The sequence below is a fragment of the Eleutherodactylus coqui genome, chromosome 1 (genome assembly GCF_035609145.1).
Source record: "Eleutherodactylus coqui strain aEleCoq1 chromosome 1, aEleCoq1.hap1, whole genome shotgun sequence".
In the NCBI taxonomy this organism is placed as follows: Eukaryota; Metazoa; Chordata; class Amphibia; order Anura; family Eleutherodactylidae; genus Eleutherodactylus; species Eleutherodactylus coqui.
In genome coordinates this window covers 159,719,230-159,859,028 of record NC_089837.1, presented here as the reverse complement: position 1 = coordinate 159,859,028, position 139,799 = coordinate 159,719,230, and the positions used below count along the sequence as shown (strand labels likewise).

At 46.1% G+C, this 139,799-nt stretch overlaps 2 protein-coding genes across 2 annotated transcripts; one reads left to right on the top strand and one right to left on the bottom strand.

Annotated features, from left to right (window-relative positions):
* The first annotated feature begins 56,175 nt into the window (after positions 1 to 56,175).
* On the top strand, positions 56,176 to 88,767 carry LOC136631408 (mucin-4-like). Its single transcript, XM_066605725.1, has 7 exons — positions 56,176 to 56,348; positions 66,004 to 66,077; positions 66,706 to 66,770; positions 71,244 to 71,440; positions 74,532 to 74,688; positions 76,358 to 76,450; positions 88,713 to 88,767. The coding sequence occupies exons 1-7, from the start codon at positions 56,288 to 56,290 to the stop codon at positions 88,765 to 88,767; spliced, it is 702 nt and encodes a 233-aa protein (XP_066461822.1). The 5' UTR covers positions 56,176 to 56,287.
* LOC136631321 (uncharacterized) lies at positions 88,683 to 113,426 on the bottom strand. The gene is made up of 9 exons (XM_066605616.1): positions 113,318 to 113,426; positions 112,586 to 112,659; positions 112,113 to 112,192; positions 111,348 to 111,523; positions 98,254 to 98,407; positions 95,230 to 95,415; positions 94,676 to 94,719; positions 94,469 to 94,578; positions 88,683 to 89,146 (listed from the first exon to the last, which is right to left on the bottom strand). The coding sequence occupies exons 1-9, from the start codon at positions 113,424 to 113,426 to the stop codon at positions 89,084 to 89,086; spliced, it is 996 nt and encodes a 331-aa protein (XP_066461713.1). The 3' UTR covers positions 88,683 to 89,083.
* Between the last annotated feature and the right edge of the window lie 26,373 nt (positions 113,427 to 139,799).

Genomic DNA, 139,799 nt, shown 5'->3' with positions numbered 1-139,799 from the left:
AGATGTTACAGTGGTATTCACTTTACTCACAGATGTTAATATGATTGAGTATTTTGTGCTTAGACTAGGCAAGGTAGGTGATGGTGATGATATGGATGTTGCTGGCTTAAACGTACTCGTACTCTGCGCAGGTGTAGGCTCTATGGCTGTTGTGGTTATGATGGTGCTTGGTTTAGTTGTACTAGTAATATGTGTGCTTGTAGGGATGATGAAGGGTGGTGTTGTAGTAGATGTAGTTACTATCGTACTGACTGTATCCGGAGGTTTTCCTGTTATAGATGTTGATGGTTTGATAGTTCTGATTGGTTGTGTAGTTACAGATACAGGTACACTTTCTGATGCAAAACTGGAGCTACTTTGATCTTTTGTTATTGAGGCTGATGTATCCATGATATTAGGTGAAGATTTCTGTTCAGTTGTAAACCCAGGTGTAGTTGTTACTAGCTCAGGTTTAGTAACAGAACTTGTAGTAACTCCTCCAGAACTAGTCGTGGTTGGTTCAGTCATTCCAGAAGTAGAACTTCCAACTACAGTTTTTCCTGTAGAGGTTGTAATTATAGCAGATGTTGATGTACTTTCAGCTGCACTCACTTTTGTAGTATTAGTAGTACTAATGAAAGATGTTGGTGTACTTTCAATTGCACTCGCTTTTGTGGTATTAGTAGTGCTAATGGAAGATGTTGATATACTTGCTGCTGTACTCAATTTTGTACCATTCGTAGTAATTATGAAAGATGTTGATATACTTTCAGCTGCACTCACTTTTGCAACATCAGTAGTATGTGTGATAGATGTTGATATAAGCCGCCCGCACACGGGCAGATTTGCATTGTGAAGTCCAGAGCGGGCATCCGCCTCCAGATTCTGCAGCAAATCCAACCCATACAATGATATGACAATACACGATTTCCTGCCCACCACCGGAAATCGATTGCGATGTACCGCTCGCAGTGAAGAAAACGCGGCATGCAGTTATTTGGTGTGGGCTACGCACGGACAGCTTCCATTGAAGTCAATGAGTGCTGTCCATCCCGCGGCTATTCTGCAATCATCATTGCAGAATGGTCACGGAAACCACGTCACCGCTATAGCGATAGCGCTGCATCATCTCTACTGCGCATGTGCGCTGGCATGCTGGCCGGCACATCCGCAGCAGACAAGAGAAGATGCCGGAGAGGTATGCTGGGGTTGCCTGCCATGCACCGGGTCAGATTCCGCATGCGGGGTCCAACCAGCCCGTGTGCAGACGGCTATACTCTCTCCTGAACTCTCTTTTATAGCATCATCATTACATATGGAAGATGTTGATATGCTTTCAGGTGTGCTCAGTTCTGTAGTACCAGTCTTACTTAGAGAAGTTGTCAATATACTTTCAGCTGTGCTCAAGTTTCTGGTAACTATGTTATTATTAACCCCTTAGTGACAAAGCCTGTTTGCGCCTTAGTGACGGAGCCAAATTTTGAAAATCTGACATGTGTCACTTAACATAGCATAACTCCATAAAGGCTTTTCATATACAAGTGATTCCTACACCAAGCCAAGATTGGAAAGGCTCATAAGTGTCAGAATAATAGATACCCCCACAAATGACCCCATTTAAAAACTACACCCCTTAATGTATTGCCTGAGAGGTGTCATGAGTTTTTTGACCCCACAGTTTTTTTTCAGGAATTAATTCAATTTAGAGGAGAAAAAGTAAAATTTCATATTTTTGCAAAAATGTCATTTTAAAGACATATTTTTTTACTATAGTTTACAGGAAAATGAGGATTTACACCCCAAAATGGATCCCCCTGTTTGTCATGTGTTCAGAAATATACCCATTGTGGCCCTAATCTTATATCTGAGTGCACAACGGGGCCCAAAATGAAAGAAGTAGTCAGTGTCTTTCAGAACAGAAATTTTGCTTGAAGTCCTTTTAGGCCCCATAGCACACATGTAGAGTTCTTGAGCGCCCAAAACCATAGAAAACCCCCACAAATGACTCCATTTTGAAAACTGGACCCCTTAACGAATTTATCTAGGGGTGTACTGTATATTTTGACCCCACAATTTTTGAATGAATTCAAGCAAAGCAAAAGGAAATAATTGGGATTTTCGTTTTTTTGGCAATTCTGTCATTTTAAAAACAGTTTTTTTTGTACAGCACACATATGAAGGAAGACTTGCACCCCAAAATGGATACCCCTGTTTGTGCTGTTTTCAGAAACATACCCATTGTGGCCCTAATATTATGTCCGCATGCACAACGGGGCCCAAAATGAAAGGAGTGGTCGGTGGCTTTTAGAACATAAATTTTGCTTGAAGGCCTTTTAGGCCCCATAGCCCACTAGTAGAGCTCTTGAGCGGCCAAAACTATAGAGAACCCCCACAAATGACCCCATTTTGAAAACTAGGCCCTTTAACGCGTTCATTTAGGGGTGTACTGTGTATTTTAACTCTACAATTTTTGAATAGATCTAAGCAAAGCAGTAGGAAAAAATAGCGATTTTCATTTTTTGGGCAATTGCGTCAATTTAAAAACTGTTTTTTTTGAACAGCACACATATAAATGAAGACTTTCACCCCAAAATGGATACCTCTGTTTGTCCCATGTTCAGAAACATACCCATTGTGGCCCTAATAGACTTACAGGACACATGGCTAGGCATACAATGAAAGGAATACCCGTTGGATTTCAAGGTACAACTGAATAAATTCCAGGCCCCATTGCCCACTTATAGAGCCATTGAGCGGTCAAAACGATGAGTAACCCCCCTCAAATGACCCCATTTTGAAAACTAGACCCCTTAATAAATACATCTAGGGGTGTACTGCGTATTTTGACCCCACAGTATTTGAATGAATCTAAGCAAAGGAAAAGGAAAAAATTACGATTTTCAATTTTTTTGGCAATTTTTTAAATTTAAAAACAGTTTTTTTGTACAGTGTACATAGGAATGAAGACCTTCACCCCAAAATGGATACCCCCGTTTCTCCTATGTTCAGAAACATACCCATTGTGGCCCTAATTTACTTTCAGGACCCATGGCAAGGCCTATAAAGGAGGGAACACACGTTGGATTGCAGGGCACAACTGAATAAATTCCAGGCCCCATTGCTCATTTGTATGGAATAAAACTTGACTCCCTAAAATTATCCCCCTCCCCCCGCGGCCTCTTTTGGCGTTCCCCAAATCTTAGATAAAAGTAATAATGTGAACTGTGTGGTATTTCCGAAGACAGGGGTAATTACAGAGGCTGGTTAGAATGGGCCCATGGGGCCATAAAACCGGGTATCCCCCCTCCTCTCATCCTTTTTGGGGGTCATTTTTTGACCTCAGTGGCAGGTATGGGGTGTAAAAAGTTGGGTTCCGTGAGTCTTTGTAAGCTTGCGGAGGTGCAGCGGTCTCACACAGAAGGCGCTCAACAAGCTGCTCCTGGAACTGCATGAAGGCGAGCGTTCCCGGGGCTTCTTGTAAAATACGTATTACAGGTAGTGATCTGAATAACATCGGGCTCATGCAACCGTAGGTGGAATACGCTTGCGGAGGCCCGGCTGTGACCCTGTGTACGGCAGCGTAATGTACTGCGCAGAACTGCGTACTTACACGTGCGGTCATGCGCAGTACACCTTTTTTTTGTTTGTATTTCCCGCACCGTCACTTAGCAATGACGCAGCCCGTACACAATGTAGTTGCGTATGGGCAGCGGGTATATCCATGACCATGGAGCACAATAGGCTCTATGTTGCGGATATCTGCAGTAAAATAGAACCTGCTGCGTTCTCTTTTCTGCAAGTGGATTACACAATTCCAACCCACTAACGTGAGCGGAATTGTGTAATCCAATGCGATTGATCTGCGTATTACCGCGGATCAGACGCATGCGGAATCCATAATTCCTATCCGGTCATGTGAGACCGACCTATGTTAGATCGCTACTTTTTTTTTTGTGACCGGAGACCGCTCAACGAGGCCACCTGTCACTGCTCCAGGCTCTCGGCCACCGTTGGTCGCTGAGAGCAAGGAGATTTTGAATTCCCTGGGCTCCCCGACTCCTGCGCATGTGGCCAGCATTTTGCCAGCAATCGCATGTGCAGAATTCGGGAAGGTTCATGAACGAGGATTGCATCGGGGTTCAAATACGGAGGCCTCCGGTAAAAAGTTTCATCTCCTCTCACCGATCGCAATTTTTTAAAAACTTTTACGTGACCGCCATTATCCATTGGATAACGGCGAACACGTGACCAGGAACCGCTCACCGCGGCCCCCCATGAAATCTCCGGGCTCTTGGCTCAGTTTTGTAGCCAGGAGCAGGGAGAATTTAAATTATCCTGGCAATCTACAGCTTTTGCGCATGGGTCCGCCATTTTGGCGACGGGCGTGTGTGCAGAAACTGGGGTAAGGTCTGCGGATAAATCCGGGGGCCTTATGTATGTACATTCATCCTCCCGGGATTACACTTTTTTTACCTTACATGATCACTGTTATCCATTGGGTAATCGTGACCATGTCCCCGGTGACATCCCTCTGCTCCTGGCTACACACGGAGCAGAGGGATTTTGAATTTCCCAGGACTCGAGACCCTCTGTGCATGCGCCCGATGATTGACGTCGGGCACGCATGCGCAGGAGGGGACTTCGGGTCCCGGGACATCGGGGGGGACCAAGGTGAGTATTTTCACCTCCCCTCATGGATCTGATCCATGAGGGGAGGTGAAACTTTACTTTTTTTAAACTTTTGTTAACTTTTCCGCGATCGCCGTTATCCAATGGATAACGGCGATCGCGGTAATGGGGACTGCTCACCGCGGTCCCCGCTGACATCTGCTGCCTCCCAGCTACATACAGGAGCCGGGAGCCAGGAGATTTTAATGTTATGTTTTGTTAATAAATATGGCTGCTGTGGCCAAATTTAATCCAAAGTACGGTGTTCGTGGTTATTTAAGGTAAAGTGAGGGTGGAGGGAGAGTAGGTCACAGTGGAGACAACTCCGTTATACCCGGTCCAAGAACTGCCGGAGCCGGAGACCGCAGGGATTATAGGTGAGAGGCAGGCATGACAGGGTTAACAGGGAGGGAAGAAGTTAATAGGTGAAAGGAATGCTGGGCGGAGAAAGGGGGGTTAGTGTAGGAAAAAGAAACAGCGTGAAAGAGGAGAGGAGGAGTTATTGCAGCACGAGGGGGAAGAAGAAACTGGAAGAGACAGAAGAGCTGAGGAAGAGGCCTGCCTGCCCAAGAAAAGAAGGGGTGGTGGTGGGTGATTTTTAGGGGGATTTGTCATGGCAACGAGGGAGGAGGGGTCCTTGGAGTCAGCTGAAAAGGATAGTGGGGGAAGCAGCAGCTGGATAGCTACCTTCCCTCTTTAATAGTTTAATACGAGAACCGTCATCTCTGGGCTTGGCAGGGTGTTGTCCTGCAAGGATGGTGGGAGTGGTTATCCAGGTTATGACTAGCTGGCTTCGGGGTCAGGAGGCGGCGACTAGAGGTTTAGTGGTGAGTGGTGGGTCCCTGAGTCTGTCGGCATGCGGCGGGGCATGGATAGGGAAATAGCGTTGCCCGAGTCGGTTAATATGCGACGAGTGACAGGTACAGCTATTTCCCGCTTTTGTCTGGTGAGGTGACAGTAGGTTTTTCGGGGCTCCAAAGATCTCTCCCCAGGGTTTTGTTCTACGGGGTAAGAAATGTTATTTATTTTTAATGTTATGTTTTGTTAATATATATGGCTGCTGTGGCCAAATTTAATCCAAAGTACGGTGTCCATGGTTATTTAAGGTAAAGTGAGGGTGGAGGGAGAGTAGGTCACAGTGGAGACGACTCTGTTATACCCGGGTCATGAACTGTTTTAAGGAAGAGATTAAAATACAGTTAGTAAGGGGGGCGTGGCTAGCTAATGGAGACCTAGGACGCTCGTCTGCCGAACTCCCTGCTCTAACCCGCTAAAAACGGCACCCAGACTGCCAAAACCCACCAAAAGCATACCTGATGGCAAGGGGAAGGAAGAGGGACGCTTCAGGAGGAAACCAAAAGACTCCGGCGAGCTCCCTGTCGGCGTTCCTCCGTAAGCCAGCAGCCTGAGAGGTGCACGAGGAGACAGGCAAGATGGCGCTGGAACACAGCATGAGGGAGAAACCCCCCACAGACGCCGGACAGCGGCCCTGTGCACAATCGGCAAGCCCGGCGATCAGCAAGTATACCTGCACGGAAGAGAATCTCTCTGAAGCAGGAGGCAGCAGCTATATCAGAGGTGAGGGGGAACGAGGGGCAGGAAGCTCGAGACAAGAGCCAGAGACAGCCGACATAGCAGAGCACAGCGTCGGATCCCTCCCCCCCGAACACTACATGCTGGAGATGCAGGAGGAAAGCCTGGGAGTCCCCAGCACAGATCAGCTAATAGAGCACAGTGGTCCTCCTGGAGAAGGACTCACAATGCCACATAAGGCATACAGGAAACAGCAGCAGGAGCAAGTGGAAAATGACAAAGAGGAGCTGCAGATCCCATTTAATAGAGGAAGCCCCTCTCATAAATCCCCCCAGACAGCACAATATCTAGAGGGGAAACAAGTAACAGACCACAGCCAAAAACTGCAAAATACCCCCCACAGTCTGCAACCACCACCACTTCCAGACAAAATGCAGTTTCAGAAGGGGTCAGAGGATGCAGGGATTCTCCTGGAGATACCCGGAAACAAAAAACCCTCGCCAGCCCCAGAACCTGACTCCTCCCCTCAATTGGAAAGAGAAGTCAGAAATCGATTGTCAAAGAGCCAGAACCATTATACAGCACAAGGGGCCGCAGGCACCTCCTGTCTGCCATTACCGCAACGCATTTCCGGTAGACAAGGTGAGGGAGACCCATCCTCACCGGAAAGGAACTCAAAACGCCAACAGACGAACCCACAGCGCCAACTGACAAAGCCAGACGGTCGACCCAGCAGTCTGCCCACCTCCAGTATCACCATTAGCCATGAAACAACAACACAAGCCACTCGACCACAAAAAGAGAGAAAAGAGTGGGACTGGAAGGAACACTGAGAGCCATGCCAACCAGGCAAGAAATGGATACCTTATTTCATTGCTTGGAAGCAGAGCGCAAAAAAGATGTTGCAGCTCTCCATCAAGAGATATGCCAGGTGGGCCAAAGAGTAGTGACGATGGAAGAGACGCAAGAGAAAATAATAGAAACCATTGATGCCCACACACAAGAACTACACTCTCAATCTCAGCAAATCCCTGACTTGATGACTCTTATTGACGATTTGGAGAATCGCCACAGAAGAAACAACGTGAGAATTAGAGGCCTGACAGAAGAGATCGAACCAAAACAACTCGAGGAGGGGGCGCAGGAATTCTTTAATAATATCATGAAAAGACCGTCAGGCACAACTATAGAAATGGACCGGATACATCGCTCCTTAGGCCCAAAGCCAACAGACCCTAGAAGACCAAGGGAGGTTATTTGTAGGATACATTTCTACAAAGACAAAGACCTACTATTACAGAAAAGCCGAGCAATAAAGGAACTGACATTCAGAGGAACAAAGATTATGATCCTGCCGGACTTCTTCAGACGCACCCTACGATTGCACAAAGATCTGAAACCCTTACTCACAATACTCCAGGAAAGAGACATCCCCTACCGATGGAGCTTTCCATTCCAACTTATTGCCAGGAAAGATGGAAGACAAGCAAGCTTTACAGGCCTGGGTGACCTCCCAGGATTTCTCAGCACACTAGAACTCCCCTCGGTGTTGCTTCCGGACTGGCCAACTCCATGCACACTACCGATTCCGCCTCCAAGACAACCTTGGCAGACCGCAGAAAGGCAGTCAAGCAAGCAACGCAAAGCCCCACGACGCAGAGCCAGAGAAGAATCTAGAAGTCCAACAGGAGACTGAACCAGGACTGCACCCTCATTAAAGAGAAGTGTCTCCTTTTCTTAATACGCCGGATCGACTCCAGAGGATGTTCCCCCAGACCTCCTCCACCTGTTGGAGATGTAACGACAGCAAAGGCACAATTCTACATATCTGGTGGGGATGTCCTCAGGTGTCAAACCTATGGAGAGAGGTGATAGAGCTATACAACTCTATCTGCCATGGGGGGTGTCTCCTACCCCGGAGCTGGCTCTTCTCTCTATGCTACCAGGATCGATAAGTAAAGCCAAGAGAGGTCTCCTCCGATTCTTTATCATTGCAGTAAGGAGGATCATCCCGAGGTTGTGGCGCTCCAGCGTCGCCCCAAGCCGGGTAATGTGGGTAGAGGAGATCCATACACTAATGCATTTTGAAGAGCTGGGAGTAGATGAGCCGGAGACATGGGAGGAACACTACCACACATGGCAGACCTGGACGACCTTCAGGTCCTCGGACGCACTCGGAAAGTGGTTGGAGACAGGTACTCTCTAAAGGTCGATGAGCGATGACCTATCCATAGGCCAATGACATCCCCATCCGTGCCCTCCTCTTGTACCCAACCCCAGGTATGACCCCCCCCCTCCCCTCAGTATATAGAATCCCTGGTGGGTCTGTTTAAATGTTTGTCCATTCTGTCCCCAGTTCCAAATCTCATCTTTATTGAATTAGTAGGAATGCAAGAAGGAAACCTATGAAGAGGCTCATCTAGACAATAGAGAGAGTCTTAGGTAATTAAGACCAATAGACAGAAGATTAAATAGATATACAGGTTGAAACTAGCCCTTCCAAAAACAGGGAGATTCTTCAATAATGTTCAGAGGGAAGGCGCTAAACTAGGGCCTTCAACTGGATAGCGAAATCTGAAACCCGAGAGACTTTGTCTTGTTTGAGGAAATTAGGCTGCTGGACTTTTGGATTACAGAGACCGATTCAGAAGACAATCAATTTGTCCTACATATACATTGCCATCGAACCCAACGAACTGAGTATAGTCCACGACTACCCCACCTCCCCCCCATCCCCTCCTAACCCTTACCCATCCCCTCCTGGTTATCCCCCTTTCATTTATGCCAATTTATACTTGCTTTTGTTAAAAATGCTTTTTGAACCTAAAATACAGCTAGTAAAAAATCTGCATTTCCTTGAACAAAAAAAAAAACTTTTACTACACAAGCAGTAAACTTATAAAAACGTAATGCTTTGGCTGCATAAAATTATACTAGCTTTTATCAATCATTATAAACAAGCAATAAAGCATTTTCTCTTGATAATATACAAGGCTGTTCTTAGTACATGACTAGATAAGCAGATACAGGGTAGCATACTATCATTTTATTAGCGTCATTTCTTTTTATGTCATTCCATTGCTGTTATGTTTATCTGGGTGTTACAATTAACCCTATAATGGCCAGCAATTTTTTTGAATTTTCATTTTTTTATCCCTTCAAGATTCAAAGTTTTTATTTTTTCATCGGCAAAGCCATATGAGGCCTTGCTTTTTGTGAGACAAGTTGAATGTTTTATAGTAGTACTAAATAGTAGTATTTAGGCCTCATTCAGAAAAGCGTCTGTTTTGCGCTGTTAGGCCTCATTCAGACCAGCATGTTTATGTGCGTACATATGTTCGCACAAAACCACACGTCTATTAGAACCATTGGTTCCCTATGATGTGTTTACATGTCCATGTCTTACAGGCGTGCAAACGCACGTACCTGCAAAACATAGTACATGCGTGCACCAGAGGTCCATGGTGTGCGTCAATATTCCCTGCGGGGAGTCTCTTTGTTACTAAACACTGTGACAGCACTGTCACTGTGCTCAGTGACAAGGGGACTCCGCACGGGGAGTAAAGAATCTCCTGCCAGAGGATCGTGATGTTCTGCAATGTAATGGGTCCCGGCAATGTAATAAAGTTCTTTCAGCAGGCGGGGATTTAAAATCTGTCCCCGGCATTACACTGCTGGGGACAGAGCAGAGAAGACGCATTAAGCCCCAACAGCGCCGGAGAGGTGAGTATTTTTTTATTTTTATTTTTTACACCAGCTAGGAATGATTTTCAGTGGAGGGCTTATTGTATTTAAAGCCCTTCCCTGAAAATCACTGCAGGGGTTGCCGGCAGACCATTACCTTCAATGGGGCTGCTGGCAGCAGCCACGGTTTTGTGCGCACCTATGTTCGCACCAGCACAGGCTCATGTTAATGAGGCCTTAGCTGTGAGAAAAGAGCATTGCTATAGTGTTGAAAAGATTCCGTGAATGGGCTACTTCACACTACTTGAAGTAGCCCGTTTACACGTTCCAAGCTACACGCTGCGTGCTTTCAAGGCTGCCATAGGAGCCTATGGGAAGCACACAGCAAAGATAGGCCTGGTCTTTGTTAGATGCGCTAATTCAGCACATCTAATAAGCTATCATGTGAACGCTTCTATAGGAACCTATTGGTTCCTATTAGAAGCACGTTCTGTGTGCTGCCAACAGCGCGAAAAAAAGCGCTCATCTGAACAAGGCCTTAGTGTACCATATAATGTATGAATATAAATTAAACATTTTTAAGTGAAGAGAAATGGAAAAAAAACTATTTGCCATTTTTGAGGTTTTTCTTTTTACGACTTTACAATGTAGCAAAAAAAAAAGATAACTTTTATTTTGTGGGTCAATAGAAATGCAGCAATATTAAAAGTATTTTTTTGTTTGTTTTATTACTTTAAAAAACTTTTGTTTAAAAAAATTACTTTCTGCCCCATATTCTGACTCCCAAACCTTTTTATTTTTTTTTTTATCAGTGGAGCTGTGTGAGGGCTTGTTTTTTCAAGGTGACCTGTAGTTTTTATGGGTACATTATTGACTGCCAAAAAATTGAATAAAAAATAATCAAAATTTTGGATAAGTGTGTTTTCTTCTCTTATTATGTTCAATGTGTGGGATAAATAATGCAATATTTTAATAGTTTGGACTTTTTCAGACATGGTGATACCAAATATGTTTTGGTAGGAGAGTTTCAAATCTTGTAATTTTTTTCATTTTTTAAATATTTTTAAAAATTGTATAAATCCTATTTTAGTGATTTTTCTTAGTCCCTAAAAAAGAACTTGTACAAACAAATAAATTGTATATTTCAATATTAGTTATTAGCAATTGTCTGATCACTTATACAATATACTGCAACACTTAAGTATTGCAGTATATTGTATTTATGCAGGCACTCTAATAAGCCCTGCCACGGTGAGGACTTAATAGGCTGCAATACACGGTAGCCATGGGGGCCTTCACAAGGCTCACAGCTGCCATGTGAACCCTTTAGCACCCCACAATCGTGTCTCAAGAAAGTCAGTTGGGCATTCAAGGGCGCTCTGCCCTCCCTCTAAGTGCTTAGTTTCTGCTGTAAGCATTGACCATGGCATCTAATTACTTGAAATTCCGCGATTGGAGCAGGTTCTGACCGTGGGTGAGTGGGGTGTCAGCTGTTTCAACCACTCTCATACTCCACCCCCAACTGCCCACTGTAAATTTAGGGCAGGTGTTCTATAACAGGTTAATGATGCCAAATTATATTTGCATGCACTGATTTGCTCAAAATGTCTGTTTCATACTTCTGAATCGGGTTGTTTCTGTAACACATGCAAGGTTGTCAGAAAGCCATAATTGAATGGCATAATCACAAAAAAATTTTAAACAAATTTGCTGTATGAAAACATATTGTTATGGTTTTACTGATGGCAACCCTGCGCCACTCAATTACCTAGGGCCAAGTGCCGAGTTAAACATACGGTAAGTCTGCTCTGAAGAACAGTTAGCATCCATTACAATTAGAGAACATCAACTGATAACAATGGAGAGGCTAGAAAAAATCTTAAAAAAGAGCCATAAAAACTCCTTTAACCCCTTAGTGACGAAGCCTGTTTGCGCCTTAGTGACGGAGCCAAACTTTGGAAATCTGACATGCGTCGTTCAACGTAGCATAACTCCATAAAGGCTTTACATATCCAAGTGATTCTGACATTGTTTTTTCGCCACATGTTGTACTTCATTTAGGTTGTAAAAAGAGACCGATATAATTTGTGTATATTTATTAAAAGTACCAATATTGGAAAAATTTTGAAAAAATTGTCATTTTTTCACATTTTCAACCGTAATAGCTCAAATATGTCCAAACATACTGTACAAATTTTTGATAAGATATATATTTCCATCTGTTTACTTTATTCTGAATGCACACTTGAAAAACTTTTGTGTTTTTTTTAACCATTTAGAGGACATACAAATTTAACATTACTTTTCAGCATTTTGAGGAACACTTTGCTTTCCTGCACCAAACCAAGTTTGCAAAGGCTCATAAGTGTCAGAATAATAGATACCCCCTCAAATGACCCCATTTTAAAAACTACACCCCTTAGTGTATTCACTGAGCGGTGTCATGAGTATTTTGACCCCACCAGTTTTTTTCAGGAATTAATTCAATTTAGAGGAGAAAAAATAAAATTTCATATTTTTGCAAATATGTCATTTTAAAGACATATTTTTTTCCTATAGAGCCCATGAAAATGAGGATTTACACACCAAAATGGATACCCCCGTTTCTCCCGTGTTCAGAAACATACCCATTGTGGCCCTAATCTTATGTCTGGATGCACAACGGGACCCAAAATGAAAGGAGTAGTCGGTGTCTTTCAGAACATAAATTTTGCTTGAAGGCGTTTTAGGCCCCATAGCACTTTTGTAGAGCTCTTGAGCAGCCAAAACCAAAGAAAGCCCCCACCAGTGACCCCATTTTGAAAACTAGACCCCTTAACAAATTTATCTAGGGGTGTACTGCCCATTTTGACCCCACAGTTTTTGAAAGAATTGAAGCAAAGCAAAAAGAAAAAATTGTGATTTTCATTTTTTTGTCAATTCTGTCATTTTAAAAACAGCTTTTTTTGTACAGCACACACATGAATGAAGACTTGCACCCCAAAATAGATACCCCAGTTTGTCCCGTGTTCAGAAACATACCTATTGTGACCCTAATCTTTTGTCTGCATGCACAACGGGGCCCAAAATGAAAGGAGTAATCGGTGGCTTTCAGAACAGAAATTTAGCATGAAGGTGATTTAGGCCCCATTGGCCCTTGAGCGGCCAAAACGACAGAGAGCCCCCACAAATGACCCCATTTTGAAAACTAGACCCCCTAACGAATTTATCTAGGGGTGTACTGTGTATTGTTACACTAAAATTTTTGAATAAATCTAAGCAAAGCAGTAGGAGAAAAATTACAATTTTCATTATTTCGGCAGTTGTATCAATTTAAAAACAGTTTTTTTTGTACAGCACACATAGGAATGAAGACTTTCACCCCAAAATGGATACCCCCGTTTGTCCCGTGTTCAGAACCATACCCTTTGTGGCCCTAATCTACTTAAAGGACACATGGCTAGGCCTATAATGGATGGAGCACCCGTTGGATTTCAGGGTACAACGGTATAAATTCCAGGCCCCATTGCCCAATTATAGAGCCATTGAGCGCCCAAAACGATAAAACCCCCCCACAAATTACCCCATTTTAAAAACTAGACCCCTTAATGAATTCATCTAGGGGTGTATTGCGTATTTTGACCCCACAGTATTTGAATAAATCTAAGCAAAGCAGAAGGAAAAAATTACGATTTTCATTTTTTTGGCAATTTTGTCAATTTAAAAACATTTTTTTTTGTACAGTGTACATAGGAATGAAGACGTTCACCCCCAAATGGATACCCCCGTTTGTCCCGTGTTCAGAAACATACCCATTGTGGCCCTAATCTAGTTACAGGAAACATGGCAAGGCCTGTAATGGAGGGAACATCCGTTGGATTTCAGGGCACAACTGAATAAATTCCAGGCCCCATTGCCCACTTGTACGGAATAAAAATTGACACCTTAAAAAAATATCCCCACACACACACCCCCCCCCCCCCCCCGCCCTTTTCGGCGTTACCCAAATCTTAGATAAAAGTAATAATGTGAACTGTGTAATATTTCCAAAGACAAGGTAATTACGGAGGCTGGATGGGTACATGGGGCTATAAAACCAGGTATCCCCCCTCCTCTCATGCTTTTTGGGGGTATTTCGTGACCTCAGTGGCGGGGATGGGGTGTAAAAAGTGGCGCTCTGTGAGTCTCCGTAAGCCTGCTGAGGTGCGGCGGTCTCACACAGAAGGCGCTCAACAAGCTGCTCCTGGAACTGCAGGAAGGCGAGCGTTCCCGGGGCTTCTTGTAAATTGCGTATTACAGGTAGCGGTCTGAATAACGCCGGGCTCACACGGCCGTATGCAGAATCAGCTTGCGGAGGCCCGCAGCGGATCCCAGCTGTGAGCCCGGCTGTGACCCTGCGTACGGCTGCGTAATGTACTGCGCATAACTGCCTACTCACACAGGCGGTCATACGCAGTATATATATATTTTTTTGTTTGTATTTTCCGCACCGTCGCTTAGCGATGACGCGGGTACCCGCAGCCCGTATACAAGGTAGTTGCGTATGGGCTGCGGGTATATCCGCGACCACGGAGCACAATGGGCTCTATGTTGCGGATATCTGCGGTAAAATAGAACATGCTGCGTTCTCTTTTCTGCGAGTGGATTACGCAATTCCGACCCACTAATGTGAGCGAAATTGTGTAATCCAATGCGATTGATCTGCGTATTACCGCGGATCAGAAGCATGCAGAATCCGTAATTCCTATCCGGTCATGTGAGACCGACCTAAGGTAGATCGCTACCTTTTTTTCACGTGACCGGGACCGCCCAACGAGGCCACCCGTCACTGCTCCAGGCTCTCGGCGACCGTTGGTCGCTGGGAGCGAGGAGATTTTAAATTTCCTGTGCTCCCCGACTCCTGCGCATGTGTCCGGTGTTTTGCCGGCGGTCGCATGCGCAGAATCAGGGAACGTTCACGGAAGAAGATTGTGTCGGGGCGCAAATACGGAGGCCTCCGGTAAAAAGTTTCATCTCCTCTCACCGATCGCATCGGTGAGGGGAGATGAACCTTCACCTTTTTTTAACTTTTACGTGATCGCCATTATCCATTGGATAACGGCGAACACGTGATCAGGAACCACTCACCGCGGTGAAATCTCGTGAAATCTCCAGGCTCTCGGCTAAGTTTTGTAGCCAGGAGCAGGGAGATTTTAAATTACCATGGCTTTTGCGCATGCGCCTGCCACATTGGTGACGGGCGCGTGCGCAGAAGCTGGGGTAAGGTCCGCGGATAAATCCACGGGCCTTAGGTACGTCATTTCATCCTCCCTCACGGATATGATCCGTGGGGGGAGATGAAACGCAAGTTTTTTAAACTTTTTAAAACTTTTTTTATTTAACTTTTTGCACTTTTTTTTTTTACTTTTTACCCCTTTTTTATTTTTATTTTTTAACTTTTTGCACTTTTTTTTTTACTTTAAATGATCACTGTCATCCATTGGATGACAGTGATCATGTCCCCAGTGACATCCCTCTGCTCTTGGCTACACATGGCAGCCAAGAGCAGAGGGATTTTGAATTTCCCGGGGCTCGAGCCCCTCTGTGCACGCGCCCGATGTCAATCATCGGGCGCGCATGCGCAGACCGGGATTTCGGGTCCCGGGACATCGGGACATCGCAGAGGACCGGGGGTGAGTATTTTCACCTCCCCTCATGGATCCGATCCATGAGGGGAGGTGAAACCTTACTTTTTTTTTACTTTTTCAACTTTTTCGCGATCGCCGCTATCTGATCGATAGCGGCGATCGCGGGCCCGGGGACCGCTCACAGCGGTCCCCGGTAACACCTCCTGGCTCCCGGCTACCTTCAGGAGCCGGGAGCCAGGAGATTTTAAATTTGCCGGGGGCTCCCGGGCTTCTGCGCATGCGCGTGACGTCATCGCCTGGCGCGCATGCGCAGAAGGCCGCCGGCGGGTCCGGGAGGACGAGATCTCCGTGGGACACCGCCGACAAGCCGGGTAAGTAATTTCAGCTGCCCTGGTGGAGCCGATCCAGCAGGGCAGCTGAAGAACTAACTTTTTTGACAGTTTTCTTTACTTTTTTGCGATCGGCGCTAGCCATTGGCTAGCGCCGATCGCAATGCCGGGGGGGACTGCCCGCATCCTGGGATGACAGCTCCATGCTGTCGGCTACCTGCGGGCACCGACAGCATGGAGCTGTCACGTCCTCAGGCAAGTGGGCATTAATCCAAAGAGGATGCATAAAACTACGTCCTCTAGGATTTAGGCCCACTTTCTGAGGACGTAGTTTCCCGATGGGGCAGTCGTTAAGGGGTTAAGCACCAATTTATTAACTTCAAACTTGATTGTATCCATCAGCACATAACTTGCAGCATAGGGATAGATAGGAATATCTGCGCCTTTTACTGTACTTTTCTGCGTTGCCGGGACTGTCCACATTAGTGCAGGACACACCCGCATCGTGATTGAACCTAATTAGTCCCCGGTGTTATCAATTTACCTGCAAAATCACGCAGCTCAGTGTGTGATTTTGTGCAGATTGGATGCACATTTGCGCACCTCTATAGACTCCTATTGGGCCTTGAGTGCGCAAGTGTGCACAAAAATATAGCATGTTGTATATTTTTTCATGCACGCAAAATTTGAGACTAAAAATGCAGAATGGGAAGCAACTAGAGATGAGTGAACGTACTCGGTAAGGGCGATTTCGCAATCGAGCACTGCGATTTTCGAGTACTTCACTACTCGGGTGAAAAGTACTCGGGTGCGCTGTGGGGCGGGGGGGTGCAGAGGGGAGTGGGGGTAGCAACGGGGAACAGGGGGGAGCCCTCTCTCTCTCCCTCTCCCCCCCCACTCCCCACTGCAACCCCCCGCTCACCCACAGCGCACCCGAGTACTTTTCACCTGAGTAGTGAAGTACTCGAAAATCGCGGTGCTCGATTGCGAAATCGCCCTTACCGAGTACGTTCGCTCATCTCTAGGAGCAACCCATTGAAATCAAAAGGTTCTATTCTCTGTGCTTTGCATGCGCTATTTTTCACCCTTAGGACTTCTTCACACGACCGTGCTTGCACAGGTATCTGCAAAATCAGCGCATACTAAATAAAGATAATAAAACCCATTGATTTCAATGGGTTCATTCTCATAAGCGCGTTAGGATCCGCTCTATTTTCCTGTGTTTCGCACAGCAAAAGTCCCATAGAAGTCTATGGGAGGTGCGAAAATACACAACTAGAAGAGTTTGACACTGCGTAAACTGCAGGGAAAATAACACATCTGGACATCAAAAAGAAAACAAAATAAGGCAACATCACCAGCCCTTATGGTAGGCTGGCGGCCATAAGGGCTGGTGCTGCTGCCTTTTTTTGTTTTCTGTTCCTGTTGGGATTGGGGTGGGGATTTACTTGGAGCTTAGACATAGAAAAGCCAAGATGATAGGATCGTCTATCCCTCACCTGAAGTTCTGACTAGTCTAGTTGATCTAACCTAGGATCATTTCAAGCAATTTATAACCGTACTAGATCCAATTTATAGGATTTAAGTTGTTTTTGATCTATTATTATATCAAATCCAACTCAAGATTGATTCTGGGACTTTGTATCCTAGAGTTGCACAGACCTTAATCTTGGTTCCTGATGATGCTACATTACAAGTAGTGGAAACACGTCGAACCTTCAAATTTGACCTTTTACAAATCCTATAAAGCTGTATTCTCTGGAGTATTCACTCCTTGTAAAGTTCCTAGCTCCGAATCAGACCTAACCATCAAGCCGCCTACAAATCCTCCTGCTATATAGAGGATTGGTATCGGTTGGTTCTGGACCCACTTGTTATTTTTGAAACTAAAAGCTGGATACTAATAGATCCACTTTTGGGAACGCCTATTTTTTGATAAGGCTGACCATATAACGACATCCAGATTATGGAATTATTTTATATATCTGGTACTTCCTCTATATAAATCTGGCTACTTTCAAAGAGAAACTTGAAAAAACATTCAGTTCTCATCTCCTGTGTAATTCCCCATACACGGGTTGGGGACTTTAGTTAAGGAGGATTTTTTTTTTGTTTGTTTTTTCTCTTTTGTGTGTCCCACCAAAACTTGCTTGACAAGCCTTTTTAAATATTTATTTATTAAACGTTATGTTTTAGCTAAAAAGTTGAACCCTTAGGGCGCCTACCCACTTGCGATTTTTTTTCCTGCGATGTTTTGCGTTTTTTCTCAAGAGCAATTAGTATAGAATGTGTTCTTGTCCATCTGGGGGTTTTTTTCCGTTTCGTGGGGTTTTTTCACATAGGAACTGTCAGTTCTATATGTGTCTTTATTTTTCTCTTAATGCACCCATGATTGTCAATGGAGGGCTGCAAAAAACTCCGCGAAAAACGCGTAAAAAACGCCGCAAAAAACGCCGCGTTTTTCACGCGCAAAAATCGGCAACGCAAGTGGGTAGGCGCCCTTACAGTGAAACAGTTCAGGTTGAGTATCAAGAAAAATATGACAAACTAAAATACTTTTAACAAAGAAAAAGTAAACTTATGAGATTAGCTCAAACCTTTCTCAAATATCCGTAGCAGAATATACACAAATACATATCGGTATTACACAACATCCTCAGATAGACAGTATGTATAACAAATGGCAGGTTAAAAAAATGAGACTGTAAGTCGAAGTAGCTTACCACCCAGAGATATGATACAGCAGATCAAATAAATCCAGCTCACTAGTTTGCCCATTTTTTCCCTTTAACCTTCTTGTAAAAGGCTGTAAGTCCCTTATTGTCAGCACATAGTGCCGATACGCCTTCCAGCAGAGGGAATGGGTGTGTGACTGTCTCCTCAAATGTGAATGTACCTTGATCTTTATAAGGGGAAGGAAACGGGTACTGTTATATACTGTATATCCACACCCAGAGCTCTATGCTCTCCTATCTCTTCATCTGCAATAGTCTTTTCGATTAACACCTTCACTGCTGGCGCAGGAATTACCTGCTGGATTATTTTAGTGACATACCATGATATTAATATGGATGCAGAAAATTGGAAAAGGTAAAGTCAGGTCCAAACATATAACAAACAATGAAATAAAAGACAACACCCTGTAAATCTCCTTATCCGAGGGGATGCAACGATAACATAAGACAAGTTTAAGACAAGCGTATTGCAACACATGTGCAATACGGATCCATATAAGGCCTCATTCAGATGAGCGCTTTTTTCGTGCTGCTAAGCAGCAAGAAAATAGCGCTGTTATAGGCATGAGAAGATCGCGTGAACGGTCCATGAAGTCTCCCATTCGCACGATCCAAGAGGAGCCTATGGAAAACACGCAGCAAAGATAGGACATGTCCTATCTTTGCACGCACCTCGGAACCGACGTGCGAGTTTGCACTCGCATGTCCTATCTTTGTTAGACGCGCTGATTCAGCATGTCTAGCAATCGCTCATGTGAACGCTTCTATAGGAACCAATAGGTTCCCATAGAAGCATGTTTTGAGCGCTGCTCAGCAGCACTAAAACAGGCTCGCCTGCACGAGGCCTAGCAGAAGTGTTACAGGTAACATTACAACTATATGTCATCAGTATTTGATCAGTATTTGCCTTCGTATATTTTATTTCCTACTGGACAACTACTGATCTGTATTTCCCCCAATGGAAAAGAACAGCAATATGGAGGCAAATACAGGAAAATAGGTCATGGTCCATTTTTAAAAAATACGGTCATGTGAATAGATGCTCCATATTTTAATCCACAAGACACGGACCAAATACAGAGCTAAATGATGCTAATCTGAAAGTAGCCTTAGGCCTCAGTCAGACGGGCGTTTTTTTGCGCGATTTGCGCATGCGATCCGCGTATATATATAGACCCAGTGGTTCGCAATGGTATTGGTCACTTGTCCGTTTTTTATGCGGATGTGCGATAAATTATAGGACACAACGATTCGCAGAACGCACCTAACAACGTTCTGCGTTTAATTGTGCGCACCAAAGGCATGCACTGCAACTAGCTGCGTTTTTTCGCTGGCGAGCATCTGCGCGAGTGCATAGTCTTCTGGGAAGTGATTACTTGAATGAAATGGCAAAGCCTGACAAGATGGTCGTAATATGGGGGCAAAAGGTTATCTAATCAAATCTTTGCAATGTGTATTTTATAAATGAACAAAATGTTTGCGCCGCTACTTTAGCGCACAATAGAAGCGCATACTCACCTGCCGCCGGCTCCGGTCTGCGCATGCGCCAGCTGCCTGGCATGCCGCCACAACAAACAGCTGGAGCCGGCGGGCGCGGGTGAGTACACGCTGGTCCCTGCAGGCGCTCGGGTCGGGTCCGCGGCGATAATTCTTGCCGCCGGATCCGACCCGCCCGTCTGCAGGCGGCCTTATAAGTAGTTAATGTTTCGTTCCCTTTTTTTCCGCTATCGGACGAACAAATGACGTTAATATGAAAGTGCAAATTATTTTGCGAAAAATCACCCGAGTCTTGTCAAGGTGTGCGAAAGTGTGCGTCTGGCGTCATCTGTGCGTGCCCCGCCCCCCACCTGAGCGTTACGCACGGCAGTCGCTGGCCAGCGCCATTTTGCGGCCACATTTTAGGCACAGCAACATGTCTGGGCGCAGCTCACCCCTGGGACGTCGCGAGACACGGCTGCTTGTCCAGATGATGGACCAGCTGGATTATGATGGGCACCATGGCCCGTACCAGCACCCCCACAAGCGCAAGCAGAAGATTCTGCGCAAGGTCCGAAGGGCGATGGTGCGGGAATTTGGGACTGCGAGGAGCCGCATACAGCTTCAGAAAAGGTGGAGCGACCTTAAAGGGGTTGTCCCGCGCCGAAACGGGTTTTTTTTTTTTTCAATAGCCCCCCCGTTCGGCGCGAGACAAACCCGATGCAGGGGTTAAAACAAAAAACCGGACAGTGCTTACCTGAATCCCCGCGCTCCGGTGACTTCTTACTTACCTGGTGAAGATGGCCGCCGGGATCTTCACCCTCGGTGGACCGCAGGGCTTCTGTGCGCTCCATTGCCGATTCCAGCCTCCTGATTGGGTGGAATCGGCACGTGACGGGGCGGAGCTACGAGGAGCCGCTCTCCGGCACAAGCGGCCCCATTGAGAAAAGAAGAAGACCGGACTGCGCAAGCGCGTCTAATCTGGCGATTAGACGCTGAAAATTAGACGGCACCATGGAGACGAGGACGCCAGCAACGGAACAGGTAAGTGAATAACTTCTGATAACTTCTGTATGGCTCATAATTAATGCACAATGTACATTACAAAGTGCATTAATATGGCCATACAGAAGTGTATACCCCACTTGCTTTCGCGGGACAACCCCTTTAAGCTGAAGGACCCTCAGCGTCTGCAGGCCATCAGGCTGCGCCTCCTTCGTCGGGAAGGAGGTAAGCACACTGTGTCGTGTTGTGCTCTGAAATTGTAACCAATTTTACATGGTGGCAGTGTTTTAAGGGGGTGTGGCTTATTTCTCAAGAACGCCTTGAAGGTTATATAAATGTTCTGTATTTATTTGCATAAGAATTGCGAAAACTAGTTTACAACATTAAAAGTGTTCATGTTACTGTCCCAACAGATGCAACACAAGGTCACAGGGTGGATTCTGGAGAGGAACACAATCCCTCTCTAGCACGGGAGCCTACACCTCCACCAGAAGCAATTCAGTAGGAGGCAGTCGGTAAGTGTAAATAGTCTGGGCAACTTTTTAGAACTCTCAATTGACGACCTAAATAGGGCTCCCACACATGCGATTGCGTTTTGGGTTTTACGCGATTGCCAATGGGACTTTCTAATGTTAAAAACGTAATGCGCCAACAACGCTGTGGCGTCTGTTCCATTTTTGTAACATTAAAAGTCACATTGTCAATCTGGTTACCCATAAAACACCATGGCAAGTGTGTGGGAGACCTAACTCAGCTTTTGGGTGACTACCCACTCTTTTTTTTTCCACTGCGAAATTCACCCCGTTTTTTTCAGCAGGGGGCTATGGAACTTGTCATGTTAAAATCGCGAGGGCGCTAAATCTCGAGATCGTGCTACATTGCGGATTTGCGCAATCTCGATTTTAACATTACAAGTCCCATAGACCCCTGCAGATTAAAAAATGCTGCTAATTTTGCGGTGACCTAAAAAAAGGTCGTGGGTAGTCACCCTTAAATGTACCCTCCAAATTTTCTAACACTCCATTTTTCTCCTTGTCAGCTGAAGACCCCCCTGCAAGTGCAAACACATCGGCAGAGGGGTCCCCATGGAGCCTGCCTCCCCTGATGTCACCACAGCCTCTGGTGGAGGTGGAGAGACCCAGCCTGGACCCTGGCCGCCCTGTGACAGGTAAGGACGACACACTTTGGCCTCTACACAGTAACATCCTGATAACATTTTTCTGACATTTTTGGTAGTACACACATTCACCAGAGTAGGCTACATAAATTTAAACACACTTTAGGAGAGCAAGGCATACATTTACACATGCCTGATCGCTTGTGTTTCTCTTTTGTCACAGTGTGGAGAGATGTCCCCCCTGATGAGAGGGTGGTGTGGTTCTTCCACGAAATCCGTCTATGCCACCTGCAGATTGATTTTCTGCAGCAGGGGCTAGACGGATTGCGTGAAAGGCTGGCCAACCTCCATCAGTGGGGAGTGCATCACTTCCCGACGATGGAAACGAGGCCGCTCCACCGTCATGCCAGCTCCCCACAGTCCCCATCCCCACCATCGCCCTTGGACCTTTCAAGAACATGAAAGTCTTTGTGGAGGTGCAGAAGGGTCCGTGTTTGCCCATCGTGCCAGCTGGCCCATCATCTAAAGAGCCGTGTTTCACGACGTCCGTTAAAAGACAGTTTTGAGCCATGTTGGCTCCCTGCCCATTTTGTAACTGAAATAGTTTTGAGCCATGTTGGCTCACTGCCATTTTTGTACTGAAAAGTTTTTTGAGCCATGTTGGCTCACTGCTATTTTTTTACTGCAAAAGTTTTGAGCCATGTTGGCTCACTGCCATTTTTGTACTGAAAAGTTTTTTGAGCCATGTTGGCTCACTGCTATTTTTTTACTGCAAAAGTTTTGAGCCATGTTGGCTCACTGCCATTTTAAACAAGTAAAAATGTATTTTCACAACAAAAACAAGCAAACATGTGTTTTTATTAATAAATCTTTGTTGTCACATGCACATACAATGTAATAAAGACTTAACACTAGTAAACGCACACAGTATGCTCTTAGGCAACTCATAGATCGAACTTGGAACTCTTGCATGAGCTTTTATCACTTCTCTTGGACGGTACTAAGGCTCCAGCAGAAATCCATGGTTAGAGCCTGCATTGAATGGTTTTTATTGCATGTCACGGACAGCATTTCAACCCTCAATAATCATTTCGACCACATTACACAGTGGGACATGCGACAATAGAGAAATCCCACAGTTAGGGCTCAGTCACATGGGCGCATCGGCGCCCATGTTACTGCAGCCAGTAGACAGCCGTACCTGAAGACGGACGTCTCTCTGCAGCGCCGGGAGGAATAACATGTGACTGGCTTCATTGCCGGTCATGTGTTCTTTCATCAGCGCTGGAGAGAGACGGCCATCTTCAGGTACGTCTTCTCAGTCATACGGGCGTATCGGCGCCGGTGTATGGGTGCCGATGCGCCCATGTAACTGTGACCTTAGGTGTTTGTAGTCTCTAATCTCCACAGGAACACATTTGCAGCCTCAAGCCCCCCCCCCCCCCCCCACCGCCCCCAACAAAGGACAACCAAAAAAAAGGTTAAGGGGTTCAGTTGGCTAAGGGCCCCAAACGAGGTATTGGTTTACTACATTGCCCAACTTCAGCTAACTGTTTTAAAGGAGTGGCTCATTTGGAAAGGCCGTTTCCTATATGGAGTTGAAGGTGGGCAAGTTAGTACAAGCTCGCAATCCGCGTCAAGGATCCTCATTACTTGCGAGTCCCTAACTAAGAGCATGTGCCAATAATAATCTAACTAAAAAAAAAGGGGCACAGCCAGCTTAAAAAAATATATATACAATCTTGAGAAACCAGCTCATCGGCGTCCTCGAGCATGTTCCAACTGCCACGGAAGTGCTCCCTGTGGAGATAGGAAATACTCCGTGAAGAGGTCCCTGACGAGGACAGCAGATTGTGCTGGCCTACCATGCTACACAGCCTCCTCCAAAACTTCGCCCCCAAAAGCAGTGGGTAAAGGATACGGAACATTCAAAACTGTATCATGTCGTTGGCAGAAATTATGTAGAACCACACAGGCCCTAATTACCGCTGACACGTTCTCAGGAGCCAGCTGAATGTTACTTAGTAAGACTCGCCAATGATTAGCGAGAATACCAAATGCACACTCCACATAACGCCGGGCACGTGTGAGGCGGTAATTAAAGACCTGCCTCCTGGTGTCAATGTTCCTGCGAGCAAAGGGCCGCATGACATTATTAGACAGGCCAAATGCCTCATCCGCCACAAAGACAAATGGGGCTGCTGTACCTGTAGAGCCAGGAAGGGCCTGGGATGCAGGAATAGAAAGCTGCTGTTCCCTCATCCGCCTACCCATTCTGAACGTGCTGAAAATGCGAGCATCAGCAGCACTTCCCAAGGCCCCAATATCAACCAGCAGGAATCGATAGTTACTGTCAGCAACAGCAAGGAGGACCACCGAAAAGAACTGCCGATAGTTGAAATATTGAGACCCCGAGTTAGGTGGCTTCAGGACATGAGTGTGTTTCCCCAATGCAGGTTGGGAACTGCGCAGCGCTCATAAATCCCTCGGCGACGTCCAGCCAATCTTGACGAGAGGGAGGAGCCATCACCAAAGGTACAAGACGCTGCCAAAGGACGTCACAGGTCTCCCTGACGATTCCCCGAATGGTAGAGCAGAACTGCGAATGCTGCGAAGCATAGGAATTCCCAGTAGCCAGAAATCTGTGGAAGAAGAGGAAATAAAAAAAGGTTAGAACTTTGCAACATGACATGAACTTTCTATATGTAGAAATGCATCATTTTACCAAACAGAATACAAACATAAGGCCTCCTTCACACGGGCGACAAAGTTGCGCGATTTTGTAGCATTGCTACGATGCTACAAATCGCATGTATGAGAAGCCCATGGTTTGCTATGGGTTCCTTCACACATGAGATGTTTTGTAGCATGCTACAAAACGACACACAAACCTCGCAGGTCCGGCGATATGCCCGCGACACGCTAGGTTTTGTAGCCCATGTTTCTCTATGCAGCCTTCCTCTCTGTTGCATTGCATCGTGCGAAAACGCAGTTTGCATGCGATGTGGTGCAACTTTGACAGTAGCAGATGCTACAAAGTCGCGTGATTTTGTAGCGGCACTTGCGACTTTGTAGCGCTACAAAATCGCGGTATTGCTGCGAGAAAATCGCAGCGATATCATACAGTGCAGTGATGCAATATCGCTGCGATTTTCTCACAGCGATGCGGTGTCGCCCATGTGACGGAGGCCTAATACTCAGACCAATGACAAACATGGTACATTGACGAGCTGGCTTTTCGTCTACCTCTTCGCTTGTTCGAAAAACATGTTCGCTATAGTAACCGTCATGCTCGGCCCAAACAACGTAGGCACTACATAAAGTATTTACCCAACACAAGGAGCCTTGCCCCCCCCCCCCCCAAACACCCCAAAAAAGGCAACAGAACAAGGGTTGGCCAAAAAAGGCCCAAATAAGGAAAAAATACACGCCTGAATTTCTGCTTTAAGATCGTGCAATTATTTCTAAGCCGTCAAAGCACTACTAAGATTTGAAGAATGGTGCTAGATCCACCATCAATTTATGAGGAGCTCACCGGGGAACACAGGTGAGACTAATTATTCTGCTGCATCAACGCCCCCTTGATACAGACTACTCAAGTGCTGTCAAACACATTGCAGCAAGGTGTGGAAAAACAAAGGACAGCAATAATTAAAAATGGATGAGGAAGGGGTGGGGCCGATATACGTTGTCCTTGTCTGCAGGGGGAGGAGGAGCCAGGAAGAGGAACTGAGCTCCTGCCCCTTCCCCACCCCTCCCCACTATTTGCAATAGGAGGGGGCAAGACAGGGGCGGAGCAAAGTACTGCTGCTTAGCTCGCCCCCGCCCCGCCCTTCCCATTGCTAATAGTGGTGAGGGGCGTTGAAAGGGCAGGAGCTCAGTTCATGCTCCTGGCTCTTCAATCATCCTCCACCTGCAGACAAGGACAACGTATATTGGCTCGGCGTAAAAACACGAGGCGATATACGGTTGTCAGAATAAGCCCTAACATGTATAGACAAAGGTACAAAGGCTACACGGGGAAGGGATGAAAGATAACGACAGATGATGTGACCTAGAGACAGATGAGAACTTACCGCAGAGTGACCAGGAGTCTTTCCTCAGCAGAGATACTGTCACGCATGTTAGTATCTCTGTGCGTAATCCCGGCACGCACCACCTCCAGAAGTTCATCGAACATGCTGACCGACAAACGACAAAAGGCAATGAACCTGTCCGGGTACTGCCTCAGGTCCAAGTACAGGGAGTGAAACATCCCAATACGTTCCCGCAGCTCCACCAGCGGATGCACCCAGTACCTCCTAGTCCTCCTCCTCCTCCTGACCGGCCCAGGACTATCGCTAGCCCTAGGTTGGTCACTAGCAAGGTAGCCAAACACATCCTCTGTCAGCCCAGCAGAAAGCCTAGATAGACGCACGATCAATCAGGTAAAGAAAACATCATCTCGCGATGACATCTCTCCAACTCCAGTAATGTCACGCACACCCAGGAAGAACCAGAAGCAGAATGAAGAACAGGCCTCATTAGCAGCTATTTATAACACCTGGTAGTGGGCTACAGCATGATTAATTGCACCAAAAAGGTGCGAAAAAGTTACAAAAAAGTTCCGGCCGTTCTAAGATTCATGCGCCTTTTGATGCACACTGATTTTACTCAGGTCAGACGGCCGTTTTGCTGCGACGATAAACGTGTCTAGGTGCAGATTTTTCGGCGAATCGTCGGCGACGGTCACGCGATTTGTGGATGTGCATCCAAAAAAACGCCCGACTGGCCGAGGCCTTAAGGACTACACTCAAAGCCATGGAAAATCATCCAAAAGTATGGAAGACAGAAGCGTATCTATGATTCGGTATTAGTACCTGTAATGATACAGTTGACTTCATAGAGCTATATGGGGAATTGAGATGTGAAGTTTTACACAGATGTTATTAAACACAAGACACAATAAATCGAACCCGCTGATTTCATTCCGTTAGTTCACATGTGCGTGTTAGGTATGCGCAAATTTGTTGTGCAAAAAAACGCAGCATGCTCCATTTTTCTGTGCTTTTGTACAGGGAAAGAACACATTTTGAACTCATTGAACTAATTAGGCATTCAACCCCTTGAGTGGCATACCCGGAAATTTTCCGAGATGAGCTCCACTGCCCATAGTGATGTAGCCCAGAAGATTTCCAAGCTATGTTTCACTATGGGACCTGCAGAGCACAATGCCATAAGCTGTGGCAGTGTGCTCTGCCTGCTCAGACCCACACAGAGCAGTGCAGGAGTTTGAAAAAAGAAGCAGGAAGATATTAATGATCTGCCATCAATTTCCAGCTTCTATTTTCAAACTCCTGCACTGCTTTGTTTATAGGTTGCCATGGAGACCATCGGCTTGTCAGAAGCCGGCCGATGGTCTCTGTGGCAGGGAGAGCTGGTGCTTGGCTTTCAGAGGATAGCCAGACACCAGCTTTTACACAGAAGGGAATTGAGAAAACCTCTGATCTCTGCTGTGTTAACCCTTTACATGCTGCGGTCTATGCCACCGCAGAATGTAAAGGGCTGACGGAGGGAGGGGGCTCCCTCCTTCAGAGTATAGCTGGGCACCAGCTCTTACACAGCAGAGAATTGAGGAAATCTCCGATCTCTGCTGTGTTAACCCTTTACATGCCGTGGTCTATGCGATTGCAGCATGTAAGGGGCTGTCATCATCAGATGGGGGTCCTGATGGGTCTCTGTAAAGTTCACCAAAAGGGACAAAAATTTAAAAAAACGTTAAAAAGAAGGTTTAAAAAAAGTATTAAAAAAATAAAAACACTTTTCTCCCTTTACTTTGTAAAAAATTAAAAACAAAATTACACATGTGTGGAGATGAGCGAGCACCACAGTGCTCGGGTGCTCGTTGCTCGAGTCGAGCTTTCCGTGATGCTCGAGAGTTCGTTTCGAGTAACGAACCCCATTGAAGTCAATGGGCAACTCGAGCATTTTTTTTATATGACCGATGCTCGCTAAGGTTTTCATTTGTGCAAATCTGCAAAAGCTACGACAGTGATGGAAATGACACAGAAATGGATAGGGCAGGCGAGGGGCAACATGTAGGGCTGCATCTCAGGTTCCCAGGTCTCACTATTAAGCCACAATAGCTGCGAGTGGGCCCCCCCCCCCCCAACAATTTTTACTTCGGACAAACCCTCATTAGCAAGGCACACCTTAGCTAAGCACCACACTACCTCCAACCAAGCAGAATCACTGCCTGCGGGACACACCGCTGCCTCTTCTCCTGGGTTACATGCTGCCCAACCCCCCGCACGACCCCGCGTCCAATGGGGACTCCATGTGTCCACACACTACTCATTCTGTTTGCGTGTCGGATACCTCATTGACAACGCAAGAGGTAAACTATCTGCACTCTGCACCCTACCCAAGTCTTTCAGTGTTTTGGGGACAGACAGGTAAAACACCTCAATGGGAAGTCTGTGTGCACCCACAGCATGGGTGGCCCCCCGGAACCCACAGACGGTACATAAAGAAATCCCATTGCAGTGCCCCAGATAGCTGAGGTTACGTGAGAGGAAATACATGTTGGCTGCAGCCCACACGCCATGCCCTAGACATTCTGAGTTTTTTTTAAAGTGCCAGGCAGGTACAACTCCGCTATGGCAAGTCTGTGTGCACCCACCGCATGGGTGGCTAGCAGGAACACACAGATGGTACAGAAAGAATTCCCATTGCAGTGCCCCGGATAGCTGAGGTTACGTGAGAGGAAATACATGTTGGCTGCGGCCCACACGCCATGCCCTAGTCAGTCTGGGTTTTTTTTCAGACCAGATAGGTAGAACACCGCGATGGGAAGACTTAGTGCACCCATAGTATAACAGACTCCTGTAATATTCCTGTAGCAAAGGTATAAGCTGACCACAGTAACAGTTATGTTGCAGAAGTCTAGGGAGACCCCAGTAACATTTCTATAGTAACAGTATAGACAGACCCCAGTAACATTTCATTAGCAGAAGTATAGGCAGACCCCAGTAACATTTATGTTGTAACAGTATAGACAGAGCCAAGTAACATTTCTGTAGTAACAGTATAGGCAGACCCCAGTAGTGTTTTTGTGGCAGCAGTATAGGCAGACCCCTGTAACATTTATGTAGCAGCAGTATTGGCAGACCCCTGTAACATTTCAGTAGCAGCAGTATATGCAGACCCCTGTAAAATTTCTGTTGTAACAGTATAGACAGAGCCAAGTAACATTTCTGTTGTAACAGTATAGACAGAGCCGAGTAACATTTCTGTAGTAACAGTATAGGCAGACCCCAGTAACGTTTCTGTAGCAGCAGTATAGGCAGACCCCTGTAACATTTATGTAGCAGCAGTATTGGCAGACCCCTTTAACATTTCAGTAGCAGCAGTATATGCAGACCCCTGTAACATTTCAGTAGCAGCCATATAGGCAGACCCCAGTACCATTTCTGTAGAAGTAAAGGCAGACCCCAGTAACATGTCTGTCACCACAGTATAAGCAGACCCCTGTAACATTTCTGTAGCAGAAGCATAGGCAGACCCCAGTACCATTTTTGTAGCAGAAGTATACGCAGACCCCCTGTAACAGTTATGTGGCAGAAGTATAGGCAGAACCCAGTAACAGTTATGTAGCAGCAGTATAGGCAGACCCCTGTAGCATTTCTGTAGCAGCAGTATAAACAGACTCCTGTAACATGTCAGTGGCAGCAGTATAGGCAGACCCCTATAACATTTATGTGGCAGAAGTATAGGCAGACCCCAGTAACAGTTACGTAGCAGCAGTATAGGCAGACCCCAGTATCATTTCTGTAGTAGCAGTATAGGCACACCCCACCACCATTTCTGTTGTTGAAGTATAGGCAGACCCCAGTAACATTTTTGTAGCAGAAGTATATGCAGACCCCTGTATCATTTCAGTAGTTACACTATAGACAGATCCCAGTAACGTTTCTGTAGCAGAATTATAGGCAGACGCCTGTAAAATTCAAGTGGCAGCAGTATAGACAGACCCCTGTAACATGTAAGTGGCAGCAGTATAGGCAGACCCCTGTAACTTTCTCGTAGCAGAAGTATAGGCAGGCAGGCAGGCAAACCCCAGTAAAATTTCTGTACTAATAGTATAGGCCAACCTCTGAAACATTGGGATACCATGAGCGTAGGCAAAGGCCAGAAAAATTAGTTGGATAAGAGTGTAGGCGTGGGCCCGAAAAATTAGTGTACCAACAGTACAAGTGTACCTCTGAAAAATTTATCAACCGAGAGGGCAAGTGAAACCCATAAACATTTTTTTAAAGATACAGCTCACTGTTGCTTAATTTGTAACAGAGCCTGGAGGCAGTCCTTTTGAAAAAATTGGTTCATGTAATAGTCTCAATACTTTTGAAACTTAGAAAAATTGTAAAAACATTGGTAGATGTAGATGAGCCTTTTGGGTCGCAGAAAAATTGGCTGTTCAGCGTGATGACATGTTGTTTCTGGAGGAGGAGTAGCAGGAGGAGGACTAATGTCAGAGATGGATTGACAGAGATAAATGCCCCGTTTTCCCGGTGATACAGAAGAGTGCTTTTATCTGCGGTTGCAGTGAAAAGATTTTTTAGGTTCTGCTGCTCTCCGCTGAATAATTATGCAATTATTGGCGTGCAGTTGGAGGCTGACAGCGGTTATGTAACGCACACTGCAGTCACAAAATTTTTTTTACGCAAGGCTGAAAAAAGGCCTAGCTGGGTAATAGTGAGGCACTACAATTCCCAGCGGCCACGCAGTATAATGCACGCTGTCACAGGTAGCCCTAAGAAGGAGCGTTTTTTCAAATGTTTTTGAAAAAGCTAACAGCCTAGAGAGCGCGTATATGTCTTTCCCTTTATCAGGGGCTGTCGCCGCACGCTGTGCGTGAATTTGCAGCCACACACAGAGCGGTCTGAATAATTATACAATTATTGGTGTGCAGTTGGAGGCTGACAGCAGTTATGTAACACACACTGCAGTCCCCAAAAAATTATATGCAAGGCTGCAAAAAGGCCTAGCTGGGTAATAGTGAGGCAACTCCCAGCAGCCACACGGTAATGCACACGGTCACAGGTAGCCCTAAGAAGGAGCTTTTTTGTGGTACTTGTTGACAGGATTCTACACTACCTCTGTCCCTGCCTCACCAGTACTGCCCCTATACTCTGTATACTTGACTGCAGACTGAGAACGCAATAGTCTGCGCAGCCCAAGATGAAAAAAAAAATTGTGCAAAACTGCTCGCAGCAGCCACAAAAGTAATGCACATGGTCAGATGTGGCCCTAAGAAGGACCGTTGGGGTTCTTGAAGACGCAAACAGTAGCCTAACACTCTCCCTATAGCAGGAACAGCACTCTTCCTAATCTCTGCCAGCGTGTGTCTGAGGCGAGCCGCAAGCGGGACCGCTTTAAATACTCGGCGGTCACTTGATCTTGCTAGCCACTCACTGCAGGGAGGGGGGATAGGGCTGGAACGTCACAGGAGGAAGTTGTAATGCCTTCCCTGCATGTCTATTGGCCAGAAAATGGCGCAAAACATGCAGGGAAGGAAATGGAATTGACTCGAGTACCGCGTGGTGCTCGTCTCGAGTAACGAGCATCTCGAGTACCCTAATACTCGAGCGAGCATCAAGCTCGGACGAGTACGTTCGCTCATCTCTACACATGTGGTATCCCTGCATCGTAATGACCCAGAGAAGGAAGTTAGTACATTATTTAGCCCCTTAATGACGCAGCCTCCCTTTTTTTCCCCGCCCTTTTCATTTTTTCCTCCCCCCGTTTAAAAAATCAGAACGCTGCATGAAGGCTTGTTTTTTGCGGAATAAGTTGTATTATTTATTGGTGCTATTTTATGTACCATATAATGTACTGAAAAACTTTTACAAAATTCTAAGTGGATTAAAATGAAAAAAAAATGACATTCCACCATCTTTCAGTGCGTTTGTTTCTTCGGCGCACAAACTGCAACAAAAACAACATGATAACTTTATTCTATGGGTCAGTACGATTACTACGATACCAAACTTGTATAGTTTTTTTTTTTGCTGCAGTACTTGTATTTTGTTTTCAGAGACATTTAATTTTTTTAGTTTATTTTCTGCTGCATCTTCTGCGTGCAATAACATTTTTTTATTTTTCCATCAACGTACTTGAGCAAGAGTTCATTTTTTGCGGGATGTCCTGTAGTTTACGTTAGTACTAATTCAGAATACATACAACTATTTCATCACTCTTTATTGCATTTTTTCTGGGAGACAGGGTGACTAAAAAAGTGCATTTCTGGCGTTCTTTATTTTTTTTTTTGGACTATGTTCACCGTGTGGGGTAAATAATGCACTACTTTGATAGATCAGACTTTTACAGATGCAGCGATCCCAAATATGGCCATATGTATTCTTTTATTATTTAGATTTTTTTTTATTATAGATATGGCAAAAGGAGGGTGATTTAAACTTTTATTACGTTTTTTTTTTTTTTAAACACTGAAAAAGTTGCGAAAAAGAAAAAAACTATTACAATTTGGTATTGGCATAATCGTGCTAGCCTTTAGAATTACTTTAATATATTATTTATACTGCTCCAACAAAGCAGTGAAAAATAAAAATAAATAACATGCCAGAATTACAGATTTTGTTGATCTTGGAATAAAAAGCAATCAAAATTTTATATGTTCCTAAAAAATTAGATACATGAAGACTAGAGTCCATCCCACAAAAAACAAGGCCTTCTAGAGCTCTGGTAATGAAAAGAAAAAGTGAATACGGCTCTGGGAATCTGTCGACACAAAAGCAAACCTTTAAGAAAAAAAATGTTTTAAATGTAGAAAAACAGCAAAACATAAAAAAACTGTATAAACTTGGTATCACTGAGATCGTATTGACTCAGAGAATAATGTTATCACATTATTTATTCTGCATGCTGAACCCCATAAAAATGAAATCCAAAAAACAAATGACAGAATTTCTTTTTTTCCCCAATCTCCCTACAAATTTTTTTACAAACGTTATGAAATACATTATATACCCAAAAATGATGCCATCAAAAAATACAAAGTTATGGCTCTTGGAACGCGACTGGAAAATCAGTTGAAATTAAATGATTGGCCCCCTTTTAAAAAACCTGCCCTGGTGGGTCTGACAGGGTAGTAAGAAACCTGCTACTCAAGGGGTTAATGGCTGAAAGGATTGGTACATGGGGTTTTTTTGCGAATGCAATTACACAAAACTTGCGCATGTAAAAAGTACAGTATAAAACACAGTTGCACGTACAAATATACAATGCACAAATCACGGTGCAAATATGCATACGCTTGTGTAATTTTGGCCTAATGCCGAATGCACACAGCCAGGTCGGATTCCGACTACGAGATATTGCAGCGGAATCAGAGCCTGTGCGCCCCGCTTACCTGTCATCATGCCTTCTCTCCGCTCTGCAGATGTGACAGCTGACGCAGTGCAGAAGGGGCGCCGACTATGACGTGGATCCGCCGTGACTCGAAGCAGGACGGTCGGCTTCCATTGACTGCAATGGAAGGCATCTGTGTGAGCTTGTGCGTGGCTCACACTAGAATATGCAGTGATCTCCAAAGGGAAAAAAAAGCTGGTTTGAGGTGAGAAATATCTTTGCCGTTATTTATCCCCTTAGTGACCAGCCCATAGCGTTTTTACATACTAGCCAAGTGGCCTTTAATCCCTGAGAACGTAGAAACATGCTTCCTGCAGTGATTAAAGCCACGTGGACTATGAACGTGACAGGTCCATTCTGTCGATGTCCGGAGGTAGCCGACAACACAGCGCTGTTATCCCAGGCTGTGGGGAGCCCACCCCCGGCAATGTGATTGCATTAAAGGGAAAAAAGTTTTTAAAAGTTTAGGATTCAGCTGCCGTCATGGATTGGATCCATGGGGGCAACTGGGAATACTCACTGCGTCCTCCGCGCTGTCCCCCGCTGATCTGTTCCTCCTGGAACAGACGCTAGCCTTCTGTGCATGCGCGCCAGGCGGCATTAAATCAGCAGCATTCACAGAAGGCCCAGAGCCGCGGAAAATTTAAAATCTCCTGGCTCCTAACTCCTGAAGGTAGCCAGGATGCAGGAAATTTCTGTAGGGACCGCGGTGAACGGTCTCCGGCCCGTGATCGCCATTATCCAATGGATAACGGCAATCACGGAAAAGTAAAGAAAAAGTTAAAGTATCACCTCTCCTCATGGATACTCACCCCCGTCCTCCATGTCGTCCCCTGGCGATCGGGACCTGCCGCGGGCTTCTGTGCATGCGCCGATGTGGTGCACATGCAGAGAAGGCAGGTGAGCCCTGTAAATTCAAAATCTCCCTGGACCCAGCTGATCAGTGAGAGAAGATGAAACATCTTCCTGGAGGCCTCCGCATTTGAATCCTGATGCGATCATCCTCCATGGACCATTTCTCCTTCTGCGCATGTGCCCGTCGGCAAAATGCCGGACACATGCACAGGAGTCAGGGAGCCCAGGAAATTTAAAATCTTCTTGTTCCGGCGACTTACAGTCGCCGAGTGCTTTGAGCGGTGACCGGTGGCCTTGTAGAGCGGTCCCCGGTCACGTGATAAAAAGGTAGCAATCTACTTTTAGGCCGGTCTCACATGACCAGATAGAAATTGCGGATTTCGTATGCGTTTGATCAGCGATAATCCATGGATCAATCAAATGCACTGGATTGCGCGATTCCGCTCAAATTAGCGGGTCGAAATTACGTAATCCACTCGCAGAAAACAGAACTCTCCACCTCGCCATACCATGCACAGCTCCAGCCCCTTTACCTTCTGTATCACCCCACTATTTGCAGTATGTAAGCTCGTTGGAGCAGGACCCTCACCCCTATTGTTTCCATCAGCTGATTACTATGTAACTGTGGTTCTGTAATTTTTGTATTTTTTGTCTTTCTGTATTCCCCCTGTCTATGTAAGTGCTGCGGAATATGTTGGCACTATACAAATAAAGTTTATTATTATTGTTATTATTATTAACTTGGTGTAGGAAAATTAAAGTGTTCCTCAAAATGTTGATAATAATTAGAGATGAGCGAACACCAAAATGCTCGGGTGTTCGTTATTCGAAACGAACTTCCCGCGATGTTCGAGGGTTCGTTTCGAATAACGAACCCCATTGAAGTCAATGGGCGACCGAAGCATTTTTGTATTTTGCCGATGCTCGCTAAGGTTTTCATGTGTGAAAATCTGGGCAATTCAAGAAAGTGATGGGAACGACACAGCAACGGATAGGGCAGGCGAGGGGCTACATGTTGGGCTGCATCTCAAGTTCACAGGTCCCACTATTAAGCCACAATACCGGCAAGAGTGGCCCCCCCCCCCCCCTCCCAACAACTTTTACTTCTGAAAAGCCCTCATTAGCATGGCATACCTTTGCTAAGCACCACACTACCTCCAACAAAGCACAATCACTGCCTGCATGACACTCCACTGACACTTCTCCTGGGTTACATGCTGCCCAACCGCACCCCCTCCCCCCCACAGCGCACACCAAACTGTCCCTGCGCAGCCTTCAGCTGCCCTCATGCCACACCACCCTCATGTCTATTTAGAAGTGCGTCTGCCATGACGAGGGACCGCAGGCACACACTGCAGAGGTTGGCACGGCTAGGCAGCGACCCTCTTTAAAAGTGGCGGGGCGATAGCCCACAATGCTGTACAGAAGCAATGAGAAATAGAATCCTGTGCCACCGCCATCAGGAGCTGCACACGTGGGCATAGCAATGGGGAACCTATGTGCCACACACTATTCATTCTGTCAGTGTCTGCATGCCCCAGTCAGACCGCGGTTTTTAATTCATAGACACAGGCAGGTACAGCATGGGTGGCTCCCTGGAACCCACCGGCGGTACACAAAAATATCCCATTGCAGTGCCCAACACAGCTGAGGTAGTAATGTCGTGCTTAATGCAGGTGGGCTTCGTCCCACACTGCATGCCCCAGTCAGACTGGGGTTCTTTACAAGTGGAAACAGATGCATTTATAATTCCCTGTGGACTCACAGCATGGGTGGGTGCCAGGAAGCCACCGGCGGTACATAGAAATATCCCATTGCATTGCCCAACACAGCTGAGGTAGTAATGTCGTGCGTAATACAGGTGGGCTTCGGCCCACACTGCATGCCCCAGTCAGACTGGGGTTCTTTACAAGTGGACACATGTAGGTTACACTCCGTGTGCACCTACAGCATGGGTGGCTCCCTGGAACCCACCGGCGGTACACAAAAATATCCCATTGCATTGCCCAACACAGCTGAGGTAGTAATGTCGTGCGTAATACAGGTGGGCTTCGGCCCACACTGCATGCCCCAGTCAGACTGGGGTTCTTTACAAGTGGACACATGTAGGTTACACTCCGTGTGCACCTACAGCATGGGTGGCTCCCTGGAACCCACCGGCGGTACACAAAAATATCCCATTGCATTGCCCAACACAGCTGAGGTAGTAATGTCGTGCGTAATACAGGTGGGCTTCGGCCCACACTGCATGCCCCAGTCAGACTGGGGTTCTTTACAAGTGGAAACAGATGCATTTATAATTCCCTGTGGACCCACTGCCTGGGTGGGTGCCAGGAAGCCACCGGCGGTACATAAATATATCCCATTGCATTGCCCAACACAGCTGACGTAACGTCAGCTGTAATGCAGGTGGGCTAAAAATTAATTTGATTACACTGTAGGCGAGGGCCCACAAAAATTGCTGTATCAACAGTACTAATGTACATCCAAAAAATTGGCCATGGCCAGCCAAGAGGGCAGGTGAAACCCATTAATCGCTTTGGTTAATGTGGCTTAAGTGGTAACTAGGCCTGGAGGCAGCCCAGTGTAACGAAAAATTGGTTCAAGTTAAAGTTCCAACGCTTTTAAGCGCATTGAAACTTTTAAAAATTGTTCAGAAAAATTATTTGAGTGAGCCTTGTGGCCCTAAGAAAAATTGCCCGTTCAGCGTGATTACGTGAGGTTTCAGGAGGAGGAGCAGGAGGAGGAGGAGGAATATTAGACACAGATTGATGAAGCAGAAATGACCCCGTTTTGGATGGTGAGAGAGAACGTAGCTTCCATCCGCGGGTGCAGCCTACGTATTGCTTACGTATCCTTGCTGTCCGCTGGTGGAGAAGAGAAGTCTGGCGAAATCCAGGCTTTGTTCATCTTGATGAGTGTTAGCCTGTCGGCACTGTCGGTTGACAAGCGGGTACGCTTATCTGTGATGATTCCCCCAGCCGCACTAAACACCCTCTCCGACAAGACGCTAGCCGCAGGACAAGCAAGCACCTCCAGGGCATACAGCGCTAGTTCAGGCCACGTGTCCAGCTTCGACACCCAGTAGTTGTAGGTGGCAGAGGCGTCACGGAGGACGGTCGTGCGATCGGCTACGTACTCCCTCATCATCCTTTTACAGTGCTCCCGCCGACTCAGCCTTGACTGGGGAGCGGTGACACAGTCTTGGTGGGGAGCCATAAAGCTGTCCAGGCCCTTAAAGACTGTTGCACTGCCTGGGATGTACATGCTGCTCGATCTCCGCACCTCCCCTGCTACCTTGCCCTCGGTACTGCGCCTTCTGCCACTAGCGCTGTCGGCTGGGAATTTTACCATCAGCTTGTCCGCAAGGGTCCTGTGGTATAGCAACACTCTCGAACCCCTTTCCTCTTCGGGAATGAGAGTGGTCAGGTTCTCCTTATAGCGTGGGTCGAGCAGTGTGTACACCCAGTAATCCGTTGTGGCCAGAATGCGTGCAACGCGAGGGTCACGAGAAAGGCATCCCAACATGAAGTCAGCCATGTGTGCCAGGGTACCTGTACGCAACACATGGCTGTCTTCACTAGGAAGATCACTTGCAGGATCCTCCTCCTCCTCCTCAGGCCATACACGCTGAAAGGATGACAGGCAATCAGCCGGTGTACCGTCAGCAGCGGGCCAAGCTGTCTCTTCCCCCTCCTCCTCATCCTCCTCATGCTCCTCCTCCTCCTCCTGTACGCGCTGAGAAATAGACAGGAGGGTGCCCTGACTATCCAGCGGCATACTGTCTTCCACCGCCCCCGTTTCCGAGCGCAAAGCAGCTGCCTTTATGCTTTGCAGGGAATTTCTCAAGATGCATAGCAGAGGAATGGTGACGCTAATGATTGCAGCATCGCCGCTCACCACCTGGGTAGACTCCTCAAAGTTTCCAAGGACCTGGCAGATGTCTGCCAACCAGGCCCACTCTTCTGAAAAGAATTGAGGAGGCTGACTCCCACTGCGCCGCCCATGTTGGAGTTGGTATTCGACTATAGCTCTACGCTGTTCATAGAGCCTGGCCAACATGTGGAGCGTAGAGTTCCACCGTGTGGGTACGTCGCACAGCAGTCGGTGCACTGGCAGCTTAAAGCGATGTTGCAGGGTGCGCAGGGTGGCAGCGTCCGTGTGGGACTTGCGGAAATGTGCGCAGAGCCGGCGCGCCTTTACGAGCAGGTCTGACAAGCGTGGGTAGCTTTTCAGAAAGCGCTGAACCACCAAATTAAAGACGTGGGCCAGGCATGGCACGTGCGTGAGGCTGCCGAGCTGCAGAGCCGCCACCAGGTTACGGCCGTTGTCACACACGACCATGCCCGGTTGGAGGCTCAGCGGCGCAAGCCAGCGGTCAGTCTGCTGTGTCAGACCCTGCAGCAGTTCGTGGGCCGTGTGCCTCTTATCTCCTAAGCTGAGTAGTTTCAGCACGGCCTGCTGACGCTTGCCCACCGCTGTGCTGCCACACCGCGCGACACCGACTGCTGGCGACATGCTGCTGCTAACACATCTTGATTGCGAGACAGAGGTTGCGGAGGAGGAGGAGGAGGGTGCTTTAGTGGAGGAAGCATACACCTCCGCAGATACCACCACCGAGCTGGGGCCCGCAATTCTGGGGGTGGGTAGGACGTGAGCGGTCCCAGGCTCTGACTCTGTCCCAGCCTCCACTAAATTCACGCAATGTGCCGTCAGGGAGATGTAGTGGCCCTGCCCGCCTGTGCTTGTCCACGTGTCCGTTGTTAAGTGGACCGTGGCAGTAACCGCGTTGGTGAGGGCGCGTACAATGTTGCGGGAGACGTGGTCGTGCAGGGCTGGGACGGCACATCGGGAAAAGTAGTGGCGACTGGGAACTGAGTAGCGCGGGGCCGCCGCCTCCATGATACTTTTGAAGGACTCCGTTTCCACAACCCTATACGGCAGCATCTCAAGGCTGATGAATTTTGCTATGCGGACGGTTAACGTTTGAGCGTGCGGGTGCGTGGCGGCGTACTTGCGCTTGCGCTCCAACAGTTGCGCAAGCGACGGCTGGACGGTGCGCTGAACTACACTGGTGGATGGGGCCGAGGACAGCGGAGGTGAGGGTGTGGGTGCAGGCCATGAGGCGGTAGTGCCCGTGTCCTGAGAGGGGGGTTGCATCTCAGTGGCAGGTTGGGGCACAGGGGGAGAGGCAGGGGTGCAAACCGGAGGCGGTGAACGGCCTTCGTCCCACCTTGTGGGGTGCTTGGCCATCATATGTCTGCGCATGCTGGTGGTGGTGAGGCTCCCCGGCTGAGCTTTGCGCGACAAAGGTTGCACACCACTGTTCGTCGGTCGTCAGGCGTCTCTGTGAAAAACTGCCAGACCTTAGAGCACCTCGGCCTCTGCAGGGTGGCATGGCGCGAGGGTGCGCTTTGGGAAACAGTTGGTGGATTATTCGGTCTGGCCCTGCCTCTACCCCTGGACACCGCACTGCCTCTTGCAACCTGCCCTGCTGCTGCCCCTGCCTTCCCCTCTGAAGACCTGTCCTGAGTAGGCGTTGCAAACCAGGTGGGGTCAGTCACCTCATCGTCCTGCTGCTCTTCCTCAGAATCCTCTGTGCGCTCCTCCCTCGCACTTACTGCCCTCACTACTACCTGACTGCAAGACAACTGTGTCTCATCGTCATCGTCCTCCTCACCCACAGAAAGTTCTTGAGACAGTTTGCGGAATTCCCCAGCCTCATCCCCCGGACCCCGGGAACTTTGCAATGGTTGGGCATCAGTGACGATAAACTCCTCTGGTGGGAGAGGAACCACTGCTGCCCAATCTGAGCAGGGGCCAGAGAACAGTTCCTGGGAGTCTTCACGCAGCTGAGCAGGTGTCATTGTAGTGGAGTGAGGAGGCTGGGAGGAAGGAGGAGCAGCAGACAGAGGATTCTGATTTGCAGCAGTGGACGGCGCAGAACTGCGGGTGGACGATAGGTTGCTCGAAGCACTTTCTGCCATCCAGGACAGGACCTGCTCACACTGCTCATTTTCTAATAACCGTCTCCCGCATGGACCCATTAATTGGGCGATGAATGTGGGGACGCCAGAAACGTGCCTCTCTCCTAATCGCGCAGCAGTCGGCTGCGACACACCTGGATCAGGAGCTCGGCCTGTGCCCACACCCTGACTTGGCCCTCCGCGTCCTCGGCCGCGTCCACGTCCTCTAGGCCTACCCCTACCCCTCAGCATGCTGTATTACCAGTGATTTGATTTCACAGGCAGGAAATAAATTGGCGCAAGACTGCAGGCCAAATATAATTTTTTCCCTTTTTTGAAAACGAAAGGCCCCACTGCCTCTAGTGAATGAATAATCTAAGTTTAATAACTGTGCTGTGGCCCTGCTAATGTGTCACAGAACTTGAGGGTAGCAGAGTTATTAACTCTGGCAGAGCAGGTATTTTTTTCCCAATTAAGGAAAGCAAATGGCGAAGCCAGCAGTAAACCGTAGCTGGGTGCGTCTGATTTTTTAACGTTGTACACGCAGCTCACACGTGTCCACAGCCCTTAGGACGGACAGAGGCAGGACAAATAGATTTCTTTTCCCTTTTTTTACACCAAAAGGACCCACTGCGTATATTCAATGAACATGAGAAGTTTAATAACTGTGCTGTGGCCCTGCTAATGTGTCACAGAACTTGAGGGTAGCAGAGTTATTAACTCTGGCAGAGCAGGTATTTTTTTCCCAATTAAGGAAAGCAAATGGCGAAGCCAGCAGTAAACCGTAGCTGGGTGTGTCTGATTTTTTAACGTTGTACACGCAGCTCACACGTGTCCACAGCCCTTAGGACGGACAGAGGCAGGACAAATAGATTTCTTTTCCCTTTTTTTACACCAAAAGGACCCACAGCGTATATTCAATGAATAATAACTGTGTTGTGGCCCTGCCTACACAATTCTTTCCCTGTAGTATCAATGGAGGGTGCAATGCTCTGCAGAGGCGAATTTGAGAAGAAAAAAAAATGCAGCACAGCTAACAGCAGCCAGCACAGTACTGCACACGGTTAAATATGGCCCTAGAAAGGACCGTTGAGGTTCTTGAAGGCTACACTCACTCCTAACACTCTCCCTGCCTATCCAACACTTCTGTCCCTAATGCCGGGTGCAATGCTCTGCAGAGGCGATTTTGAGAAGAAAAAAAAAATGCAGCACAGCTAACAGCAGCCAGCACAGTACTGCACACGGTTAAATATGGCCCTAGAAAGGACCGTTGAGGTTCTTGAAGGCTACACTCACTCCTAACACTCTCCCTGCCTATCCAACACTTCTGTCCCTAATGCCGGGTGCAACGCTCTGCAGAGGCGATTTTGAGAAGAAAAAAAAAGTCACTGCTAACAGCAGCCAACACACAGGTATTACTGGCCCTAATAAGGACCTTTGGGGTTCTTGAAGCCTACACTAACTGCTATTTCTCTCCCTACAGCAGCTCCGGTACCAGCAGCACTGTCCCTCATCTAACTCACAAGGCATCTGAGGCGAGCCGCGGGAGGGGCCGACTTTTATATTCGGGTGACATCTGATCTTCCCAGCCACTCACAGCAGGGGGGTGGTATAGGGCTTGAACGTCACAGGGGGAAGTTGTAATGCCTTCCCTGTCTTTCAATTGGCCAGAAAAGCGCGCTAACGTCTCAGGGAAGGAAGTGAAAGTAACCCGAACACCGCATGGTGTTCGTTACGAATAACGAACATCCCAAACACCCTAATATTCGCACGAATATCAAGCTCGGACGAATACGTTCGCTCATCTCTAGTATTTATCTATCTTCTATTTAAAAGCAAAACCTGTTTGTTTGTGTCGTATACAAATCCACAGTTCTGGTTCGATTTGAGTGATATTTTGCCTGAGCGTTCTTTAGCACCAGGAGACGAATGGTAACGTAATTAAAAATCAAAAACTCACTGACTTCCCCTGTGATTTTTGTTGCCAACAGCAACCAATCACAGCTCAGCTTTCATTTCTTATACTGCTGAGGTAAAATGAAAGCTGTGCTGTGATTGGTTTCTATTTCTTATACTGCTGAGGTAAAATAAAAGTTGTGCTGTGATTGGTTCCTATTTCTTATACTGCTGAGGTAAAAAGAAAGCTGCGCTGTGATTGCTTGCTATTTCTTATACTGCTGAGGTAACATGAAAGCTGCACTGTGATTGGTTGCTATGGGCAACACAGATTTTCTTTTGGACAGCTTTCATAACAACAGTGTGGTGCCCGGCTCATTTTTGTGGCCCCCTTTATATATTCCAGGACTGCTACTCATAAAATTGCCGTGCAACGCAGGGTATATCACCTAGTAACTAGATAATATGCTCATCATGCTGTTCAGTGACAAGCACACCAGTATACAGTAGTGTTTAGAGAAACTAAAACAGGCTTTGTTACTAAGGGGTTGAAGATGCATCAGGTTTATCAACATTGCAGGTATTTATCATAAGGAGAATTTTTAATATACGTTTTCTGGCAGCTTTTCTTCTCTTCAAAAAATCTATTTATTTTTCCCCTGGGGAGCTCTGGACCAAGTCCTACCCCCTCTTACACAAATTGTCCTACCGATCAAAGCGCAGGAATTAAATTATAAAATAGTGACGCAATAGTACAGGACCCCGGACAAATGCCACAGAATTTTCCCAATGACTCCAGAAGAGTGCTGGAGTTACAGCTCAGAGACGGGAACTATGTATCATATCTGGTGGAGCTACTCATTAATCACTTCTCTCTGGAGCGACATTGCTAGGTTGTATGGAGCGGTGTGTAGGTCATCCTTGGTCCTCACCTCTGCAATAGCTCTACTGTAAATGTTTCCAGGTCCTATCCCCCAAGTAAAAAAGGGTCTCTTGAGACATTTTATAATGGCCATGCGTCATATTACCCCCCTACACTGGAAATGGAGGGGAGAGTTAACAATGGCCATGTGGACAGAGTCACTAGATTATATCAGGCACATGGAGGAGCTCAGGAGCTCCGACTCGACGGGGGACCAGGAAGCAGACAGCTTCTCCAGCACCTGGACAGTGTGGATAGATTATAAGGGCTCCGTGGCGTTCGCTAAGTGGCTCGCCGACAGATCAGCATAGGAGTTCGCGTTGTGTGCCTCTCTGGTCTTAGGTTGGGGCCCTATTTCAACCTTAATGGGCGTGGGACCGGGACGGAGAGTATTGATTCCTGCCCTACCCCTTCCCACCCCCCCTTCCTTTAAGCTTTAATTTAACCTCTTCTTCTTTCCCTCTTTCTACCTCTCTCTATTTCTTCTTCTTCTTCCTTTCCTTTGCTCTATGGTTGTATTGGAAATTTGTTAAAAGAGTTCAGAGGAATGCGACAGGTTGGCCCATATTAATACATACGCTCCCGCTCCTCATTATACCCCTCTGACTTCCTTGGCGTGGGATTTACCTCTTAAATTGCCCTTAGGGTCACACAGCCTAACACTGGAGGGGCCTCTAGATGGCCTCCCAGAGCAATGGGGGCCCGCTGGTCGCATGGCTCAAACCTATGTTTACTAAAATATGTTTTGCTACCTGATCTAGAATTTTATCACCGAGTCTTCAAGGTTTTAACCAGATCACGGTTTGCATTTAGGATCAGCACTGACACTGCTTTAAATCAAATTCTCACTTTTATCCATCTATGGTTTGTTAATAGAGCGTGACCTACTGCACGCTACTCAGCAAGACAGTACATATATCTGTAACCTTGATAAGCGAGTTTTATTCATTTATTCACTTTTTGTACTGAATGTGATTTGCTAAAGAAAACCTCAATAAATACATTTTGAAAGAAAAAAATCTATTTTTCTCTCAACATAGCCATCTGCAGGTTATTTTTGTGGAAAAAATTGTATTTTTCAATGCTACCATTTACTGTACCATATAAGGGCTCAGTCAGATGAGCGCTGTCTTCGCGCTGCTATAGTGCTGAAAAGATCGCGTGAACTGGCGGCTTTTAGGCTATGTGAAGTAGCCAGTTCATGTGATTCGAGGTAGGTGCTGCGTACTTTCAAGGCTCCCGTAGGAGCCTATAGAAAGCACGCAGCATAGATGGGACATGTCCTATCTATGCGTGCACCTTGGAGCCAACATGCTAGTTTGCACTCACATGTCCTATCTTTTGTTAGGTGCACTGATTCAGCGCGTCTAACAATTTTTCCATGTGAACGCTTCTATAGGAACCTATTGGCTCCCATAGAAGCATGTTCTGTGCTCCGTGTAGCAGTGTGAAAATAGCGCTCATCTGAATGAGCCCTAATATATTAAAAACTTTTTTTAAAATTAAATGGTCAGTCCAAATACGGCGAAACCAAATTTATATTGTTTTTTGTCTTTGTTCTACTATTTGTAAAAAAATTAAATATTTTTTAAAAGGTTACTTTCTGTCTCTATAGTCTGTGGCCCCTAGTGTTTTTATTTTTTCGTCGATAGGGGTGTGTGAGGGTTCTTTTTTTGTGGAATAACTTTTTTGTCACCCAACTTTTTTGGAGATGGGTAACAAAAGAAAGTGCAAATCTGTCACTGCGTATTTTTTTTCTGTCGCCATACATGAGAAATAACACATTATTTTAATACTTTTACAGATGCAGTGATAACAACTTTTTTATGTTAAGAATGGAAAAAGGATTTTTTCAACTTACATTTTTTATTTTTGTAATAATCAAAGAACTTTATTAAAATTCTTTTTCTTTTTTTAATTCCAATAGGGAACTTGAACTAACAATCGTCTGATCACTCATACAATATACTGCAACACTTCACAGATGTGTTCTAATTAGAGATGAGCGAGCACCAAAATGCTCGGGTGCTCGTTACTCGGGACGAAATTTCCGCGATGCTCGAGGGTTCGTTTCGAGTAACGAACCCCATTGAAGTCAAAGGGCGACCCGAGCATTTTTGTATATCGCCGATGCTCTCTAAGCTTTTCATTTGTGAAAATCGGGGCAATTCAAGAAAGTGATGGGAACAACACAGCAACGGATAGGGCAGGCGAGGGGCTATATGTTGGGCTGCATCTCAAGTTCACAGGTCCCACTATTAAGCCACGATAGCGGCAAGAATGCCCCCCCCCCCCCCGCACTGTCAGCATAAAGATCGTTCTTCTCTGCCGCAGCAGTAACAGCTGTGGCAGAGAAGAATGATTTCTCTTCTATATGTTCTCAATGGGGTCGGCGCTGCTGCCGCCGGCCCCATTGAGCGCATATAGAGAAGAGAACAGGAATCGCAGATCGCAGATAGGTGCGATCTGCGATTTCTGTTCTATAATTTATCGGACGAGCGCATAAAAAGCGCTCATGTGTGTGTCCGATAAAAATTCGCCGGACACATGCGCAAATCGCGCGAAAAACGCCCGTCTGACTAAGGCCTTAGTCAGACAGGCGTTTTTTCGCGCGATTTGCGGATCGCATGACGGATGCGCATCCGCAAATCGCGTGACCGGTGCCCGAAAATCGGGCGGAGCTGTCCAGCGCATTGCATTCAATGGAGCCGGCAATACAGCCCGCTCCATTGAAAGCAATGCGCTGCGGGCGAGTGTGGGATGAATTGTCGGGAAGGGCTTAAATATATAAGCCCTTCCCTGCAATTCATCCAGAAAAGTGTTAAACTAAAAAATATATATATACTGACCTGCTCCCGGCAGCCGGAGTTCCGCGCGGCCGTCCTGCAGTGGGTGTGAAGGGGGTGTGAGTGAGACCTGCCTCTGATTGGCTCAGCGCTGAGCCAATCAGGGGGCAGGTCTGACTCACACCCCCTTCACACCCACTGCAGGACGGCCGCGCGGAACTCCGGCTGCCGGTAGCAGGTCAGTATATATATATTTTTTAATTTAACACTTTTCTGGATGAATTGCAGGGAAGGGCTTATATATTTAAGCCCTTCCCGACAATTCATCCCGCGATCGTCGGCAGCCCATTGATTTCAATGGAGTCGGCTGTATTGCCGGCTCCATTGAATTCAATGGCCAAACATCGTTCTTCTCTGCCACAGCTGTTACAGCTGTGGCAGAGAAGAATGATTTGTCTTCTATATGTTTTCAATGGGGTCGGCGCTGCTGCCGCTGGCCCCATTGAGCGCATATAGAGAAGAAGGACCGTTGGGGTTCTTGAAGCCTAAAATCACTCCTAACACTCTCCCTATAGCAGCCCCGGCATCAACAGCACTTTCCCTCAGCTAAGTGAGAACGCATCTGTGGCGAGCCGCGGGCCGGCAGATTTTAATATTCGGGTGACACCTAATCTCGCCAGCCACTCACTGCAGAGGGGTGGTATGGGGCTTGAACGTTGCAGGGGGAAGTTGTAATGCCTTCCCTGTCTTTCTATTGGCCAGAAAAGCGCGCAAATTTCTCAGGGAAGAAAATGAAAGTAACTCGAACATCGCGTGGTACTCGTTACGAGTAACGAGCATCTCGAACACCCTAATACTCGAACGAGTATCAAGCTCGGACGAGTACGTTCGCTCATCTCTAGTTCTAGTGTAATTTGTATATTAACTCTGTAGGATTCTTGTTTTGTTTTTACAATTACAGGGTTGTCGAATGGCTGCTTCTTTTCCCCTTACTTTGTCAAATATGTTTGTTGCATAGTAGGAGGAACATTATATTCACATTGACAGGAACCAATTTATAGAAGATGTATACTGGTACGGAAGATAAATTGATGATGTGCACCTCATTTGGAGGAGGCCATCTGAATCTACATCAGTCTGTCTGCTATACTAAAAACAGCAATGCCATCTTGGTTTTCACTTCTAATATGGAGATAATGTGGATACTAGGTGTATTGCTTTGTTGGATCTATTGTTACCTAGGGATTATCCCAAGGGTTTTATTAATTTATGCCTGTCCTGGAAATTAATTGCAGGCAATTCAATATTGTTATCTGGGACACGTTAAGAAGAACCTGCCCACTGAAGAATTTATTAGGGTTAGACGATGCTGTAGCAACAATGATTTTGAAGTTTTTACAACAGTATCAACATATTACAAAAATATGGCTAATGAGAGGATACCAAAACAGATTGATAGAAATTGTAATATTGTTCAATATAGAACCCATACTGAGTGTTTAGTCAAAAAGTACTGTTTTAGATAGTATCATTAAGCAGGTTAACAGAGTTAATATACAAATTACATGTGAACACATCTGAGTTGGTCATATGTTTTTAAACCATGTTAAGGTGAGATGTCACCATGTCATGAATAATAATCACAGTCAGGGGGTCCAATACACATAGGAATTTTTTTCCTACTAATTAAAGACCTATGAGTGACAGAGACCCTTGTTTGCCCTTCCAGGGCTGAGGTGGCATAATTTTCTCCCCTGCACCATGGAGCAATTTTCCTGCTGGACTTATGATGAGCTGATCAAAGCTCTCTTTTTCATTTCGCATGAACCTTAAAACTGCGTGTAATTAGTTTAGTTATATTGTATTTGTCTATAATTGTAACTTACCACAGATAACAATCAGAGCACATTTTATTAATTAGCATTTCAGAAATCCAGGTCATTCTAAAGGGTTCATTTACTTTTTTCTTGCAACTGCCTTTATTTAACAATTATGCAACAATACAAGGCTCCATAAAATATTAAGTATAACATGACTTATTATACATGCAGTCCTATGGATAAAGTTGTAATAATGTTGTCTCTCATTATGAGATAACCTCATCATTTAATAGATCTACATTTTGGAATTATTTAGAGACTGGACTTGTGACCTGGGCCCCCTCTAGCACCCACGACTTTACTTTCCAGTTAGAAGCTATTGATTCATATAATGTATCCAGTTTCTTCTTCATAAAGTTCATTGTGTGCAGCTGTTGGGTCAGTAGTGAGTGTGACTACAAGCAGATCACACGAATTAACAGCAGTTCTCTCTATGTAAGTTAAATATCATTTCTAGCTGTATTAGCATACATTGATTGGATAATATTATATGCAAACATTGTTAACTGTATGGTGATTATTTTCATGTAAATTGCAATTGTATAGACAATTATACGGGGATTTTCTGCCAACAACACATAAACCCTTGTACTCAAGGTTGCTACAACAATGTAAGCTGTGACCCCTTAGGCTGGGTTCACACAGGGTGGATTTGCTGCGGAAATTCTGTCTGGAATCTCGCTGCGGCAAATCCGCATGCGGCCGCTAATCCCGGGATTAGCCAGCCATGTGGACGAGATTTCTCAGAAATCTCGTCCACACGGGGCGGCGAATGCGTCGCGGCCAAGCCGACGTTGTGGCACGATTTCCCCGGCCGCAGCATGTCCATTCTTTTTTTTTCCGTTGCGGATGCTCTCTCCTGTATGGGAGTGCCAGCCGCAACGGAAAACCCGCGGCTAAGCGCCATGGGTTTTGAAGCAGCGCTTTCTCGGTGATAATCTCACGTTTTTCGCTGCGGCCAAACCGTGAGATTTCCGCCGGGAATACGTCCCGTGTGACCCCAGCCTTAAGGGCTGTGGAGCATACCCTGCAGGCTTTTCTGGGGATGGACTTCACTGTTCAGGTAAGGATCATTAAATAGCCAACAATGAAATACGTCTCAAACGTTCCTTTCTCTTCACACTTTCCCATATACATTCTAATGGTAAATAAGAAATGCATCTTTTTTTTTATGAATTTGTAAATTACATTTTTGAAGCAGATGTTAAATTTTAACTAATATGTAAATATGTGAAAATATCTATAAGTCACTAATAAAAGACTATCTGTCCCCAAAGTCTGAGCTTCATAAAGTTCAGTCCGTCATTTAGTGAGAATTGTATTCTGTATTCTCAAAGGCATCTCTCCTGCATGTATCTATAGCCTAGAAGAGAAGTAAATGTTTGTCTAAGGGCTTCTTTACACAGACATATTTGGGTGTGCAATATGCAGAGAATAGAACTCAATGATGTCAATGGGTTAATTCTCATTAACGATTTTTTGCACGCATTTTGTTTGCGCACCAAAGGGCCCCATAATAGCCTATGGGAGCTGTAGAAATGCACAATATGCTGTGCAATCCCGTGAAGAAGAAAACGCATCTGGACCTCATAACACTGAATAGTCTTTTAAATCAGGGGATGGGGGGGATATCGTGCGCGCATATGAACAGGCCCTGTGTGCGCACAACAGTACAGTACGATGTGCCAATACGCGGGCAAATCAACCTCGTTCACTGCACAAATATGTTGCGCGTATTTGTGCATACACTCTTCTGCAGTCGCCCTAAGTGAGTCATTAATGGAATTAGTTTTGTTTAGTTTTATTGAATTTATATCAGTCCTATTTTTCTTGCAGATTTCGATGAATGTTCTCAGACCCCATGTTCTCCGAACGCTGTGTGTACAAATACTTTGCAGGGATATAACTGCACTTGCAAGCAGGGATTTACGGGTAAAACATATGACAATGATTATGGTGCATAGTATATGGTGTACATCATTTGTATATACTCCACAAGTGTCTACACACTGTCCAGTATTGACAGTAGATGAAAGCTAACCATCTTATTAGGCTCTGTGCATATCCGCATCGTAGGCTCCATACGGGGGCTCCGTGCAGATCCATCCAAAAATACCACATCAAATAACAGGGTGTTGCTAGGACAGATCCGGCTTTCTGCTTTTCTGTTCCTATAATAGAATAGAAGGACGGAAAGCATAAAGCAAATGCGAACATGGCTTTATTTGGTTTGCTCCAACATCTGAACTAAAAACTATTGCCAAAGGCATTCCTGACATATAAAAAAGCCTAGTATAGGCTACATACGGGAGGAAATACCAAACTGTAGCAAATTCATCTTTCAAATCCTTTGCCGTTCCCACGCTGAAGGTTTCATGCCCCAGCGGCGTAGCAAGGTCAGGTGGTACCCGGTGTGGAAAATGTTTTCGTCATCCCTCCCCGCCCCAATTTTGAAATTATTAAAAGAAGGAAAGACAAGATACTTACAGTTACAAGTGTAATTTTCTGGTTTATTTACTTAACATTGTGGGCACAAACCCTTGAAACCTTGGTCTCCTAACTTTGTTCTTTGAAAATTTTGAAATCGCATCACTAAAATCTATTCCTTTCGCTACTTTGTTTTCAATTGACAAGATGGCTAAACCAGAGAGCCAAGCCTGACTCATAGTGGACCTAAGAGAGCCCTTGATTAACCCCTTAATGACACGGCCTATTTTGGCGTTGAGGACCAAGCGATTTTTTGGTATTTTTCCATCTCCATTTTTCAAAAGCCATAACTTTTTTATTTTTCCGTGGATGCGGCCGTATAAGGGCTTGTTTTTTGCGTGGCGAACTGTAGTCTTTATCGGTGCCACTTTTGGGTACATAGATCATATCGTAAAACTTTTTTTTTTTTTTTTATGATAACAGGGAGAGAAATGCATCAATTCTGCCTTTTTTTTTCTTCTTTTTTTTACAGCGTTAATCATGTAGCATAAATGACACACTAAATTTTTTCTGCGGGTTGGTACAGTTACAACGATACCAAAATTGTTATATTTTTTCTAGGTTTTTACACTTTTTTGCAATAAAACCCCCTTTTTTTGGAAATCTTTTTTTTCTCTATAGCTGCATTCAAAGTCCTGTAACTTTTTTATTTTTTAATGTACAGAGCTCTATGGGGGCTTATTTTTTGTGAGACGAGCTGTAGTTTTTATTGGTACCATTTTGGGAAATGTACGGCTTTTTTGATCACTTTTATTGCATTTTTTGGGAGGCAAAATGCTAAAAATTAGCATTTTGCCTCTGTTTTTTAGCGGTTTTTTTAACGCTTTTTGTCATACAAAATAAAAAGCATGTTCAACTTTCTGTACGCATCGTTATGGACGCGTCAATACCCAATATGTGGGGTTTGAATTTTTTTTACCTTTTTTTATGCTAATATTAGAAAAAGCATAAAAAAGGGGGGTTTTTTACATTTTTTTTTACATTTTTCTTTTTTTTACACTTTTCTTTTCTTTTTTTTTACACTATTCGAGTCCCTCTGAGGGACTTGCAGCACTTTGCCTATGATCGCTGTTATAAGGCATGGTAGAGCTACTGCTCTGCCATGCCTTATCGCTTATACAGCGATTATAGGCACAGGCAATACAGGACGCCAGTGTCTGGAGCCCTGTTGCCATGGTGACAGGCCAGGCTCTCGCGATGACATCGCGAGAACCGGACGGGGACACAGAGGGAGCGCGCTCCCTCTGTGAACTGTTTCCCTGCCATGATCTACTTAGATCGCGGCAGGGAAGGGGTTAACAGCGGGGGGGGGCATCTCTGATGCCCCCCCCCCCCGCTGTTGCAGCGGGACTCCGGCTATGACTGACAGCCGGCTCCCGCTGCGGGATAGCGCGGGGTCTTATGTGATCTCGCGCTATCCCCAGGACGTACCGGTACGTCCTGTTGCGGGAAGTACCAGGCTCCCAGGACGTACCGGTACGTCCTAGGGCGGGAAGGGGTTAATTTTAGTTTTGAAAAACTCCTCTCACACGGTGCTACTAATACACATAATGTTAACAAGAATCTTAGGGCTAAAGTGATAGTCACAGCTTACCTCCTCCCCATCCTTGCACAGGTCACAGTGCAAGCTGGAATAGTCTCCTGTAGAAATCATTGGGTCAGCTTATGTCCACTGTGTGAAAGGCCTTTGAGTTCTGCAGTAAAGCAGCTCTGAAAATGCTGTGAAGTGCAGTAAAGACAAGATGGCTGCTCCGTAGTCGTGTACAGACAATAGAATAAAAAGAAAATTTATAATGAGAAAATAAAAATAGAAAAAAAAAGAGAAAAATGGAATATGTTTCACTATCTGGTTTTCCTTAGTGAAAAGAACACAGATGATAAATTTCTTTTAAGGGTTCCAGCACACTTGAGTTTTTCTTGCACGTTTTTTTCACACGATATCGCTGCGTGTTTTTCATGCGATTGTCAATAAGACTTTCTAATGTTAAAAATGCATCACACAGAAATTGCAAAGCACCAACTTGCGATGCATTTTTAGCATTAGAAAGTGCCATTGAAAATCGCGTGAAAAAAACGCAGCGATATTGTGTGAAAAAAACGTGCAAGAAAAACGCAAGTGTGCAGAAGCCCTAAGGCTTCCCTGAGCCATCAATTTTTGGGTTATTTTTTTTTTTCCTCCCCAAAAAAGGATTTAACAGACGTAAGAGTTTTTCACTGATGTTTTTTGGGTGGTGACTATTTGTTTACTTATGTTTAGCATGCATTTTTTTCTGCCATTATTCATGGAGAAGTCTAAGCAAAAAAAAGGCCAAAAAATAGACACTGATCCAAAAAACGCAAGTGAAAAATGCGCTATTTGTATCATGTTTACTGTTTCACTACTGACTTATGTCTAAGCTCTCGATCCTCTGCTGCGGCTCTGACAGCCGCAGCGGAGATTTCCTCCATCCCTGCAGTGATGCGAGGCTGTTTTCACATGAAAACTCCTCACATCCACTGGTTTCACATGGTGGGGAGCGCAATATTGGGCTGTGATTCATATATTGCGCTCGCCCATGTGAAGAAGCCCTAACCTGAGTATCTCCTGTATATTATTATGTATGTACAGCTGCTGTATATAGTGATATACCAGTTTATACCAGTATGCTCCATATCACTATATACAGGGGATGTCTAGCTTATACCAGTAGTACATATATAATTATATATAGGAGATACCTAGGTTACCCGAGCATGCTTCATATCACTATATATAGCAGATATACATCTCCTGTATATAGTGATGCTGATATAACCTGGATATGTCCAGTACATAATTATATGAACAGCTGGTATAACGTATACCACCTAAACATACAAGCCTACATGCAGTACATGGTGCAAACCTCGTTGTACCGCATTTACTGCTCCTCTGCTCTCATCCTCGAGTCCTGACACTGTCGCTGCAGGGCAGCCGGACATCCATCCTGACCCCCAGACATCACACACACAGCTCCGCTACATCCATCCCGATCCCCAGATATCATACATCAAGCTCTACTCCATCCATCCTTACCCCCGCACATCACACACACAGCTCTGCTACATCCATCCTGGTCCCCAGACATCACACACACACAACTCTACTCCATCCATTCTGACCCCCACATGTCACACACACAGCTCCGCTACATCCATGCTGACCCCTACACATCACACACACAGCTCCACTACATTCATCCTGATCCCCAGACATCACACACACAGCTCCGCTACATCCATCCTGGTTCCCAGACATCAAACACACAGCTTCGCTACATTCGTCCTGATCCCCAGACTTCACACACACAGCTTTGCTACATCCATCCTGATCCCCAGAGATCACACACACAGCTCAGCTACATCCATCCTGATCCCCAGAGATCACACACACAGCTCTGCTACATCCATCTTGATTCTCAGACATCACACTCACAGCTCTGCTCCATCCATCCTGATCCCCAGACATCACACACACATCTCTTCTTAATCTATCCTGATCCCCAGGCATTACACACATAGCTCCGCTACATCCATCCCGATCCCCCGACATGACACACACAGCTGTACTCCATCCATCCTGATCCCCACACATCACACACACAGCTCAGTTACATCCATCCTGATCCCCAGGCATCACACACACAGCTCTGCTACATCCATCCAAATCCCCAGATTTAACGCACACAGCTCCATACATCCATCCTGACCCCCAGACATCACACACACAGCTCCGCTACAGCTATACTGGTCCCCAGACATCACACACACTGCTCCGCTACATCCATCCTGATCCCCACACATAACACACAGCTCCGCTACATCCATCCTGATCCCCAGACATCACACACACAGCTCCACTACATCCATCCTGATACCTAGACATCAAACACAAAGAGCTCCGATACATCCATCCTGGTCCCCAGACATCACACACACACTGCTCTGCTCTATCCATCCTGATCCCCACACATAACACACATAGCTCTGCTACATCCATCCCGATCCCCAGACATCATATACCAAGTTCTACTCCATGCGTCCTGACCCTCAGACGTCATACACTAAGCTGTACTCCATCTATCCTGACCCCCAGACATCACACACAGAGCTCTGCTACATCCATCCTGGTCCCAAGATATCACACACACAGCTCCGCTACATCAATCCAGATCCCCCAACATGACACACACAGCACTGCTACATCCATCCTGATCCCCAGATATCACACACAGCTCCACTACATCCATCCTGACCCCCCCACACACAGCTCTGCTCTATCCATCCTGATCCCTAGACATTACACACACAGCTCCCCTACATCCATCCTGATTCCCAGACATCACACACACAGCTGTGGTACATCCATCCTGGTCCCCAGACATCACACACACAGCTCCACTACATCCATCCTGATTCCCAGACATCACACACACAGCTCTGTTCCATCCATTCTGATGTCCACACATCACACACACAGCTCCACTACATCCATCCTGGCAGAAGTTATGTTACACTGATTATGGGAACAGCCCGCTCAACTGATTCTGCATTCCCGGCACAGTATCCCATAGGGTGACCCCAGACACAGGACGTACGTTGAGGAGCTGGGAGGGCAATCCCAGAGGGACACGTGTAGCCTCGGCCAGGGCAGCACTGGGCCTCTTCTGGACACCACTTGGAGAGGGATGCCCAACAAACTTGCAAACAGATATAGGGATTGTCACGGGTGACGCCACCATTCTGTTACCCACCGGAAAGGCCCTCGGCGGTAAATAAATGAGCCGCAGACTGGTATAACATACCTCAGGTCACTGGGAATGGTCAGGGCCTGGCAAACCTTTACTTCTCGTCAACACTGGGTGAAAGGCACAGATAACACAGGACAGATGTGCAGGACAACAAGAATTTTCTTTAGTACCTCTACATGGTGATCCCAGGGCACAGGACGTCCGTGTAGGACAGCAGAATTTTATTACCTCTACTTGGTGATCCCAAAGTGGACGGTTGCGTAGGTAAACAGAATTGTAGTACCTCTATGCGGTGATCCCAAAGTACAGGATGTCAGCGTAGGAAAAAAGCACAAGCGTGCCCCTGCTGGACCTTCACTCACCAACAACACTCTCTCTCTTTTTTGGGGACTCTCACTCCATGGTCACTGGCACACAGAAAGAAGATCAGGAACCGCTCTTCCTCCTCCATGTCTCACAGCATGGGAGTTGAAGGTACCCCCACGTGGCTGGAACTCTCTCTGACTTAATCTCTAACTCTGTGATGGATTCTCTACCACACCCAAAAACACTCCTACTTATAGAAAACATGGATCACGTGACAGGACATAACTGATACATTGCAAACATCTCCCAGTCTCTTGCAAACACTTAACTCCTCTTTTGCTGCAGCTGTGCAATACACATAACAGAATGACAAGGCACTTTTGCTCAGTGCAACTACAAAAGACATGACATGTATGACATTATGGAGTGGGCCAAGAATAGAAGTACTGGGCCACTACACCGGCACTGCACAGAGAAGTATTGCAATGCTTGAATTCACTTGTTTTTTTTCTAACCATGTCTGCTGGAATTTGGTCTAAGCATCTACCACTCTTTCAGAAAATAATATTATGTACCATTAGAGGAAATACTTGTGTAGCATTTTCTACAAATTATATGGATTATGGTGTGAGCAATTTTCGAAATGCAAAAATATAATCCTTTAACTTTAAGGATCCTCCAAAATATTTTAGCAACGTTTTGCTCCTGCCGCACACAATTATTGCAGATACATGATTGTATGTTCTATTTGTTTGATCTGAAGTAAATGGCTATAAATGCACAATTTCATGTGGCCCTTGTGATCCTGATTACTGTGGAAATGGACAGCCCTGCAGAAGAGATGGTAGCACGTGTGCACAGAAGTGTAGCTGCCATCCAATGTTTTCTGATGATCGATGCTTAGAAGCTGGTAACAGTTACATTCCAGAAGCTGCAGAGAGTAAGTTATCAAGAATTGCTTCCCAGCTGTAGTACAGCGAAAGGAAGCAGCTGTAGATACACCTTTCTGTACCATGAGTGCAGGCGAAGAACATAGAAATTGCTATGATTACACTGTAGGTGAGGGCCCCAAAAAATTGGTGTACCAACAGTACTAATGTACCTCAGTAAAAATTGGCCATGCCCAACCAAGATGGCAGGTGAAACCCATTAATCGCTTTGGTTAATGTGGCTTAAGTGGTAACTAGGCCTGGAGGCAGCCCAGTTTAACGAAAAATTGGTTCAAGTTAAAGTTTCAACGCTTTTAAGAGCATTGAAACGTATAAAAATTTTTAAGAAAAATTATATGAGTGAGCCTTGTGGCCCTAAGAAAAATTGCCCGTTCGGCGTGATTACGTGAGGTTTCAGGAGGAGGAGCAGGAGGAGGAGGAGGAGGAATATTATACACAGATTGATGAAGCAGAAATGTCCCCGTTTTGGATGGTGAGAGAGAACTATGCTTCCATCCGCGGGTGCAACCTACATATTGCTTAGGTATCGCTGCTGTCCGCTGGTGGAGAAGAGAAGTCTGGGGAAATCCAGGCTTTGTTCATCTTGATGAGTGTTAGCCTGTCGGCACTGTCGGTTGACAGGCGGGTACGCTTATCTGTGATGATTCCCCCAGCCGCACTAAACACCCTCTCCGACAAGACGCTAGCCGCAGGACAAGCAAGCACCTCCAGGGCATACAGCGCGAGTTCAGGCCACGTGTCCAGCTTGGACACCCAGTAGTTGTAGGGGGCAGAGGCGTCACGGAGGACGGTCGTGCGATCGGCTACGTACTCCTCCCTCACCATCCTTTTACAGTGCTCCCGCCGACTCAGCCTTGACTGGGGAGCGGTGACACAGTCTTGCTGGGGAGCCATAAAGCTGTCCAGGCCCTTAAAGACTGTTGCACTGCCTGGGCTGTACATGCTGCTCGATCTCCGCACCTCCCCTGCTACCTGGCGCTCGGAACTGCGCCTTCTGCCACTAGCGCTGTCGGATGGGAATTTTACCATCAGCTTGTCCGCCAGGGTCCTGTGGTATAGCAACACTCTCGAACCCCTTTCCTCTTCGGGAATGAGAGTGGGAAGGTTCTCCTTATAGCGTGGGTCGAGCAGTGTGTACACCCAGTAATCCGTAGTGGCCAGAATGCGTGTAACGCAAGGGTCACGAGAAAGGCATCCTAACATGAAGTCAGCCATGTGTGCCAGGGTACCTGTACGCAACACATGGCTGTCTGCACTAGGAAGATCACTTTCAGGATCCTCCTCCTCCTCCTCCTCCTCCTCCTCCTCAGGCCATACACGCTGAAATGATGACAGGCAAGCAGCATGGGTACCGTCAGCAGTGGGCCAAGCTGTCTCTTCCCCCTCCTCCTCATGCTCCTCCTCCTCCTCCTGAACGCGCTGAGATATAGACAGGAGGGTGCTCTGACTATCCAGCGACATACTGTCTTCCCCCGGCTCTGTTTCCTAGCGCAAAGCGGCTGCCTTTATGGTTTGCAGGGAACTTATCAAGATGCATAGCAGAGGAATGGTGACGCTAATGATTGCAGCATCGCCGCTCACCACCTGGGTAGACTGCTCAAAGTTTCGAAAGACCTGGCAGATGTCTGCCAACCAGGCCCACTCTTCTGAAAAGAATTGAGGAGGCTGACTCCCACTGCGCCGCCCATGTTGGAGTTGGTATTCCACTATAGCTCTACGCTGCTCATAGAGCCTGGCCAACATGTGGAGCGTAGAGTTCCACCGTGTGGGCACGTCGCACAGCAGTCGGTGCACTGGCAGATTAAACCGATGCTGCAGGGTGCACAGGGTGGCAGCGTCCGTGTGTGACTTGCGGAAATGTGCGCAGAGCCGGCGCACCTTTACGAGCAGGTCTGACAAGCGTGGGTAGCTTTTCAGAAAGCGCTGAACCACCAAAAATTAAAGACGTGGGCCAGGCATGGCACGTGCGTGAGGCTGCCGAGCTGCAGAGCCGCCACCAGGTTACGGCCGTTGTCACACACAACCATGCCCGGTTGGAGGCTCAGCGGCGCAAGCCAACGGTCGGTCTGCTCTGTCAGACCCTGCAGCAGTTCGTGGGCCGTGTGCCTCCTATCTCCTAAGCTGAGTAGTTTCAGCACGGCCTGCTGACGTTTGCCCACCGCTGTGCTGCCACGCCGCGCGACACCGACTGCTGGCGACGTCCTGCTGCTGCTGACACATCTAGATTGCGAGACAGAGGTTGAGGAGGAGGAGGAGGAGGGTGCTTTAGTGGAGGAAGCATACACCGCCGAACATACCACCACCGAGCTGGGGCCCGCAATTCTGGGGGTGGGTAGGACGTGAGCGGTCCCAGGCTCTGACTCTGTCCCAGCCTCCACTAAATTCACCCAATGTGCCGTCAGGGAGATGTAGTGGCCCTGCCCGCCTGTGCTTGTCCACGTGTCCGTAGTTAAGTGGACCTTGCCACTAACCGCATTGGTGAGGGCGCGTACAATGTTGCGGGAGACGTGGTCGTGCAGGGCTGGGACGGCACATCGGGAAAAGTAGTGGCGACTGGGAACTGAGTAGCGCGGGGCCGCCGCCGCCATCATAGCTTTGAAAGCCTCCGTTTCCACAACCCTATACGGCAGCATCTCAAGGCTGATAAATTTGGCTATGTGGACGGTTAACGATTGAGCGTGCGGGTGCATGGCGGCGTACTTGCGCTTGCGCTCCAACACTTGCGCTAGCGACGGCTGGACTGTGCGGTGCGAGACATTGGTGGATGGGGCCGAGGACAGCGGAGGTGAGGGTGTGGGTGCAGGCCAGGAGACAGTAGTGCCTGTGTCCTGAGAGGGGGGTTGGATCTCAGTGGCAGGTTGGGGCACAGGGGGAGAGGCAGCGGTGCAAACCGGAGGCGGTGAACGGCCTTCGTCCCACCTTGTGGGGTGCTTGGCCATCATATGTCTGCGCATGCTGGTGGTGGTGAGGCTGTTGGTGGTGGCTCCCCGGCTGATCTTGGCGCGACAAAGGTTGCACACCACTGTTCGTCGGTCGTCAGGCGTCTCTGTGAAAAACTGCCAGACCTTAGAGCACCTCGGCCTCTGCAGGGTGGCATGGCGCGAGGGTGCGCTTTGGGAAACAGTTGGTGGATTATTCGGTCTGGCCCTGCCTCCACCCCTGGCCACCGCACTGCCTCTTGCAACCTGCCCTGCTGCTGCCCTTGCCTGCCCCTCTGAAGACCTGTCCTGAGTAGGCGTTGCACACCAGGTGGGGTCAGTCACCTCATCGTCCTGCTGCTCTTCCTCCGAATCCTCTGTGCGCTCCTCCCTCGGACTTACTGCCCTTACTACTACCTCACTGCAAGACAACTGTGTCTCATCGTCATCGTCCTCCTCACCCACTGAAAGGTCTTGAGACAGTTGCCGGAAGTCCCCAGCCTCATCCCCCGGACCCTGGGAACTTTCCAATGGTTGTGCATCAGTGACGATAAACTCCTCTGGTGGGAGAGGAACCACTGCTGCCCAATCTGAGCAGGGGCCCAAGAACAGTTCCTGGGAGTCTTCCCGCTCCTGAGCATGTGTCATTGTAGGGAGTGAGGAGGCTGGGAGGAAGGAGGAGCAGCAGACAGAGGATTCGGATTTGCAGCACTGGATGGCGCAGAACTCTGGGTGGATGATAGCTTGCTCGAAGCACTTTCTGCCATCCACGACAGGACCTGCTCACACTGCTCATTTTCTAATAAAGGTCTCCCGCGTGGACCCATTAATTGGGCGATGAATGTGGGGACGCCAGAAACGTGCCTCTCTCCTAATCGCGCAGCAGTCGGCTGCGACACACCTGGATCAGGAGCTCGGCCTGTGCCCACACCCTCACTTGGGCCTACGCGTCCTCGGCCGCGTCCACGTCCTCTAGGCCTACCCCTACCCCTCAGCATGGTGTATTACCAGTGATTTCCAAGCCAGGAAAGAAATTGGCGCAAGCCTGCAGCCAAAATAGAATTTTTTCCCTTGTTTTTCAAAGGACAAGCCACACTGCGTGTATTCAATGAGTACTACTAAGTTTAATAACTGTGTTGTGGCCCTGCAAATGTGTCAGAGAACTGCAGTGATGCAAAGTTATTCGCTACAGCAGATCAGGGATTTCCCATGCAGGAAAAAAATTGGCGCAAGCCTGCAGCCAAAATAGAATTTTTTCCCTTGTTTTTCAAAGGACAAGCCACACTGCGTGTATTCAATGAATACTACTAAGTTTAATAACTGTGTTGTGGCCCTGCAAATGTGTCAGAGAACTGCAGTGATGCAAAGTTATTCGCTACAGCAGATCAGGGATTTCCCATGCAGGAAAAAAATTGGCGCAAGCCTGCAGCCAAAATAGAATTTTTTCCCTTGTTTTTCAAAGGACAAGCCACACTGCGTGTATTCAATGAATACTACTAAGTTTAATAACTGTGTTGTGGCCCTGCAAATGTGTCAGAGAACTGCAGTGATGCAAAGTTATTCGCTACAGCAGATCAGGGATTTCCCATGCAGGAAAAAAATTGGCGCAAGCCTGCAGCCAAAATAGAATTTTTTCCCTTGTTTTTCAAAGGACAAGCCACACTGCGTGTATTCAATGAATACTACTAAGTTTAATTACTGTGTTGTGGCCCTGCAAATGTGTCAGAGAACTGCAGTGATGCAAAGTTATTCACTACAGCAGATCAGGGATTTCCCATGCAGGAAAAAAATTGGCGCAAGCCTGCAGCCAAAATAGAATTTTTTTCCCTTCTTTTTCAAAGGACAAGCCACACTGCGTGTATTCAATGAATACTACTAAGTTTAATAACTGTGTTGTGGCCCTGCAAATGTGTCAGAGAACTGCAGTGATGCAAAGTTATTCGCTACAGCAGATCAGGGATTTCCCATGCAGGAAAAAAATTGGCGCAAGCCTGCAGCCAAAATAGAATTTTTTCCCTTGTTTTTCAAAGGACAAGCCACACTGCGTGTATTCAATGAATACTACTAAGTTTAATAACTGTGTTGTGGCCCTGCAAATGTGTCAGAGAACTGCAGTGATGCAAAGTTATTCGCTACAGCAGATCAGGGATTTCCCATGCAGGAAAAAAATTGGCGCAAGCCTGCAGCCAAAATAGAATTTTTTCCCTTGTTTTTCAAAGGACAAGCCACACTGCGTGTATTCAATGAATACTACTAAGTTTAATAACTGTGTTGTGGCCCTGCAAATGTGTCAGAGAACTGCAGTGATGCAAAGTTATTCGCTACAGCAGATCAGGGATTTCCCATGCAGGAAAAAAATTGGCGCAAGCCTGCAGTAAAACGTAGCTGGCTGCGTCTGATTTTTTTTTAACGTTCTGCACGCAGCACACACGTACCCAGAGCCCTGAGGACTGTCAGAGGCAGGCGAAATAGAATTTTTTCCCTTGTTTTTCAAAGGAAAAGCCACACTGCGTCTATTCAATGAATAATGTATGTCTTCTGGCCCTGCCTACACAATTCTATTCCTGTAGTATTAATGCCGGGTGCAATGGTCTGCACAGCCGGTTTTGAGAAAAAAAAAAAAAAATGCAACACTGCTAACAGCAGCCTGGACAGTACTGCACACGGATAGATGTGGCCCTAGAAAGGACCGTTGGGGTTCTTGAAGCCTACACTCACTGCTAACACTCTCCCTGCCTAACCACCACTTCTGTCCCTATTGCAGGGCGCAATGCTCTGCAGATCCAATTTTGAAAAAAAAATAAAATACAGTGCTAACACAGTACTGCACACGGTTAGATGTGGCCCTGAGAAAGACCGTTGGGGTTCTTGAAGCCTACACTAACTCCTAACGCTCTCCCTATAGCAGCTCCACCAAGATAGCACTTTCCCTCAGCTAACTCACAAGGCATCTGAGCCGAGCCGCGGGAGGGGCCGACTTTTATACTCGGGTGACATCTGATCTCCCCAGCCACTCACAGCAGGGGGGTGGTATAGGGCTTGAACGTCACAGGGGGAAGTTGTAATGCCTTCCCTGTCTTTCAATTGGCCAGAAAAGCGCGCTAACGTCTCAGAGAGGAAACTGAAAGTAACCAGAACATCGCGTGGTACTCGTTACGAGTACCGAGCATCCCGAACATGCTAATATTCGCCCGAGTATCAAGCTCGGACGAGTACGTTCGCTCATCTCTATTGTTCAGTCATTTACACTGATTGTTATCGTTCAGTCTTGTATTATCCAGCAGTTCTTATTTAACCCCTTAAAATCAGAGGACAGAAGATCCCAGCTGGTGGGATCTCTGATGTTGCTGGAGATTTTGAGTGTTTTTTTTAATGTATTACATTTCCTGCTGTTAGCTTCATTTGTGGACTTCCAGGATAGCCCCTTTACAAAGCGCTATGGAGTTTATATTTATTAACCTTCTGATAGGCTATAAGATTTTTATATTACATTTACTTTGTGAGTGAATTATTGTTATTCACAGTAGAACTATGATCAGCATGAATGAATAACTCATTTGTACAGCATTAGGCTGTGGGGGGTCGCAGAGTCCTCCCTATTACTCTGGAGGCCGCTGTGGGAGGGTCGCTATTACGCTGGGGGCCGCTGTGGGGGGTCGCTATTATGCTGTGGGTCGCTGTGGGGTTTCGCTATTACGCTGGGGGCCTGTGTGGGGTTTCGCTATTACGCTGGGGGCCGCTGTGGGGGGTCGCGGTGGGGTTTCGCTATTACGCTGGGGGCCACTGTGGGGTGTCGATATTATCGTTGGGGAATGTTTACAAGTCACAGAAATGGGCAGGGCTCTTTCAAAATAGACAGGATGCAGTTTTTGACTGTTTTTTGGATGCAGAAATGCTGCAGAATTTTCCACTGAAATTTCCGCTGAGGACATTCTGCAGCATTTCCGCATCCAAAAAGCAGTCAAAATCTACACACTGTCTATTTTGAAAAGTCCCTGTCCTTTTTAGAACGAGAGAGGGGTCATTCCGTGTCAGTTCAACCAACGCTCCCGGTCGACCATCTCAGATTTCAATGAAACTTTGCACAAAGATAGACCCTGGCCCTAAACTAAGATAGCCAGAATATTAGGCTTCAAAGTGCTTTGGTTCACGAGCTACAGGTCTTAATCTAGGGGGTTGTCATGTGATTACAGCGCGCAACCTGAAAAAAGTGGCGATTTCAATCCATTGCCAAGCCAGTTCCAATGACTCTAGAGCAATGAAACTTCACACACTAGGAGAACTTTTGGTGCTGAATCCAGCTAAGCTACTCAGACTGCCACTCTTATCATCATTCTGCCACCATTGCATGTCAAAGTAGCTGAAAAATTCTATCGCGCAAAATAAAACTCATATTTTAAGCAGTAATAACTCATAATCAATGCAATCCAACTCAGCTATGAATTTATCAATGTGTACTCCATAGAAATGTTTCTCATTATTCACATTATGGACCCAAAAGGATGCATAGCTCTTAAGATACAATGAGTCAAAAATGGCAAAAAACACTTTTTTGCTAATTTTTCCCTTTTTCAAAGGCGAAAATCGGAATGTACTCCATTTTTATTTTTTTTTCATTTTTGTTCTATTTGGAAGAGAATTTTTTGCTCTACAAGAATCGATGTTTTTCATTTTGTTCCCAGACCTTCTAGATGGGAAAATATCAATGCCTGTGAAGGTCCTATGCACTTGCGAGGGTTAAATAATAAAATAAGTGTAAGTTTTGCATGGATGTATAATTAGTTTAGAAATCATGAGAAGGTAAATTATTTTTGGAATGAGACAACTTTTTGTGCTCAAGAAACTTATGTGATCAAAAATTGCATGGCGAGTTCAGGTGAGCCACAAGCTTTGGCCTAAGATGGTCAGAATATCATTGAGTGTTGCATAATGATTGTGGTATATTACAGTGATCACTGGGCTTATTTAGCACCCTATCCATATTGGATACTAAGATTATCTACGGCTAGCATTTGTGTAATAAATAACTAGTTATGTGATCAAAAATTGCATTTATTACACAAATGCTAGCCTTAGATGATCTTAGTATCCAATATGGATAGAGTGCTAAATAAGCCCAGTGATCACTGTAATATACCACAATCATTATGCAACACTCAATGATATTCTGACCATCTTATGCCAAAGCTTGTGGCTCACCTGAACTCGCCATGCAATTTTTGATCACATAACTAGTTATTTATTACACAAATGCTAGCCGTAGATAATCTTAGTTTCCAATATGGATAGAGTGCTAAATAAGCCCAGTGATCACTGTAATATACCACAATCATTATGCAACACTCAATGATATTCTGACCATTTTAGGCCAAAGCTTGTGGCTCACCTGAACTCGCCATGCAATTTTTGATCACATAAGTTTCTTGAGCACAAAAAGTTGTCTCATTCCAAAAATAATTTACCTTCTCATGATTTCTAAACTAATTATACATCCATGCAAAACTTACACTTATTTTATTATTTGACCTTCGCAAGTGCATAGGACCTTCACAGGCATTGATATTTTCCCATCTAGAAGGTCTGGGAACAAAATGAAAAACATCGATTCTTGTAGAGCAAAACATTCTCTTCCAAATAGAACAAAAATGAAAAAAAAATAAAAATGGAGTACATTCCGATTTTCGCCTTTGAAAAAGGGAAAAATTAGCAAAAAAGTGTTTTTTGCCATTTTTGACTCATTGTATCTTAAGAGCTATGCATCCTTTTGGGTCCATAATGTGAATAATGAGAAACATTTCTATGGAGTACACATTGATAAATTCATAGCTGAGTTGGATTGCATTGATTGAGTTATTACTGCTTAAAATATGAGTTTTATTTTGCGCGATAGAATTTTGCAGCTATTTTGACATGCAATGGTGGCAGAATGATGATAAGAGTGGCAGTCTGAGGAGCTTAGCTGGATTCAGCACCAAAAGTTCTCCTAGTGTGTGAAGTTTCATTGCTCTAGAGTCATTGGAACTGGCTTGGCAATGGATTGAAATCGCCACTTTTTTCAGGTTGCGCGCTGTAATCACATGACAACCCCCTAGATTAAGACCTGTAGCTCGTGAACCAAAGCACTTTGAAGCCTAATATTCTGGCTATCTTAGTTTAGGGCCAGGGTCTATCTTTGTGCAAAGTTTCATTGAAATCTGAGATGGTCGACTGGGAGCGTTGGTTGAACTGACACGGAATGACCCAGAGGTAAAATCATACGTCGTGATAAGCTCCGTCCCCTGACGTGTTGGCACTTTTCAGTAAATAAGTGGGTTTTGGGTTGCAGTTTGGGCACTCAGTCTCTAAAAGGTTCGCCATCACTGCCATAGAGAAACCTATCAATCAGCATCTGGAGGAGGGCGGAGCGTGAGGAAGTATATGAATATGCATCAACTTCATTGACTCATCTTTGGTCCAGTCCTGCAAATTCTCATAAGTAAGATTTGCAAGACCACTAAACTGATTGGCACAAGTGATAGACTGCTGAAATCAGTGTGTCTGTCACTATATCTTGCTGCTCGCAGCCTAGGCAGTGTACGGGACCTGACAAGTTTCTTTTAGTTTCTTGCTTGTTGGAAATTTGTATCTGAGGGGAAAAAAAATCTGTCACGATGGGAAGAGTTTGTTTTTTCCTTATAGAAAAAGTATTTTCTTATCAGTATTGTAACCTGTGCTCTCATTATGTCAGATACACCTCAACGAACTTTACACCTAAGAATGAGTTCAAGAGTAAATCTAACAGCCGAAGCGGCTAACCGCACAGTAAGTAAGGTGCATATCAACTAGATAACAGCATTTTTTTTTATTAAGATAAAGGGAGTTGGACCTTCAAGGGCCATTTCCTGCCATTCACACGGGCAGCTGCTACATATCTGCAAATAATTACACTGCAGCGCAGTAATACATTGATCAGCAGAAATCCTCAGAATGACAGCTAATGCTTAAATAGAAGCAGTTGTCTTCTTTTCCCAGCATTGTACGCAGGGTAACTCTTGCCTTTTTTTTTTTATGCCTCCATAGAAGTCTATGAGAGCTTCCAGCATATTTCGGTAAAAGATAGGGGCAAGGCTATTTTTCCTTGCACGATTTTTTTATGCACCCAAGAAAAGTTCATCTGAATGAATACATTGAAATCCAATGCTCCAGATTGTTGTGATTTTTGAGCGTTTTTTTGACGTGGCTAAATAGCTGTGTATATACGGTTGTGTAAATAAGGCCTCAAATGGGCTCATACTATACTATATAACATACTATTTGTCTTGCTGTTATTAGCATTCTTAGTTCTAGTGTTGGAAGAAATAGTACTAATAGCAGTAGTAACATAATAATCCATTGGATGCATGACTACAGTTTACCAACTTCCTTCTGTGTTTTGTATTTTGGACTGTAGGTTGCAGAGTTTATGAGACGGCTCCCAGTGAACAGAATTGTGAATATCAGTCATTTTAGAATATAGTAAGTACAACTTGTCCAGGTTTTAAGACATGCTAGCCCCCCCCCCCCCCTCCCCTCCTTTAATTTAAATATTTGCCAAAATGTTCATGCATGAATACAAGGTAAATTATTATCTGGCACACACTGATGTCAGCTGTGGAAATGAGTGAGGTGTAATATGGCATGTGCAGCATAAAGAATGACATAACAGAAATATACAGGCAGTATACTATTTGTGCAGAGTCTGATGGAAACTATACCTCTGCTGGGAATAAAAAACACAAGGAAGCTGATACACTTGTATACAGTGTATACGTTACACTGCAATCTTCAATCAAACCTCCATAAATGATATACTGTAATCTGCTAAATTCCCTATAGTTGAGCTCCTTGTAAATTGCAAAAAAATGATGCCTTAGACAGCCATCTAGTCCTCATTCCAGATCTGCCCTGTTGATACTCTATTGATGACATTGGGGATTATGGTTATGAAATAACAATTGTGTCAGTCCCTCCCTCTGTTATTTCCATTCACACCAATTGAGTGTCGTAAAAGCTACCTGTTTTCTGCTGATAGGCAGCTTAACACTAGAAGCACTGTGGGAGTCATTTATGACTTCTTCAGCAGTTCAGAGCAATGCAGTTAAAAAAAAAAAAGATCACAGCAGTTCTAGTGTTACTTGTTACTCGCGTTTTTCTTGCGTGTTTTTTTTATGCGATATCACTGCATTTTTTTCACGCGATTGTCAATGGGACTTTCTAATGTTAAAAACGCATCGCACAAAAATTGCAAAGCACAAACTTGTGATGCATTTTTAACATTAGAAAGTCCCATTGACAATCGTGTGAAAAAAATGCATCGATATCACATAAAAAACGTGCAAGAAAAATGCAAGTGGGTATTCATTCTTTCTCAGGAGCGTATATCAGCCGTCTGTTTTCACGGCCGGCTGATATACGCTGTGTAAAAACGCCCGGCCAGCCCAATATAGTGACGGACTTTTTTACGCCAGGCCCAAAAGATAGTCCTGAAACTATCTTTTGGGCCAGAATTCGTCGCCCGCTGCATGGGCTCCTATAGGAGCCCATGCAGCAGCCGCAGGTGGGAGGGAGTTTAGCTCTTTTCCCTCCATGCAGGCTCACCTGTCTTCTCCTCCCCGCTGGCTCTCTGCAATGGGAGGGGGCAGGACAGGGGCGGAGCTAAGCGCCATCTCGTCCTACCTCCTCCCATTGCTGGCTGTGGGCAAGGGACCGCTTCCCCACCCTATGTCCATAGCCATCAATGGGAGGAGGCGGGACAGGATGGCGCTTGGCTTCGCCCCCTCCCATTGCAGAGAGCCAGCGGGGAGGAAAAGACAGGTGAGCCTGGGATGGGGAGGGAGGGGAAATGGTCGAAAGCATGGTGATCTCGGCGCATATGCACCGGGCCCCATGTTGTGTGAACAGGTGCACAAACGTTAGATTTGTGCGCCCTTTCACAGGCTTCTACGCCCCAGATGGAAGCGTATATTGGTCGGCCGTGAAAACGCCGGCCAATATGCCCCCATGTGAAAGAAACCTAAATGTGAGAAAGTCAGTTAACCAAGTAGGTTAAAGTCACGTTGAATCTAACTGCAAGCCTAACTTCTTACTAACATTTCCTATCTGGAGTGGGAGATCATACAACTCCAGACAGGGGGCTGTTACGGAACATGGAGTCTGAACCGTGTTTTCACTAGTTTGTTGGCTTGAAAAAGACCTTGTTTGTAGGTCGAAACGTCGCCTCTTTTAAAACTGTGAAACAATAAAATATGCTCCTTTAATGAAGAAGCTTTTTTTTTCACATCATTACATGCTGCCACAGCTTTGCTATTGTATTGGGATTGGTCTAAGTATAGAGAGTGAACAAGAGCTAGATGCAGTACTGACAAGACTAGTCTGGGATTGGGAGGTTATTTCCTGACGGATGTCATCAATTTTCTTTTTGAAGTAAGCAGCCAGCTCTTCAGCACTGAGATCTGTCACAAGGGGCTGCAGTTTGGGGCTGAAAAGGGAGTGGAAAGTGTCAGAGTCTTTTAGGGTTATGGGATAGTGAGGAGACGAGAGAGGTGAAGTAGACTTGTTTGGCGTGGTGGAGGGCGAGGTTGTATGTTCTAAGCATGAATTTAAACTGGTGAAAGTCTGCGAACTTTTGAGACTTCCTCCACAGCCGTTCAACACACCTAGAGCACCACCAGATGACTCGCGTTTGAGGCATGAGCCACGGTTGCCGCAGTCTATTTCGGATGGCTTGGGTTATGGAGAGGGGGGGGGGGGCATCGCTTCATCCAGGGCATGTTTGAGAGTGGTGTTGTAATGTGCGGCAGCCAGGTTGGGGCAGGAGAGGAGAGAGATAGGGGACAGAGAAGACTGTAGGGACTCTGCAAAATGTTGGGTGTGAACGGCCTGAAAGTTCCTGTACATACAGGAGGAAGGAGGGGTTGGGGAGATACTAGGAAGCTTGACAGAGAAAGAGAGGAGGTTATGATCCGAGAGCGGGAGAGGGGAGTTAGTGAAGTTGGAAGCAGAGACGAAAGAAGACCAGTTCCAGAGTATTGCCATCCCTGTGAGTGGGAGAGGCTGTGAGTTGTGAGAGACCAAGGGAGGAGGTGAAAGATAGAAGCTGAGAGGCAGATGGGGTCGTTAGTGGGGATGTTTAAGTCTCCTAGGATAAGGGTTGGGATTTTGCAGGAGAGGAAATGGGGAAGCCCGGCAGCAAAGTGATCCAGAAACAGGCGAGGAGCACCTGGTGGGCGGTAGATAACTGCTACTCTCATGGACAATGGACGGGAAAACCGTAGGGCATGCACCTCGAATGATGGGAAAGTGAGTGAGGGTGCTGGGGGGGATGACCTGGAAGGTGCATTGCGGGGAGAGAAGAGCTACTATTCCTCCCCCTCGCCTGTCTTCTGGTCTCGGTGTATGGGAGAACTGCAGGCCATTGTAAGACAGTGCAGCAGGGAAGGCCATGTCAGACTGCTGTATTTACATTTCTGTTAGAGCTAGCAGCTTTAGGGGTTTAGTAGTGAAAAAGTCATAGATGGTGGGGAGTTTGTTGCATGTTGATTGACAATTCCAGAGCGCACATTGAAAGGAAACCGGGGAGGATATGCATGGGCTAGTGGTTGGACTAGAAGGGTGTCTCAGTGGGGCAGGTAGGGAGTAATAGTTAGGGTCACTAGATGGGGGGCCAGGATTGGGAGAGATGTCCTCTGCTGTTAGTAACAGCAGGATAGCGAGGGTGAGCAGGTGATTAGGGGATTTATGAAGGCAATAGTTATGTTTAACTGTGGCTTCAGAGGGATTGAGTATGAGTGCTAAAATGAATAGGCCATGGCTGACAGTTAGGCCCTATGTCCACAGGCAGATTTGATTTGCAGAATCCGCACGGGGCACCCGCATGGTACATCCACAAATCAAGCTGCCCATAGGGAAGCATGGGCGTCCACAAATTTATTAAAGCATGCAGATTTGTTTTGCAGACCTTTTGGTCCGGAAAAAAAATTGCAGCATGCTCCACTTCTGTGTGGTTCCCGCACGGACAGCTTCTGTTGAAGTCAATGGAAGCCATCTGATTCGTGGCCCGCCCACAGCTCACACTACAGACTGGCCGCGGATTCCGCGGGAAACCAAGAGATTAAAAAAAAGGTAAAAATCTGTTCTGTGCATGTCTGACAGCGAGCCTTGCGGACCATCTGCAATGCAGATGTCCCAGCAGAAGAGGGGTCCAAGCAGACGCCGCGGCCTGCCCGTACAGGTATGCAGGGTCCTCGGCCACGGGCAGGGTGGGATTACGCTCCCGCACGCAGAATCCGACCCACCCTTGGACATGAGGCCTTATGCAGTCAGATTCTCCTTTGACTTTAATGGACTTCCCAATCGTGTGCCTGAAGGTGTACATAGACTTTAAAGGGTTTGTCCTACCAAAAATATTCTTTACATCCCTAGATATTCCAGGACTAAAGTTAGAATAGCGCCACCTGCTCTTCTTATTGAAGAGCCTTTCTTTATCTGGTCCATCTCATTAAATGATCCAAGGTGACCACACCTACTCAGTCTTGCTTCTCTGCAGTAACGCTGTCTTGCTCTCTCATCACTCGCTCAACATTAGAGAAGATTCTGCAACTTCAGAAGCAGCTGCTCACCACATCAGATATCAAAGTGTATAAGAAAGAGAGGCAAGAGACTGAGCATGTGTCCAGAACAATTACTGAGGTGGACAAAGAATAGAAACAGCAGGTGGCGCTATTCTAACATTAATCCTGGAATATCTGTTAAAAGAAACACTATTTTAAGAAGTGTAAATACAAATGATGTTTCCAATTATGGACTAGATTTACCTATGAACAATATCTACAAGGGACAACCCCTTTAAGTCTGATACATATATCATGAATGCATGTGTATTTGATTGCCTATAATGTCACACATTATATAGTTTTTAGCATACAATGAATATCTATTTGTTCTCTGCAGCCCATATGTGAACTCCATGTATCACATCAGCTTGACCTCTAAGTTTACCTACAATGGAAACATCTCCATCATAACATTCCTGAATGAACAGCTGATAAGTGCTATCAGACATCTGATCTACAGTGGCAGCCCAAACATGCTCAGAACAGCAGTGATTGGCAACATTACATTTGAGCGAGTCAGAGATGGACAATATTGTGAGTTAATTTTTTTATTGTAAAATCTGATGAAGCTTCACATGTTATAGGATATGTAACAGAGCCCTCAACTTTACATGAAATTTTGAGTTATGGTATCTGACAAAGGAACCAATGATGTACGTGGCCCTCTGTGTTTTAGATTTCTCCAAGAACTAATTAGCAAAAGGTGTTTCAAGTAAGGACATGAGATTGGAAATGTGGGGTTCTCAGATTTTTTTCACTATTAAATAAAGGCACACAAAGCCTGGTTACTGAAAAATATCTTCTTAAGAAAGATTGTGAAGGGTGAACCATGCCTTGATGCAAAGAACTTTCAGAAGATATGCTTTGCTAAAGGCCTTTGGCCAATCCATGATTAAAGGGGCTTCCCAGGTAATTACTATTATTGACCTATCATCAGGATAGGTCATCAATAGTTGATCGGCTGTGGTCCATCGCTCGGGACTCCAACCAGTCAGCTGTGCGGGGACATGCTGTCGACGCCGCAAATACAGAGGTCGGAGCGGAACACTCCATGCTGACCTCTGTGTAGTGGCCGGCGCTTGTAACTGCAAATTCAAATTAATGTGATCCGTGCCTGCAGTTACAAGCGCCGGCTATTATACGCAGGTAGACGTGGAGGCTTCCGCTCTGACCTCTGTGTATTTGGAGTGGAAGTCTCTGTGCTGACCTCCCGTGTAGTGGCTGGCAATTGTAACTACAAACACTGCTCTGATTGCAATCAATGGGAACTGTGCCTGCAGTTACTAGTGTCAGCCACTACACAGATGTCAGCAAGGAGCCTTCTGCGCCGACCTCTGTGTATTTGCGGTGCTGACAACATGCACCCGCTCAGCTGATCGGTCAGGGTACCAAGCAACAGACCCCAGACGATCAACTGTTGATGTCCCATTGTCCTATCCTGATGATAGGTCAGCAATAGTATTTCTCTGGAAAACCCCTTTAAGCAAAAAATCTACAAATGAAGAAAACTCAAGACGGCCACTACTTTCCTTGGGAGTGGGTGTCCTGTTAGAATCACTTCAAGAGCACAATAAACAATCCTAAAAGAGGGGAGAAAGAACCCAGAAGTTATAGCAAAATACCTACAGAAAACTCTACAAGTTGCAAAAAGGTTCTGTTCATGTGTCTACTATTAGGAAAACACTGAACTAGGATGGTGTTCATGCATGGACACCACAAAGGAAATTGCTGGGTCCCTCTCAGGTTTGCCCAAGACCATCTGGATGTTCCACGGTTCTTCTGAGAAATTATTCTATGGACAGATAAGACTAAAGTAAAACTTTTAGGCTGAGTTCACACGGGGCGGATTTGCTGCGGAAATTCCATGCAGAATTTCGTCGCGGCAAATCTGCATGCGGCCGGTAATCTCGGGATTAGCCAGCCATGTGGACAAGATTTCTCAGAAATCTCGTCCACACGGAACAGGAAATCCGCTGCGGCTAAGCCGGCAAAAGCCGCCGCTGCGGCCAAACCGCGAGATTTCCGCTGAGAACCCAGCCTTAAGCATAAATGCTCAGCGCTGTGTTTGGAGGGAAAAGAACATTGCACACCAGCACAAAACCTCATTCAACTTCGTTGCCTTGAGTCCTGGGTGCATTGCAGTAATTGAATAAACAAGATATATCAATTACTTTAATCTGAAAAGACGCTGGGTAATGCAGCAAGACAGTAACCCAAATCACACAAGTAGATCAATTAAAGAATGTTTGAAAAGAAGATTTGTGATTTGGAATGACCGAGTCAGAGTCTTCACCTTACCCTATTGAAATCCTGTGGCATGACCTGAAGAGGGCTGTGCATGCAAGGCATCCCAGAAATGTTCATGAATTCAAGTACATATACACGGAATAATAGTCCAAAGTTGAGGTCCTTGTTTGTAGCTACATGAAGTGTTGGGTGGAAGTGATTGTTGTTGCTAAAAGCAATCAACAGGGTATTACACATAAGGGTTCACTAGCTTTTTCTCCCTGTACTGTGAATGTTTACTTATGCTAAATAAAAGACATAAATGGTAATGAAGTCATAGCACAGGGATAGAAATCACATTGATGCAAGAAATATTATAATATATCATAAACATTAAACGCCCTGATGTGAAAATAGTGGGATAAAACCACATTGAATGTACAGTGCAAGGAGGATGAAGACAGTAAAGTCACAGAACATGGATAATAAATAACGTGAGTTAAAAAATGACTTATTGCATGTATGACCTCCCAGTATGGGAATAATGCAGTGCTATTACAGAACAGGGATAATATGTACAATATCATAATCAAAGGAGAATGCATTCAGCAATGCCACAGTACAGTACATAAACACTGTTACTCTCTAACATGGAATAGTAAGGCCTCCCTCACACATGAAAGCGGCAAAGTGTCGCGATTTAAATTGCAGCGCTTTGCCGCATTTTACTTTAGTTTTCGGTAGCCGCGGTGCCGAGGCTGACTTCTAACACTCCTCATCATTGATGAGGAGCGTTAAACGCCCCAAAATAGATAGCTGAAAAGCGACGCGATCGAGTAGCTGTCTGAGGATGTGTGAGAGGCTCCATTGAAAACAATGGGAGCCTCTGACAGCTGAAAAAAACATCTGTGTGAGGGAGGCCTTACCATTGGGCAATTCAGGCTGTAGGGCCCAGCAGTAACATCCCCTATAGTTACACCCTCCTATGTATAGCTGTCTCATTGCCTTCTATTTCAATAGGAGTGGTAGAAAAAAACAAGCGCACTGAATGTATTAGGGCGCCCACCCACTGGCGTTTGCGATTTCCGTGCGTTAAAAACGCAGCGTTTTCGGCGCGTTTTTGGTGCGTTTTCCGCACGGCTTTTCGTGGCTTTTCCGTTAATTTCCATTGACATTCATGGGTGCATTAAGAGAAAAATAAGGACACATATGCAACTGACAGTTCCTATGTTAAAAATCGCAACGGACCAAAAAAAAACGCCAGTGGACAGGAACACATGTTATCTCTATGCCTGTGCAGGAAAAACGCAAAACGCAAAACGCAAACGCAGGTAAAAAAAACGCCAGTGGGTGGGCGCCCTTATTGGTAATTTTTATAACTTCTTCCTTCTCTCGGCAGACACGGTGGATCAGTTAGAACCGTATTTTACCTGCTCCTTATATGGTTACTTATTGTACACTCTTAACAAAGAATCCTTCACATGTGAATCTCAGTGTAAAACCACTTGTCAGAACAATGCAACCTGTGTCCATATGAAGGATGAAATTATCTGCAGGTGAGCTCAGAAATCAGTGGGTGATTTCTTCCATTAGTACCTTTGTGCCTATTGACTGGATTGTTCATTTCCTAGCTAATCTTAGCAATTCTGCAGAGCAGATGTCTGGTTGATGTGTATGCTTACTACTAGGAGCGATTTAACAAGAAATCCAATTAATTGTATTCAAAAATATTTTTAGTGTTGAGCATGAAGTTGTGGGTCATTTTCTCAAATGTCCATAATTTGTAAACTGTGGTGGAAAAACTAGATGGGGCCTCACCATGTGACTTATTCGCTTACATACATAATGTACATTAATTAAACTCTGGAAACTTTTGTTTGCTAAACTTATCCAATTTAAATTAGAGAAGGATTATAAGGCTGATTTGAACAATTCATAGCTGATATTTTCTAAAAAGTAACTATGACTGAGCTGGTCAATCATAGTTGCTCATTAAATGGGTATTCCCAACTAATAAAGTGATCCCAGGCAGATGTAAAAAGGTAACCAGCATGGCATATTATAGTGCTAATGTAGCACACCTATGCTATTTGTGCAATGGTCGCATATTAATATTGCATCAGATTACCCTCACTATACTAAGCTAGCGTTGTATGTTTTGGCATGGAAAAAATAAATCTGGAGCTGCGATTTTTTTTTTTGCACCGCTAAAAGATGCGTGAATTCCACACCCATGTGAATCAGCCCTTAAATGCTCACTACAGCCTCTTTGTTCTTAGGATCCTAGTGATATGCCATCACTTTATTAGATGGAATAACCCTTTAAAGGAATTGTCTCATCAGCAAAACAGCAGTCTTCCCTAAAAGCCATCACACGTTCACCAACAGACAGCCAATTTTGTGGGGAAAAACAGTAGCTAGTAAGTTATTTGCAGCAGATGCTGCAGGGGAACTAGATGGCCCAAGTCCACAGGAGCAAGAGATGATGCAGCTCTCTGCTCTAGCTTATACAGGGCTTGCCCTGATGGAACAATCCCTTTAAAGGGGTTGTCTTGCGAAAGCAAGTGGGGGTAAGCACTTCTGTATGGCCATATTAATGCACTTTGTAATGTACATCGTGCATTAAATATGAGCCATACAGAAGTTATACACTTACCTGCTCCGTTGCTAGCGTCCACGTCTCCATGGCTTCGCCTAATTTCGCTGGCTTCTTGCTTTTTTAGATGCGCTGTGCGGTCTTCTGCCTGGTAAATGGGGCCGCTCGTGCCGGAGAGCTGGTCACCGCGTCAGCATCGTAGCTCCGCCCCGTCTCATGTGCCGATTCCAGCCAATCAGGAGGCTGGAATCGGCAATGGAACGCACAGAGCCCATGGTGCACCATGGGAGAAGACCCGCGGTGCACCATGGGAGAAAACCGCAGTGCATCCCTGGGAAAGGACCGGCGGCCATCTTAGGGAGAAGATTTTTTAAACTACTTATTTCGTTGAAACGGTGAGTAGCAAGCAGTTTAAAAACCGCTTTAATTTGCTATTTTATGCCAGGGGGGTGACAGGGGGAATGGGGTAAGGTAAAATTTTGATGCTTGCCGCGAGACAACCCCTTTAACTGTTGTAAATGCACTATATCACAGATGATTGTTGTTAATGAGAGCCAGTTATGGTCATACAATACAAAAGATTTCTACATCTATGTCCAGTTTAACATATTATGTTGATTTTTTATCAGATGTAATAACTTCAGCATATACAGCACATCGGGGACGCATTGTGAGAACCTCTCTATGAATCTTAATGCTTTCTTTGTTTCTACTTCTACTGTGTATTGGATTGTGTATCTACCATTGCCAGAAGAAATATTATCAAAAAAAAAAAAAAGATGCAGAAAGCTTTGGAGGAATCTAAATCTTCTAATTATTATATATTCAACTACTAATATAATCATTATGAAACGAAAATATGTATTTGAAATTACTACTAACGAATAGAGATGAGCGAGCGTACTCGTCCGAGCTTGATGCTCGTTCGAGTATTAGGGTACTTGAAATGCTTGTTACTCGAGACGAGCACCACGCGGTGTTCGAGTCACTTCCATTTTCTTCCCAGAAAATTTTGCGCCGTTTTCTGGCCAATAGAAACACAGGGAAGGCATTACAACTTCCTTCTGTGAAGTTCCAGCCCTATCCCACCCCCCTGCAGTGAGTGGCTGGGGAGATCAGGTGACACCCAAATATTTAAATCTGCCCCGCCCACGGCTCGCCACAGATGCACGCTGAGAGACATTAGGGAAAGTGCCGTCCTGCTGTAGCTGCTATAGGGAGAGTGTTAGGCTGTTATCTTCGTCTTCAAGAACCCCAACGGTCCTTCTTAGGGCCACATCTGACCGTGTGCAGTACTGTTGAGGCTGCTTTTAGCAGTTTTGCAAATTTTTTTTTTGTATATCGGGCATGTAAACCATAGCGTCCTCAGTCTGCAGTCATTTTACTGAGTATAGGGGCAGTACTGGTGAGGCAGGGACAGTGGTACAGGGAAAGAGATATACTGGCTATATAGGCAGTGGGCTTTTTCAAAAAAATTGGAAAAAAAAATCTTTGAGCTGTCTGTGACCGTGTTCAGTTTACTGCGTGTCTGCTGGGGGTAGTAGTCGCTCATTAATACCCAGCTAGGTGTTACTGCAGCCTTGCGCATAATTTTTTCTGGCTGCACTGTGCTTTCAATAACCACAGTCATCCTCCAACAGGGAAATCCATATACAGGCTATATAGGCAGTGGGCTTTTTCCCAAAAATTGGGAAAAAATACTGTATTTGGGCTGCCTGTGACCGTCTACAGTTTACTGCGTGTCTGCTGGGGGTAGTAGTCGCTCATTAATACCCAGCCTTGCGCATACTTTTTTCTGGCTGCACTGTGCTTTCAATAACCACAGTCATCCTCCAACAGGGAAATCCAAATACAGGCTATATAGGCAGTGGGCTTTTTCCCAAAAATTGGGACAAAATACTGTATTTGGGCTGCCTGTGACCATCTTCAGTTTACTGCGTGTCTGCTGGGGGTAGTAGTCGCTCATTAATACCCAGCCAAGCCTGTGACCGTGTACAGTTTACTGCGTGTCTGCTGGGGGTAGTAGTCGCTCATTATTACCCAGCTAAGCGTTACAGCAGGCTTGCGCATAATTGTTTCCTGCCTCTGCTGTGTCCGTTACATGATCGCCGTCATCCCGCCAGAGGGAAAGAGTATACATTAGAGATGAGCAAACGTACTCGTCCGAGCTTGATACTCGTTCGAGTATTAGCGAATTCGAGATGCTCGTTACTCGAGACGAGTACCACGCGATGTTCGAGTTACTTTCACTTTCATCTGTGAGACGTTAGCGCGCTTTTCTGGCCAATAGAAAGACAGGGAAGGCATTACAACTTCCCCCTGCGACGTTCAAGCCCTATACCACCCCCCTGCAGTGAGTGGCTGGCGAGATCAGGTGTCACCCGAGTATATAAATCGCCCCCCCGCGCGGCTCGCCACAGATGCATTCTGACATAGTTCAGGGAAAGTGCTGCCTTGCTGGAGGTGCTATAGGGAGAGTGTTAGGAGTTATTTTAGGCTTCAAGAACCCCAACGGTCTTTCTTAGGGCCACATCTGACCGTGTGCAGTACTGTTGAGGCTGCTTTTTGCAGTGTTGCACTTTTTTTTTTTTTTGTATATCGGCCGTGCAGAGCATTGCGTCCTCAGTCTGCAGTAATTTTACATAGTATAGGGCCAGTAGTGCTGAGGCAGGGACAGTGAAAAAGGTGAAAGACGTATACTGTCTATATAGGCAGTGGGCTTTTCCAAAAAAATTTGGGAAAAAACATTCTATTTGGGCTGCCTGTGACCGTCCTGAGTGTACTGCGTCTCTGCTGGGGGTAGTAGTCCTAATTAATACGCAGCCAGCTAAGTGTTACAGCAAGCTTGCGCAAAATTCTTTCCTGGCTCTGCGTTGGCCGTTACATCACCGCTGTCATCCTGTCCAGAGGGAAACAGTCTGCAGTAATTTTACATAGTCCAGGGCCAGTAGTGGTGAGGCAGGGACAGTGAAAGAGATATACTGTCTATATAGGCAGTGGGCTTTTCCAAAAAAATTTGGGAAAAAACATTCTATTTGGGCTGCCTGTGACCGTCCTGAGTGTACTGCGTCTCTGCTGGGGGTAGTAGTCCTAATTAATACGCAGCCAGCTAAGTGTTACAGCAGGCTTGCGCAAAATTCTTTCCTGGCTCTGCGTTGGCCGTTACATCACCGCTGTCATCCTGTCCAGAGGGAAACAGTCTGCAGTAATTTTACATAGTCCAGGGCCAGTAGTGGTGAGGCAGGGACAGTGAAAGAGATATACTGTCTATATAGGCAGTGGGCTTTTCCAAAAAAATTTGGGAAAAAACATTCTATTTGGGCTGCCTGTGACCGTCCTGAGTGTACTGCGTCTCTGCTGGGGGTAGTAGTCCTAATTAATACGCAGCCAGCTAAGTGTTACAGCAGGCTTGCGCAAAATTCTTTCCTGGCTCTGCGTTGGCCGTTACATCACCGCTGTCATCCTGTCCAGAGGGAAACAGTCTGCAGTAATTTTACATAGTATAGGGCCAGTAGTGCTGAGGCAGGGACAGTGAAAAAGGTAAAAGATGTATACTGTCTATATAGGCAGTGGGCTTTTCCAAAAAAATTTGGGAAAAAACATTCTATTTGGGCTGCCTGTGACCGTCCTGACTGTACTGCGTCTCTGCTGGGGGTAGTAGTCCTAATTAATACGCAGCCAGCTAAGTGTTACAGCAGGCTTGCGCAAAATTCTTTCCTGGCTCTGCTGTGCGTTCCGTAAGCGAAGTCAGCCTCCAACCACAGGCCAATAAGCGGCACATTTATTTACAGCATTCTGTTTCTGCACTACTGGTAATACACCATGCTGAGGGGTAGGGGTAGGCCTAGAGGACGTGGACGTGGACGCGGGCGAGGACGCGGAGGCCCAAGTCAGGGTGTGGGCACAGGCCGAGCTCCTGATCCAGGTGTATCGCAGCCGACTGCTGCGGGATTAGGAGAGAGGCATGTTTCTGGCGTCCCCAGATTAATCTCACAATTAATGGGTCCACGCGGTAGACCTTTATTAGAAAATGAGCAGTATGAGCAGGTCCTGTCGTGGATGGCAGAAAGTGCATCCAGCAATCTATCGACCACCCAGAGTTCTGCGCCGTCCACTGCTGCAACTCTGAATCCTCTGGCTGCTGCTCCTCCTTCCTCCCAGCCTCTTCACTCCATTACAATGACACATTCTGAGGAGCAGGCAGACTCCCAGGAACTGTTCTCGGGCCCCTGCCCAAAATGGGCAGCAATGGTTCCTCTCCCACCGGAGGAGTTTGTCGTGACCCATGCCCAACCTTTGGAAAGTTCCCGGGGTCCAGGGGATGAGGCTGGGGACTTCCGGCAACTGTCTCAAGAGCTTTCAGTGGGTGAGGAGGATGACGACGATGAGACACAGTTGTCTATCTATTGCAGTAAGTCCGAGGGAGGAGCGCACAGAGGATTCGGAGGAAGAGCAGCAGGACGATGAGGTGACTGACCCCACCTGGTTGCTAAGCCTACTGAGGTCAGGTCTTCAGAGGGGGAGGCAAGTGCAGCAGCAGGGCAGGTTGAAAGAGGCAGTGCGGTGGCCAGGGGTAGAGGCAGGGCCAGACCAAATAATCCACCAACTGTTTCCCAAAGCGCCCCCTCGCGCCATGCCACCCTGCAGAGGCCGAGGTGCTCGAAGGTGTGGCAGTTTTTCACTGAGAGTGCAGACGACCGACGAACTGTGGTGTGCAGGGTTTGTCGCGCCAAGATCAGCCGTGGAGCCACCACCACCAGCCTCACCACCACCAGCATGCGCAGGCATATGATGGCCAAGCACCCCACAAGGTGGGACGAAGGCCGTTCACCGCCTCCGGTTTGCACCACTGCCTCTCCCCCTGTGCCCCAACCTGCCACTGAGATCCAACCCCGCTCTCAGGACACAGGCACTACCGTCTCCCGGCCTGCACCCACACCCTCACCTCCGCTGTACTCGGCCCCATCCAGCAATGTCTCTCAGCGCAGCGTCCAGCCGTCGCTAGCGCAAATATTTGAGTGCAAGCGCAAGTACGCCGCAACGCACCCGCACGCTCAAGCGTTAAACGTGCACATAGCCAAATTGATCAGCCTGGAGATGCTGCCGTATAGGCTTGTGGAAACGGAGGCTTTCAAAAACATGATGGCGGCGGCCCCGTGCTACTCGGTTCCCAGTCGCCACTACTTTTCCCGATGTGCCGTCCCAGCCCTGCACGACCACGTCTCCCGCAACATTGTACGCGCCCTCACCAACGCGGTTACTGCCAAGGTCCACTTAACAATGGACACGTGGACAAGCACAGGCGGGCAGGGCCACTATATCTCCCTGACGGCACATTGGGTGAATTTAGTGGAGGCTGGGACTGAGTCAGAGCCTGGGACCGCTCACGTCCTACCCACCCCCAGAATTGCGGGCCCCAGCTCGGTGCTGGTATCTGCGGCGGTGTATGCTTCCTCCACTAAACCACCCTCCTCCTCCTCCTACGCAACCTCTGTCTCGCAATCAAGATGTGTCAGCAGCAGCATGTCGCCACCAGTTGGTGTCGAGCGGGGTGGCAGCACAGCGGTGGGCAAGCGCCAGCAGGCCGTGCTGAAACTACTCAGCTTAGGAGAGAAGAGGCACACGGCCCACGAACTGCTGCAGGGTCTGACAGAGCAGACTGACCGCTGGCTTGCGCCGCTGAGCCTCCAACCGGGCATGGTCGTGTGTGACAACGGCCGTAACCTGGTGGCGGCTCTGCAGCTCGGCAGCCTCACGCACGTGCCATGCCTGGCCCATGTCTTTAATTTGGTGGTTCAGCGGTTTCTGAAAAGCTACCCACGCTTGTCAGACCTGCTCGGAAAGGTACGCCGGCTCAGCGCAAATTTCCGCAAGTCCAAGACGGACACTGCCACCCTGCGGACCCTGCAACATCGGTTTAATCTGCCAGTGTACCGACTGCCATGCGACGTGCCAACATGGTGGAACTCTACGCTCCACATGTTGGCCAGGCTCTATGAGCAGCGTAGAGCTATAGTGGAATACCAACTCCAACATGGGCGGCGTAGTGGGAGTCAGCCTCCTCAATTCTTTACAGAAGAGTGGGCCTGGTTGGCAGACATCTGCCAGGTCCTTGGAAACTTTGAGGAGTCTACCCAGATGGTGAGCGGCGATGCTGCAATCATTAGCGTCACCATTCCTCTGCTATGCCTCTTGAGAAGTTCCCTGCAAAGCATAAAGGCAGACGCTTTGCGCTCGGAAACGGAGGCGGGGGAAGACAGTATGTCGCTGGATAGTCAGAGCACCCTCATGTCTATATCTCAGCGGGTTGAGGAGGAGGAGGAGGGGGAGGAGCATGAGGAGGAGGGGGAAGAGACAGCTTGGCCCACTGCTGAGGGTACCCATGCTGCTTACCTGTCATCTTTTCAGCGTGTATGGCTTGAGGAGGAGGAGGAGGAGGATCCTGAAAGTGATCTTCCTAGTGAGGACAGCCATGTGTTGCGTACAGGTACCCTGGCACACATGCCTGATTTCATGTTAGGATGCCTTTCTCGTGACCCTCGCGTTACACGCATACTGGCCACTACGGATTACTGGGTGCACACACTGCTCGACCCACGGTATAAGGAGAACCTTTCCACTCTCATACCCGAAGAGGAAAGGGGTTCGAGAGTGATGCTATACCACAGGACCCTGGTGGACAAACTGATGGTAAAATTCCCATCCAACAGCGCTAGTGGCAGAAGGCGCAGTTCCGAGGGCCAGGTAGCAGGGGAGGCGCGGAGATCAGGCAGCATGTACAGCACAGGCAGGGGAACACTCTCCAAGGCCTTTGACAGCTTTATGGCTCCCCAGCAAGACTGTGTCACCGCTCCCCAGTCAAGGCTGAGTCGGCGGGAGCACTGTAAAAGGATGGTGAGGGAGTACGTAGCCGATCGCACGACCGTACTCCGTGACGCCTCTGCCCCCTACAACTACTGGGTGTCGAAGCTGGACACGTGGCCTGAACTCGCGCTTTATGCCCTGGAGGTGCTTGCTTGTCCTGCGGCTAGCGTCTTGTCAGAGAGGGTGTTTAGTGCGGCTGGGGGAATCATCACGGATAAGCGTACCCGCCTGTCAACTGACAGTGCCGACAGGCTTACACTCATAAAGATGAACAAAGCCTAGATTTCCCCAGACTTCTCTTCTCCACCAGCGGACAGCAGCGGTACCTAAACAATACGTAGGCTGCACCCGCGGATGGAAGCATCGTTCTATATCACCATCAAAAACGTGGACCTTTTAGCTTCATCAATCTGTGTATTATATTCATCCTCCTCCTCCTGCAACCTCACAGAATCACGCCGAACGGGCAATTTTTCTTAGGCCCACAAGGCTCAGTCATATGACTTTAGTAAACAATGTTTATACGTTTCAATTCTCATTAAAGCGTTGAAACTTGCACCTGAACCAATTTTTATTTTAACTGGGCTGCCTCCAAATTAAGCCACATTAACCAAAGCGATTAATGGGTTTCACCTGCCCTCTTGGTTGGGCATGGGCAATTTTTCTGAGGTACATTAGTACTGTTGGTACACCAATTTTTTTGGGCCCTCGCCTACAGTGTAATCCTAGTAATTTTTATGGGCTTCGCCTGCACTAATGGTACAGAAAAGTGTGTGGGGTTGGCCTACACTTTTTCTACATAAATGTAAATGGGGCCTTGTCTATACTGCAACTACTGAAATGTGCAAGAGACTGTTATCTCCCTAAACTGCTGCAACGGGAATGTTACTGTGGCCTGTCTTGACTGCTACTACTACTGAAATGGAACTAATACTGTGCTCCCCCTATACTGCTGCTTCGGAATTGTTACTGGGGCCTGTCTTGACTGCTACTATTACTGAAATGGAACTAAGACTGTGCTCCCCCTATACTGCTGCTTCGGAATTGTTACTGCGGCCTGTCTTGAGTGCTACTACTACTGAAATGGAACTAATACTGTGCTCCCCCTATACTGCTGCTAGTGATATGTTACTTGGGCCTGTCTTGACTGCTACTACTACTGAAATGGAACTAATACTGTGCTCCCCCTATACTGCTGCTAGTGATATGTTACTGGGGCCTGTCTAGACTGCTACTACTACTGAAATGGAACTAATACTGTGCTCCCCCTATACTGCTGCTAGTGATATGTTACTGGGGCCTGTCCCTAATGCTACCGCTGAAATGTTACTAATTCTGGGCTCTACCTATACCGCTGCTAATGCTATGTCACTGGGGTGGGGAAACGGAGGCTTCCCAAAGACATGATGGTGGCGAGGCCATTTCCCACCAACGCGGTTACTGTTAAGGTGCATATAACCACGGACACGTGGAGAGGACACGTAGTGCCTCAAAAACATCCCCCTCCTCCTCCAACAATGAAAACATTCTTGGCAATTACCTTTGCATAGGTCCGTCTGGTGGCAGTCCAAGAATTTCACCTTTACCGACACAACAAGAGAGCCCCCCCACCATCCCCCCGCCACGGCCCACTTAATCCTGGCCACATTCCGAAAACCAACTAAATAAAACCGCGCTACTAGGTCCGCAGTCACCACCACATTCTCACCAACGCGGTTACTGTTAAGGTACATATTACCACTCTGACTGGGGCATGCACTGTGGGCCGAAGCACACCTGTATTGTCTGTGACGTTAGCTCTGCTGAGCAGGGCACTGCAATGGGATACATTAATGTACCGCCGAAGCCCACCTGCATTTAATCTGATGTTAGCTTTGCTGTCCAGGGCACTGCAATGGGATATATTTATGTACCGCCGGTGGCTTCCTGGGACCCACCCATGCTGTCGGTCCACACGGACTTCACAATAGGGAGTTGTACCTGCCTGTGTCTACTTATAAAAAACGCAAGTCTGACTGGGGCATGCAGTGTGGGCCAAAGCCCACCTGCATTAAACCTGACGTTACCTCAGCTGTGCTGGGCACTGCAATGGGATATATTTATGTACCGCCGGTGGGTTCCAGGGAGCCACCCATGCCGTGGGTCCACAGGGACTTCACATTAGGGAGTTGTACCTGCCAGTATCTATGTATTAAAAACCCCGGTCAGACTGGGGCATGCAGTGTGGGCCAAAGACCACCTGCATTTAATCGGACGTTACCTCAGCTGTGATGGGTACTGCAATGGGATATATTTATGTACCGCCGGTGGCTTCCTGGGACCCACCCATGCTGTTGGTCCACATGGAGTTGTAACTGCATGTGTCCACTTCTAAAGAACCCCAGTCTGACTGGGGCATGCAGTGTGGGCCAAAGCCCACCTGCATTAAACCTGACGTTACCTCAGCTGTGATGGGCAATGCAATGGGATATATTTATGTACCGCCGGTGGGTTCCTGGGAGCCACCCATGCCGTGGGTCCACAGGGACTTCACATTAGGGAGTTGTAGCTGCCAGTGTCTATGTATTAAAAACCCCGGTCAGACTGGGGCATGCAGTGTGGGCCGAAGACCACCTGCATTTAATCGGACGTTACCTCAGCTGTGATGGGCACTGCAATGGGTTATATTTATGTACCACCGGTGGGTTCCAGGGAGCCACCCATGCTGTGGGTGCACACGGAATTCCCATTGCGGAGTTGTAACTGCCTGTGACTATTTATAAAAAACCGCGGTCTGACTGGGGCATGCAGACACCTTGACAGAATGAATAGTGTGTGGCACATGGGTTCCCCATTGCTATGCCCACGTGTGCAGCTCCTGATGGAGGTGGCACAGGATTGGAGTTCTCATTGCTTCTGTACAGCATTGTGGGCTATCGCCCCGCCCCTTTTAAAGAGGGTCGCTGCCTGGCCGTGCCAACCCTCTGCAGTGTGTGCCTGCGGTTCCTCCTCATGGCAGACGCACTTATAAATAGACATGAGGGTGGTGTGGCTATGAGGCCAGTGTGTGGCATGAGTGCGGCTGAAGGCTGCGCAGGGACACTTTGGTGTGCGCTGTGGACACTGGGTCGTGCAGGGGGGGGGGGGGGGGTTGGGCAGCATGTTACCCAGGAGAAGTGGCAGCAGAGTGTCATGCAGGCAGTGATTGTGCTTTGTTGGAGGTAGTGTGGTGCTTAGCTAAGGTATGCCTTGCTAATGAGGGTTTTTCAGAAGTAAAAATTGTTGGGATGGGGGGGCCCACTCTTGCCGCTATTGTGGCTTAATAGTGGGACCTGGGAACTTGAGATGCAGCCCAACATGTAGCCCCTCGCCTGCCCTATCCGTTTCTGTGTCGTTCCCATCACTTTCTTGAATTGCTCAGATTTTCACAAATGAAAACCTTAGCGAGCATCGGCGATATACAAAAATGCTCGGGTCGCCCATTGACTTCAATGGGGTTCGTTACTCGAAACGAACCCTTGAGCATCGCGAAAAGTTCATCTCGAGTAACGAGTACCCGAGCATTTTGGTGCTCGCTCATCTCTAATAATGAACAATCAATTTTCTAGAACTTCAAGATGTATCTAATATGTCTCATGTTATAAAAGTGTTGTGTAATGAACATATATGGTACTTTGTTTCATTTAAATTCAATATATTGTTACAAACTCAATATATATGTTACAAAATATTTAATGGGATTTGTTTCAAATTAAAAAAAAAATATATGGAATTTTCAAAAAAACCAAATGTGTGGCTTATTTACTAATATTGTCTAATAGACTGTGAAAACTTAAGGTCCATTTACACACATAGACGATCGCTCAAAATTGACAGTTTTGAGCGATCATTTTGCATTAGGTACTAATTGGTTAATCAGCCCATTAGTAGCTAACTAACTTTATGTGCATGTATTTAGAGAACAGCAGGTGGTCTGTTCATTAAATACATCACTATTGTTTTCCGGCTGGACAGCTGTTGAAAGAATGTTATCAGCCCTGCCCGCAGAGAACTCGGCATGCGGTCCGTCTTATCAGTCCTGATGCATTTTAAGTGAGCTGAACTCAGCGACAGACGAAACGTGCACGATAAGTGCTCTATGGCCACACATTTACACATAACGATTATTGCTCAAAAGATGGCTTTGGAGCGATCATCGTTGTGTGTAAAAGGGCCTTTAGACTAGACAGCTTTAAAATGTGCCTGATTTATTACAGTAGCCATGCTGAATGATAAATCTGTTGAATTTTAAGACTGTCCAGTGAAAGTTTAGACCACCTGTTAGTTTGCTTAGTTTATTCCAAAAATTGTGCCAAAATTTCAGTGCAATTTACTGCAATTTGGTATAGTTTAGCTCCCACCTTTTTGGACAACATTATAATGTATTTATCAGTGCTAAAGTCCTGGAGTTAGTTCAGCTGACTTAGGCCTCCTTCCCACGAACGGATTTACGCCGCGTAAATCCGCGGCAAAAATCCGCTGCGTTGCCCCCTGCTATTAGGTTCTATTGAACCTAATAGCACAATGCACACGATGCGGAATTACGAACCGTGAAATCTCCCGTTCTCACCCGCAGCATGTTCTATTTGCTGCGGGTGTACGCGCTGACGGCTTCCATTGCAGTCAATGGAAGCCGTCCGCTCACGCTATCTCCCGCTGCAACCAGCGGAAGATAGCGTGAAAAAACGCTTCCCCGCCTACCGCCGCGCGTCTTCACGCTATCTTCCGCTGGTAAGTATGGGGTCTCTGGGGGGCGCCGTGACGGGCTTCACAGCGTAATATTACGCGGCGGAGCCCGTCACGCTCGTGGGAAGGAGGCCTTAGGGTATGTTTACATGTTTTATAAATGCTGTGGAATGTCCACAGCGGAAGTTTGCACGTCAAATTCCACAGTATTTCCGCATCCAAAAAACTATCAAAATCTCCACCAGTGGGATGTAAGAAGGTCCAAATTTGGAACAGTAACACTCTGTCCCCTGTCTTGCCTAGTGGCATGGTCATTACTTCAGTAGAGGAAGCCATGAACATGGTAATAGTCAATTTGCCTGAGCTATTCTATTTCTGTAACTCCCATAGAAGTGAATGTGAGTTACAAAAACAGCATAGCATAGCGAACTATGCTATTTCTGTAGACCCAAGTTATAAAAAGAGGGTAGCTTTCTATGCTACAATCTTTTTGTAACTCCCATTAACTTCTATGGGAATTATGTAAACAGTGTAGCTCAGCTGTTCCCATAATTCTAGGCCATTTGGCCAAAGCATAAGGACACATATTCCTCTCTCAGCAATAAGCATTAAAGAGGGTGTGCAAGATAAAAAAAAGGTCTTTTCCAAAGGAATTCCCATTGTGTAAACCTAATAAATGGCTCAGAGAGCTCATACTCGCCTCTCCCCACTGATCTCTCTTTGGTGGTTTATGTCGCCCTGCTGGCATCATCTTTACAGGCTGAAGTCAGTCTGAGCACTCTCCAAACAAGTTGCCGTAGCCAACGACAAACCTGAGCAATCATTGCTGAGCTCTGTCATTCGCTGCAGCAGCAGGTTTACGGAATGTCACAGCCTGACTGCAGTTTGTAATCAACACAGTGAAGACCTGTAGCCACCATCAGGGGCAGAGCAGTGAGCTGGGTGAGGCGAGTAATGAGCTCGATTCCTTTGAGGATTCCTTTGGAAAAAAGTTTATCTTGGACAACTCCTTTAAGCGTCTGAAATGGGAATACCCCTTTGAACTTATTAACAGAATTTTCAAAGCAAATTCAATTTAATATTATATTTTTATTAAACTATCGGATATATAAATATAGCATTTTATGTTAAAATCACAATATAATATTTTAAAGTTCCAGTGCATTGTAGACCATGAGTGCCATTGCGTAAAGTAAACATTTCTTAAATTGAAACTTACTAGGAAATGTGTTAAAAAATAGATTATTCATTACTGAGAGCTACAAGGAAATAATGTATTATAATATTGAGAAACCTGCGCTATTTTGTTCATTTTTCCAAGACATTCATTTTAACATAATTTAATAGAATTCAATATATTATAACACATAACAGGCTAGAAAAATAAACTCTGCTCCTTCCTATTTTGTTTCTTAGTCCAGTGATTCACAATGTACAGAAGAATCCAGGAGCTGCAGTGACCAGCTTGTAAAACTTTTTTTTTTAAAGTGGGGTGGGGGGTGGGGGATTGGAAGAATAATGGAAAGCATGTATTCATTAAATGTGCAAAATACATAAAATCCAAAACAGGACTGATGAGGCAGCATTGTGTCCTATAAGGATGGGCTTCATATTTAATAAATTAAGGTATTTACAAGGTACAATGCCTGACTACAGGGAGTTTAGTGTCCTATACCATCATAATCACTTGTGTCTTGCAATCATTAGACAAGATTTGCTTTCTGTACATTAAATAAAGCTCAGTTTTAAATTTGAAGAAACTCAACTAAAACATCAGAGAAATACATTCATTTTGTTTGGATTTCTGTCGTTGCCAAGTCATTTTTGATTTCTGGCCGTTTAATCTTGACCTAGAAGATAATATACAAAGATAGATCAGTTGAAAGTTTTGCACATGTACATTATTTAGCCCAGTGATTCCAAGCACAGGTACATTTTCACACTATTTTCTATTACATTGTTTTTACATGGTTGTACTGGCCCACCAGTGTATCAGGCCCGGGCTCTGACATTATAACGGGCACCAAGGAATATGTTCGATTCACAAATGATGTATTTGGCCTTATTGCTTATACACCCCATATGTACAATGATAACAGTTTATTATACGTAAGAAAGCGCACGTTCTTTATAGATGGAAGGTACAACATTAAGATTATTGTTTGGCTTATTGGAATTGAAGCCATCGCAGAGTGTTTTGTCCACCCCCGTACCAAGGGACTTTGTATGGAGTGATGGTAAATGAATTGTTCCCTGAAAGAAAAATAGACTTTCCATAACAGAGTGCCGCGATTTTAAACGTCTGTGTGAGGGTTCAGTCAGACGAGCAATTTTTTAGCGAACAAATAGGAACGCAAACATTTTTTTTTAAATCGCACATTGCGTGAACGGATGCATTTGCACTCGCATGTCCTATCTTTTGCAGGTACATACATGTGAACGCTTTCATTGGAAAGCATTGCTTCTAATAGAGACACTTTTTCAGCATGGCTATTAATGCACTTAAAAAAAATGGCTTGTCTGACCGAGGCCTAAATGGGCTACAGGAACACTGTCTGCAAACATTGCCATAGGCTTTAACTCTTTAGTGACAAAGCCTGTTTGCACCTTAATAACCAACTAATCTTTCAGTTTTTTCATCTTCACAATCCAGGAACTATAACATTTTAATTTTTCCGTTGACATACCCATAGAAGGGCTTGTTTTTTGCGGGACCAGTTGTATTTTTAATGGCATACTTTTTGGGTACATATAATGAATTGAATAACTGTTCTTACCATATTTTACGGCGTATAAGACAATCCCCAACTGTCGACTTATATGCCGGAAATACACTATAGGAAAAAAATCAATCAATCAATACTCACCTCCCGCAGCGCTGCTGCAGGCTGTCGCTCCCTCCTCCTTGCCGACAGAGCATTGCTTTCTGGATGCGGGGCTTGAATGCCCAACCTCCAGAAAGCTAATGCTCTGATTGGCTAACTCAGCGCGTCGTCAGCCAATGAAAGCCGACGCTAGGTTAACCGACTTTGAGGAAGATTTTCCTGGGTTAAGAAGTAGTCTTATACGCCGGAAAATATGGTAGTTTTTTAAAACGTTGTTTTGTATTTTTTTTCATGCCGTGCACTGTGTAGGTTACATAAAGTACTAACTTGGGTCATTATGAATGCATTACGAACGCAGCAATACCACATATGTGATTTTTTTTTTTTATTATCATTTTTTTTACATAGTAAAAGGAGAAAGGTGAGGTTTTGACATATTTATTTTTTTACTAATATTTTTCCCCCACTAGTGGACTTGAATAAGCATAAGCCCTAGCATGATTTTTTGGGATTTTCAGGGAGGCTTGAAATATAAGCCCTACTCCAAAAAAAAAGCTCTAGCTGAAGTGACAAAAAAGTCAATGGGAATGTATTGTGTGTAAGAAAAGGGACATAAAAACGCAATTGCTGCAATTTTACAGCACTTTTCTGGCTCAGCCGTATCACTTACCCAACAGGCTCAGTCCAGGTCCTTCCGACTGCTTTCCAGAGTCCCACTGCAGATCCCGTAGTCCTCGGCCACCCATACAGGATCACTTCCTGGTTATGTGATTCATAAATCCCACCTCCACGAAGCAATGACTCTGGCTGGTTCTTTGAGCACCGCAGCTCAGCCAATCAATGCAGCGCTCGAAGAACCAATCACAGGCATCGCTTTGTGGAGACGGGATTTATGAATCCCATAAACAGGAAGTGCCTGGGCCAAGCCTGCTGAGTAAGTAAAATAAACCATTCCCCAAAAATACGTCCTAGCACGCCTTTTGGGGCAAAAATTAAGATCCTGTCCTATGTTCGGAGAAACACAGTATACATCAGTATAGTAGTGCATTAGAAAGCCTATGAGGTCAGCCAGAGACTGAGCCTCGTAGGTCAGAATGGCTGGCAGACCCAGATGCTATAGCCAAGCCTCCAGATGCCATAGCAATGCATTGGTACCCTACGATGATATCGTAGTGGGCTCACTCTGTCACCATCGGACCCCTATTTTTGTCAGCCTTTTACAAACCGCGATCGCACTGACCACAGGCTAAATAGTGGTTATCGAAGGTCTCTTTGGTTCTTTTTATTAGAGCAAGTGTCCAGCTGTCTTCAGATCTATTTCATTTAAAGCCTGAGGAAGAACTAACATGGTACCAAGCCTTTGTTCACTTGTTCATTCACTTTACATTGTGTTAATTGACCAAGAATAAACTATTAACACTTCTATTTTGGAAAGGATTTTTACTTGGCAGGATTTTTTCCCACACACCTGCCTAAATGTTTTGCACAGTGCTGTACAATATAGATGAATGTATAGTGCTCAGTGTATGACCAATTGATCTAACTACACACAAGGTTTGCTTTTAGTCTGCATTAGGGCTCATAGTCTTCACACGGGCGTATGTGTACCAAGCTGCGAGTATCTCGCACTGTTATAGCATCGCAGTCCGTTCCCTCTGGGGGCACAGACCGCGTACAGGCTGCAATTGACACTGCGCATGCCAGGGATGCTGATGTCACAGACATGCGCAGCGTGACTTTTTTTTTTCAAACTCCCCGCTCTGTGCCTGCGAATGGACAGCGTTTAATATGCAGCCATTCAAGGGCAGCATATGGTACACGGAAAAATAGAACATGCTGCAATTTATTCTGTGTATTATACACAGTGTTAGCTCGCAGTTTATAAACGCAGGTGTGTTGCATGCGTAATACGCGGTTACAATATGGTGCAAATAGATCTGCATATGAAGTTTGTACAAAAAATACATAACAATTTTAAACAACACTATTTGTAAAGTTTTCAAAGCAGTGAGAAAAATGATTTAAAAGGTGCACATACCCTTCAGGGTGTGGGATCCATAATTACAATATATTAACTACCATAAAAAGACTAAATGGTCAATAAATGCAATTGATACCAAACATAATTACTGTTACGGCACTCTGACCCTCTGAGCGCCAGGTGGGGTGCCCTGAACTTCCCGCACCCCACTGTCCCTGCCTACTTGCCTTGGCCCTGGCTAACCCCAGGCGGACAACTGGACAGCGGTCCCTACCCTAGGCTAGGGACCTGGCGACTACAAAGAAGAACCTAACTAGCGGGGGACAGAGTGCCGACAGAAAAGGCAGATGGAATGACCAAACAGGAATTACAGAGCAACGTAAGGCTTGGGAAAGGAAACTGACAAGCAAGCTAGGGAACTGACTGAGCAGAACTGCAGACAGGACTGACTAGTGGCTGACAGAACCAATAACTGGCAGTGAGCTCAGATCACTACCAGTCTTTTAACTACAAGGCTCTGCCCAGGGGCGGAGAGTGGGAGGAGGCAACTCCTATGGGTGGACACGCCCACGCCGCCGCCCACCGGCCGCTGGGAGAGCCCCGACACCAGAGCTCCAGGACGCCAGCGCCGGAGCGACGTGCGCCGACAGCGGGACCCCGCACTGCCCTGCATGGTAATATTACCCCCCCTCTGATGGGGGACCTCCGGACCCCCGGAAATCCGACCAGGCTTATCCGGAAAATGACAGTGAAAACGCCGTACCAACACAGGAGCGTGAACTTCCCGTGTAGCCGCCCAGGAATGGTCTTCAGGACCAAAACCCTTCCACGCCAACTGATACTGCAAGGTCCCCCATTGCAGACGAGAATCCAGGATTTCCTGCACCTCATACTCGACCTCGTCCCGGACCAGGGTGGGAGGCGGGGGATCGGAGGTGGGCCTCACCAAAGGGACAAAGGGTTTCAACAAGGACTTGTGGAAAACCCTATGCACTTTCCACGTGGCTGGCAACTCAAGTTCGTAAGCGAGCGGGTTAATTACACGCGTTATAGTAAAAGACCCTACAAAGCGCAGCGCAAGCTTTAGGGACGGGACCTTCAGTCTTAGGTTCCTGGAGGACAGATGCACCTTCTGACCCACCTTGTAGGGTTCCGACACTGAGAGGCTTAATGATTCTGGCACAACCCATCTGCCCTCGGGAACCCCTGGGGGAGCTTCCTGCTGAGCCCTCTGAAGGCGGGGAATGAGACCAGAGTCCACCGCCGCAACCACAACCCCAGGTTCCAGGGTATTTTCGGGGGGCAGTGACTCACATTCTGGCACCCCAAAACTCTGTGCGAGGGCATCAGCCTTGACATTCCCCTTAGGGATGGGCTTGTTTGGAATAAGGTCTATCCCACAATCCCACTCTCTGTGAGGAGGCAGGGTCTCTGACAGGCTTTTGGACAACACATCCCGGGAGTCAGACAAGTATTCCGGAATGAGCGCGGTATCTACTGAGCAGAGAGGAAAGGGGGCAAGATGGCTTTGGCAAGCTAGGGAACTGACTGAGCAGAACTGCAGACAGGACTGACTAGTGGCTGACAGAACCAATAACTGGCAGTGAGCTCAGATCACTGCCCGTCTTTTAACTACAAGGCTCCGCTGAGGGGCGGAGAGTGGGAGGAGGCAACTCCTCCCACTGCTGCATAAGAAGGATTGGGGCATGTGGGCGGCACCCTATGGGTGGACACACCCACGCCGCCGCCCACCGGCCACCCCAAGCCACCGGGAGAGCCCCGACACCAGAGCTCCAGGACGCTGGCGCCGGAGCGACGCGCGCCGACCGCGGGACCCCGCGCCGCCCTGCATGGTAACAATTACCATTGTGATACAGGTATCATAATATACCACAGTATCCCAAGCTATCACTGTATACCAATAATGCAGGGGTGGTCTGAGTTAAGGAAACCCCTGGCAACAGCTCCCCCATGTCAGTAAAATAACAAATCAGGTCCCCCATGCATTAAAATAACAAATCCCCTGTTTGTCCTCCTCCACCAGCTCTGCTCTCCCTGTGATGTCACTTTTCTTGCTGAGCCCATCTACAAACAAGCTGCAGCAGGCAATGACAGCGCTCAGCAATCATAGCTGAGCATTGTTATTAGCTGCTGCAGCAGGTTTAAGGGACGTCGCAGCTGCCTGTAAACAGACAGCGTAGACCAGAGCCGGCGATGGAGGATGTATGGGGTAGCAGGGAGAGGTGAGTAATCACTGATTTGTTATTTTAATGCATGGGGGACCCATTGCCAGGGGTTTCCTTAATTCAGACAACCACTTTAAGGTGTCCTATTATTATGATGATGTAACACCGTAGTTATCGTACCTCTATTAAACTGTTGACTTTTTCGAGGTGGGGTTTCCAGCTGACCAAATGTGGAGCTTTAGTGTCTTTATATAAATTTGGCACTTCGGTTTCCTCAAGCCGCGAGAAGGCTGAAAGATAAATTAATATGAGAAGTCTTAATATTAACAAGTGAGCCACTATTACATAAAAATGTAACAATGTGAAGAACATAATATATGTACTTACGTGAAAATATACTTGGTTTCCAGTTAAACTGCTTCTGGTACATTCTGATTAAGAAAAGGCCAAATAAACAATATTAGAAGATGGTTGGAGAAAAACATGTGGTCTGAAGCTATAAGCAATGCGGTGTTCTCATAGCTGTTGTGAACTGTTTGGTGAATATTCCAGGCAAGCCCCTGGTTCAAGTGCCCAATGTATCCATAAGCCCCATTCACCAGCCATATGAAAAGGATGTGGGATATTTACTTCTCATTGACTTTAATGCGGTCGTGTAACCAGGGAGGGGGTCCAACTGCTCGGGATGACAGCTCCAGGATGTCAGCTACTTCCGGTAACCGACAGCATGGAGCTGCCACGTCCAGAGCCTGCAGGGTTTTAATCCCCAGAGGATGCATGCTTTTACGCCCTAAGGGATTAAAGCCCAGGAGGCCAGGACGTAAAAACACTACGGGGTTGTCACTAAGGGGTTAAGTACTGGGGTTATAAAACCAGGTCATTTTTCTTTTATTTTTTTTAATGTACATTTGATGTAAAAGTGTGCAGTTCTTGTCACTTACTCATCATCTATATCAGCGTCATTCTGTTTGCTCTTTCGATAATAGTATAGCCCAAGCCCGATTCCAAGGAACAGGAGAAGAAGGAATGCCAAAGTTCCAAATAAAATACCAAAGAATGCACCCAGGTTCATAGAAAGGTCCTCACATCGTGGTCCAGATGTGATATATATAGAGAAGGGTTTACAGCTAAAAAAATGCAGAAAATATAAATTATCGTGTTTTTTTGTGCTGTCATGAATATAAGAGCTAAACTCATCAAAGGAGGGTTGTTCTCTAGCTCTATTCTACAATATGTCATTCCCTCTACTTCACTATGGACAGAGCTATTCAGGCCAAATACAGAAGCATTTCCATGTAAGTTGAATTTACACTTGCAAATAACTATTTCAGTTCTCTGTCCCGTTTGAGGAGCAGAGAAACAGAAAAAAAATAACTATTTAAATGTTACCATTTTATTGCCCATTTATTTCAATGGATTTTCATTAAAAATGGAAATATATGCGTTTATTTCTGTTTAATTCCATTTAGCAGCTGACTGTGCTATTTGTTCTGTTTGAAAACTGGAAACAATGGAATTAAATGGATATATTTCTGTTTTTAATAAAATCCATTGAAATCAATGGTGAATAAAATGGAAATGTTTAATTCTGTTTTTACTTCCATTTTTCTACTCCTGAAACAGAGCAGAAAATTAAAATAGTTAGCTGAGCCTTACGGCAGAATAAGTGGGCCTTCAGACTCAGTTTGGCAAATATTAAAATATAAAGCAGGTTGAACACATATTTTGGTTTAATAAGATATCTTCCTGTCTAGCTGACTTAGGGCTGACACCCACTGGCGTTTTTCTCTCTATTGCACTAGGAGAGCAAGTGAAAACACTTGCCTCGCAGTGCAAGAAAAAAAACGTGATGACTCCAGGATATCGCCAGTCTTTTCAATGGGGCCAGCAGCAGCACTAGCCCCATTGAAAGGATAGGGAGAATACCGCGGACTTCTGCCATAGCTGTTACAGCTGTGGCAGAAGTGCAGCATGCTATTTCATTGCTTTCAATGGGATTGGCGCTGCTGCCGATCCCATTGAAAGCAGTGGTTTGTGGCAAAACCTGCAGTATGATTTTCAGGGAAGGGCTTGAAATATAAGCCCTTCCCTTAAAATCATCATTAAGTGGTAAAAAAAGAAAAAAAATTTACATACCTCTCCGCCGCTCAGACGCGTCCTCCGGCTGGCTCCCCGACACTGCTGTCCAGCACTTTCCGCAGGCGGGGATTTAAAAATCCCCGCCTCCTGAATGGGCTGTGCTGATTGGCTAAGCGCTCAGCCAATAACAGCTAGTGCTTAGCTATTGGCTGAGTGCTCAGCCAATTACAGCTAGCGCTTAGCTATTCATTCATGAAAGCAATGGGATAGCATGCTGCACTTCTGCCACAGCTATTACAGCTGTGACATCTGTGGCAGAAGTCCGCGGTATTCTCCCTATATTTTCAATGTGGCTAGCGCTGCTGTCGCTGGCGCCATTGAAAAGACTGGCGATATCCCGGTCTCATCCCGGTGTCTTTCTTGCGCTGCGAGGCAAGTGTTTTCCCTTGCTCCCGCAGCGCAAGATAGAAAAAATCGCCAGTGGGTGTCCACCCTTAGGGGAGTGACAACCACACAATTGTGTCAACAGGGTTTATCAGGTGTATAGAGTTATAGCATTTATATCAATATTTATTATGTTAAGGAACTACATCTCAGTATAGATTTGAAAAGTCTACCTTGTTGCCCAGCTTCTCAAGCAAGTCCGCTACTAGGAGGATATTGAATGCTATATTATAGAGCTGCAGTCGTGCAAGCACCCTGCCTGGGTCCTTATTACATGAGATCTTCATTCCGAGGCAGTACTACTGCTCTTTATTCCTCCTGTAACACCTCCCTCACTGCCTGATCTGGGTGAGTTCAAAATATTTTCCTATTTTCCTCCTGGGAGAGTCTTAGTACCAGATGTGTCTTATAGAGCGAAAAATATGGTAGTTTTATTGGGAAAGATTCAGTAAAACTTGTATTTTATTCACTTAAATCTCTGCTTATTTTGAGATGAACAATCCAATAGTCGGGCCTATCAGTGATTGACTGTCAATCACTAATAGCTCCGCCCATTGGACTGCTCAGCTCAGAATGAGCAGAGGTTTAAATGAATAAAATAAAAGTTATACTGAATCTTTCCTCATAAAACTATATATCAGTCTGCTCGGCTCCTCCTGCTCTATAACATGATGGACAACATGTTCAAACTGACAGATTCCCTTTAAAATCAGCTATATGGAAGATGAGGCTTTCAAAACATTATTTACTTGTACTGTTGTACTTGTTGCAGATTTACAATGTGAAATCTGTACTAAAAATCTGCAACATTTCAACAATGTCAGAAAGTGGTCTTAGGGAATATTTATACGGTGTGACAGGGTAATACACCATATACGCACCTAGATAAGGGTGCATTCACACAGTCAAAAAAAATGGGCGAGTTTTGTGCATTGCGAGATGCAAAAAAACTCTTCTCTGATTCCGCGCTAAGGCTGGGTTCACTTTGGGCGGATTCTGGGCGGAAATCTTGCGGTTTGGCCGCAGCGAAAAACCACAAGATTTTCCCTGGGAATCCACTGCTTCAAAACCCCCGGCACTCAGCGGACTGGCCGCTCGCTGTTTAATTGCGGCTGGTGCTCCCACAACAAAGAGCGTGGCCACAGTGGAAAAAAAAATTATAAATTTACATTCTGTGACGGCTTTGCCGCGGCGGATTTGCCATCCCGTGTGGACAAGATTTCTGAGAAATCTCATCAACACAGCTGGCTAATCACAGGATTAGCGTCTGCTGGCGGATTTGCCGCAGCGAAATTCCAGACAGAATTTCCGCGGCAAATCCGCCCAGTGTGAACCCAGCCTGACTGTGTGTCATAACTGTCTTAGGGGAGCTTCCTGTTATTCTGGTTTAAGAAACAGGTTTTGAACATAATATATATAAAGATGATAACGGAACTACATACCTGCAGGTAATATTTCCATCAGACAGATGACAGGCGGCACCATTTAAACAGTATGTATTATCGACACACTTTGAGACACACAGCAAACTTTCAGGATTCACTTCATATCCAGCGTAACCGCAGCTTGCAGACTTTGCAAGTTCTTGGACACTCACTGAGGAAAAAAACAGATATTTAAAAACTCTGCCAATTATTAGACACATGGCTTGCATTAATAAAACATGATATTTGGGCGACAATCAGACCACGGTAAAGCTGAGCTTTTTTTGTTTTTTTTTTCAGGTAAGGGAAAGCACTACAGTAACAGAGAAACTCCCAAAGTATGCAGACAACTATTCATCTACAATACTTTGCAGAAGAGTAATGAGAGCGCAATACAGCAGGTCCAGGTGTTCTTTTATTCTCACCTGAGTGTCAGATACAAATAGGGAAGCAGAACTGAAAACATTTTGATGTTATGTAGTGCTCACTGCGGAATATAATAACGTTTTATTTTGTGTGGCTGGGAATTATATTAAAGGGAATGTGTTATCAGACAATGAACTATTGTATAAATCTGATCTTTATATTAAACATATTTAGGCCTTAGTCAGACGGGCGTTTTTTCGCGCGATTTGCGGATCGCATGACGGATGCGCATCCGCAAATCGCGTGACCGGTGCGCGCAAGTCGCCCGCAAATCGCCCGAAAATCTGCTCCTAGCCGCGTTTCATTAGAAACGGGCCGGAGCTGTCCAGCGCATTGCATTCAATGGAGACGGCAATACAGCCGTCTCCATTGAAAGCAATGCGCTGCGGGCGAGCCCGGGATGAATTGTCGGTAAGGGCTTAAATATATAAGCCCTTACCTGCAATTCATCCTAAAATGTGTTAAAATAAAAAAAAATTGTATACTTACCTTCTGCCGGCAGCCGGAGCTCCGCGCGGCCGTCCTGCAGTGGGTGTGAAGGGGGTGTGAGTCAGACCTGCCCCCTGATTGGCTCAGCGCTGAGCCAATCAGAGGCATGCCTCACTCACACCCATTCATGAATTCATGAATGGATGTGAGTCAGACCTGCCCCTGATTGGCTCAGCGCTGAGAGGCAGCAGTCACTCACCCATTCATGAATTCATGAATGGGTGTGTGAGTGTTTTCAGCCTCTGATTGGTCAGGGCTGTGACCAATCAGAGGCAGATCATTCAGCAGGCGGGGATTTTAAAGCCCCGCCGGCTGAATAGTGCCAAGAAGCAGTTCAGGAGAACTGACAGCGGCCGCGGCTGGACTCCGGCTGCAGCGGAAAGGTGAGTATACAATTTTTTTTTATTTTAACACATTTTAGGATGGATTGCAGGGAAGGGCTTATATATTTAACCCCTTCCTGACAATTCACCCCGCGCACGCCGGCAGCCCATTGCTTTCAATGGAGCGGCTGTATTGCCGCTCCATTGAATTCAATGGGCAAACATCGTTCTTCTCTGCCACAGCTGTTACAGCTGTGGCAGAGAAGAATGATTTGTCTTCTATATGTTCTCAATGGGGTCGGCACTGCTGCCACCGGCCCCATTGAGCGCATATACAGAAGAGAACAGGAATCGCAGATCGCAGATAGGTGCGATCTGCGATTTTTTGTTCTATAATTTATCGGACGAGCGCATAAAAAGCGCTCATGTGTCCGATACCATTGCAAAGCAATGGTTTTAAAAAATCGCCAGACGCATGCGCATGCGCAAATCGCGGCTAAAAACGCCCGTCTGACTAAGGCCTTAAAGAGTAACAAAACTTTTTTTGTGCGTATTAATAGTAAATGTGATTGTTCCCAGAAAGAGAAACCAAGTAATCTTGTAGATATGATACCTTTTAATGCCTAACAAAAATACATGATGTTAATGCGAGCTTTCGGACCTCTCAGGGTCCTTCATCAAAGCATAATGAAATGGATTTGAAGAGGCATGCTGTCACGTCCATGCAGCACACGAGCACCTCGTACGGCACGGATGCAGGGTGATGATAACAACTACAGTAGTTGATTGACTATTGCACTGAAGAACAGTGCACACCACAACTGAAGTACGTAACCCAGATGTAAGGCCCGTGCGACACCAGAGAATAACACTCAGCACGGCAACAGGGAATGTACACACATAGAAAATAGCTGCACACCATGCTATACTGAACGGTAGCACCACATATGACAATGCACAGACATGGGAGTGATTAATTAGCACTTAAAAGAATACTACAACAGAAATAGAAACATAGATGTGAAGGTGTTATGGTATCTAAATTAGTGTTAGGAGATCATCAGGTCAGCAGTGTTATCTATGCTAGAGATTTCTCATACTTCCCAGTCACGCCTGAATCCTGTTGAAGAATTTAGGCCTCTGTTGGAAGTGTCAAAAGTTGTTATAAATTTGTACTCCCAAATTCTTTTGTGCTGCTGTGATTTGAAATTGCCTTTCAATATACAGTAAAACATTGACATCTACTAAGGTTGATTTTGAGTAAGACTGTTTTTTTTTAGCCAAAATTTTGTCTCTAGTAGTCTTGGTTGCCTCTAATAACACCAGCGTGTGCTGCCCATGTGACCTTGCTGCTGAACCCACGTGATCTCCTGCTCGGCGTCTCCTCCTTCTCCTGCTGCTAATGTAGCCCACCCTTCCCCATCATCGGCAACGGGTAATACACTAGTACAGTACAGTACAGTACTGTACAATTGCACTCCAATATAACTGCACAGAGAACACAGTGATAACGCTGAGGACAGATAATAATGTCACCCCGCAGTCCTATGTAACACCGCAGAGAACACAGTGATAATGCTGAGGACAGATAATAATGTCACCCCGCAGTCTTATGTAACACCACAGAGAACACAGTGATAACGCTGAAGACAGATGATGTACTGTAGTACAGCAGATGTCACCTGCAGTCCTATGTCACCTGCAGTCCTATGTAACAGCATAGAGAACACAGTGATAATGCTGTGGACAGATAATGTAGTAGATGTCACCTGCAGTCCTATGTAAAACCACAGATAACACGCAGTAACATGTTTAATAACATGTTAAATGTTCATTTATTCTTTACAGTAGTCTTTTAAATTCATTTATTATTGTTATTGTTTTTGGTGTTAAAGACCATATTTATTCTCCATTAAATGTGGTTGGGTGTGTTTTTTGGAATGTTTAGAATTAATTAATTGTATTTACATTGATTCCTATGGAAATAATTATCTCGAGCAGCAACGGTTTAAGGTAAAGCCAATTGCTTTCGGACAGATTACCAATGTTAGTAGAGGTTTTACTGTAATAACTTTCATGTATTGCTTATTGTGTCCGTGACTATAAAAGTGCTCTACCACAGGTAATTCTGTCTTTCCCTCTCTAATTGCATGGCAATGTGGAATAGTGAATGTGCAATGTACTTGAGTAAGTCACCGAGGCAGAAATTCTTCAAAATCAGTATAAGGGTAATCACTGAAGAAAAATTCATTAAAAACTAACTTTATTAATGAATATTAAAATCAAATTGGACAGAACAAGACATATATCTTTATTTGAGGTAAACCCTTCACTAATCCGAGTCCAAGTAGGTCTCTTAACAATGACCCCAACAGTAGATATTAGGTGTCTCAGTTCTCAGGTACAGGTTTATAAAGTACATGGGATGACAACCTTCCTTAATTTATGTGGTATGATCATTGAATTGCGTAGGGTTTAGCCCTCCTTCTGCTGATATACAAATTACGGGGTCACCCTCACATTGGGTCCCCAGATCAGACAGAAGTTCCAGATAGGAGAAGAGGTGTTATACGTGTTGCATAGACACAAAAACGTGCTCTGTAAACTCAGTTAAGAGCCCCCTTAGGATATAAATAAAGGAGGATTAGATAGTGAGAACAGTTTTATTAACGCTTCTTAAATACCCCTTAATTCAAGTGTGATAGGCAGCGGTTATTCACTATTAGAGGGGAGGAAGGGGTTAAGTGTCAAGAAAGGACCCAATATAAGAGCCAATGACTGGTATTAATAAGGGTGGGGTGATTAATATCCCCTACTTAAAGTACCAGTTAGATGTATGATGTGAGGCTCAGTTAAGATTTAAAGGGTCCAGTTAGCAAAGAGTTAAATAGTGTCATTAAAGAATGGATAGGAGAGACCAGCGATAAATACAAAAAAGGAGCTGGTTTCTCTCCCCTGGTTCAATCTCCTCTTCCTTGAATTGACTCCAAAATGTTAGTCCATCGATAAACTTGGACCAAAAAATAGGAGAGGAAGGGGTTAACTAGTGCATAAAAAGAACCTTCCACTCAGAAAATGTGTGGCACCAAAATTAAATCTACTGTTCTGAGTATTAGGATACAAATCAGGGAGTAGTTGCTCACTATTGCATCAAACCAGCACTTTAGGGGTTAAAAGTGCCAGAATGTTTGCAGCGCTAATAAAGTGCTGTTCCTATAGTTTAGATCACTTCAAATACTTCCAGTACTGCAGGTCCCTAGGTGAAAAAACCCTGCACTTTATCACAGCAGCGCTGTGAATAGGGAGAAGCTAAGTGGGCAACGATGTAGCTGCCCGACGTATCGGGCAGCCGTTCTAGTTCTAACACCTCTGCTAGCTATCTGGTAGGTTACTGACTCACTAAAATTACGTCATCGACGCGTTTCTACAGTGCTGTTTAACATGTGCACTGTTTCATCAGGATGTTTTATTCAGTATCAGAGGGAGCAGCCATGATATCTGGCGGCATCCCTGTAGTGAGTGCCACGCGTCTGACCGATACAGCGCTTATATATGTGGAGCTCCTCCTTCCCTCTCTCATCCCATCCAATCCCAAAAGGTGGCTGTCACTTAGTCATTCCCCTTGCATTCTCGCGATATAGGCTGAATAGAGCACCTACTCCGAGGCACTTCAGCACTTGACAGCTCTCAGCTGTCGTGATGTCTGGCATTAGTGTGCAGAGGAGAGGATCAGCACTGGACAGCTCCCTCCTCCCTACTAGAGCCCTGTAAAGAAATTCACCGGTTATTGTGAAGGCAGGGGGTTTTGATATATTATAATTAAGGCTCCAGCTCTCTCCTGGGGACAATTTGGAGGGTTTTTTTTTTTTGTTTCTAGAGGGATGATTATAGTTAGTTAAAATTGTGAAGCAAAAAACGCATACGTTTCTCAGTATTTGATCAAACAAATCCAGGGGCGGGGGAGGGGGGGGGGATTATGTTGGGAGGTAATGGGGATTTAGTGCATGGGAAGAGGTTTGTAATTATTTCAAATGAAGGAGGTGTAGGATAGCTGTTCATTCAAGCCTGTGGGTGAGCAGGTCTTGAGTCTATGAATCCACATGCATTCCTTCTGTAGAAGTTTCTTGTCTATATCTCCCCTTCTTCCATTATACCCAATGAGTTCAATTCCCTAAAACTTCAGAAGACTTAAGTCATTGTCATGATAGTCTCTCATGTGTTTCGCCAGGCTTGTATTTTTTCGAGGTCAACCACATCTCCCTGGGTACTTCTGGGGCAAGGTGACTATGAACGAGATGATCTCAAAGATTCCTCCCTCTTCGGTACGTAATAGAGGGCTTGTCTCCCAGGCATTCTACAAGGTCCTTGTCTTTGAGTAGGATGTGCCAGTATTTTTGTAAAATTCTGTTCACATTTCTTGATTGGTTGTCGTAAGTACCAACCAATCTCACAATGTTCTTGGTTACTGGTTTTGGTTTCACATCCAATAAATCCCTCCTGTCTCTTTTTCTGGTCTCTTCAAGTGCCTCCAAGAGGATATTCTCAGGGTATCCCCTATCTTTAAATCTTTTAGTCATGTCTTCTGCTTGTGTTTTAAATTCACCCTCTTCGGAACAGTTCCTCCTTGCCCTTATGAATTGTCCCTTAGCGATACCTCTTTTCAGAGAACCTGAGTGGTAAGTTTCCCAGTGTAGGAGACTGTTAGTCGCCGTTGGTTTCTGGTGAATTGTTGTTTCTAGGGTTCCCATTGGGGTCTTGGAGATGTTTAAATCCAGGAATGTGATCTGTTCTTGCTGGATTTCTGATGTGAGAAATAGGCTGAGGTTGTTTTTATTAAGAGACTCAACAAATTCTTTGAATTCTGTAACAGTTCCAGAGCAGAGTATAAAGATGTCATCTATAAATCTTACCCATAACTCAATTAGATTGATCCATTTAAGATTTTGTTCCTGGAAAACATGTTTATCCTCCCACCATCCGAGAAATAGACATGCATAGGTTGGGGCACAGGGACTTCCCATCGCGGTCCCCCGCCGTTGATGGTAATAGCGTCCCTCAAAAAGAAAAAAATTGTGTTCTAGGACGAACTTGAGTAAATCGAGCACAAAGTTGTTGTGAGGTCTCATATGAGTTCCCCTTTGATCCAGGTAGAAACGGCTTGCTTCGATTCCGTCTTCATGTGAGATGTTTGTATAAAGCGCCTCTACGTCCAGGCTGGCCAAATAAGTGCCATTAGCAATTGTGATACCCTCCAAGCATTTGAGGAGATCCGTGGTATCGCGTATGTAGGATGGTAAACTTTCTACGAACGGTCTAAGAATCACATCAATATATTGACTGGCTCCCTGTGTCAGGGAATCTATCCTTGAAACAAAGGGAGGAATCTTCGAGATCCTCTCGATCATAGTCACCTTGCCCCAGAAGTACCCAGGGAGATGTGGTTGACCTCGAAAAAAATCAAGGGCACATACCCCTGCTCTGATTGCAAGGCATGTGGATTCATAAAAAAGGGACCAACTTTTGAGAGCGTGAACACTGGAAAATCATACGAGATCCGTGACTTCATAAATTGCAAGACACCAGGAGTGGTGTATTTGGCAACTTGCCCTTGCCCCCTAGAATACATAGGCAAGACCAAACAGCAATTTAGAAGAAGGATTTTGGCCCACGTTGGGAATGTTCGGAGGGGGGAGCATACAAGCCTGGCGAAACACATGAGAGACTATCATGACAACGACTTAAGTCTTCTGAAGTTTCAGGGAATTGAACTCATTAGGTATAATGGAAGAAGGGGAGATATAGACAAGAAACTTCTACAGAAGGAATGCATGTGGATTCATAGACTCAAGACCTGCTCACCCACAGGCTTGAATGAACAGCTATCCTACACCTTCTTCATTTGAAATAATTACAAACCTCTTCCCATGCACTAAATCCCCATTACCTCCCAACATAATAAGTGATCTAAACTATAGGAACAGCACTTTATTAGCGCTGCAAACATTCTGGCACTTTTAACCCCTAAAGTGCTGGTTTGATGCAATAGTGAGCAACTACTCCCTGATTTGTATCCTAATACTCAGAACAGTAGATTTAATTTTGGTGCTACACATTTTCTGAGTGGAAGGTTCTTTTTATGCACTAGTTAACCCCTTCCTCTCCTATTTTTTGGTCCATGTCTATCGATGGACTAACATTTTGGAGTCAATTCAAGGAAGAGGAGATTGAACCAGGGGAGAGAAACCAGCTCCTTTTTTTGTATTTATCGCTGGTCTCTCCTATCCACTCTTTAATGACACTATTTAACTCTTTGCTAACTGGACCCTTTAAATCTTAACTGAGCCTCACATCATACATCTAACTGGTACTTTAAGTAGGGGATATTAATCACCCCACCCTTATTAATACCAGTCATTGGCTCTTATATTGGGTCCTTTCTTGACACTTAACCCCTTCCTCCCCTCTAATGGTGAATAACCGCTGCCTATCACACTTAAATTAAGGGTATTTAAGAAGCGTTAATAAAACTGTTCTCACTATCTAATCCTTCTTTATTTATATCCTAAGGGGGCTCTTAACTGAGTTTACAGAGCACGTTTTTGTGTCTATGCAACACGTATAACACCTCTTCTCCTATCTGGAACTTCTGTCTGATCTGGGGACCCAATGTGAGGGTGACCCCGTAATTTGTATATCAGCAGAAGGAGGGCTAAACCCTACTCAATTCAATGATCATACCACATAAATTAAGGAAGGTTGTCATCCCATGTACTTTATAAACCTGTACCTGAGAACTGAGACACCTAATATCTACTGTTGGGGTCATTGTTAAGAGACCTTCTTGGACTCGGATTAGTGAAGGGTTTACCTCAAATAAAGATATATGTCTTGTTCTGTCCAATTTGATTTTAATATTCATTAATAAAGTTAGTTTTTAATTAATTCTTCTTCAGTGATTACCCTGCAGTGTACTTGATTACTAAAATCTGCTTCCATCAGGTATAAACTGTCCACTGAAGTTCCCTTCTAGTGCTTTTTTTCTGCCTCTACTACTTGCAGGCCTTCCCTGTTCCTAAGAACAATCCATACACTATTATCCACTATTAGGTATGTGAACTGCTAACAGGCTGGGGTGCATTTTGGTGCAGTTAGGATGTGACAGGCGGTAGACAGAAAGCAGCAGCGCTTGAAACACTCTTCAGCAGGCAGGCATCAGAATGGACTGCCAAAGAGAAGTTTAGGAAATACAGCCATCACTATGAAAGCTGCGTGTGACAGGCACCAAAGAACAGCAGAGTGCAGGACAGAAGAGCGCCTGGGAGCGAGCATGTACAAGAGATGTGCTGCCCACCCCGACTCACAGCCTGCTAGTAGCTGTACACCTAGTAGTGGGAAATGGTGTATGGACTGCTATTAACAACGGGGAAGGGCTGCAAGTAGAAGAGACACAGAAGACAGCGCTATAAGGGAACTTAGATTAGCAGTTTGCACCTTATGGAAGCAGATTTTGGTAACCAGGCACATTGCTAAATTTATTAATGGCACATCTACTATTGATATCTATATTTTAAAAAAAGAAAAATCCTAAAATCCATCAGTTTTCACACTGACCACCAATTCTAATAAGAGTTTGACACTTTCTTTTCTGTAGAGGGAACTTTTCAGCGGTGTTCTCATTAACATCACAGGCAGGGTTACATATATAATAACACAGAATCCACCATTTTCAATAGCTGATAGTCACAACTTATCTACTTCCCTTCCTGCAAAATGACATCAGCACAGGTCATGGAACATGCCTAAAATAGTCTCTTATGGAAGACAATAAGTTCCCTCCTGTATGAATGGCCTATGAAGCTGCTGTAAAGCATCTCCAGATGCTGTTAACTGTAGCTCAGCCAAGATGGTCGCCCCAATAGTCATGTACAAACAATAGAATTTAAAAATTCACAATTAGAAAGTAAAACCAGATTGTAAAAATTGCAAATTATTCAGTATCTGGATTTAATTAGTATAGAAATAATATTAGTCCTAAGTCAAAGGGCGGGCAAAGGCTTAAAAAAAAAGGCCTGACATTACACATTGCACTACTGTCTCCTAAACCCTGTAGCTCATCTGGCTGTAGTCTGAGTCAAGCTCCTTGTCCAATGGCCAGAAATGTGCACGGCCTGCAGCCTCATAGCCTTACTTTGTGGCCAAACTGAAAAAGCAGAATCTCAGTGTGAAAAAAGTATATATGTTGATGGCCGTGTCTTTTTTTTCGAGCAACTTTTCACATATTTATAGTCATGGTGGTAATAATAGGTGTGTATGTCAACCATTCAACCATTATGGGGTTATGTATGTAGTCAACATCAGCCTTCATCCAGACAGTAGCACTTCAACCCAGGCTTTAGTGCCTAACAGGTCTCAAAGGCCTCTTTCTCACATATGAAGACCCTAGTGTCACAAATAGCACATGATATCTGAGGGTCCTGTTATAGACTTTTCATTGGGGCCCCAAGAGCTTCAATTTAAGCCTTAAGTCTATCTGCCAAAATGGTATGTATCTTCTTTTTTATTTATAGACATGGATAAGATAATACTTGCAGATACAACGTGGTACAAATACCTGTAACAACCCAATCAAATTTTGTTTCTCTAAGGCTGGTTGGGGAATAAAAGCAATTTTTCCTCTCAAAGACGCTTCCATTTTTTGCCTGAACTTGGCTTTGTAAATAAAACCATTGAGGGACAAAATTCTGAGCTCCTGGGCCGCAATGCGAAGTCTATAACTGCTCTATTCATAATGCTGGTGTCTTCTTACACTATGTGGCAGTGGAGCCTTTAGGCCCCCTCACTCACTAGTGACTAGGTGCGGCTGCTATGTCTGCACCCCCTATAACTACGCCCCTGAGCATATTCATGTAGACCAGTGATTCCCAACCGGGTGCTGCAGCACCCTGTTATGCCGCGAGAGGCTGCTAGGGCTGCCGCAGCTCTCTGGCTGGAAATCACATCAGTAGTGGTGTATAAGGGAATGGAGCACAGCCCTGCTCCCAAGGGGGGCATATTAACATCTTCATCAGCACTTCTGCCCTATTCCTGCAATTCCTGCAATTCCAGCAACCTGATTGGTTGTTTGGGTTGGCTGATTCACAAGTGCTGATGAAGATGTTTATATGCTCCCAGGGGACATGCAAGACACTGCTAAAAGACCTTCAAGGACCTGGAGGAATGCAGCCAATGGGGAGCTAGGGGCGTGACAGGGGCATTCCTACATCCCTGCCCTGTCAAACCCCTAGCTTCCTGGTAGCGTCAAGATACACCAGTACCAGGAGGCGGTAAGTATATGGGTTAGGGAGGGGGGTTAATGTTACTTGTGGGGGGGTTAATATTAATACTGCCAGGGCTGCAATGGGGGAAGGGTCACTTATTACTGCCGGGGCCGTAATAGGTGAGGGGGGGTCACCTGCTACTGCTGGGCGGCAATGGGGGAGGTCAACTGTTACTGCCTGGGCCGCAATGGGGGGTCACCTGCTACTGCTGGGGCCGCAATGGAGGGGGGGTCACCTGCTACTGTCGTGGCCGCAATAGGGGGGGCCACCTGCTACTGTCGGGCTGCAATAGGAAGGGGGAGTCACCTGCTACTGCCGGGGCCGCAATAGGGGGTCAGCTGCTACTGCCGGGGCCGCAATAGGGGGGTCACCTACTAATGCTGGGGCCTCAATAGGGGGTCACCTATACTGCCGATGCTGCAATAGGGGGGTCACCTACTACTGCCGTGGCCGCAATAGGGGGTCACCTACTACTGCCAGGGCCGCAATAATTACTACTAAAGCCACTGTGGGGGTCACCATTACCACTGGGGCCACCAATATAGGGGGTCGCCATTGCTACCGGGGCCACCAATATAGGGGGTCGTCATTACTACCGGGGCCACCAATATAGGGGGTCGCTATTACTACGGGGGCCACCAATATAGGGGGTCGCTATTACTAGTGGGGTCCTCAATATAGGCGGTCGATATTACTAGTGGGGCCATCAATACAGGGAGTCGCTATTACTGGTGGGAACACCAATATAAGGGGTCGCTATTACTGGTAGGGCCACCAATATAGGGGGTCGCTATTATTACCGGGACCACCAATATAGGGGGTCACTTTTACTAGTGGGGCCGCCAATATAGGGGGCCGCTATTACTAGTGGGGCCACCAATATAGGGGGTCGAGATTACTAGTGGGGCCACCAATATAGGGGGTCGCTATTACTAGTGGGGCCACCAATATAGGAGGTCGCTATTACTAGTGGCGCCACCAATATAGGGGTCGCTATTACTAGTGGGGCCACCAATAAAGAAAGTCACTATTACTAGTGGGGCCACCAACATGGGTGGGGACACTATTACTACACGGGGCCGATTAATTCTGGAATCTTCAGTAACTATAGCAGCAAAGTGGATGAGATTTTGAGAATCATCCAGACGGTGTGAAAACAATCTGTACAAAACCTGTGCAGATATTGACATGTGGTGCGGTATTTAATTCCGTAGCAAGTTAATTTTAAATATAATGTATATCAATAGCCACCCAGTGCTCTTCCCTGTGTTTTTTAAATAGCCCTGTCCCTTTTATAACGATGGAGGTAAAAATCATATGTTGTAATAAGCCATGCCCATGACCACACCATAGCCACACCCCTAACCACACCCACTTTTGGTGGGGGTGCCATGCCATAAAAAATTTTCCCAGGGGTGCCCCAAGGCTGAAAAGGTTGGGAAACACTGATGTAGAAGAAGGAGAAGAACCTGTGCCTGCTTGGGAATACAGTCCAGCTACTAAACTATGCTAGCTGAACCTACTGTTGTTCACAGACATCTTCTCTTGAGAACGGTAGTGATAATGATAACCATGGTGTTCATGTTACATGTTATTTTCTTAATACAATTAAGCGGGAAAATTGGCATATTTGCATTAATAAATCTCTCCAGATCTCCAAGCTTGTGTTAAGTTTTTCATACTTTACAAGCCAAAAATGCATTCTCATATAAAATGGAGAAAGGTCACATTTTCGGCCGATATACTCTTCCATCTAAGCAGTTCCCCCCTTCCCTTCCACTCACCGGATCTCTGCCTCTCTGCTCCCCTCCGAGTGGTATGCAATGGGAGTGGGCGGGATGGGGTGGAGCTAAGCTCCCTACCCGCCCCTCGTCCTTAGCAAGCAAGGGGAGTGGATGGGACAAAGCGGAGCTTAGCTCCGCCCCATTCTGCCCCCTCCCATTGCAAACGCCATACTGGAAAGAGAAGCAGAGAGCCGGTGAGGGGGAGGGGGGGGGGGCGGGGGAACTGCTCAGATGGAAGCGTATATCAGCCAGCTGTGATACGCTTGTGTAAATAAGCCCTAAGACTTATTCAGATGGCCATAATTTCAGGGCTCAGTCACACGGGTGCATCGGCATCCGTACTCCATGCGCCCGTGTGACTGACAGTTAGAAGACGGCCGTACCTGAAGACGGCAGTCTCTCTCCAGCGCTGATGAAAGAACACATGACCGGCAATGAAGCCGGTCACATGTTCTTTCCTCCGGCGCTGCAGAGAGACGGCCGTCTTCAGGTACGTCCGTCTCCTTCCTGCAGTAACAAGGGCGCCGATGTGCCGGTGTGACTGAGGCCTCAGACTGCATACTGTCCGTATATTCCTTTGATTCTATGCTACCTGCATATTTTTTCACAGACAAGTAAATGATATGCAATGTGCTGTGTCCATACAGCTCAGACAGCTCACGGACAGGTGTCTATGTTCTGCCTGATGAGTGCTACACCCAAAAACCTCAGCTGCAACTTGCAATACAGCCGTGTGACTCCGGTCTTCTAGTTTACAAATGAAGAACACTTACATTTTTCATTGTCAGTCACATTGCTAATTCTAATTTCAGCTGTTGAACGTTTTCTCCGAGTAGTATTCATCTGAAGTTCTTTCACCAATTCATCGTTTAAATATGTAATTATTGTTATATTTGCCACATAAGTAAATCTTGCAATGAATAATGCTGAGGAATTACCGGACTCCATCCTGGAAAAACACATCAAAATACATCAGTAATTCAGTGGGTAAACGTATAACATGATGTGTCCTAGTTATTAAAAAACATGCCGAAGCAGCAAATATCAATATTGCACCAAGCTTGAAAAAGAACTCCGGCTACTTCTAATTGTATGGCTCCTCACATAAAGGTACTAGCTTATTCAGAAGATTATGGGGCCAATTGCAAAACTCAAAATGGGACCCACATTCCACTGACAACTCTCCAAAATGTAAAACACCTAAAGTTAAAGGCAAATTGTCACATTAATATGTAATCTATTCTGCAGACCGTAGGTTATAGAGCCGGAGGAGATGAGCAGACTGATATATAGTTTTATAGGGAAAGATTCAGTAAAAGTTGTATTTTATTCATTTATATCTCTGCTAATTGTGAGTCCAGGGGGCGGTCCTATCAGTGACTGACCGGTAGTTGTGTATGTACAGTCATACACAGATAACTGTCAGTTATTGATAGGACCGCCCACTGCTGCATTCAGCTATAAACAATATGTTTCATGTGACAACCCCTTTAAGTACAAAATTAACATAAAAATGCAATTAATGTAAAGAAACTCACGTTGGTACATGCATTTCACTTGTGCGCTTATCAAACAATTTTGGTACTTCAGGTGGAGCACTCTTAAGTTGTTCTGTAATCTGCATAAAATTAAATAAAAAAATATTTAATGCACATTTTAAGTAAGCACATAGATACCATAATCACCTCAAGCTTAATCATGTGCAGTATTTATGCCGCTCTGCTACTAGGCCCATTATAGTGGTATCGATTGCCCCATCGTGAATCCAAATGGGTCCCACCATGAATACAGCATGGAGTTCTCTAAACAAATGTCACCAACCTAATTTTTGTTGAATTGGCACAAAATACAAATCTATCACAGCCTTTAACATATATCAAACACATGAAAATGTAATACTACGATTAAGAAACAAGTTTTGTGTAATGTGAAGACGGGTTCACTGGACATGTGCACAACCCGGATTTAAGAGGATGTACGGTATATATGTAATACATTGAAATGTACTTACTTGTGAATAACCGTCTTCAAAAGTGAAATTATTAGAAGATGTTAAAGTTACATTTACAGACCTCTTTTTCGTATCTAAGGAGAGAAAAAAACAAAACAATTACATCAAAAATAAACAATCATTACAGCATGCAGTAAAGTGAGTAGACACACTAGACTTAAATGGGTTTTCCAGGCAAATCATAATGATGACCTATCTCAGGTTTAGAAGTTTGCTTAGTTAACAGCAGCACTCCTCGCCAACCACCATCAGTTTCCAGGGAAGCGATTTAAACTGCACGCCCCGCTGTGGGCAGGATTCCAGTCCAAACGAAGCGTTTCGACTGCGCTGTTTTTATGATTGTGAAGGAATAAAGGACACATCCTTTTGGATGTATTTTTCTATTAGCACCTAATTCTGCTGTCCTGCGCACTTTTTCACTATCCCAGGATCAGGTCAGCAATAATTAATCAATGGGAACCTGACGCTCAGGATCCCTGGTAACCAGCTGGTCGCCCTGCTCGTTATCAGTCCAGAGGACCATACGTTATTAGGGTCAGAGGGAGAAGTGTTATAGAGGGCTTCACTCCTATTGAAATCAATGGGAGCACTACCTCCTATTACAATTACAGTATTTCTGGCTCCGAAACCAGGGTCGGAGGAGAAGCATAATAGGAGGCAGTGCTCCCATTGATATTCATGGGAGTGAAGACCTCTATGATGCTTCTACCTCTGACACCAATGATGACATACAGCCCGGCTGCACTGACAGGTAATCTTCATGGATTCCGAGTGATGGGTCACAAGTAGAGATGAGCGAGCACGCTCGGATAAGGCAGTTACTCTTCTCCAGTAACTGCATTCTCATCTGAGCAGGCTCGGGGAGGGGGCGTCGGGGGGCGGGGAGGAGTGGAGGGGAGTGTGAGAGAGATCTTTTTCTCCCCCGGCACTCCCCGCTCACCCCTGCTCAGTCTGCTCTGACGAGAATGCAGTTACTCGAGAAGAGCAATGCTCGCTCATCTCTAGTCACCAGCCATCAACTACTGATGACCTATGCTATGTTCAGGAGAAGAGCCGGCTGGACGCGGCTGAGCCCCGGCAGCTGCACAGAGGTGAGTATAGATTTTTTTTTATTTTTTACACATTTTTAGGATGGTTTTCAGGGAAGGGCTTATATTTGAAGCCCTTCCCGAAAATTACTACAGCGCTTGCCGGCTACCCATTGCTTGCAATGGAGCCAGCTGTATTACCGGCTCCACTGAATTTAATGGGAGAACATCGTTCTCCACTGCCACAGCCATGACAGCTGTGGCAGAGGATCACGATCTTCAGTATATGTTCTCAATGGGGTCGGCGCTGCTACCGCCAGCCCCATTGAGTGCAAGGTGAAACCCCTGGATGCGACAGCATTGAGGGGTTTCACATACACAGAACAACGATTTGCTGCAGAACGCAGTTACATGTGTTCTGCAAATCGTTGTGTCCTATAATTTTCGCCGCATGCATTTGTGCGCATGTACAATTCGCACATGTGACTGCTCCCATTGAAAAGCATTGGGTCTATATAGATGCAGATCGCAAACGGAACTGACAGATGCGCGTATAAACGCTCGTGTAACTGAGATTATATTAGGTCCATGTGCTGTCTGTAAAATACACAAACAGCACGTGGACGGAAAATATGGACATCCAAATAAAGCACATATATACGATTAGTAAGTTAGGCTGACCTTAGTATATATTCACTTTAGACATCAGTTTAAAATATCAGCGCCATTGGTTCACTTGCATATACTGAACACTGAAGTATGTTAACTTACTTGGGCTGAATTCTGCCACGAAAGAGTCCACCATATCTTTACACGTTTCTCCAGAGAATGCCGGAGGGCAGGTACAGTGAGGAGTGCAATAGGGGCCAATCCTTGTACATGTTCCACCATTTCTACAGTAGTTCGGCTCACACTCCTCAGTATGGGAACAGTTCGTGCTAGTACCTGCAGATGTCAGTGAGAATAGAACAGTTGTAGGCATAAGGCACATATTTATTTTTTAGTAAGGAACAAAATAAATGCATAATTGTCCTGTGTAAATGTGGGCAGCGAGTGAAAGACTGAACGAGAATTGTGCAATCGTTTAATCTCTGAATGCAGAAAACTGAACATGTTGTTCAGTGTAAACAGCAGCTATTCACTTTTGAATGACTGTTTACTGTGAATGGAAGCAGGTGGAGAACGATACTGACAGGAATGAGCATCACTGGGAGCTGTCAGGCATCCCGACAGCTCGTCCAGTGTAAAAGGACCATAAGTCACTGAACCCTGATTCACACTGTTACTATACAATAGCCCCAGTGTGATATACAGAGACAGATGCAGAAAGAGAATGAACAGGTGAGAATGACACATGGAAATCCATATTGGAACACATGGTTTACATTACATGGTTCCCATTCTACTGTAAATGGCTGTAGCTCCGGGTTCTATCAGCGCTACCAACATGCTTATAGTGTCATTCTTTTAAAATGATACCCAAAGCATGCCTGACGCACTTAAAAAATGGAGCTATGGCCATTTAAAGTGGGTACTGGAATAATGACTTTACAGCTATCACTTTTCAGTCATTGTGCAAAGGAAAGAGGGAGGGGGAGGGAGGACCAGCGGGCAGAAGAAAACCATCTGTGATTTTCCTGTATCATTTCCCTGTCACAGAGAAGGGGTGACATTAATTTAGTTGATGTTATCACCCCTTCCAATCAATCATAGAGCATATATGCTCTCTGATTGTCACATATGGGGGCTTTTTTTCCAGAAAAGGAGTGAAAAGATGAGGACTTGCTCATCTAATCACTCCTCTACACCGTTTAACCCTGCAGCTGCCGCAGTCATGGCTGACCATGGCATATAAACATTTTACAGAAAAATTCTGCTTTAAATATTGACAACACAAAAAGAACAAAAAAACTGCACATAATTGGCATTGCCACATCTATAACAGCACATATCATAAAATATTACATTATTTATCCAGCACATTAAGTTTCATAAGAAAAAACTGAAAGAGAAAATGTTGTTACATTTGTACCAGGAGTGATAGCGCTCGTGTTAGTGACAGGAACTGTATGATTATCAGTAAAGATGACTGATAACTAGAGATGAGCGAACGCGTTCGTCCGAGCTTGATATTCGTGCGAATATTAGGGTGTTCGGGATGTTTGTTATTCGTAACGAACACCATGCGGTGTTCTGGTTACTTTCACTTCCTTCCCTGAGACGTTTGTGCGCTTTTCTGGCCAATTGAAAGACAGGGAAGGCATTACAACTTCCCCCTGCGTCGTTTAAGCCCTATACCACCCCCCTGCTGTGAGTGGCTGGCGAGATCAGGTGTCCGCCTAATATAAAAGTCGGCCCCTCCCGCGGCTCGCCTCAGATGCCTGGTGAGTTAGATGAGGGAGAGTGCTGTTTGTACCGGAGCTGCTGTAGGGAAAGAATTGGTAGTTAGTGTAGGCTTCAAGACCCCCAAAGGTCCTTATTAGGGCCACTGATAGCTGTGTGTTGGCTGCTGTTAGCAGTGGCAATTTTTTTTTTTTCTCAAAATCGCCTCTGCAGAGCGTTGCACCCGGCATTAGGGACAGAAGTGTTGCATAGGCAGGGAGAGTGTTAGGAGTGAGTGTAGCCTTCAAGAACCTCAACGGTCCTTTCTAGGGCCATATTTAACCGTGTGCAGTACTGTGCTGGCTGCTGTTAGCTGTGCTGCATATTTTTTTTCTTCTCAAAATCGCCTCTGCAGAGCATTGCACCCTCCATTGATACTGCAGGGAAAGAATTGTGTAGGCAGGGCCACAACACAGTTATTATTCATTGAATATACGCAGTGCTGCCTTTTGGTGGAAAAAAAACTGAAAATAATTGTATTTGTCCTGCCTCTGTCCGTCCTAAGGGCGGTGGACACGTGTCGGCTGCGTGTGCAACGTTTAAAAATCAGACGCACCCAGCTACGTTTTACTCCTGGCTTCGCCATTTGCTTTCCTTAATTGGGAAAAAAAATACCTGCTCTGCCAGAGTTAATAACTCTGCTACCCTCACGTTCTGTGACACATTAGCAGGGACACAGCACAGTTATTAAACTTCTCATGTTCATTGAATATACGCAGTGCTGCCTTTTGGTGGAAAAAAACTGAAAATAATTGTATTTGTCCTGCCTCTGTCTGTCCTAAGGGCGGTGGACACGTGTCGGCTGCGTGTGCAACGTTTAAAAATCAGACGCACCCAGCTACGTTTTACTCCTGGCTTCGCCATTTGCTTTCCTTAATTGGGAAAAAATATACCTGCTCTGCCAGAGTTAATAACTCTGCTACCCTCACGTTCTGTGACACATTAGCAGGGACACAGCACAGTTATTAAACTTAGATTATTCATTCACTAGAGGCAGTGGGGCCTTTCGTTTTCAAAAAAGGGAAAAAATTATATTTGGCTGCAGTCTTGCGCCAATTTATTTCCTGCCTGTGAAATCAAATCACTGGTAATACAGCATGCTGAGGGGTAGGGGTAGGCCTAGAGGACGTGGACGCGGCCGAGGACGCGGAGGGCCAAGTCAGGGTGTGGGCACAGGCCGAGCTCCTGATCCCGGTGTGTCGCAGCCGACTGCTGCGCGATTAGGAGAGAGGCACGTTTATGGCGTCCCCACATTCATCGCCCAATTAATGGGTCCACGCGGGAGACGGTTATTAGAAAATGAGCAGTGTGAGCAGGTCCTGTCCTGGATGGCAGAAAGTGCTTCGAGCAACCTATCGTCAACCCGCAGTTCTGCGCCGTCCACTGCTGCAAATCCGAATCCTCTGTCTGCTGCTCCTCCTTCCTCCCAGCCTCCTCACTCCACTACAATGACACCTGCTCAGGAGCGGGAACACTCCCAGGAACTGTTCTCTGGCCCCTGCTCAGATTGGGCAGCAGTGGTTCCTCTCCCACCAGAGGAGTTTATCGTCACTGATGCCCAACCATTCGAAAGTTCCCGGGGTCCGGGGGAAGAGGCTGGGGACTTCCGCCAACTGTCTCAACAACTTTCTGTGGGTAAGGAGGACGATGACGATCAGACACAGTTGTCTTGCAGTGAGGTAGTAGTAAGGGCAGTAAGTCCAAGGGAGCAGCGCACAGAGGATTCGGAGGAAGAGCAGCAGGACGATGAGGTGACTGACCCCACCTGGTGTGCAACGCTTACTCAGGAGGACAGGTCTTCAGAGGGGGAGTCAAGGGCATCAGCAGGGCAGGTTGCAAGAGGCAGTGCGGTGGCCAGGGGTAGAGGCAGGGCCAGACCGAATAATCCACCAACTGTTTCCCAAAGCGCCCCCTCGCGCCATGCCACCCTGCAGAGGCCGAGGTGCTCTAAGGTCTGGCAGTTTTTCACAGAGACGCCTGACGACCGACGAACAGTGGTGTGCAACCTTTGTCACGCAAAGCTCAGCCGGGGAGCCAACACCAACAGCCTCACCACCACCACCATGCGCAGACATATGATGGCCAAGCACCCCACAAGGTGGGACGAAGGCCGTTCAGCGCCTCCGGTTTGCACCCCTGCCTCTCCCCCTGTGCCCCAACCTGCCACGGAGATGCAACCCCCCTCTCAGGACACAGGCACTACCGCCTCATGGCCTGCACCCACACCCTCATCTCCGCTGTCCTCGGCCCCATCCAGCAGTGTAGTTCAGCGCACTGTCCAGCCGTCGCTTGCGCAACTGTTGGAGCGCAAGCGCAAGTACGCCGCCACGCACCCGCATGCTCAAACGTTAACCGTCCGCATAGCAAAATTCATCAGCCTTGAGATGCTGCCGTATAGGGTTGTGGAAACGGAGTCCTTCAAAAATATCATGGAGGCGGCGGCCCCGCGCTACTCAGTTCCCAGTCGCCACTACTTTTCCCGATGTGCCGTCCCAGCCCTGCACGACCACGTCTCCCGCAACATTGTACGCGCCCTCACCAACGCGGTTACTGCCACGGTCCACTTAACAACGGACACGTGGACAAGCACAGGCGGGCAGGGCCACTACATCTCCCTGACGGCACATTGGGTGAATTTAGTGGAGGCTGGGACAGAGTCAGAGCCTGGGACCGCTCACGTCCTACCCACCCCCAGAATTACGGGCCCCAGCTCGGTGGTGGTATCTGCGGAGGTGTATGCTTCCTCCACTAAAGCACCCTCCTCCTCCTCCTCTGTCTCGCAATCAAGATGTGTTAGCAGCAGCATGTCGCCAGCAGTCGGTGTCGCGCGGTGTGGCAGCACAGTGGTGGGCAAGCGTCAGCAGGCCGTGCTGAAACTACTCAGCTTAGGCGATAAGAGGCACACGGCCCACGAACTGCTGCAGGGTCTGACACAGCAGACTGACCGCTGGCTTGCGCCGCTGAGCCTCCAACCGGGCATGGTCGTGTGTGACAACGGCCGTAACCTGGTGGCAGCTCTGCAGCTCGGCAGCCTCACGCACGTGCCATGCCTGGCCCACGTCTTTAATTTGGTGGTTCAGCGCTTTCTGAAAAGCTACCCACGCTTGTCAGACGTGCTCGTAAAGGCGCGCCGGCTCTGCGCACATTTCCGCAAGTCCCACACGGACGCTGCCACCCTGCGCACCCTGCAACATCACTTTAAGCTGCCAGTGCACCGACTGCTGTGCGACGTGCCCACACGGTGGAACTCTACGCTCCACATGTTGGCCAGGCTCTATGAACAACGTAGAGCTATAGTCGAATACCAACTCCAACATGGGCGGCGCAGTGGGAGTCGGCCTCCTCAATTCCTTTCAGAAGAGTGGGCCTGGTTGGCAGACATCTGCCATGTCCTTGGTAATTTTGAGGAGTCTACCCAGGTGGTGAGCGGCGATGCTACAATCATTAGCGTCACCATTCCTCTGCTATGCATCTTGAGAAATTCCCTGCAAACCATAAAGGCAGCTGCTTTGCGCTCGGAAACGGGGGCGGGGGAAGACAGTATGCCGCTGGATAGTCAGGGCACCCTCCTGTCTATTTCTCAGCGCGTACAGGAGGAGGAGGAGGAGCATGAGGAGGATGAGGAGGAGGGGGAAGAGACAGCTTGGCCCGCTGCTGACGGTACACCGGCTGATTGCCTGTCATCCTTTCAGCGTGTATGGCCTGAGGAGGAGGAGGAGGAGGATCCTGAAAGTGATCTTCCTAGTGAAGACAGCCATGTGTTGCGTACTGGTACCCTGGCACACATGGCTGACTTCATGTTAGGATGCCTTTCTCGTGACCCTCGCGTTGCACGCATTCTGGCCACAACGGATTACTGGGTGTACACACTGCTCGACCCACGCTATAAGGAGAACCTGCCCACTCTCATTCCCGAAGAGGAAAGGGGTTCGAGAGTGTTGCTATACCACAGGACCCTTGCGGACAAGCTGATGGTAAAATTCCCATCCGACAGCGCTAGTGGCAGAAGGCGCAGTACCGAGGGCAAGGTAGCAGGGGAGGTGCGGAGATCGAGCAGCATGTACATCCCAGGCAGTGCAGCAGTCTTTAAGGGCCTGGACAGCTTTATGGCTCCCCACCAAGACTGTGTCACCGCTCCCCAGTCAAGGCTGAGTCGGCGGGAGCACTGTAAAAGGATGGTGAGGGAGTACGTAGCCGATCGCACGACCATCCTCGGTGATGCCTCTGCCCCCTACAACTACTGGTTGTCGAAGCTGGACACGTGGCCTGAACTAGCGCTGTATGCCCTGGAGGTGCTTGCTTGTCCTGCGGCTAGCGTCTTGTCGGAGAGGGTGTTTAGTGCGGCTGGGGGAATCAACACAGATAAGCGTAGCCGCTTGTCAACCGACAGTGCCGACAGGCTAACACTCATCAAGATGAACAAAGGCTGGATTTCCCCAGACTTCTGTTCTCCACCAGCGGACAGCAGCGATACGTAAGCAATACGTAGGCTGCACCCGCGGATGGAAGCTACATTCTCTCTCACCATCCAAAACGGGGACATTTCTGCTTCATCAATCTGTGTCTAATATTCCTCCTCCTCCTCCTGCTCCTCCTCCTGAAACCTCACGTAATCACGCTGAACGGGCAATTTTTCTTAGGGCCACAAGGCTCACTCAAATAATTTTTCTGAACAATTTTTAAAAGTTTCAATGCGCTTAAAAGCATTGGAGCTTTAACTTGAACCAATTTTTCGTTACACTGGGCTGCCTCCAGGCCTAGTTACCACTTAAGCCACATTAACCAAAGCGATTCACCTGCCATCTTGGTTGGGCATGGCCAATTTTTACTGAGGTACATTAGTACTGTTGGTACACCAATTTTTTGGGGCCCTCACCTACAGTGTAATCATAGCAATTTGTATGTTCTTCGCCTGCACTCATGGTACAGAAAGGTGTGTGGGGTTGGCCTACACTTTAGCTACATAAATGTAACTTGTGCCTTGGCTATACTAAGGCTACTGAAATAGAACTAAGACTGCGCTCCCACTATACTGCTGCTTCAGAATTGTTACTGGGGCCTGTCTTGAGTGCTACTATTGCTGACATGGAACGAAGACTGCGCTCCCGCTATACTGCTGCTTCGGAATTGTTACTGGGGCCTGTCTTGAGTGCTACTATTGCTGACATGGAACGAAGACTGCGCTCCCGCTATACTGCTGCTTCGGAATTGTTATTGGGGCCTGTCTTGAGTGCTACTATTGCTGACATGGAACGAAGACTGCGCTCCCGCTATAATGCTGCTAGTGATATGTTAGTGGGGCCTGTCTTGAGTGCTACTATTGCTGACATGGAACCAAGACTGCGCTCCCGCTATACTGCTGCTTCGGAATTGTTACTGGGGCCTGTCTTGAGTGCTACTATTGCTGACATGGAACGAAGACTGCGCTCCCGCTATACTGCTGCTTCGGAATTGTTACTGGGGCCTGTCTTGAGTGCTACTATTGCTGACATGGAACGAAGACTGCGCTCCCGCTATAATGCTGCTAGTGATATGTTAGTGGGGCCTGTCTTGAGTGCTACTATTGCTGACATGGAACGAAGACTGCGCTCCCGCTATACTGCTGCTTCGGAATTGTTACTGGGGCCTGTCTTGAGTGCTACTATTGCTGACATGGAACGAAGACTGCGCTCCTCCTATAATGCTGCTACTGATATGTTAGTGGGGCCTGTCCTAATGCTACGGCTGAAATGTTACGAATTCTGGGCTTTGCCTATACCGCTGCTAATGGTATGTCTCTGGGGTGTGGAAACAGAGGCTTCCCAAAGACATGATGGCGGCGAGGCCATTTCCCACCAACGCGGTTACTGTTAAGGTGCATATAACCACGGACACAGGGAAATCATTCTTGGCAAATGCCTTTGCATTGGTTCGTCTGGTGGCAGTCCAAGAATTTCACCTTTACCGACACAACAAGAGAGCCCCCACACCATCCCCCCGCCACGGCCCACTTAATCCTGGCCGCATTCCAAAAACCAACAAAATACAACCATGCTACTAGGTCCGCAGTCACCACCACATTACCACCAACGCGGTTACTGTTAAGGTACATATTACCAGTCTGACTGGGGCATGCAGACACCTTGACAGAATGAATAGTGTGTGGCACATAGGTTCCCCATTGCTATGCCCACGTGTGCAGCTCCTGATGGCGGTGGCACAGGATTCTATTTCTCATTGCTTCTGTACAGCATTGTGGGCTATCGCCCCGCCCCTTTTAAAGAGGGTCGCTGCCTAGCCGTGCCAACCCTGTGCAGTGTGTGCCTGCGGTTCCTCGTCATGGCAGACGCACTTCTAAATAGACATGAGGGTGGTGTGGCATGAGGGCAGCTGAAGGCTGCGCAGGGACACTTTGGTGTGCGCTGTGGGGGGGAGGGGGGGCGGTTGGGCAGCATGTAACCCAGTAGAAGTGGCAGTGGAGTGTCATGCAGGCAGTGATTGTGCTTTGTTGGAGGTAGTGTGGTGCTTAGCAAAGGTATGCCATGCTAATGATGGCTTTTCAGAAGTAAAAGTTGTTGGGAGGGGGGGGGCCCACTCTTGCCGGTATTCTGGCTTAATAGTGGGACCTGTGAACTTGAGATGCAGCCCAACATGTAGCCCCTCGCCTGCCCTATCCGTTGCTGTGTTGTTCCCATCACTTTGTTGAATTGCCCAGATTTTCACACATGAAAACCTTAGCGAGCATCGGCGAAATACAAAAATGTTCTGGTCGCCCATTGACTTCAATGGGGTTCGTTGTTCGAAACGAACCCTCGAACATCGCGGGAAGTTCGTTCCGAATAACGAACACCCGAACATTTTGGTGTTCGCTCATCTCTACTGATAACCAAAATGCTCGGGTGCTCGTTACTCAAGTCGAACTTTTCGTAATGCTCGAGAGCTCGTTTCGAGTAACAAACCCCATTCAAGTCAATGGGGGACTGGAGCATTTTTGAAGGTGACCCATGCTCCGTATAGGGCAGGTTGTGGGAATCACCTGAAAACATCAGAAAATCACGGAAACACCACAGAAACGGATAGGGAACAGCAGGGGCAGCATGCATGGGTGCATCTGAGGCTCCCTGGTCACACGATTAAGCCAAATTGGGGGCAAGAACTTAGCGGACACCGCCCTAACAATTTACTTGGGACAGACCATAAGCAGCAAGGCACATGCACTGGCACATCTTAGCTAAGCACCACACTAGGTGCAAAGGACAATCACCGCCTGCGGGTGACACCGCTGCATTTTCTCCTGTGTTACATGCTGGCATTGCTGTCCAATCATCCGCACGAGCCTGCGTCCACAGCGGACACAAAATTTTCCCTCTGCAGTGTTCAGCTGCCCTCATGCCACACGCTCGCTTGATAGCCACACCACCCTCATGTCTATTTATAAATGTGTCTGCGATGAGGAGGATCCGGAGGCACACACTGCAGAGGTTTGGCAGGGCCAGGCAGTGATCCTCTTTGAAAGTGTGGACAACAGCCCACAATGCTGATGGAAATTGCTGATAAAGTAACGTACGATCATAATTCCAAGCCCATGCCACCTCTGTCACCAAATTGGCAGAAGCCGCAAATGTGGGCATAAACGGGATTCAGATGCCAGTTGTTTGAAGCAGGAGGTATCGCCCAAGTAGCCACCACAGTTATACAGTGACCCTGTGAAAGTCTCATTAAGCCCCTGAAACATTTCTGTAGCAAGAGTATAGGCTAACCCCTCAAAACTTTATGTAGCAAGTGTATAGGCGAACCCCTGAAACAATTCTGTACCAAGAGTATAGGCGAACCCCTCAAACCTTTCTGTAGCAAGTGTATAGGCGAACCCCTCAAACCTTTATGTAGCAAGCGTATAGGCAAACCCCTCAAACCTTTCTGTAGCAAATGTATAGGCGAACACCTGAAACAATTCTGTAGCAAGAGTATAGGCGAACCCCTGAAACATTTGTGCACCAAGAGTATAGGTGAATCTCTGAAACATTGGTTTACCAAGTGTATAGGCGAACCGCTGAAAAATTGGTGTACCAAGAGTATAGGCGAACATCTGAAAAAATTTGTTTACCAAGAGTATAAGCGAAGCCCGGAAAAATTAGTTTGCTAGAGTATAGGCGAAGGCCTGAAAAATTGGTGTACCAAGAGTATAGGCGAACACCAGAAAAAATTTGCTTACCAAGAGTATAGGCGAAGCCTGGAAAAATTGGTGTACCAAGGGTACAAGTGTACCCCTGAAAAACTGCTTTAGAGGGCAGGTGAAACCCAGAAACATTTTTTAACGATAGAGCTTGTTGTTGCTTAATTTGTAACAGAGCCTGGAGGTAGCCCTCTGAAAAAATTGGTTTTAACAGAGCCTTTTTGCCCGCAGAAAAATTGGCAGTTCAGCGTGATGACATGCTGTTTGAGGAGGAGGAGTAAGTGTACATACCACGACCATATAATAGTTTGGTTGTGCGGCAGGTGCTGGGGTTTGCGGCTGAAATACCAGACATCCCTGTTCTTATAGTTGGAGATTTTAACCCAGTTATTGATCCAGCACAGGATAGAATACACGCGGAAAATACCCCTGGAGAGAGTGGTTTGACACCACTAGTTCGCCTACAAAAAGAGATGCTATTGCTAGACTTATGGCGAACGCGATACCCCAAAGATAGACAATACTCATGTCACTCCACCACACACCGATCGCTATCAAGAATTGATTTGGCGGTGGAGAATGTCAAATTATATAGTGACATGGCATCAATTACATATTTACCTAAAGTTGTGCCAGACCACTCTCAGGAACTGTTCTTGGGTCCCTGCCCTGAGTCGGAAAAAAATAGTTCCTCACCCACCTGAGGAGTTTGTTGTGACCGATCCCCAACATTTGGAAATTTCCCAGAATCCTGGTGATGAGGCTGGGGACTTTCGGCAACTGTCTTTAAGGCTCTGACTCGGTCCCAGCCTCCACCAAGTTCACTCAATGTGTTGTCAGGGAGATGTAGTGTCCCTGCCCGCCAGCACTTGTCCACGTGTTCGTCGTTAAGTGGACCTTCCCAGTAACCGCGTTGGTGAGGGCACGGTTTATGTTGCGGGAGACGTGCTGGTGTAGGGTGGGGACGGCGCACCGGGGACCGAGTACCGAGAATCTGCCGCCGCCATCATGCTGCAGAATGTCTCAGTTTCCACTAGCCTATATGGCAGCATCTCCAGGCTGATTAATTTGGCAATGTGCACGTTTAAAGAATGTGCATGCGGGTGGGTGGTGGCGTATTTCCGCTTTCACTCCAACGCTTGTGTTAGTGACAGCTGAACGCTGCACTGGGAGACATTGCTGGAGGCCGTGGAGGAACGTGGAAGTGAGGGTGTGGGTGCAGGTCGAGAGGCCATCGTGCCTGCGTCCTGGGATGGGGATTGGATCTGTGTGCCAAGTTGTGCCACAGGGGAAGAGGCAGTGGTGTGACCCGGAGGTGGTGAATGGCCTTCGTCCCACCTCCTGGGGTGCTTGGCCATCATATGCCTGCATATGCTGGTGGTGGTGAGGCTGGTAGTGGTGGCTCCCCGGCTGATCTTCGTGCGGCATAGGTTGCACACCACTGTTCGACGGTCGTCCGTACTCTCACTAACAAATATCCACACCTTTGAACACCTAGCCCTCTTCACGGAGGGTTGCCGCAAGGGGGTGCTGTGGGAAACAGTTGGGGGATTATTTGCCCTGGCCCTGCCTCTCCCCCTAGCCACCCCACTGCCTCTTCCAACCTGTCCTGCTGCTGCACTTGCCTCCCCCTCTGAAGCCCTGACTTCAGTATGCTTAGCAAGCCAGGTGGGGTCAGTCACCTCATCGTCCAGCAGCTCTTCCTCTGAATCCTCTGTCCGCTCCTCCATCGGACTTACTGCCCTTACAACAATCTCACTGACAGACAACTGTGTCTCATCATCCTCATCCACAAAAAGCTCTTGAGACAGTTGCCGGAAGTCCCCAGCCTCATCACCAGGATTCTGGGAAATTTTCAAATGTTGAGGATCGGTCACAACAAACTCCTCAGGTGGGTGAGGAACAGTTTTTTTCCGACTCGGGGCAGGGACCCGAGAACAGTTCCTGGGAGTCTGCCTGTTCAGAATCTCTCCCTTTCCTGGAGTGACCAGGCTGGAAGGATTCAGAGGTGCAGTCCCTAGGGCGGTTGGAGTGGACTGCATGGATAATTTGCTGGATGCATTATCCGCGATCCACGACAGAACCTGATCGCACTGTTGTGCTTGTAATAAAGGTCTACCACGCTTGACCCGCAAAATGTGAGATGAAGCTGGGGAGAGGAGAGACGCGGCGCTCTCCTAATCCCCCATCGCTGGCTCTGATTCACCCCGCCCACGACCTCAGCCCCTGCCCACACCCTCACTTGGACGCCCGCGTCCAGGTCCTCGACCTCGACCCTTACCCCTACACTTCATCATGTCGGATAAAGGATAGAGCAGGGCCCAAATAAATTAACCTACTGTATAGCGCTGAGAACTGGGGCTAATTCACCGCACACAGAGACTTGTAGATACCAGAGACTCTATGCTGTGACAGGAAAAATTAAACTGCTGTCTTGTGCTGATACCTATGGGTAATTTGCCACTCACAGAGACTTGTAGATAAGAGAGGCTGTATGGAGTGGCAGAAAAAATTAACCCAGTGGATAGTGCTGATAATTGCCGCTACTTCACCGAACACAGAGAATGGTAGATGTGAGATACTCTGCAGAGGGGCACAAATAATTAACCCGGTAGATAGTGCTGATAACTGCGGCTACAAGACAAACAAACAAAAATAAGTGTCACATCAGGTGTAATATTAGTACCAGATTGTGTCTATAGTAAACCCAGGGACTGTATATAGGGGCAACAGTGTCAGTGTTTGGTCTATATATTAGGTATAGGTATGCAATAGATCAATTGATATATAATGATTTATAGACATCCTAGTGGAGAACCAAAATGCACTGTTTTAGGGAATCTATACGTCTGTCATATCAGAGTTGAGGTAAGTGATACACTTTACTCAAACCGGAGATGTAGATATATAAAGGATGATCACCAAAACCACCGCTGCAGAGGTACTAAACAGTGAGTAAGGGAGAAATCCAAAGTAGCCTATTATTATATTGTAGAGATCACTGATAGCATCAGTGGTGTTTAGGCTAGTTACTATGCGGTGAATAAAAATCATTTCATTCCTCTTCATACGACTCAGATCTGAAGCAGCAGGATGATGCTGCATGGGTTGTAATATTAATACATTTATCGCTTTGATGAATGCCAGAGTATCAATAATAATTTAGAGTTGAAGCTATACTGTGCTTAGCCCAAGTTTCTTCATTGATAGCCCCACAAGGTGGTGGGGGGGTGTTAAAGTACAGCTTCACTACAATTAGGCTGGCTGGGGCTGGTGGTCTATCTGACCCATAGCAGAACTGATGGCTATATAGTAGAGAAATAGATAGCTGTAGGCTATCTGATTGGTGTTGATGATGGTCACCTAACTAACTCACTGTCAACGCGTTTCCACAGCATAACAGAGGTCGCTGCTTCATCAGGACAGTTTTGACTAACTCACACTTAATGATAGATGAGAAGCTAGTGTGTATAGCAGAGCTTAATAGTATCGCACAACCTAAGGGCACGTAGGCCCGATAGAAACTGACAGACCTGGTAGGTATTGGTCCAGTGTCTGTTTAAATAGTATAGGCACCACCCCTAGTTACCTGAGATTTGTAGCGCTCGTCCAATTGAGAATGCCCGGTGGGGAGTGTCAGAGCAGTGCCGACGTTGCAGTACAGATGATGTCATCGGTCACATGACTGTCATGTGACAGTGTTCGCAAGATCTCGTGATATCTCGGCACCGACGCGCATGCGCACTTTAGACTATATGACTAGTATGCAGTGACATGCGTTGTATTGAAGGATATCAACAGCGCATGTGCACTCAAGACCAAAGTAGCGCCGCTAGATGTACAGTGCTACAGAACGCCGGCATCATAAAGTCACTTTAATCAATATTAAATAAAAGCTTTCATAGGTGGTTCTGGTGCTTTTATAATAATTTTTAAGGTAATATGATATTTTATGACCTATGTTTAAGGACCAAACAGGCCAAGGTAAGTGGATTAAAAGACAGTTGGTTCAAATGTTCAGGTACTGGGGAATTAATAGGATGCCTATAATGGGGCACAGTGAGATACAGCAGGGAAATGCGTATCCATCAGAGGTAAGATATATGTATATTAGTTGTAGTGAAATACAGGAGAGCATCAACAAATATATCAATAGTTATAGTGATTGAAGTGTTGTACTCACACAGAATACATAACACGAGAGGTAAGAGAAACAGAGGGGTTAAGTGTTAAAGGGCATATTATATGAACGGTACAAAGGAGAGGCATTCATTGAGTCCCCTTGGGGCACAGGACTCTAGGCTGTGAATCCATGCTGCCTCTTTTTGTAAGAGTTTGCGGACAGTGTTGCCTCTCCGTCAGCATGGAGTACAACACTTTAATTGAGGAACTTTTATTTTAGCTATTATTATCAATGAAAGTTATATTTTAGAGTCTGGGTTCTTTTCAGTGATTTATACATAGTTTTGGAACCTTCTGTCACAGTGAATTACTGTTTAGCGATGAGAATTACGGCTACTTCACCGCACACAGCGAATGGGAGGTGTGGGATGTTCTGCACAGGGCTAGATGCTTGAAAAAAAAATTGGTGCACTATTGCTGCCAGCCAGCCAAAAAAGCAATGCACACAATGAGGAGTAGCTCTAAGAAGGACTGTTGATGCACACGATGAGGAGTAGCCCTAAGAAGGACTGTTGATGCACACGATGAGGAGTAGCCCTAAGAAGGACTGTTGGGTTCTTGAAGACAGGATCCCTATTCTAACACTTTCCTTATCGCAGCAGCAGCTCTTTCCCTAACCTCTGCCAGGATGCGTCTGAGGTGAGCCGTGGGTGGCCCCAGTTTAAGTACTCGGCAGTCACCTGATCCCGCCAGCCACTCACTGCTGTAGACGTGCACAGGGCTGGCACGTCTCAGCAGGAAGTGGTAATGTCTCCCCTGCATGTTTAGTGGCTAAAAATTGTCGCTAAGCATGCGGGAAGGGGAAATGAAATTGACTCGAGTACCGTGTGGCGCTCGACTCCAGTGGCGAGCTACTCGAGTATCCTAATACTCGAACGAGCATCAAGCTCGGATAAGTGTGCTCGCTCATCTCTAATTATCAGGTTCTGTTGGACTTGAGATTGCAACATTCGTACCAGGAATAACACTGCTTGTACCTGTAACTGCCACAGGGCTGGTCGCCGTAGTCTGATGGACTGTGGATTCACTTGCAGCTGATGTTGTTATAGAATCAGTTGCTGTTCCATTATCTTTTGGAGTTGTCATTGGAGATTCATTTGTGGTGTTTATTGCTAAAAAGTAAAATTGCAGTAATGTTTTTTGGTATCTTGTACATTGTATGTATTAGGAAACAGATGCACTATGCAGAATACATTAAGATAAATGAAGAAATATCTACAGTGATGATGCTTAACCCCTTAGTGACGAAGCCTGTTTGCGCCTTAGTGACGGAGCCAAATTTTGGAAATCTGACATGCGTCGTTCAACGTAGCATAACTCCGTAAAGGCTTTATATATCCAAGTGATTCTGACATTGTTTTTTCGCCACATGTTGTACTTCATTTAGGTGGTAAAAAGAGACCGATATAATTTGTGTATATTTAGTAAAAGTACCAATATTGGAAAAATTTTGAAAAAATTGTCATTTTTTTTCACATTTTCAACCGTAATAGCTCAAATATGTCCAAACATACCGTACAAATTTTTGATAAGATATTTATCTCTGTTTACTTTATTCTAAATGCACACTTGAAAAACTTTTGTGTTTTTTTTAACCATTTAGAGGACGTACAAATTTAACATTACTTTTCAGCATTTTGAGGAACACTTTGTTTTCCTGCACCAAACCAAGTTTGCAAAGGCTCATAAGTGTCAGAATAATAGATACCCCCCCCCCCAAATGACCCCATTTTAAAAACTACACCTCTTAATGTATTCACTGAGGGGTGTCATGAGTATTTTGACCCCACCAGTTTTTTTCAGGAATTAATTCAATTTAGAGGAGAAAAAATAAAATTTCATATTTTTGCAAATATGTCATTTTAAATACATATTTTTTTCCTATAGAGCCCATGAAAATGAGGATTTATACACCAAAATGGATACCCCTATTTCTCCCGTGTTCAGAAACATACCCATTGTGGCCCTAATCTTATGTCTGGATGCACAACGGGACCCAAAATGAAAGGAGTAGTCGGTGTCTTTCAGAACATAAATTTTGCTTGAAGGCGTTTTAGGCCCCAAAGCACATTTGTAGAGCTCTTCAGCGGCCAAAACCAAAGACAGCCTCCACAAGTGACCCCATTTTGAAAACTAGACCCCTTAAAGAATTTATCTAGGGGTGTACTGCCCATTTTGACCCCACAGTTTTTGAATGAATTCAAGCCAAGCAAAAGGAAAAAATTGTGATTTTCGTTTTTTTGGCAATTCTGTCATTTTAAAAACAGCTTTTTTTGTACAGCACACACATGAATGAAGACTTGCACCCCAAAACAGATACCCCTGTTTGTCCCGTGTTCAGAAACATACCTATTGTGGCCCTAATCTTTTGTCTGGATGCACAATGGGGCCCAAAATGAAAGGAGTAGTCAGTGGCTTTCAGAACAGAAATTTAGCATGAAGGCGATTTAGGCCCCATTGCCTACTTGTAGAGCCCTTGAGCGGCCAAAACGACAGACCCCATTTTGAAAACTAGACCCCCTAACAAATTTATCCAGGGGTGTACTGTGTATTTTTACACTACAATTTTTGAATAAATATAAGCAAAGCAGTAGGAAAAAAATTACAATTTTCATTTTTTTGGCAGTTGTATCAATTTAAAAACAGTTTTTTTTGTACAGCACACATAGGAATGAAGACTTTCTCCCCAAAATGGATACCCCCGTTTGTCCCATGTTCAGAACCATAACTCTTGTAGCCCTAATCTACTTAAAAGACACATGGCTAGGCCTATAATGGATGGAGCACCGGTTGGATTTCAGGGTACAATGGAATAAATTCCAGGCCTCATTGCCCACTTATAGAGCCATTTAGCGTCCAAAACGATTAAAAAAACCCACAAATGACCCCATTTTACAAACTAGACCCCTTAACGAATTCATCTAGGGGTGTACTGCGTATTTTGACCTCACAGTATTTGAATAAATCTAAGCAAAGCAGAAGGAAAAAATTACGATTTTCATTTTTTTGGCAATTTTGTCAATTTAAAAAATGGTTTTTTTGTACAGTGTACATAGGAAAGAAGACGTTCACCCCAAAATGGATACCCCCGTTTGTCCCGTGTTCAGAAACATACCCATTGTGGCCCTAATCTACTTACAGGAAACATGGCAAGGCCTATAATGGAGGGAACACCCGTTGGATTGCAGGGCACAACTGAATACATTCCAGGCCCCATTGCTCATTTGTACGGAATAAAAATTGACACCTTAAAAAAATATCCCCCCCCCCCTTCCCACACACACACACCCTACTCCTCCGCCCTTTTCGGCGTTCCCCAAATCTTAGATAAAAGTAATAATGTGAACTGTGTAATATTTCCAAAGACAGGGGTAATTACGGAGGCTGGTTGGGATGGGTACATGGGGCTATAAAACTGGGTATCCCCCCTCTCTCATGCTTTTTGGGGTCATTTTTGACCTCAGTAGCGGGTATGGGGTGTAAAAAGTGGCGCACTGTGAGTCTCCATAAGCTTAATGAGATGCGGCGGTCTCACACAGAAGGCGCTCAACAAGCTGCTCCTGGAACTGCAGGAAGGCGAACGTTCCCGGGGCTTCTTATAAATTGCGTATTACAGGTAGCAGTCTGAATAGCGCTGGGCTCACTTGGCTGTAGGTGGAATCCGCTTGCCGAGGCCCGCAGCGGATCCCAGCTGTGAGCCCGGCTGTGACCCTGCGTACGGCCACGTAATGTACTGCGCATAACTGCCTACTCACACAGGCGGTCATGCGCAGTATATATATATTTTTTGTTTGTATTTTCCGCACCGTCGCTTAGCGATGACGCTGGTACCCGCAGCCCGTATACAAGGTAGTTGCATATGGGCTGCGGGTATATCCGCGACCATGGAGCACAATGGGCTCTATGCTGTGGATATCCGCGGTAAAATAGAACCTGCTGCGTTCCCTTTTCTGCGAGTGGATTACGCAATTCCGACCCACTAATGTGAGCGGAATTGTGTAATCCAATGCGATTGATCTGCGTATTACCGCGGATCAGAAGCATGTGGAATCCGTAATTCCTATCTGGTCATGTGAGACCGACCTATGTTAGATCGCTACCTTTTTTTCACGTGACCGGGTACCGCCCAACGAGGCCACCCGTCACTGCTCCAGGCTCTCGGCGACCGTTGGTCGCTGGGAGCAAGGAGATTTTAAATTTCCTGAGCTCCCTGACTCCTGCGCATGTGTCCTTTGTTTTGCCGGCGGTCGCATGCGCAGAATCCGGGAACGTTCCCGGAAGAAGATTGCGTCGGGGTGCAAATACGGAGGCCTCCGGTAAAAAGTTTCATCTCCTCTCACCGATCGCATCGGTGAGGGGAGATGAACCTTCACCTTTTTTTTACTTTTACGTGATCGCCATTATCCATTTGATAACAGCGAACACGTGATCAGGAACCGCTCACCGCGGCCCCCCCGTGAAATCTCCAGGCTCTCGGCTAAATTTTGTAGCCAGGAGCAGGGAGATTTTAAATTACCACAGCTTTTGCGCATGCACCTGCCATATTGGCGACGGGCGCGTGCGCAGAAGCTGGGGTAAGGTCCGCGGATAAATCCGCAGGCCTTAGGTACGTAATTTCATCCTCCCTCACAGATATGATCTGTGGGGGGAGATGAAACGCAAGCTTTTTAAACTTTTAAAAACTTTTTAAAACTTTTTTTTAACTTTTTGCACTTTTTTTTTACTTTTTACCCCTTTTTTATTTTTATTTTTTAACTTTTTGCACTTTTTTTTTTACTTTACATGATCACTGTCATCCATTGGATGACAGTGATCAATGTCCCTGGTGACATCCCTCTGCTCTTGGCTACACATGGCAGCCAAGAGCAGAGGGATTTTGAATTTCCCGGGGCTCGAGCCCCTCTGTGCACGCTGTGCATGCGCAGACGGGGATTTCGGGTCCCGGGACATCGGGACATCGCAGAGGACCGGGGGTGAGTATTTTCACCTCCCCTCATGGATCGGATCCACGAGGGGAGGTGAAACTTTACTTTTCTTTTACTTTTTCAACTTTTTCACGATCGAACACCTCCTGGCTCCCAGCTACCTTCAGGAGCCGGGAGCCAGGAGATTTTAAATTTGCCGGGGGCTCCCGGGCTTCTGCGCATGCGCGTGATGTCATCGTCTGGCGCGCATGCGCAGAAGGCCGCCGGCGGGTCCGGGAGGACGAGATCTCCGTGGGACACCGCCGACAAGCCGGGTAAGTAATTTCAGCTGCCCTGGTGGAGCCGATCCAGCAGGGCAGTTGAATAACTAACTTTGACAGTTTTATTTACTTTTTTGCGATTGGCGCTATCCATTGGCTAGCACCGATCGCAATTCCCGGGGGGGACTGCCCGCATCCTGGGATGACAGCTCCATGCTGTCGGCCACCTGCGGGCACTGACAGCATGCAGCTGTCACGTCCTCAGGCCAGTGGGCATTAATCCAAAGAGGATGCATAAAACTACGTCCTCTAGGATTAAAGCCCACTTTCTGAGGACGTAGTTTCCCGATGGGGCAGTCGTTAAGGGGTTAAGTCGCCATTACTTAGCAACACATTCATGCTTGCCATCACCTTCAGATCGTAAATTTAAACACATTAACCCCCACCCACCACCAGTCACATTAAAAATTGGGAAAACCCTTCCAAAAATGTCATTTTTTGTTTGTAGATTTTAAATTTATGTCTCATGTAAATATATTGGATGCAGAACTTAGTCACCGTTAGCACATTTTTAACTGGTTAGTGACATAACTAATTTTAGCCTTAAAGGGGTTGTACCAGAATTCCAAGTTATCGCCTATGCACAATAACACCTTGATATTCCAAGACTAAATTTACATTAGGAGAGTATAAAGTGCCCCAAAATGTTCTTCTTGAAAATTCTAATCAATTCATGAATACCTATGAACCAGAGCAGAGAGCAGATCTAGATCAAGGGTACCAAGCTGGGGCATACCTAAAGGCTCAGGGGCCCGGGTGCAAAGGTTCAGCTGCATACAGCTGCAAAATGAATTTACATACATGATCTAGCCCCTTGGCATTATCTTTGCAAACATGACTCATTAACTGCACTACATGAAAATCTGTTTGTAGCCCCATAGGCCACTCTTATACATGCACACCGCTTTTTACCACTATTAGCGCGGCGTCTTGAGCATTGTGCTAACCGCGGTACAACTCTCTTATTGATTTTAATGGGGTCACTCAGACCAGTACTTGAACGCTGTGTTTCTAGCGTTGCGATTTTCAAGAGCTGTCTGTTCTATTATTGCTTTTTTGTGTTTTTTAACACACCTCCTCACCCAATACAATGATGGGGTGCATTAAAAAGCGCTGTCAAACCCTGTACCATGTGTTCAAAACCGTTGTTCAAAACTGAGGTAAAATGGCACGATTTCAAGCTGCGTCTTCTTAACACATGTGTGAGAGTGGCCTTAGGGTGTGTTCATGTTAACCACAATTAAGAAAAACAGATTTTAAAAACTGCATGCGGTATTCAAAGGCCACAAACGTTTTTAAGAAGCTGCATACACAATTAAATGCTGTATGTGTTTGGATGTGATTTTTAAAGTGTGCAATTATATACTTTATATACAGGGAGATGTATAACTTATACCAGAGATAGATAGATAGATAGATACATAGATAGATAGATAGATAGATAGATAGATAGATAGATAGATAAATTCAATTCTAGCGCAAAAGAATTGGCGTCGAAATTTAACATACATAATCTAAATCTCTCAGTTCCCAATGTCATAAAAACTTCAAATTTGGCACGAGCATTGAATATGTCATAAATAGTAAAAGCTAATGGGTCCCAACATGATTATTCAATTCTATGCGCAAAAGAATTGGCGTCGAAATTTTACGTACGGAATCTAATTTTCTCACTTTCCGGTGTCATAGAAACGGGAAATTTGGCACGAGCATTGATTATGTCAGAAATAGGAAAAGATAAAGGGTCCCAACTCGATTATTCAATTCTATGCGCAAAAGAATTAGCGTCCAAATTTTACGTACGGAATGTAATTTTTTCACTTCCTGATGTCATTTTATATAAAGGAAGCGTCGCATGGTTGCCTCCACGTGGTGTTTTCTGGGTAATGCAGAGAACTATGCAAAATGGTGAACATATGTTTTTCCTCAGTATCTCTAAAGTAACCACGACTTCATAAGATTTTCCATGTGAACACCAGATAAACACCAGTACCAAATTAATTCGGGCGAAGCCGGGTATATCAGCTAGTAAGTTATATGTACCAAAAATTGGTTCCTATAAAATCTAGAACTCGTCCTGCAAAGTACAAAAAGTGTCATACAACTACATTGATGGAAAAATACAAAAGTTATGACCGTTGGAACACAAAAGGTAATATGACTTACTGGTAATGGAGGTCTGACTTCCAGCTATTGATGGAGTTGTAGTAGGAGTTGTTACATGTGTACCAGGAGTGATAGCGCTCGTGTTAGTGACAGGAACTGTATGATTGTCGGGTTCTGTTGGACTTGAGATTGTAATATTCGTACCAGGAATAACACTGCTTGTGCCTGTAACTGCCACAGGGCTGGTCGCCGTAGTCTGATGGACTGTGGATTTACTTGCAGCTGATGTTGTTATAGCATCGGTTACTGTTCCATTACCATTTGGAGTTGTTACTGGAGATTCAGGTGTGGTGTTTATTGCTAAAAAGTAAAATTGCAGTAATGTTTTTTGGTATCTCATGCATGGTATGTATTAGGAAACAAATGAACTATGTAAAATACATTAATGAAGAAATATCTAAAGTGAAAATGTCCCTTTTTAATTATAGATTTTGAATTTATGTCTCATGTAAATATATTTGAGGCAGAACTCAGTCAACTTAAGTACATATTTAACTGCTTAGTGACAAAACAAATTTTAGTCTTAAAGATGTTGTACCAAAATTTTAAGTTATCCCCTTTGCAAAATAACACCTTCATATTCCAGTACTGAATTTACATTAGGAGAGTATAACCTGCCCCAAAATGTTCTATGGGGGAGCACTGTGGGAGAACCATGTAGGAGACCCATGGGGGAGCACTATGTGTGGGCACTATGGGGGAGTACCATGTGGAGGGCACCATGTGGGGGTACTCTGGGGGGGCTTTATGTTATGTGGGGGCACTGTATGGGGGCACCATGTGGGAGCACTATGTGGGGGCACTATGGGAGTGCACTACGGGGGAGCATATGTGGGGGCACTATGCTATGTGCACTGTTATGTTGGGGCACTATGTGTGGGCACTATGAGGGAGTACCATGTGAGGGCACCATGTGGGAGCAGTATTTGGGGGCAGTATTTGGGAGCACTATGTGGGGGCAGTATGGGGAGTACCCTGTGGGGGCACCATGTGCTGGGGGCACTGTGTGGTCTTTACTGTGCGGTTGCACCATGTGGGGGCACTATGTTGGGGCACCATGTGGGAGTACTGGTGGGGGGCACTATGTGGGGGCACTATGCGGGAGCACTAAGTGGGGGCACTATGTTATGTGGGGGCACTATGTGTACTGGAGCACTATGTGTGGGAATACTATGTGTTGGCGCACTATGGGAGAGTGCCATGTGGGGACACCATGTGGGAACACTATGTGGGAGCACTATGTGGGAGCACTATGCGGGGGCACTATGTTATGTGCACTGTTATGTTGGGGCACTATGTGTGGGCACTATGGGGGAAAACCATGTGGGGACACCATGTAGGAGCAGTATGTGGGGGCAGTATTTGGGAGCACTATGTGTGGGGGCAGTATGGGTGAGTACCATGTGGGGGGTGGGGCATTGTGTGGTCTTGACTGTGCGGTTGCACCATGTGGGGGCACTATGTTGGGGCACCATATGGGAGTACTGGTGGGGGGTACTATGTGGGGGCACTATGAGGGAGCACTAAGTGGGGGCACTATGTGTATTGGAACACTATGTGTGGTAGCACTATGTGTTGGGGCACTATAGGGGAAGTGCCATGTGGGGGCACCATGCGGGAACACTATGTGGGGGCATTATATGGGCACTAAGTTATGTGGGGGCACTGTGTGGGGACACCATGTGGGAACACCATGTGGGGGCACTGTGTGAGGGCACCATGTAGGAGCACCGTGTGGGAGCACTGTGAGGTGGCACTATGTGGGGGCCAATTTGGTGTTGTCATAATTGTACTGACCCATAGAATAAAGGTCAGATAATATTTATACGACACGGCGAATGCCATAAAAGTACATAAAAAAAACAATGGTGAAAATTTTTTCAATTCCCTCCCAGCAAGTTATTCAATAAATTATATGTACCCAAAATTGGTACCCACAAATACTGGAATTCGGCCTGCAAAATACAATATGTCATACAACTACACTGATGGAAAAATAAAAATATTTACGACTCTGGAACACAAAAGGTAATACGACTTACTGGTATTGGAGGTCTGACTTCCAGATATTGTGGGAGTTGTAGTAGGAGTTGTTACATTTGTACCAGGAGTGATAGCGCTCGTGTTAGTGACAGGAACTGTATGATTGTCGGGTTCTGTTGGACTTGAGATTGTAATATTCGTACCAGGAATAACACTGCTTGTGCCTGTAACTGCCACAGGGCTGGTCGCCGTAGTCTGATGGACTGTGGATTCACTTGCAGCTGATGTTGTTATAGCATCGGTTGCTGTTCCATTACCATTTGGAGTTGTCACTGGAGATTCAGTTGTGGTGTTTATTGCTAAAAAGTAAAATGGCAGAAATGTTTTGTGTGAAACAGATGCACTATGCAGAACAGAATAATCCCTTAGGGACCAAGCGTGTTTGTGCCTTAATGGCTAGACCAAATTTTGTGTGTCACTTTAAAGCCTCATTCACACGAGTGCGGTCTGTGCGCCATTTAGCCGCATGAAAACACTACGTGAACTGGTTAATTTCTGCTACTTGAAGTAGCCCGTTCACATGATCCGAGGTGCATGGTATGTGCTTTCTAGCTCCCATAGGAGTATATGGAAAGCACGCTGCAAAGATAGGACAGGTCCTATCTTTGCGCGTACCCAGGAGCTTAGATGTGACTCACAGTCGAATGACCTAGCCTTGTTCCCATAGAAGCGCGTCCTGTGTGCGTCTCTAATGCGTGCAGACTCTGCTCATGTGAATGAGGTCTAACATAGAATGACTTGTATATCGAAGTAATTCTGACGTTGTTTTGCCACATATTTTACTTTATTTAGGTGGTAAAAATACACTGATAAAATTTGTGCATATTTATTAAAAACACCCAAGTTTGGAAAATTTTGAAGAATTAGTAATTTTTTCTCATTTTCAATTGCAATATGTAAAATATGTGCAAACATACTGGACAAATCTTTGATAAAATGTATATATATATCCATTTGTTTACTTTATTCTGGAAGCACATTTGAAAAACTTTAATTTGTTTTTAACCATTTAGGTGTACAAATTTAACAATATTATTTTGAGGAACATTTTGTTTTCTTACACCAAGCCAAGATTGCAAAGACTCATAGGTGTCAGAATGATAGATACCCCCACAAATGACCCCATATAAAAAAGTATACACCCTAATGTATTCACTGAGGGGTGTCATGAGTTTTTTGACCCCACAGGTTTTTTCAGGAGTTAATGCAATTTAGAGGGAAAAAAATAAAAAATTCATATTTTTGCAAATATGTCATTTTAAAGAGTTTTTTTTGCTATAGTGCACATGAAAATGAGGATGTGTACCCCACAATGTGTACCCTGTTTTGTCCTGTGTCAGGAAACATACCCAAAGAAGAAGAAAAAAAAATTACAATTTCATTTTTTTTGCAAGTGTGTAATTTTAAAAACAGTTTTTTTTGTATAGCACACACCCATCAATAGGAAGACTTGCACCCCAAAATCAATACCTCTGTTTGGGGCTACAGTGGGTAAGCTTCTGAAAACAGGACAATCTGCTTATTAGACACAAAGCTAAGCCTACAATGAAGAGAACACACTTTGGCTTTAAGGGCACAAATTCCAGGCCCCATTGCTCACTTGGGGCTCGGTTAGATGGGCGGGGTTTACATGCTGCTAAACAACGTGTAAACCACGCTGCTGACATGCTGGGATTATGCGCATGAATAGGCTGCCGCTAGCTCTGCGTAGCAGTCTGTTGTAACTGCGTACTCATGCAGGCGGTCATACGCGGTACACATTTATTTGTTTGTTTATATTTTCCACACTTAGCGATGATGCGGGTACTCGCAGCCTATAATCCTTTGGTAGCCAGGAGCCGGGCTATGCATAGATTCTGCACTTGCATCCGCCATTTTGCCGATGGGCGCATGTGCAGAAGCTGGGGAAAGGTCCGTGGATAAAGATCCCGTCGGGCAACAAATCCATGGGCCTTTCGTAAGTAGTTTCATCTTTCCTCACAGCCCCCGATTGCAGCTCCAGTCTCTTGGCTACCG

Bases quoted from the DNA above. Each gene is read 5' to 3' on its own strand.
- LOC136631321 (XM_066605616.1), bottom strand. From the start codon at position 113,426: ATGCAGTTACTGGAGAAGAGTAACTGCCTTATCCGAGCGTGCTCGCTC. The intron at 112,660-113,317 runs GTATGTCATCAT...TTCTCTCCTTAG, and splicing joins CCTGTCAGTGCAGCCGGGCT to ATACGAAAAAGAGGTCTGTA. The intron at 98,408-111,347 runs GTAAGTGTTCTT...TTTTTTCCTCAG, and splicing joins TGTGACTGACAATGAAAAAT to TGAGTGTCCAAGAACTTGCA.
- LOC136631408 (XM_066605725.1), top strand. From the start codon at position 56,288: ATGTTTTCTGATGATCGATGCTTAGAAGCTGGTAACAGTTACATTCCA. The intron at 56,349-66,003 runs GTAAGTTATCAA...TCATTATGTCAG, and splicing joins CATTCCAGAAGCTGCAGAGA to ATACACCTCAACGAACTTTA. The intron at 66,771-71,243 runs GTAAGTACAACT...TGTTCTCTGCAG, and splicing joins ATCAGTCATTTTAGAATATA to CCCATATGTGAACTCCATGT.